We start from the raw sequence: 105027 nt of genomic DNA, 5'->3' as shown, positions 1-105027 counted from the left end.
GGCGCGTGTGGCCCCGGCCCCGGGGCGCTCGGGCGCTGGCCGGGCCCCGCCTCGCCCGAGCGAGGGCCGCGCGGCCCCTCCGCCGCCGTGCCTGTCATGCCCGGCCCGCGGCGCCCGCGCAGGCGGGAGATTCAAACGGCCGGAGCGCGGCCGGCTGCGGTGCGCGTGGCCGCCGTGACCTCGCCGACCGCGGTGCGCAGAGCCGCGCTCCTCGCGGGCCGGGGCGGGCGCCCTGGCGGGGCTGCCTCTCCAAAACGGGAGAAGCGATTGTGTCCAGCATTCGTTTGGAGAACGCGGATGGCACAGAGGGGAGGAATCCTGCCCGGCGCGGGTCTGCTTTAGGCGCTCCAGGGTAGGCTGGTGAGGGTCTGCGGCAGGGACAGAAATCTGAGCGCCCACATGCGCCAGGACGACGACTCTTGATCCGTTGGAGAGGTGTGCTGTGAACTCCGCGTCAACTCTTCTGTCTACACGTTCTCTACCGGCTGTCTCCTCCGTGCCGCGCTTGCAGGGCTGGGCTGCAGTGGTGAGAAGGGCCCCATGTGGCCTGTACGGAGCTCCCCGTCTCCTTGGGGAGACCCGTCTGGGGACACAATTACGGCTCACTGTGATCACCGAAGTATGCCCGTGGAGCAAGGGGCGCAGCTGCTGGCAAGTCATTCATTCATTAGATATTAATTGAGATGCTCCAACCAAGTGTGACTTGTGGGCCCTAGCAGAAGCTGAGGGTATGGAGTGATACGCAACTGGGAGGGGGTCACCCAACCCTGCCTGGGAGGGTCAGGGTTTTGCAGGTGAGGTGACTCTTGAACGGAGTTTTGAAGGAACATTGGAGTTATTCAGGCAGACCTGAGGTGGAGGGGTAAGGGTGCTCCAGGCGGGGAGCACAGCACGTACAAGGCATGAAGGATTAGGTGAGGGCTGTGGTCAAGGCTACCACAGGGGTTTGCATCTGGAGCACAGGGTACAAGGAGGGGAGTGACAAGATGAGGCAGCTGGGGCTGGGTCTTGAAAGGTCTAGAATGCAAGACCAAGGAACACTGGGCCGGGCTGGGGGAGGCAAGGAAGGTTTTACCCAAGGGCCTGGGAATGGAGTCTGGAAAGATGACTTAGGAGTTCACCAGGCTCCTGTTGTGAAGACATCCCAAGAACAGGAATCCTGTTCTGCTTTGCACCTTCCTAGTTGGGTGCCCTTGGGCCCCCCTCCCAATCCCCCTGAGTCTTAGTTTCCTTACTTGTAAAATGACACAGGTATATGGTGAGGATTACTAACATCATGTATATTCTCTAAAGTAGTGATTCTAGCATCTGGTAGAAGTTGTAGCCCCTTTCCCCTGGGGAAAATGAACACACATAAGGCCACGCACAGCTCTGTCTTTTGGGGGATCCCCCGGAAAGCATCCCTGGGGTGAAGTAACCAGCTCTGTGCCTGGCACACAGCAGGAGCTCAGCAAATGTTTCTTGACAGATGAGCCCCTCTCCTCCCTTTCCTCCTGGGGACCTGTCTCACAAAGAGATTCTTCAGCCTTGGTGTTTGGCAGCAAATCTCTGCCTCCTGACGTGGGGGTGGGAGGACAGCTGCTGTGGTCAGAGAGGACTCTGTCTCCCTTTGCAGAAATGAGGTCACAGGGGGTCACAGCAGGAATGCCAGGCCCCTGTTAGACTGTCTTGTCTGGTGTGCCTTCATTCACCAAACAGGAAACTGAAGCCCAGGGGGGAGGGCGGAGCTCTAGCCCTGATCTGGGATTTCTTCCCACCCCTGTGTGGCCTGGGCTGCCTTCCACTGAGCCTCTTATCTATAAAACCAGGGTGATCATGCTTACCTCAGAGGGCAGGTGTGAGCATTCTGGGAGAGGCTGGCACGCCACAGGTGCCTATTAGTGGAAGCTGATTCTGTATCTAACTTTTAGTTATTTGTGACTGTGTCTCTCTTACTCTTCTCCCAGACTATGAGCTCCAGAAAGATGGAAGCTATGTTTGTCTCTTAGGGGTTGAGGGGTGGGGACAAAAGAATACTACTTATTCCCAGCCCAGACGCTGTCTGGTTAGGAAAACACACCCAGAGCAGCGAGAGAGGGCGTCTATATAAAGGACTGATGTGTGCAGTGGAGGATATGCAGGGGGGTAATAGGCACAGGGCTCCACCTTTAGAAGGTGCCTTCTCATCGCCCGCCCTGCCTCCGGCATCGCTCACAACAGCACTGTGCAGTGCCTGGCGTTCTCCATTTGAGAGATGAAGATTCTCAAGCTCCAGGAGAACTCAGCTCTGTCGGACTCTAAAGCCGGTGCTCTCCGCACTGCAGCAGGGAGTTGTACCCACTGTCCTTCCCCACGTGCTTCAGTGGATCCATCACCCACCTGGCCCGTCCTCTCAGGCTGCCTCAGTGTCTCCTCTCTGGTCTCACCCTCTTCTCCTTCTCAGCTGGCTTCTGTCCTCTGCTGCTTGTGTTGGGCCAAGCTCATGGGGGATCTTGGGGAGGCCCACCGAGGCTGCCTCCACCCCTGCTGGATTGTGGCCTGCTTTTAGCCGACCTATTTATTTATTTTTAATCAATCAGATACACCTCAGTTCTATTCCTGGCTCTCCTTTACTGCTGTGTGAATTTAGGCAAGTAAATTTACGTCTCTGATCCTCAGTTCCCTTTACTGTGAAATAGGAGTGGTAGTGCCTTCTTTTTCAGCTTGTCAGAAGTAAAAGCTTGTTGGCATATAGAATATGGGAGTGGCCATTGCCCCAGAGAGGCTTATATGTTAAGGAGTAGATTGTTATGGTGGATAAACATGTAAATTAGAGTAATTATGATGCAAAAGTCTGTCCTGATTTCCCTGGAAGAGAATGATTCCTTTAGGATTAGGAAAGGGATCACAGGTGGTTTACCAGTGGAAGTGAGTCTGAGGAGCAGTTCTTCCAGTAGGATAAGGGATGGAAAGATACAGAGATGCAAGTGGAATGGAGAGAACAGCCTGAGATTGTGTGGGAAGAGAAAGGAGGATGTGACAGGTAAGGGACGAGGCCAAGTTATGTCAGTCCTGCACCTTGGAGGCCTCATACCAGGCTAAGAAATAGGGTCTTTATCTTCCAGACAGAGGGAACCACTGAGGAGTCTGAGCAAGGAAGCAGCTTGTTTCAGATTCGAGATTTAGAAAGATCATGAATGACTTGTAAAACGGGATGGGGGTGGAGCAGGAAGACCAGAGACAAGTTCCAGTCTTTTCTGGGCGGGGAAGGTAGGAGAGACAGTTCCCAGGCAGGCCGAGAGACCCGGGAGTGTGCGGAGGAAGTAGGCAAGGGCACCAGCTCTGAGTCCGGCCCACTTGGCTGAGACCTTGGTTTCCTCCTCTAATCTTGGGTGTGATACTTCACCTTTCTGAGCCTCAGTTTCCTCATCTGTAGAGTGGGATCAGTGTGGCCAGCTTGCAGTGAGATGCCCTAGAATGTTAGCCAAAACACAGGTGGCTAAGGAGATCTTCACTGGGTGGGTCCCAACCCACAGTAACACATTTTTTTTGTTGGTGCCCCATGTTACCAACCATCTCATATTTATTTTTCTATCTCCACTCCAGGCCTTGCCTCCGGGTCAGCTTAGCATCAGTACCAGTGTGCTGATATCATTCTGTTTCCTGTTTTTTCACTTAACTTATTGTTGTAAGTGCTTTTCTATGCTACTTCACAGTGTCCCTCCCCGGCACAGCTGACTGCTACAAGTCATTTGGATGAACTGACGGGAGGTTTACCTTTGGCAGGACAGAGCCCTGGACACAATGAACTGGCTGCCAGCCTGGCCAGGAGTACAAGCTGTCTACCTGAAACAAGGGCTACCTGTTATATCCCACGCCCCCTGACCCACCCAGCCCTGCCTACTTAACATCCCTTCTTGGTTGGCTCCTAAGCACTTCAGACTTAATGAAAACACCTGGTAAAATGGAGCTCCAGGTCCCTCTCCTTTGTCCCACCGTGTTCTCCATCTCACTAAACGGAAGTCTACCATCCATCATTTAAACCAAAGCCTGGGAGTCCTTGTGTTTGGCCAAGTTCCCAGGGGGATCCTGATTCCTCACTCCCCACATCTAATCCCCTGGCAAATCGAGTCTGTCTCCTCAGTTGATCTGTTTTGTCTACTTTTCTCTGTTGCCTCAGACCAAATCGAGGCACACTCGTTTCTCACGTGGATGCCTGCTGTGGCCTCCTCTTCCAGTCCATTCCGTTTTCTTTATAGTAGGCAGAACAACAGTCGTTTCAAAATGAAAATTTGGTGAAGTCATTCTTAAAAGTTTTCTGTTTTCCCTTTAAGGCCTTGCGTGATCCAGCCTCTGCTCACCCTGTGCCATCTGACATCCTGCTCCAGCTGCAGTCGCACTGGCCTCCCCAGGTTCCTAAACACTGTTTCCTGGAACGCTTTTGTCCAGGTCTTCCCCTGCTGGCTTTCTCTTGTATTTCAGGTCTTACCTTAAATGTCACCTCCCTGACCACTCTCTTCCCCATCTCAGTTATTCTCTTTTTATTTTTTTTGTTGTAAAATATACATAACATAAAATTTACCATTTTGACATTTTTAAGTGTACAGTTCTGTGGCATTAAGCACGTTCACGTTGTTGTGTGACCCTAAGTTATTCTCTTATCATATCACCTTGCCTCTCCTTCACACAGCGCCATCTAATAATTTGGTGTTTTTTCTTTCCTACTAGAATGTCAGCTCCATGAGAACAGGGAGAGGGTTAGTCTCCTTAGTCCTTGCTACACCTGGCCCAAAGCCAAGCGGTGGTAATAGGCCCTCAGTAAATACTCGTGGAATGAATGGATAAATGCTGGTGTGTACCGAGTACTTACTGTGTGCTTAGCACTGCAGTCTTTCACAGACATTTCATTCAGTCTTGACGGCAGCCCAGAGAAGTAGTCATGGCCTCCCTTTTTACAGACGAGGATACAGCTCAGAGAGGGTGAGGCTGCTGGCTAACCATGGTCACAAAAGCAGGGGCGAGCGAGCCACAGCTCTGGCAGGTGAATCCAGTTCCCTCTAATCCCCCAGAATGTGCGTTTTTAGTGTGGAAAGAGGGGTCTCAAAGAAGCAGTTTGGAGGGGAGGAGACCAAAAGTTGGGTGAGGCTCAGAACTGCCACCTTCTCAGAGTCAGAGCTGGGCCAGTCACAACCTGTCGAAGTTCCACCTGCACAGGCGGGACAGGTTCTAGGCCTTTGGCTGCTTCCTCATCTTCAGTACTCTGGTCTCCTCCCTCGGGATAGTCAGCAGAAATGTGCCCAGAAATTCAGAGGCCACTGGCTGTGTGTTCATAGACCATAAAGTAGTGGGGACCTGGAGAGGCTGGGGCTCTAGGATCTACTGGAAGGAGAGGAGGAAGGAATGCGGGAGAGGGGTGCTGGTTTGGCCCACAGGTGAACCTGAGAAGGGCTCTTGGAGTTCTCATTCCATTTGTAGCCTTGGGTAGAGTCTCTGTCCCTTATCTATAAAATGGAGGAGAGGTGGGTTAGATTAGAGCTGTGCCTGAGCATTACCTGGGGCAGGCCCTCGATGTTATAACAACACCAGTATTAATTTATCGAACACTTTCTATGTAATTATTTCTATAGTATTAACTCATTTAATCCTACAACTCATAAAGGTGTAGAAACTATTATTATCCCCGTTTTACTGATGAGGAAACTGAATCATGAAGAGATTAAATGGCTTAGCCCAAGGTCAAACAGCTAGAAAGTAGCTGAGTCTAGCTTCGAGTTCCAGAGGCTGTGCTTTTAACTGCCCCGTGCTATACCATTTCTGCATCTGGATAACTCGAAAGTGCCCTGGCCCGAACCATCCATTCCAGAAGGATCACAGTCCAGAGTTTGTAAGCCCAGGGTTAGACAATGTGATTGTCTTTCACAACCTTCAAGACCAGGGCTCAATGAAGATTTCTTTCCAGAGCTGTACGTGTGGAGGAAAAAGGCTTTGGACACAGTTTGGGCTGGGTTGGAATTGAGAGAGCTTAGGAGAACATCTCTGTTCTCAGCAGCCTCGGGGGAGACACGGAGACCTGGGGGAGGTGGCTGCAGTTAGAGGAGGGGAGCGCTCAGGGATGTCAGCTGCCCTGCATCATCCCAGGTCCTACACCCTTCTTGTCATCCATAGGTGACTTCCTTTCCCCCTTTTGTAACACCTGGTGTTTGTGTGTTCGTGTACACACGGTATTTATCTCTTGTTGGACTGTTTAGGAAAGCCAGGTTCCTCCCAGGAGTGGCACTTTTGGATCAAAGGGCACAAATGGTCTGGTTTGGTTTTATTTAATGAAAATAGCTTCCTCTTTTTTGGTCTGACAATAACAGTAATGCATCACCAGAATTACTAGTGGTTATCTCAGGATTGGGGGAGTTATGAGAGATACTTCACTTAATGTTGTTCTTCAAGGTTTTAATTTTTTACAATAAAATAAAAAATACATGTAATGCTCCTTGGTAAACATCTTAGGTAATATAGGAAGGTACAAAAAAAAGTAAAATTTGTCCATAATCCCATTTTCCAGAGGTTACCATTATTGATATTGTATGTATTTCTTCACACATATTTGTCTACACATTTTTTTACATGTGTATGCATTTTTTTTCCCTGAAAAATGGGATGTTGGACTGCTTTTCAGTCTACTTATGTTATTTGGCAATGGTGAACATCTTCCTGTTCAATAAATAAATCTGCAAAAGCATCACTTAATGACTTCATACTGTTCTGTTGTGAATATACCGCATATTATCTAGCCAGTCCCTGAGCACATGGGTTGCTCCATTTTTTGTTGTTTTTGTGTTTTTTGAATGTTATGAAGAAAACAGCAGAGAATATTTGTGGAACTTAGTCTTTGGGTGTATCTATTATTCTGTTCTTGTTCTCAGATAAATTCTGAGAAGTCAAATTGCTGGGCAATTCTTGTCACCATTTTTAGGGTTTTTTGATGAACATTGCCTAAATAGAGCAGGAAAAACGATTGCCATTTCTGACATGGAGTACTTGCCTGGGTTTTTCAGCACAGGAACATGCCACCCAAGCGTATAGCTAAGAGAAGGTCACCTCCAGAAGATGCCCTCCCCAAAAGCAAGAAGGCGAAGGGTAAGTTGGCCTTGGCATCTCTCTCCGTGTGAGTGGCCTCCTGGAGCCCCGGGAATCGGGGACTAGGCTCCTTCCTCCCTGACGTTTGAAGCTGAGGGGCCTGGAAGTATGGGAACTCCACCCAGCTGGAGGGTCTCCTGTAGCTCATTGAATCCCACCGTCTGGGGATCGTACAGGGGCAGAGACTTGTCTAAAAGCACTCAGGCAGTAATGCATTATGGTTAGGACCACTGACTTCCAGACTTGAGTTCAAGTCCTGGTTCTGCCACTTTAGCTGAGTCACTTTGGGCAAGACACTACCTTTGCTGAGCTTGGATTACCCCATTCATAAAATAGAAGCGAGAACAGCACCAGCCTCGCTGGGCTGTTGTGAGGAGACAGAGATCCTGCCCTGGTAACATCTGAGGGAGGTGGCTGTGCTCTCCTCTCCGGGGACCCTGGAGGGAGACGGGGCGGAGAGAAGTCCACCCCCAGTCTGGGCCGGGGAACTGTGGACCCACACTCAGACAGTGTCTGTCTTTTGCAGACCCTCGTAACCAGGCAGTGAGGGCCGCTGCCTCCCGCCACGTTCCGGGCGCCCGCTCCTGCCGAGGTGCCTGCGGGCCGAGCCCTTCTGACCAGAAAACCCGACCGGGTGGCTCCCTGCCCAGGGCACCCTCTGCGCAGTCGCGGCGGCCCTGGGTGCCGTTGCCACACCCTCAGGGGGAGGGGCTGGAAGCCATTGGCTGTTCTGGGCTGCGGGCGGCCGTCATTGGCCAGCAGATGGCCCTATGCCGCCCACTGGTTGGCGCGTGCCTGTCCGCAAACCTGTGTCGGTCCTTATTCCTGCCTCTTCTGTTTAGTCGCCAGTCTGCTCCCTAATAGGAGCGGAGGGGCTCAGTGTGACTAGGTCCAGCAGTGAAGTCGCAGCCTGAGGATGGAGGCTAGAGACTGTTCTGACCCAGATAGACTCCCTTGATTTCAGTGCAAACTCTAGTACTTATTAGCTCTATGACCCCGAGAACATTCCTCGACCTCTCTGAGCCTCTGTTCCCATTCCTCTAAAACGACATCTTAAATATGGAAGGTCTGTAGGGTAATATGGAGGACTACAAAGCAATTTAACATTAGTAGAGTAAGCAGTCAGTAAAGGGTGGACATTACCTGAGCCCTCACTGTTGGCACCATGGCTCCTGACCAAAAACTTACAGCCAATCAGGACAACTGTCTTGTGTCCCCACTGTTCTCTTCCCTTCCCCACTAAGATTCATTTCACAAGATCGATTGCCTCGTTTTTTCCCTTTCCTCCCTCTCGTGTTAATACAGTGCTCAGTTTTCACAAAAACCTATGAGACGGGTACTGTTGCTATCTCCATTTTACAGATGAAGAAACTTAGGCTTAGAAAGGTCATACTAATGGTCTGTGGCAGAGCAGGGGCTTGAACCCAGGTCTGTGTGATCCCAGAACCCATGCAGTGCCCGCTTCTCTCTCCTGTCATCCTACACACTCAGGGACTGTCTTCTTCACCCCTCAGTCTCACATAGGTCCCACAGCACAGAACCCGGCTTGGTGCTGACGCTGGGCCAGGGCGATGTGGGCCAGCTGGGACTGGGCGAGAATGTGCTGGAAAGGAAGAAGCCAGCCCTGGTGGCCATTCCAGAGGATGTTGTGCAGGCCGAGGCTGGGGGCATGCACACTGTGTGTCTAAGCAAAAGTGGTCAGGTAGGTTTGGGGCAGGGGGGCACAGGATTGGACAGGGCCTGGGGTTGGGGGGCTTGCGGAAGGAGCTTTGAGCCACACATTTCCTCTGTGTAGATGGAGGTGGCAAACTGAACAGGGAGTGGCCTAACCAAGAAGGGACTAAAAGGCCAGACCTTGCACTAATTGGGGCATCCTGGGCACAGGTCTATTCCTTCGGCTGCAATGATGAGGGTGCCCTGGGAAGGGACACATCAGTGGAGGGCTCAGAGATGGTCCCCGGGAAAGTGGAACTACAAGAGAAGGTGGTACAGGTGTCAGCAGGAGACAGTCACACAGCAGCCCTCACCGAGGATGGCCGTGTCTTCCTCTGGGGCTCCTTCCGGGTAAGACTGGGTCTGGAAGACTGCATGGGAGCTGGCAGGCAGAATTAACTGGTGGGGCCCCAAGGATAACCCATCTCCGCGCCCCTGTTGTACTTACTGGTGAGGAAATCAAGGCCCAGACCCGGGTCTCTGATTTCTTCATCCAGGCCTGTCTACACCACTGGCTGTTTCCTTGAATCTGATGTTATAAAGTGTGTGTCTTGGGCAAGAGGTGGGTCAAGGATGCCTTTGGGCTGAGGCTGATCCAGGAAGCCTGCTGTCCTCACCCGTCTCCCTGCCTTCAACCCCGCCATGGCCCAGCCCTCTTCCACACTTCTCAGGGACTTGGGGGGCAAATTGTCACATCTCAGAATTTCCAAGACAGGAATGTAGTTTAAAAAGCAGATTCAGCATTAAAATTGTTTTGCTTCTTTGGTATTTAATTTATTTTGAAATGTCAAAAATGAAGGAATCCGATGAGGTATTTCCTCATCAGGGTTATTTTAAAATTTTTTTTATGGAAAATTTTAAACACATAAAAATAATCAGAATAATATATTGAAAACCTGTCTGCTCACCTCAACAATTATCAACTTGTGGCCAAACTTGTTTCCTCTCCACTCCTGTCCACTCCCCGACTCCCCTTACTTTAATGCAAATCACAGACCACGTATGATTTCATTCAAAAGTATTTCACTATGTGGCCTGGCTCCTGCCCACCCCTCTATCCCCATCTGCCACCAGTGCCCTTCACCAGACAGCTCTGCGGCTGCCCGCCAGCCTGTATCTGGCTGGTAAGGAGCAGGCAGGACTGGCGGGTGAGTGCTCTGCCCCTCCCTTCCAGGACAATAATGGTGTGATCGGGCTCTTGGAGCCCATGAAGAAGAGCATGGTGCCCGTGCAAGTGCAGCTGAGTATGCCTGTGGTGAAGGTGGCCTCAGGTGGGTCCGGGGGTACTCGCTCTGGACAGGAGTTGGAGAACCTTGTTTTGGGCCTTACAGACAAGCTCTGCATCCCTGCCTTCTTCTCACTCTCAGGAAACGACCACTTGGTGATGCTGACAGCTGATGGCGACCTCTACACTTTGGGCTGCGGGGAGCAGGGCCAGCTGGGCCGTGTACCTGAATTATTTGCTAATCGTGGTGGCCGGCAGGGCCTTGGTAGGTGGCTTAGGTCCCTCTGGCGGGGCAACTTGGCAAGCCACCCCCTGATGAAGGTCAAAGGCAGGAAGGATTCTCTGTGTGTGTTGAGGCTTACATCAGATAGACCTGCGGTGGTAGTTAAGAACTCTGACTCTGGAGCCAGACCACCCTGGGCTTGAATCCTGGTTCTACCACCAACTGGCTATGGGACCCTGGACATAGTTTCCTCATCTCTAAACCTACCTACCTGTAAACCTACCTCATTGGGTTCTTGTGAAGTTAAATGAGTTAACATAGAAGAATATCTGGCACATGGTAAGTTCCATGTAAATGTTACCTCTTATGGGTGTGGGAGTCTGAGTGAGGCACTTGGACTCTCTCAGCCTCAGTTTCCTCTTCTGTATAACAGGGAGAAGAGTCCCTGCCTAGCCTCCCTCCGAGGCCTGTACTAATGGAGGAAAACACAGGGCAGAGAGGAGAGGCCGTGTGTGTCTGCCACTGACCCTGGCCTCCTCTCTGCCTGCAGAACGGCTCTTGGTCCCCAAGTGTGTGATGCTGAAGTCCAGGGGAAGCCGGGGCCACGTGAGGTTCCAGGATGCCTTCTGTGGCGCTTACTTCACCTTTGCCATCTCCCACGAGGGCCATGTATACGGCTTTGGCCTCTCCAACTACCATCAGCTTGGTGAGTCTCAAGCCCAGCATCCAGCATAGCCCAGAGTGACCTGGGTGCCAATCCTGACTCTACCACTCATTTGTTGTGTACCCTTGGTGAGGTCACCTAGCCCCTCACAGCCACAGTTTTGTCATGTATAAAGTGAGGCTGTCCGTACCCGGGTGGGGGTAGGGGTGCGGCTCACTGTGGGAGGGATGAAAGGACAGTTCCTCGGACACCCTCACCCCTGACAACTCTATCCTGGCCTCTTCCCCCAGGAACCCCAGGCACAGAATCTTGCTTTGTACCCCAGAACCTGACATCCTTCAAGAATTCCACCAAGTCCTGGGTGGGCTTCTCTGGTGGCCAGCACCATACAGTCTGCATGGATTCAGAAGGTGGGACCTTTGGGTTGGTGGTGGAGTGTTTGCTAGGCACAGACCTGGCCACACTCCTGAGACCATGGTCCTTGGAACCTGGGACTGCTCCAGGTGTGGCCAGATGTGGGTCCGTAAGGGTCACCCCTTTCCCCCAGAGTCCTGGTGCTCTTCCAAATATGAGTTCAGTGGGGGCCTATGGGGGTTCTCCCAGGCCTCCCCTGAAACTGGAAGAGACACTGCAGACCTCTTTCTCCACACCCTGGGGATGGGGACCAGCTCCCACCGATACAGGAACTCACCTGGCCTACCTGGAGCATGCCCTCTGCTACTCCTAATCTCTCTCCCTCCTCCCACAGGAAGAGCATACAGCCTGGGCCGGGCTGAGTATGGGCGGCTGGGCCTTGGGGAGGGTGCTGAGGAGAAGAGCATACCCACCCTCATCTCCAGGCTGCCTGCCGTCTCCTCAGTGGCTTGTGGGGCCTCTGTGGGGTATGCTGTGACCAAGGATGGTGAGTGGGGTTGCCCACACTCGGTCTGGTTGGGGCCTGGGGGTCGTGATTCTTACCAAACTGCCCAGCCAGCTCTGACATCTGTCATCAGATGTAGCTGAGATGCAGAGAGCAGTGTCTGTGATGACTTCACTTTTCTCCTGATTGTCAGAAGCTCTGGCTTTGATGAACATAAAATGAGTAAACAGATTATTTTAATAAAAGTGGTTTGTTCTGTAGAGGAGAAAAACAGCAAAGGGGCATATATCACTGAGGCCCAGACAGGCAGTAGGACTTGACCCCAGGTCTCCAGACCCCTAACTCAAGCTTCTCTTTATGTTTTCCACCATGGTGACCCGTTTATGTACAACCTAATATGGGCTAGCTTTCCAGGGAGTTGTAAGAGAAAGAAGGCTTAGTAGTTGGGGTCCTGGCAAGCTCAGAAGAGGAGAGTGTGCACAAGTGGTTGCCAGAGCCTGAGTGGGTGAGTGGGACAGCTGTGGAGGCGTTGAAAAGAAGTCTGGGGCTGGTGGAGATGCTGGATATGGGATTATGTGGAAAAAGTTCCTGAGGAAATGAGGCATGTACTACACCTTGAAGGTTCAGTCCTTTACGATAAGCAAAGGAGGGCGTCCTGGGCACAGGACATCCAGAGCAGTCTCAAAACTTGCTGATCCTGGGAATGAAGGGGGCGGGGTGTAAGGGTTTGGGGAGTGGCCAGTCATATAGGGCCTTGAATGCCATGCCTAGGAACAGGGAGACGTCTTTGGCAATGTGTAAGGACTGTGGTCTCTAGTTGATGAAACTCTTTTCTTATCCATCATCTCCTTGGCTTCTCCCATCTTCCCTGAACTCTCAGAGACTGGGACATTGCCAGGCTGCTACAGGCTGAGGCGAGAATTCATGCTGATGTCTTAGGCTTCTCACACTACAGAGAGATGGGGCTAGAGATCCTAGAGACAGCTGCCCAAATTTCTCTCCCTTGTAGGTCGTGTTTTTGCCTGGGGCATGGGCACCAACTACCAGCTGGGCACGGGGCAGGAGGAGGATGCCTGGAGCCCCGTGGAGATGACAGGCAAACAGCTGGAGAACCGTGTGGTCTTATCTGTGTCCAGTGGGGGCCAACACACAGTCTTACTAGTCAAGGACAAGGAGCAGAGCTGATGAAGCCTTGAGGGCCTGGCTCCCGGCCCCACCACCCTCCCTCCCGGAACAGGGAAGCCGTGACAACCACAGATTCCAGCAGGCCTCCCCCAGCCCCAAGGACTCTGTTATCTCCTGCCTTTTTCCCATCAGCAGAACAGAATCTTTTCCGTCTTTTTCTTCCTCCTGTCTGGAATCATCCTTGGACCTACAGGATAAAGAGGGGATGGAAGAGGGGAGAGAGTTTTATCAGAATGAACATTGCTCATGCCAGAGCTATGTGGTTAGACCTTTCCCCCCTCATTCCTACCTCCCATGGTCCTGGCTAACCCTGGTTTGCCTACCAAAAACCAAAACTTCCTCCCCTGGTTGTTTGGTGCCCACACTCTGAGAATTGGGGCTCCTACTCTAGTCATGTGCCACTCTTCTGTCCTTCACAGTCCACAGGCAGGCAAATGGTATAGTCATCAGACCCGGCTGTCATGGACCTGTGCCTGGGGGAAACTGGAGAAGGGGCAGGGCTACTCAGCCATGGGCAACCCCAAGCCAAATATTTGGCCCTGAACAGGTGCCCATGGAGCAAAAAAAAAAAGATCCTCCACTTGATCAAGAATAAAGCCAATCAGCCTTTCTCCCAGAAGCACAAAGCATTCTGCTCTTCAGGTATTACCTTCCTATCCATCCGTCCAACCTGCCTCACCTGCAGCCAAGGGCCTGAAATCTGGAAAGGAAGCCACACCTACAGGGCAGGACATGGTGGGGGAAAGAGAAGCGGGGTTTTATAAACAAACTTATAGCAATATTGATAGTGAAGGGAGGGAGGGGAAGAGGGTTGGAGGGGCAGAGGCTGGTCCCCAGAAGGGGAGGCAGCAGCTTGGACAGTGGCTGAGAAAATAGAAAACAGTTTTGATTTTTTTAAATGTAAAGTATTTTGGAGGGGAGAGTGAAATCTTTTAACACTTTGAATAAATTTAGAGTTTTATAAAACAGGCCATTTGTTTTCTGCACACTCCCTGCTCTTTTAAGGGAGCACCTGCTTATGTTGGGAAGGGCAGACAAGGTACGCATATGAACCTGGTCACGTCTACGACTTCAGTGATGTCAGGATGTCTTGGTGTGTGCCAGTCAGCTGTTGATGTTCAGCTGTCCATACAAATCCAAAAAGAGAAAAAAGTTGATTGATTTTTGCTTAGGTGTTTCTGTTTCAGGAATCACTGGATTTTTTTTTTAATTATGTTGCATAATATGAAAAACACGGGGTGGGTCTTTTAATATTCTAATCCTAAACCAAGACCTTTAAGTACAGTACATCTCTAGAAATATACTAAGCTTGCTGTTGTATCATTTTCAACACCTGATGTAATTGATTAAACATGATTAGGGTGCAGTAGCTCTTCAGACACCTTATGCATATTAATGTAGATTTTCACAGGCATTTGAGTAACCAAATCAGAGAGCTGACCTGTCCACTATGGTGGTCTCTAGCTACATGTGGCTATCTACATTTAAATCAATTAAAATTTGTAAAAATTTAAAGTTGACTTCCTCGGTTGCACCAGCCACCTTCAAGTCCTTAGTAATCTCACTTAGTTAGTGCCTGTGGCATTGGACTCTGGAAACATAGAAATATATAGAACCTTTCTATAATTGCAGAAAGTTACAGTGGACAATGCTGATAGAACAGGTCTGTGTATGTATAACAGGAAAGTTTTATTAGCACCAGGAGGATTCTTCTTGGATGTTAGGGACTTCTTGGAAAAATGAATATGATGTAAAATAACTTAAAATGTATTCTGTGATTTTTGTTTTCCCTTGAATTTTTAGTTTTGATGCAAACACTGTACTGGTTAGAAATTGACTTCTTAGATGGGAAAAATCACACTTTTGATTATATTTTCTTTTTTGGTGAGGAAGATTGGCTCTGAGCTAACACCTGTACCAGTCTTCCTCCATTTTGTATGTGGGACGCCTGCCACAGCATGGCTTGACAAGCAGCACATAGTTCCACCCGGGATCCGAACCCCCAAACCCGGCTGCCAAAGCAGAGTGCGCGAACTTCACTACACCACAGGGTGGCCCTGATTATATTTTCTTTGTAGAGAAGCATTTGTGTGTCTTCTACTCTTCCCCTCCCCGCCAAAAAAAAGTCCATTTGGATTAAATTTACTGGAGTTTTCCCTTTTGACAATAGAGCAGATTGAAAGTACCCTGTTCTTAATAACAGCTCTTGTGGATTGGCGCTTAAGATGGGCCAGGCATTGTGCTGAGCACTTTACATGCAATAATAGCTCATTTAATCCTCACATCAGCCCTGCAGAATAGTTATTGCTGTCCCTCCAGAAAGAGTCCCTGTGAGGTCAAGAGACTTGCTTGCAGTCTAGAAGCTACCAAGTGCACGGACCAGACTGGGATCTAAATCAGCCTCCACCTGAGCCCAGGACCTCAATTCCTTTTCTTTGTCTTGCACGTAAGAGTTATAAAGCTCTCTGTAGATGCTTTACATGCGTTAGGACAGTGACAGGCACACAGTAAACGCTCCATAAGTGTTTGCTGTTATGACTATTGTAAATTTTCTTATTCCCTGTAGTTAATAATTGCCTTGTTTTTCACATGCTTAGCTTTATGGTATAACTATCATTGATTCAGTGCCAATGTCCATAACAGAAGTGTAAATCTCCTTTTGTGTATTCAGACACATTAGACTTAATGTCTCAATTTTATCTTTTCCTCCATCTCCCAACCATTGTTTGGTTACCCCAAAACAAATATAACCATAGTACCGCATATGGCTCAGCTATAAATAATATTTACGAAGTTGTAGTAATGTGAATGTTCAACATTGCTTTGACAAAAACTATAATCAGAAGATGGAGAAGTGTGCCTCTGTGAGGGGCAGTTGCTGAAATTTTTGAAACTATAAATGAAGAGAAAGTGTGTTATTTAGAAATATGCAGACAGATTCTAGAGAAAAGATTTGGAAATGAGTGCCTCAAGGCAGTGGGAGTTGGGGGTAGGGATAGCTGGGAAAAGGGACTGCTGTTTGTTGTTTATGTCATAAATTCAAATATTTTTTTCAGTGCTTACCATATCCCAGACATTGTTGTAGGATTTTGATTAGAAACAAAATGGACAAAGATCCCTGTCTCATAAATTAAAAATAAGTATTTAAAAGTCTTCCACATGTTAAATAAATTTCAAAAATAGTAAGCAAAGAGCACAGCACAGGAGCTGGCAAATAGTACTAAATAAATAGCTATCAGTTATTATTTGAAGACCTCCAAATGCCATGTTGGAGAATTTAGTGGATGCCAGGCATTGGGCCAAATGCTTTCCCAACTTCTCATTTTCTGCTTGCAACGCCCTATGAAGTAAGCATTGCTATCATCGTTAGTCTCAGAGAGGTTGAATAACTTGCCAAAATAATTATGGGGGGGTGGCTAGGACTGATACTCCAGTTGTTCAAATCTATAGCCAAAGCTCCTAACCACATTACTATCGCAGTGAGTAGGATGCAGCTGGAAATTTGGCAACTCGTGATTGGATCTCACTTTTCAGACAGATTAGTGCTTGACTTCGGGGCCAGCCCCGTGCTTAGGATGTATTAACTGGTAAGGAAGGGCTTTAGCAGCTCATCAGCCCAGAGGGAGCCCCAGAAAAGGATCCTCAATCACTTGAGGTGAGCTTCAGTTAGAGATGACAATCGCCTCGTACAGATGCTTCCCATTCTGAGAAATGGGCGCCAAAGTGAGGTTGAGGCCTGGGACACTCCCAGACTAGGAGAGTCAAACTATCAGGATTATCTAGTCATCGAAATCGTGTTTACTGAGGGCCTTCTATGTGCAGGCCACTGTTCTGGAACAGGTTAGAGCTGGCACTTTCAATTAGGGAAGTGGATGTAGGAGTCCAGAAAGTAGTGTGAGAAGACTTCGGAACTGATTGGTTGCTGAGACGACTGGGTTGCCCCAATTTACACTCCTTTTAACCCTCCCCTCTCCCCATTCCATTCCCAATGGGAATGATGGGAGAATCCCATTCCAGGTTCAACAAAAATCTGTGTCTTGCAAACTGGAAAACTCAGGGTGAACGGGCAGCTGGGGCGGACCAGTGGCTTGCCCAAGGGCACACAGAGTTAGTGGAACTGGATCGTCCAGGCTCCCAAAGGGGACTTTCCACTTTTTAAAAAAATGTGCTTATATTTGCAATTGTTTACAAGTAACATATGTTACTTTCGTAACTTTACATGTATGTGTATGTGTGTTTAAATACCTAAAGTCAGAAAGAAACCCTAGAATGCCTGTTACCAGACTAACCCACCGGCCTGCGCTGGGCGCCGCCTGCGCCGCCCCACCCGACGCCGCGGCCTCCAGTAGGCGCTCCCTCCGCGCCCAGCCGGCTCGCGGGAAAAACCCGGAGCCGGCTATCCCGGCGCGGCCCTGGGCGCGGAGCTTCAGAGCATGCGCGGAAGGCGCCGGCGGCGCATGCTCCGTGGGCTCCCAGCCCCGCCGACTAGCGTCGGCGCGGGTCTCGGCTGCCCGAGGAGTCCCGGCCGGCCTGCGGGCATGGCGGCCAGCCTGTGGATGGGCGACGTAAGTGAGGGGGTCAGCCCGGGTGCGAGGAGGGAGGAAGGGTCTGAGGGGGAGGTGTCCTCGGGTCCCAAAAGGGTGGAAGTGAGTGGAGAGGGGGGTTCTTTTAGGTGACGGACAGGCGAGTCCCAACATCCAGGTGAAGGGGCTGAGTCTGAGAGAGAGGGTCCTGGGGCCCCGCCTGGTCCAGGGAAGGGAAGGGGGCTGCTTGGCCGGGGTAGCATGGGAGGAATCCCAGGGATTGAAGGCGCTGTGGTTCTAGGACTGGAGGGATGGAGTTCCTAAACCCAAGGGGGAGGCTCCCTAAAGGGAGCAAGTTTGAAGGGAAGGGAGGCACGGGAGTGGGGACGCGGGAGTTGGAGTTCAGACCACTCAGCAGATGAAAACCCCTCCGCCCGCCAGCAGCGTGTAGCCCACCCTGGGCCGAGGGGGAGGGGCTCTGGAAGCGGGAACGGGGAGCCTGGATGCTGGCCTGAGTCGTTCTGCTCTCGTGTTTACGCAGCTGGAGCCCTACATGGATGAGAACTTCATCTCCAGAGCCTTTGCCACCATGGGGGAGACGGTGATGAGCGTCAAAATTATCCGGAACCGCCTCACTGGGTACGTTCTCTCCTTCCGTCTCAGTTCTCCCCGAATGGATCATGCTGCAAGTGTCATTCAGCAGAATGTAAACATCGCGGGGAGTCAGGGCCTCTGACTCCTAATAATAGTTACTATGATGTTATAAAAACTAACAACTGGAGGCTTATTGAGAGGAAGTTTAGCATAGTGATTAAGAACTGGACTCTGGAGCCGGACCGTGTTTGAAAGTTACGTCTGCCGTGTGACCTTGGACAGGTTACTTAACCTCTCCGACTCCTTCACCTTGACTATAAAAATAGAGGTAATGATAGCACCTACCTCACAGAGTTATGGTGAGGATTAAATGAGTTAATTCACATTCAGCATTTAGAACAATATGTGGTATATGGCATGTGATCAGGAAATATAAACAGATTATTCATTGCTAGGTAATAAACCCTTTAAAATCACTTTTTAAAATCACAAAAAACCTCTGCCCTAAGTACTATTATTAGAGAAGCTTAGTAACTGTCTTAAAGTTACAAAGCTAATAAATGACAAGCCAGGACTCGAATTCAAGTCTGTCCTCTATAGCCATGAGGCCCTTAACTCTTCTGCCATTCATTTAAAAATCTATTTATAGAGATACTGCTGTGTGCTACTGTTCTAGATTCCCAGGATACATGGCTGAAACAAGCCAGACCTACTCCCTCCTCTCATGGAGTTTACTACATTCTAATTGGGGAATGAGACAGTAAATAAGTAAACAAAACAAAATGCAGAGAATGTTTTCAGATGGTGGTCCTCTATTGCATCCAATTTCTTCTTTCTCTTTGGGCATCTTAGTTTTCCTTAGGGTTCCAGTTAGAAATGGGAGGATTCCTTTATGAATTTGACGATGTTTATTGAGCATCTGCTCTGTACCAGGTACTCGATTAAAGCAGCTTTCTAAATCATCAAATGGTTGAAAAATACAGGTGAGAGGTATGAAGTATGGTCAACCCGGTAGCTGTTTGGTGAACAGGTACTTTGTGTGTTCAGAACCCCAGGCATGGGTTTTCTCGCTGGTAGGTCATGCTGGCCTAAATATGTTTCTTCTTGTTCTTGTAGACAGAAAACTCGAGATAATCAGCTCTTGGCATGAAAATACATTCAGTCATGCTTTTTTCTTTTTAAAACACTGTCATAGGTTCTCACATTTTAATCTTTATTGAAATAAGATTTGGGATTACTCTACCCGTGATTACTAAACTCTAGCTGTTTCTTATGGTGGTACTTACAGACACATTACACGTACATCCTGCCTCATTTGGCAAAGACTTTGAAGTGGCTTCTAAGAATACTGTAAAATAAATAACTGTAAATTTTAAAAAAAACAAGACCAGAGAAGATGAGGGAAAAAGATAAGACCCAAGGAAAAATAATATGCAATAGAGCATAATGCTTAAGAATGCAGTTAGTGGTTGCACAATAATGTGAATGTGCTTAATAGCATAGAACTGAACACTTAAAAACGGTTAAAATGACATATTTTGTGTTATATATTTAACCACAATTTTTAAAATTTAAAAAAAGAAAAAAGAATGCAGTCAGATGTGGAGCAACCACATCTCTCATTCATCACTGGTAGGAATATACAAAAGTATAACCACTGGGGCTGGCCCCGTGGCCGAGCGGTTAAGTTCGCGCTCTCCGCTGTAGGCGGCCCAGTGTTTTGTTGGTTCGAATCCTGGGCACGGACATGACACTGCTCATCAAACCACGCTGAGGCAGCGTCCCACATGCCACAACTAGAAGGACCCACAACAAAGAATATACAACTATGTACCGGGGGGCTTTGGGGAGAAAAAGGAAAAAATAAAATCTTAAAAAAAAAAAAAAAAGTATAACCACTGGGGGCAGGTGTCTGGCAGTGCCTTATAAACGTACATCTACCCTATGACCCAGCAAGTCTGGTCCTAGGTATTTACCCAAGAGAAATGAAAACATATAGCCACAAAGAAAAGGACTTGAAAAGAATGTTCATAGCAGCTTTATGACAATAGCCAAAAACTGCATGCAGCCCGGGTATCCATGAATAGGTAAATAAGTAAATACTGGTATATTCATGTAATAGAATATTATTTAGCAATAAAAAGGAACAAACTACTTACATAGCAACAACAGGAATGAATTTCAAAAGCATTATGCTAAATGAAAGAAGCCTTTCTGTATGATTCCATTTATTTAAAATTCTAGAATACACAAAATTAATCTGTGGCGGAAATAACTTAGTGTCTAGAAAATTTGTGCATTTCGTTGCCTGTAAATGTATCAGAAAATAAGAAGGATGATAAGCGGGTGGAGGGATGGAGAGATGGATAGTTATGTGATAAAATAAGTATAATAAAATGTTAATTGTAGGTGGTGGGCATATGGGTATTTGCTGTACAGTTCTTTCAATTTTTGTGTTTGAAATTTTTCATAATAAAATGTTGGGAAAAGAATGTAGTCAGACTGTCCTGATTCAGATTCAGCACTTGGCACGTACCGGCTTTGTGGTTTAAGGCATATTGCATAATCCTGCTAAGTCTCAGTCTCCTCATCTAAATAGGAGTAATGGTTTCATTCGCCTCATAGAGTTATGCGAGGATTAGATGAGATGTGCATGTGAAGTGGGTTTACTTCCTGGGCACAGAACCACACCACCCGTCTGTCAGTTGCCATGCTGTGGTGGCGGTTCACGTAGAAGAAATAGAAGGACTTACAACTAGGATATACAACCATCTACTGGGGCTTTGGGGAGGAAAACATAAAAAAGAGGAAGATTGGCAACAGATGTTAGTGCAGGGCAAATCTTTCCCTCCAAAAAATAATAATAATAATAATATGCATGTTAAAGATAGATTTAGGTAGATATTTCTTTTTGCTGAACCATATGAAAGTAAATTACAGGTATCATGAGACTTCATGCTGAATATTTAAGCAGAGGTGGCCAGAAACTGGACATTCTCTTACATAGCCACAATGCTCATGTCACACTCACAAAATTAACAATTTCCTAATACCATATAATGACCAGTCTACATTTAAGTTTTATAATTGTCCCCAGCCGATCTTTTTTCCTCATAACGTTGACTTTTTAAAGTGCTAAGACTGATTCTGTTACATAAGGTCCTATATTCATTCTGGATTCTGGTTCTGCATTCTGGATTTATTTGTTTCCTTGTGATAGTGTTTTACTTGTTCTATCCCTCATATTTCCTCTAAACTGAACATTAGATCTGAAGGTTTGATTGGATTACATTAAACATTTTTGGCAAGAGTAAACTTCATGGGTGATACGTTACATAAATAAATGTTTACCGAGTGAGTCTGGGCTGGCCCAGATTGGCAGTCCTTGTAGTCAGGTTTGTTAGTTAGTTCTGAAGTGGAATATGGCAGGGAACAAACAAAAACAGTATGGGCTCTGATTAGAAAAACATTTCTCCCTCGCTTCAGGCCAAGACTCAGTCTCTCATTTGGGAGTCACACCTTTAATCACTCTCTTTCTCTTTTTTCTCCTTCCAGGATCCCAGCTGGCTACTGCTTTGTAGAATTCGCAGATTTGGCCACAGCTGAGAAGTGTTTGCATAAAATTAATGGGAAACCCCTTCCAGGAGCCACACCTGTAAGGATACTTAGATAATGATGATGTTGCCATTTTTATTATCATCGATAATTATCATTTATTGAATCCCTACTGTATACTTAGATTATTTTATTTAATCCTATAACAATTCTGAACAGTAGCCATTGTTATCTTTGACAGACCAGGAAACTGAAGCTCAGGAAATTGGAATAACTTGCCCAAGGCAACACAAGTAGTAAGTGGCAGAGCCAGGATGCAAACTAAAGATTGGGTGCCTCTAAAATTCATGCTCTTTCCAGTCTGAACCACTGCCTCCCTTAACGGAAGACTTGAAACTCTAGATCTCTTGCCTGGTTGAGAAAGTAAAACAGGCTGGCAGCAGTGAGGACACGTATCAAGAGAGTTACATTCTGCTCTTCCCACAGTTACTTAGCTTACAGCTGCACCAAGCTGGCACACCTGGGCTCATAGAACCATGGAGCTGGCAGTGCCCTTAGCGGTCATCCGTGCAACCCCCTCATTTTATACAGGAGAAAAAGCTGAGGCTTAGAGAGGGGGAGATGTTTTGGCCAAGGTAATTTGTTTCAGTTTTTTTCAAATATTGTTTGACTCTTGAAACACCTTTCTCTGTTTTAGTTTGTTTGTTTTTAAATTTCCAGGCAAAACGTTTTAAACTGAACTATGCCACTTATGGGAAACAACCAGATAACAGGTAAGTAGAGAGTAGCCCCAAGGTAGCTTCAAGCCCCAGGAAATGTGTAGATAAAGACAAAACGCATCCCTGTGCCGGTCACAACCAAAGAGGATGGGGAGCCCTCTTTGATGGGGAGCCGAGTGTGGCTCCACTTTGCCTCCCTCCTGAAGGGAGACGCCCCCATTCCCTGTTGTTGGATCTTCCTGGTATGCTTCGTAATGCTTCGTATCGAGGCCCATGTCTTCCCAATATTTGATGCCTCCCCTAGCCTTCCACCCTGTTACTCCCCACAGTGGTGTGGTTTTATTCAGTAAGAATTGAGCTGTTGTAGCCACAAAAATTGATTAAGCATTTCAAGTTGCTGTATGAAAGCTTTAAAACAATGTATCAAAAGCTGTATAAAGATTTGTGCCCGCTGACCCCGTAATTCTACTTTTCAAAATTTATCGAAGGATGTGAGCAAAGATTAACGTCAAAAGTGTCCAGTGAAATATTATGTATAATGGGCAAAGTTGGAGAGAAAACAAATAATAATAGGGAAGTGGTTTAAATTGCAATAGGTTTGTTAATTGGAATGCTACGTATTAACAAGTCATGTTGTAGCAGAATACTGACATGTCAAGATATTGGCAATACGTTAAAAGTGAAAAAATGCTAGAAACAAAGCAAATGAATTTTTTTAAATTCAAAAGAAGAAGCCAAAGAAGAAAGACAAAATTATAGCAAAGTGTTCTTAATGGTTACCTTTGAGTAGTGGGGTTTTTGGTAATTTTTTTTGTACTTTTGTGTATTCTGATTTATACAAGGGATATGTATCATACTTGAAATAAGAAAATAATGAGTTTTTTTTTTTTTAAGAATTGTTCTGGAATAGGAGTTGGCAAACTATGGCTGATTTGTATCACCCACAAGCTAAAAATGGTTTTTACATTTTTAAAGGATTGTGAAAACACACAAAGAAAAAGCAATAGACGCCATAGGTGCCCCACAAAGCCTAAAGTATTTACTATCTGGCCCTTTACAGAACAAGTTTGCTAACCCCTGTTCTAAAAGTTGGGGGATTTCATTTTAGCTAAGCTTTAGGTCTTTAAGAGAGAAGGTCCAGTTCTCATTCTCTCTTTGTCTTTCACCATTTGAATTAAAAATATGCAATGAATACAGAATGTCTGGTTTTATCTTTTGAGCACCTCTGACCCCATCCCCCATCTGCACCCCTGTAATAACTGGAAGCCAGACAGGCATTGTGCAGTGGTGAAGAACTTGGGGCAGGGGTCTACCTCCGTGGCTCTTCTGCCACGGCTGCCAAGTGAGACAAGTTAGGACCTGGCTAAGGACCCAGCAGATGTGTTGTTTCCTAAGGAAGCCCAGGAAAGGTTTACCTAGAATGGGCCAGAAGAGCCTGTCAGAACAAGGGATTTGGTCTTTGTCTCTGAATCTTGTTCTCTCCTCTCAGCCCTGAGTACTCCCTCTTTGTGGGGGACCTGACCCCAGATGTGGACGATGGCATGCTCTATGAATTCTTCGTCAAAGTCTACCCCTCCTGTCGGGGAGGCAAGGTGGTTTTGGACCAGACAGGCGTGTCTAAGTAAGGCCTTACCTGTTATTGATGCCTACCCTGTTAGTGTCAGCATTGTTCTCATAGAAAAATGGTGTTATAGAGAGGTGAAAGTGTTGTAGAGAGACCATGTAGCGTGTTGGTTCAGAGCACAAGCTCTGGACCAGGCTGCCTAGTTTGAATTGCACTCCAACACTAGCCAGGGATAATGCAGCAGATAAGTACTGAACCTCTGACCCCATTTCCTCGTCTGTAAAATGGGTCTGATTAATAGTATCTGCACTTAGGGGTGATGTAAGGATTAAATGATAGAATATAAATAAAGCGGTAGGAAATGCTTTGTAGATGTTTGCTGTTTTATTTATTATTGCTACTTCAGACATGGGAAGGGCTCACTCTTGATCAGACTAGTAGAAGCTCAGGCTTTGGGAGTCTGACAGACCTGGATTTGAATCCTGCTTCTACTATGACTTTGGGCAAGTTGTTAAACTCTCTGAACTTTGGTTTCCTCTTCAGTAAAATGTGGATACTACCTTCATCAAATTGTTGGACTGTTTTTGTGGGGTTTTTTTTTTTTTTTGAGGAAGATCAGCCCTGAGCTAACTACTGCCAATCCTCCTCTTTTTGCTGAGGAAGACTGGCCCTGAGTTCACATCCATGCCCATCTTCCTCTACTTTATATGTGGGACGCCTGCCACAGCATGGCTTTTTGCCAAGTGGTGCCATGTCTGCACCCAGGATCCAAACCAGCGAACCCCCGGCCGCTGAGAATCGGAACGTGTGAACTTAACTGCTGCGCCACTGGGCCGGCCCCAAATTGTTGGACTGTTTGATGAAATAACCCTGGGAAAATGTTCAGCACGGTGCCTGGGAAATAATAAGCACTCGTTAAATATTAGCTATCATTCATTTATTCCTCCAAGTAGACTCTGAGTTCAGGAGAATAGGAACCGTGTCTGCTTGTGACTGATCAGCCCCAGTGCCTAGTGCAATACCTGGCATACAGGGCAGACTTTGTAAATATTTACTCAAGAGACTTCTACACCTGTTCCTACAACTGCTGCTGCTATAATGATAATACTTCCCAGTAGATTGGGAAGGAAGGAGCCCCATCCGTGAAGGTACGGAGGAGAATGGTGAACTGAAAGCAGAGATTCCTACAGATCTCAGGAGCCTCCCGGCCTTAAATCTCGCATTGCTCTGTGGCACACTTCCACCAACGGGGTCTCATCCCCTCCCATGTGGTTTGGTGGACTCCCTCTCTCCCTTCTCAGCCCCTTTTCCATTCTTAGACTTGCCACATTTGTGATCTAAATAGTGTGTGGTTTTTTCCCTGCAGGGGCTATGGTTTTGTGAAGTTCACAGATGAACTAGAGCAGAAGCGAGCCCTGACAGAGTGCCAGGGGGCAGTCGGACTGGGGTCTAAACCAGTGCGGCTGAGCGTGGCAATCCCCAAAGCGTGAGTCCTGCCCTGGCAGGGGGGGTGGAGGGCCTCTGGACTGACCCCGCCTGGACACTCGTGCTCTGTTTGTCGATAATCAGGGCGTCCACATGCTGGATGGAAGGTTGCGGGAGACTCGGCTCAGGTCACCAATAATGAATGACAGATATTTGCTAGGCTGTGTGCTAAGTGTTGGAGAGGAATGAGCATACCCTGTCCCTCCAGAAGCTCATGGTGGAGGAGAGAGCTGTGTTTGGGGGAGGCAGGTACAGTCAGACATTACTGATAGCAGTGCTGCACAAGCAGTTTGGCTGTACGTGCTTAATGTCTCTGCTCTCTGCCCAGTAGTGCCACTGTTAGAAATTTATCCCTGAAACTGAGAATTGAACAGAAGGAAAAAAATTACACCCGGTTTTAAACTCATTTGTGTCAGTGAAACCTACAAACTTCCTATGAATGTCCCTTGCTATGGGAATGGCTAAGAATTAATGATCCAAACACTTTATTTATAAAATATTAATATTCATCGCTATTGTACCTGTCATGCTAGGCAGAAAACCCTTCTTCCCCTGGAGCTCCAGGCAGGTTTCTCACTCAGATGTAAGACAACTTTTCTCTGCATATAATCTTCCATCCTTTGGCCAAAGCAGTGGTTCTCAACTGGGGGTGATTTTGCCCCCTAGGGGACACTGGCAACATGTGGAGACAATTTTTGTTGTCACAACTTGGGGAGCAGAGGTGCTATTGGCATCTAATGAGTAGAGGCCAGAGGTGCTCCTAAACATCCTACAGTGCATAGGACAGCTGCCACAACAAAGAATTGTTTGACTGCTTCCCCCCTCAAAACAGTCAGTAATGCCAAAGCTGAGAAACTGCACCAGAAGTACAAGAGGGGCTGCATTCCTAGGGCAGGACTTCCAAATGGCCATGAAGGTTTTTTGTGGTTTAACTTTTTAATACACGGAAGATCAGCCTCAGCGATACCCCCCTCCAAAATGTTGTTTGTCCTAAACTCTATTTATATATAAAAACTTTAAAGAAACTATTTAAAAGAAAGAAATTTCCTTATTATCCTAAAATGACTAGTTATGATTTCTGAGTTCCTTTCCAGGCTTCTCCATAGGCATCCATGATATATGGATATACATATACATACACACACTATATACGGGTCAGTTTACATGTGGTAGATTTACTTATTTATTCACTTTTAATTACAATAACAATGCTCATTCTTTCTTTCCCTGAGTTTACTCAGTATACTCACCTTTCCATATAATTACACAGTCATCATCATTATAATATTTTTAACAGCTGCAAGATATTTTGATTGTATGTTCTGTCTAGCAGTTCCTCTGATGTTGACTTTTTGGTTGGTTCTGAAATGTTACCACTTAGTCAGTCAACAATAACTCACTACCCACTATTCTATAGGCCCTGTCCTAGACAAGCGAAACAAAAGTCCCTTCTGCAAGGAAGTTATATTCTGTTGTATCTATTTCTTCCTTGAATGTTGCATTTGGTGCCTGCCTCTGAGGAAGAGCCCTGTCACTAGGAATTGAGGGAGACAAGAGTTCCCTTTGAGATTTAGACTGTAAGAGCCGAGTGTGGAGAAACAGAACAGTCATGTACAGACCCAGGCCAGGAAGACTGTACCTTCAATTACGTGAATATGTCAGGAGGGTGGCAGCCGTCTTGGAAACGTGGAAGGGGAGTCGTGGAGGCAGGCAGTGGTGCTGGGCAGGGAGAGGGGGTTTCTTCAGCTGGACTTCATGAAGCCGCCCCGTCGGGAGGTTTCAGACATAGTCTAGCTACTCTGCTGAGTCCTGCTCACCAAGCAGACGTTGAACTCCAAGGAACTTGGAGGGAGCCCCTTCAGACATTGAGCATTTGCGGTTTCTATGGCAGAGATTGGTATGGTAGTTCAGCTCCTGCTTATGACTTGGTTTCCTCTCAGGCTTCATTGTGGAGATAGAATGCACCAATTATGAAGACATAGTGTGTTCCACGCTATGTGGCAGTTACGACTCTCCTTATGCCCCAGCTGGCATGGTGGCGTCAGCCTCTGCTTCCTCCACGTGTTTAGTGTGCACCTACGAAAGACGCTGGCCCTTCAGAGTGCAGTAACTGGAAGAGCATTGTCATGTCCGGGCTGGGTTGGTTATGTTCTTTTGACTCCTCTCAGCTGGGAATGCTGGTCACACCCCGGGCCTGTTTCTTGAGCCTACTCGCACATGCTTTTTTATGTTTTTGAAAGCAGTAGCCTGCAGGCTTGACATTCTGTCTTTGGTTAACAGCAGCTGGGGCAGCTGTGCATTCAGGATAAGAAAGCTTTCCACTGACTCCGGGCCTCAGCCCTGATTGGCAAATGCAGGATGTAGGAGACTGGCGAGACATCTTGTGTCTGTCAGGGCAGGTGCGGTATATAATGGTGTGGTGTTAGGAGCATGACCTTTGGCGTTAAATTTGGCTCCAGTCCTCTGCATGGCATTGGGTAAATCAGTTAACCTTTTAGAGGCTCAGTATTCCCATCTGTAAAATGGAAATAATAAATGAAAGCTCTGTCATAGGGTTGTGCAGGACTCAAAATAGGAGACCATACATGAAAAATAATTGCACAAATCCTGAGTACCTACTCCATAAATGGTAACTATGACTACAGTGATCACAATAAGGCTGCTGGAACACTTGTCTTATGTTTTCGAGGGGGAGAGGTGATTAAACATTTTGTGGTTTGAAACGTTCATTGGGTCATCCTGAATCTAGATCCTCCAGGCCGTGTGTACCTGAGCCTTTGTGCCTAACAGAAAATTAGCCCCCTAAGATCTTGAGAAGAGGAAAAATTGGTACTGATGAGGTTTGATAAAAGAGAAAAACCTAACCATTGAAAGCTCCCAGCTTTAAACCATGGGGTCTGGAGCCAGACCACCGGGGTTTGAATCTCTTATTAGCTGTGTGACTTTGGACAAATTGTGTAACCTCTCTGTACCTCAGTTTCCTCATCTGTAAAATAGAAATAATGGTATACTTATTACGTAGAGTTGTTGTGGCGATTAAATTAATCTGTGTAAAGCACTTAGAACAATCCTTGGCCACTTACTAAGTGCATGGAAATGTTTGCCTCCTTTTGTTTATTTTTGGTTCTTTCTTCATTTAAGGAGTCGTGTGAAGCCAGTGGAATATAGTCAGATGTACAGTTACAGCTACAACCAGTATTACCAGCAGTACCAGAACTACTATGCCCAGTGGGGCTATGACCAGAACACAGGCAGCTACAGCTACAGTTATCCCCAGTATGGCTATACCCAGAGCACCATGCAGGTAACTGTGATTCGGCAAGTACAGGCCTCTTGGCTTACGGCATCCTCTAGAGGCAGAGGTGGTTCTCCAGGATGGGATTGGTAAGGACAGGAGCTTGGGCTTCGGGAAAACACGGGGCAAGATGAAGCAGCCTAGTCCTTTTTGATAAAGATAAGCCACTCTGGTCATGGGCCAGGATTTCACCCTGCTTCTCACCCACCTCTCTGGTCTCTTGGCAGACGTATGAAGAAGTCGGAGATGATGCATTGGAAGGTAAGAAAGTCCATTCGCTCATTCCTCTGTCAGCCCTTATGGAGTGACTGCTTTATGGCCAGCACCATGCCTTCAGCTAGATGCTGAAGGAATGCCAGGTGAATTCTGCCCTGGAGGAACTTACCTTCTAGTGAGAGGGCAGTGCAGACACAGTTACGGTAAGAAGTGAGTGTGAGTGCAGGTCCCAGAGAGCTGGGGGGAAGCAACTGGACAGGGAGGGAGCCAGTCACCCCCTGGACAGCGGCATTCTACCCCCAGGGTGTAGGGCTCTAGCAAAAATAGTGTTGCCTTGTATTTGTTTGACAGTTTGTAAACATTACATTTTTTATTTCGTTTTAATTTTTTTCTATATATTTTGCATGTTTTTCTCATTTTCAAGTAATAGTTATGATTGAAAATTTGGAAAATACAGTAAAGTATTATGAAGTAACTGAAAATCACCCCTAATCCTGCTTCATAGTCATTAAAAGCTGTTATTAACTTTTTTAAATTAGAAGCATTTGTTGTAATTTTTATTGGATTTAACAGAAGAAAAAGGAAAGTAAAACTGAAGGAATTGCTAACCTTCAAACAATTTTTTTTTTTTTCGAGGAAGATTAGCCCTGAGCTAACATCTGCTGCTAATCCTCCTCTTTTTGCTGAGGAAGGCTGGCCCTGAGCTAACATCCGTGCCCATCTTCCTCTACTTTATATGTGGGATGCCTACCACAGCATGGCTTGCCAAGCGGTGCCATGTCCACACCCGGGATCCGAACTGGTGAACCCCAGGCTGCCAAAGCGGAATGTGCACACTTAACCGCTGCACCACCGGGCTGGCCCCAAACACATTTTTTTTAACTGAGATATTAATACTTAAAAACTTTCTAAGGTTTAAAAAAGTTATGAAAAAAAATTTTTTTCAACATGTTTCTGAACTCATGTTAAGTTTAAGTTTTAAAGGAGTAAAATTTAAACAGTTGTTATAAAGCAAAATTGATTTCTCAAGTAAATAAAACTTTTTTTAAGCTGCAAAAAGACTCAAAGTTTAGAATCTAAGTCTATTGTAAGCATTATTCTTTGAGACAGTCATAGGAAAAAGGTGATCTGTAAGCAAAATATCCTAAGGAAACATCATCTTCAGGCAAAGAACAAACTTGTCTCCTTCATTGCATTTTAAAGCACTTTCACGTGTGTGCTCTCATCTGATTTTAACAGCAGTGACCTTGGGGGGTGGGCTGTACAGAACACAGGAGCTCCAGTTGACAGACGGGGAACTGGTGGCCCAACTGGTCTGCTCGGGTCACACAGTGAGTTAGAGGCAAAGTCAGGCCTGGAGTCCCTGATTGTTCCCTCCAGGAAGTGCTGCCTACTTTTTAGAGATGATTAACCTGATTATAAGAAAATCTGTGTATAACTCCATAGAAGTTTCCAGTCTCTTTCTCACCCATTAGTAATATAATAATAGCCAGCGGGGCTGGCCCCGTGGCCGAGCGGTTAAGTTCGCGCTCTCCGCTGCAGGCGGCCCAGTGTTTCATTGGTTCGAATCCTGGGCGCGGACATGGCACTGCTCATCAAAGCACGCTGAGGCAGCATCCCACATGCCACAACTAGAAGGACCCACAACAAAGAATATATAACTATGTACCAGGGGGCTTTGGGGAGAAAAAGGAAAAAAAAATAAAATAATAGCATATTTGATGCTAAGCACTGCTACCTGCCAACACTGCGATGGGTAGGTACCATTCTAATCCCCATTCTACAGAAAAGAAAACTGAGGCTTAGTTAATAATAGCTAACAGTTACTGAGGTTTTACTATGTGCAGGGCACTGTTCTAAGCACCTCACGTGTATTTAACTCATTTAACCTTCGCAACAGTTTTGAGGTAAGTACTACAATTATCCTGATTTTTTAGAATAAAAAACTGAGAGGAAAGTTAAATTACTTGTTCAAGGTCAACATAGTTGCAAGTTGTGACTTAGTAGCTAGAGGTGGAGTCAATCATGGAACCCCTGCAGTCTTGCCCCAGACTTCCTGCTCTTTACCACTGAGTGACTGAGTGATGCCTCCCATTTTGACCTAATACCCTCACAGTGAAGGGGACACAGCAGGGCTTCTTCTTATTCACGTTTTCCGTGGCTTCAATGGGCCATCTTCCAGGCCGTCTTCAGAATGAGGAAGGTGTTTTTATTGTACGTGCATCCATAGCCTTCAGCGCACGCAAATGCCTGCCCTTGATTGAGCTGTTGACTAGTCTGTTCCCATAAGCAGTTACTTACACTGAGTGGAGTAACCAGGCTGGTCATGCTGTCTTACAGTTTCCGTATGGAGCCTCTGTAAATGCTCAAAGCATCAACCCTTACAATTTAAAAATTCAAGAAAAGAAAGATCCCTCTGGTTGCAGGAACAGGCATTGTACTTATGTGGAAAGATTGAGCACTGACTGGTTTGGAAATGGAAACAGACTCTTAAGAGTTTATGAAAGAAACACAAATGGCCTATAAACCACAAGAAAAAAAAGTTTAAGCATGCTGCTTATATCGGTCAAGGTTCTTCAGAGAAACAGAGCCAACAGGATATCTGTATATATAAATCTGTAAGGCAGGCCAGCATGCTGGAAACTCAGGCAGGATTTCCAAGTTAGTCTTTTTTTTTTTTTTTTTTTTTTTAAAGATTGGCACCTGAGTAAACAACTGTTGCCAATCTTTTTTTTTTTCCTGCTTTTTCTTCCCAAATCCCCCCAGTACATAGCTGCACATTCTAGTTGTGGGTCCTTCTGGCTGTGGCATGTGGGATGCCGCCTCAGCATGGCCTGGTAAGTGGTGCCATGTCCACGCCCAGGATCTGAACCGGTGAAACCCTGGGCTGCTGAAGCGGAGGGCACAAACTTAACCACTCGGCCACGGGACCCCCACCAAGTTATAGTCTTGAGGCAGAATTCCTTCTTCCGGAAACTTCAGTTTTAGACCTTAAGGCCTTCAACTGATTGGATAAGCCCACCTGTGTTACTGAGGATAATCTTTATTTCAAGTCAGCTGATTGCAGATGTTAACCACATCTACAGAATACCTTCACAGCTACATCTAGACAGGTGCTTGACCCGACAACTGGGCATCGTAGCCTAGCCAAGCTGACACCTAAAATTTAATCATCGCACTATCAGTAATCAAACATAAACTAAAATATACTGGGCCATCCCCATGGCCAAGTGGTTAAGGATGTACAGCTAGGTCCTTCTGGGGGGCTGTGGGGAGAAGAAGAAGAAGAAGAAGAAGACTGGCAACAGATGTTAGCTCAAGACCAATCTTTAAAAAAAAATTTAAATTATACTATATTTCTGTAAAAAGTTCTTACAATGTTTATGTTTGAATCAGTAATTTTACTTGAAATATTTTGTCCCCAAATGATAATCATCAGTACTGACAAATATCCAATAGTAGAGGATTTGTTAAATAATGGTAGTCATTTTTTTTGAGGTGTAATTGGCATACATTATTTTCAGATGTACAGCATAATGATTCAATATTTGTATATATTACAAAATGATCACCACAGTAAGTCTAGTTAATATCTGTCACCGTCCATCGTTACACAATGGTAGTCCTTTGTTAATCATGTCTTTTTCTAAGATTATTGACAGGAAAATGTTCTCAATGAAAAAAGGCCAGATGTAAAATAGAATATGTGATGAATTCCTAGTTACGAGTTTTTGTTTGGGGCGATATAATTCACATAATGTAAACTTCGTCCTTTTAAAGTGTACAATTCAATAGTTTTTAGAATCATCACAAAGTTGTGCAGCCATTACCACTTTGTAATTCCAGAAGAAACCCTGTAACCTTCAGCAGGCATTCTCCATATGCCCTTTCCCTCCGGCTCCTGGCAGCCATTCAGCTACTTTCTGTCTCTTTGGATTTACCTGCTCTGGATGTTTTAAATAAATGTAATCATATATAATGTGTGTTCCTCTGTAAATGTGCCACTTAGCACAATGTCTTCAAGGTTCATCCATGTTGTAGCAGGTATCATTACTTCATTCCTTTTTATGGCCAAATAATATTCCATTGTATGAGTATCCATTTTGTTGATGGACATTTGGGTTGTCTCTGCTTTTGGTATTATGAATAATGCTGCTGTGAACATTCGTCTAAGTTTTTGTGTGGGCATAGAAAAGTTTTCATTACTCTTGGGTACATACCTAGGAGTGGAATTGCTGGATCTTGTGGTAAAACTCTTGTGTTTAACAACTTGAGAAACTGCCAGACTTTTCCAAAAGGGCTGCATCATTTTCCATTCCCACCAATAGTATATGAAGGTTCCATTTTCCCCACATCCTCACCAGCAGTTGTTACTCTTTCTCATTATAGCCATTCTGGTGGATTTGCAGTGGTAGCTCATTGTGGTTTTGATTTGCATTCCCCTTGGGGCTAATAGTGTTGAGCATCTTTTCCTGTGCTTATTGGCCACCTTCCTATGCTTATTGGCCGTGGGTATATCTTCTTCCTTTTTTTTTTTTTTTTTTACAAATTGGCACCTGAGCTAACAACTGTTGCCAATCTTCTTTTTTTTGTTTTCCTACTTTTTCTCCCCAGATCCCCTCGGTACATAGTTGTGTATTTTAGTTGTGGGTCCTTCTAGTTGTAGCATGTAGGATGCCGCCTCAGCATGGCCTGACGATGCCATGTCCGTGCCCCATATCCCAAACCAGCGAAACCCTGCGCTGCTGAAGCGGAGTGCACAAACCACTTGACCACGGGGCTGGCCCCTTTTTTTTTTTTGGGCCATGTGTATATCTATAGAGAAATGTCTAAGTCCTTTCCCCATTTTTAAATTAGGTTGTCTTTTTTATTGTTGAATTATAAGAGTTCTTTATATTCTCTTCTGGATACTAGTCCCTTATCAGCCATAGGATTTGCAAATTATTTCTCCCATTCCATGAGTTATCTTTTCACTTGATAATGTCCTTTGAAGCACTGAAGTTTTATTTTTTAAAGATTAGCACCTTTCTTCTCCCCAGAGCCCCCCAGTCCATAGTTGTATATTCTAGTTCTAGGTCCTTCTAGTTGTGCTATGTGGGACGCCACCTCAGCACGGCTTGATGAGTGGTGCTAGGTCCACGCCCAGGATCCGAACCAGTGAAACCCTGGGCCACCAAAGTGGAGCATGAGAACTTAACCACTCGGCCACATGGCCAGCCCGGAAGCACCAAAGTTTTAAATTTATGTCAAGTCCGATTTACTTTTTTCTTTTGTTGCTTGTGCTTATGGTGTCATATCTAAGAAATCATTGCCTGTTTACTCCTGTTTTCTTCTAAGGGTTTTATAGCTTTAGCCTTTACATTTAGGTCTTTGGGCCATTTTTAGTTAATTTTTGTGTAAGGTGTGAGGTAAGGGTCTAGCTTCATTCTTTTGCATGTGGTTATCCAGTTGTCCCAACACCATTTGTTGAAAAGATTGTTCTTTACCCATTGAATTGTCTTGGTACCCTTGCTGAAAAGCAGTTTACCACAAATGCATAGGTTTGGTTTTAGACTCTTAATCCTATTCCATTGATCTATATGTCTGTCCTTAAGCCACTGCCACACAGTTTCTATTACTTTAGCTTTGGAGTAAGTTTTGAAATGGAGAAGTGTGAGTCCTTGAACTTTGTTCTTTTTCAAGATTGTTTTGGCTATTCTGGGTCCCTTTCATTTCCATATAAATTTTATGATCAGCTTGTCATTTTCTGCAAAAAAAAAAAAAAGGCAGCTACAGTTTTGGTAGGGATTGCATTGAATCCATAGATCAATTTGGGGAATATTGCCATCTTAACAATATTGTCTTCCAATCCAAGTACATGGGATGTCTGTCTATTTATTTAGGTCTTCTTTAATTTTCCAGTTAGTTGTGTGTTTTGTTTTTTTTAACATTGGCACCTGAGCTAACATCTGTTGCCAACCTTCTTTTTTCTTCTTCTTCTTCTTTTCCCCAAAGCCCCCCCAAGAACATAGTTGTATATTCTAGTTGTAGGTCCTTCTGGTTGTGCTGAGGTGGGACCCTGCCTCAGCATGGCCTGATGAGCGGTGCCATGTCTGCGCCCAGGATCCGAAACGGCGAAACCCTGGGCTACCGAAGTGGAGCACGCGAACCCAACCACTCAGCCACAGGGCTGGGCTCTTCAGTTAGTTTTTAAATGTGTGTTTTAATGAATGGTGTGTTTGTGTGTATACGTTTTAAACCTACACAAACAAAACTAAAAGGAAAGGTATAAAATGTTATCAGTGATAGTGATTGTTTTTTTTTTAACTTTTATTGTGAAATATAGCACACGTATGGAAAAGTACATAAAATAAATCTATAGTTTAATATGTAATTATAAAGTGATTGCCCATGAAACCTTCATTCAGGTCAGGTAGAACATTGCCAGCCCTCAGAAGCCATCCTTCCCCCAGTCACAACTTAGAACCCTACTGGGGAAAAGGACTGTAGTTTTTTGTGGTAACCATTTTCTTCCTTCTCTTTATAGTTTTATTTCCTAGATATGAATCCCTAAACTCTAGGTTTATTTTTGAACTTTATAAATGCAGTCATACTGTAGGTACTGTCTTGCTTCTTTCATTTAACACACAGCATGTTATTTGTGAGATCCATCCAAGTTGTGTGCAGCTGAGGTTCATTTTCAATGCTGTGTAATACTCTAGGAATAGTGCTTTGGACTTAGTAATTTTGATCAGGTTTTCCAAACCCAAAATTGAAATAAGGACCACACTAGACGATCCAGGGCATGCGATGGTAGAGGCACAGGTGTAGCTTTTAATAAATGTGGAGCGACAACTGCCATTACCTGAATAGTAACTACGTTTCATTCTCTAAGTACATATTATCCTATGTCCGTCCTCACAGGAACCCTGCTAGGCAGTGGTATCAGCCCCTGTAAGGAACGAGGGAACTTGCCCCAGGGCACAGGAAGTCCTGGGAGTAGAGAACTGAACCCAAGTCTCTTGGGGTTGCTGAGTGCTTCTCCCCTTGGCGCTCCCTAAACGCATCCTTGCTTCTCTTCCAGACCCCATGCCGCAGCTGGATGTGACTGAGGCCAACAAGGAGTTCATGGAGCAGAGCGAGGAGCTATACGATGCACTGATGGACTGTCATTGGCAGCCCCTGGACACAGTGTCTTCAGAGATCCCCGCCATGATGTAGCAAGGACAAAGGAAAAGCCAGAATGGACTATGTGAGGGATATAAGAGACTCTTTTAAAAAAGAAAAAAAAAAATTCCAAGAACTTTTACATTTTTACGTTTTGTAAGATTTTGGTAATTGACTGTTTCCTGAGATTATGAATATTCCTGCAACACTTGTTGCCTTCGTTTAGATAGGGAGCCCTTTGATTTTAAATGAAAATCAAGGGGCCAACTGTTGAAGAGGACTGATGGACATGGTTCCAATTTGTCCTTGAACAATCATTTATCCAGTAGGGTTATCTACCCTTGGAGATAAGAACAGTTTGGAATTAACCAAAGTGGATCACATCTTTCTAAACCCAGGGACCCTTCTCAGGTGGTAGGCACCCTAGTCCTTAAGGTTCTTTGGGGTCAGGATGCATGGATTACCCGCACCAGGTCAAATGGTGGACAGTTTTATCTGCCTTTTCAGGTACCCTGTTCCCTCCAACAAACTTGCGTCAAGGCTGGTGGCTGGTAAAGACTTGATCAGGCATTCCAGCCAGGATGGAAGTTGCCTGGCCCAGCGTGTAGCAGGAAGTGGAGTCAGCTAAATCTAGACCAAAAGGCGCAAGACTTGGCACTTGCTCCCTGACCAGATGTAGGTTTGCAAGGGCCTAGACTGTTTTAAGGACAAGCCTGTTGAGGGGCATTACTGTGCCATCTCTGTGCCAGGCCCACCGGTGTTGATCTTAATTACCTAAATGCATTGAATAGGTATGAATTTATTTACATCTAAGAAATGGTGGCTCAGAAAAATAACATGACCTTGACGAAAGTCAGTTGGTATTAAACCAGACCTATGCCAACCTTCTACACATTTCTATTTTCCAAATCAGGAAATCCCACTTTCCAACTTATATTGTCATCTCCAGTACCCAGGACCCTCTTGAAAAGTCTGGGTCTATGCTAGAAATCTGCATCTGATCTCATTCTATGCTAGAGGAATGGGGAGGTGGGTAGAGCTTGAGGCAAACTGCCTATGCCACAAGAAACCTTCAAAGATCCTTAAGGATGCACCAATCCTAGACTCAGCAAAGGAGAAATACATGTAATTGCAGTTATGGAATTGATCAGACTGTCCTGAAAGGACAGCCTTTTTTTATGAAGAGATTAAGACTATAATTCAGGGGCCAGCCGAGTGGCCAAGTGTTCAGGGTTCACACACTCCACTTTGGCAGCCTGGGGTTTTGCCTGTTCAGATCCTGGACCCAGACCTAGCACCACTATCAAGCCATGATGAGGTGGTATCTCACATGGCACCACCAGAAGGAACAACTAGAATATACAACTATGTTCTGGGGAGGCTTTGGGGAGAAGGAAAAAAAAAAAGACTAATTCAGCTTGGGTCTAATGGAGTATTTAGATACAGAAAAACCAACAATGTGAGAGACATTAATGGGCCAACCCAGTGGCACAGTGGTTAAGTTCACACTGTTCTGCTTCAGTGGCCCAGGGTCTCGCCGGTTTGGATCCTGGGTGCGGTCAGACCTACACACTGCTTGTCAAGCCATGCTGTGGCAGGTGTCCCACATATAAAGTAGAGAAGATGGGCACAGATGTTAGCTCAGGGCTAATCTTCCTCAAAAAAAAGAAAGAAAACTGACAAACATATTTTCATAGTCTTTTATTGGTCAATTATATGCCATGTACCAGCATTAGCAAACAAAAAAAAAAGTCACCATTCCCACCTAAAATAACCTGTTGTCTTAGCTTGCCTCTTCTTGTACCACTTCTCTCCTGTAAAGGAAGTATAAGCCAGTGTGTTAGTATTGCCCCAATTAATCAGTGCCACCCAGACATTTTCCTAAAAGCTGGTCTCAGTCCCATATCCGCATCTATCATCCATAGATGTCCATTCAGATTAGGTTTCATCCTGGACCAGTCACCCTAAAAAAAATACCCTGAGCCAGATGGAACTGTTTCTACCTAATCCATCTCCCACTCTGCCTGCGGGGGGGGGGGGGGGGGGGGGGGTAAAGACTCCATGGTTTGAGGTCACCCCAGACAAGGGAGCATGAGCCCAAGCCACTACAGCACGTTCACGGCAACCAGCCCTTGCTGCCAAAAGTGCAGGGCTGTCCCCTCTGCTGCATTCTACTCACAGCAGGACGTGCTCTTGGCCTCGACGGTGGGCAAATCTGCAAACATTTACTTTTGTTCTCTGGCCATGAGCAGCTAACAAATATGGCACACAAGGAAGGCCAGATATAAATGATGTATTAAAACGCCAAGATTTTTACACAGACCCGAGTGACATCTATTTACTGCACTGCTTAGGGCTCATGACAGTAAAGCACTACCTGAAACTCCAAGGAAGTTGTGATAAAGCTTCAGGTAGTCACTAACTTACCCAGTTCTGTGGATCCACAATCACAGATGAACACAGCTTCCCGGTAACACTCTAAAAAAAGGTACACCATCAAGAGACAAGAAAGCCATTGATGAACCCCTCCCAAATAGAGAAACAACAGCAGTCACCACACCAGCCTCCCAGGGCCTCACATACATCCTCCCTGTAAACCTCAAATTATCCCATTTTACCATGGGAGAAGAAAATAAGTTCAGAGAGAATTCAACCTTGGGTGAAACTAGCCCACATGCTCTATAGCAGACTACAAGCGCCGTGAGGCCAGCTTCAGCATTACTTTTCCTCCTTTTACGACCACCAAGACCAGAGTTCAGATCTGATGGGAAAGGGAACCGGAGGGGCAGGCTGACCTCAACATCTAACTGTACCTTATTCTAAAGCACAGCAATAGCAGCAAGCTGGCATCCTCAGATTCTTCATTATCAGATACCGCCAGGAAACTTGAAGCAACCTGCAGAAAAAAGCGAGAAAGCTCTAAACCAAAAAGTTGACCCAATATACCCATATACATGGAAGTTAACGCAAACACCTGGCCTCGGGGAGAAGGCTTCCAGCCCAGGCCTGAGGTGTTATAGGAAAGGCGAGTGGCAGCTGCAGGTATTATGGTGACCTGAGCTGTCAAAGTCTCTCCAGGTTGTTCTTGCATGCAGTTGGAGATCCCATGGCTACAACCAGCCACAGCCCTTGGAAACATGCTGTTCTGACCCACCAGGTAGCTCCCAAATTAAGTCTCCACAAGAATCCTACCTGGTCCTGAGGCTGCTGTGCTCCATCGCTGTCAAGACCCCAGAGTCCTCACTCACCAGAAAGCAACTTCAGTCATCCTGCAGTCTCCATCTGGCACAGCTAGGGTGGGAACAGTGGTCCTCAGTGATCTTATTGTTCCCTTCATCTGCTCTTCAGAATCATAAAGGTTTGACTGATCTTTGGTCCAGGTACTGATGCCTTAAGCGGGCAATGACTTGCCGCTGGATTTTCCCAGTACAGACATCCAACCCATTCCCATCTGCCTCCATACTGTCTTGGCCTTGGCACGCTACTTCTCGAAGGCCTTATTCTGTTAACTCTACATGCGAGACCCCACCAACGGAACATTTCTGCTGGCCTCTGGAAACGTCAATTCTAGTAAAGCTCTCTGTCTATACCAGAGAAATGGCAAGTACAAGGGGAACTGTCTTTTCCTGAAATGTTGCAGATCAGTTACAGCAAACAGAACGGCGACCGTCGAGGAAAACTGTCACTTTGGGCTCCTTTTTGACCACAGCAGCTATGTGGAAGCAGCTGCAGCTTCGATAAGGGCCACAGGGCAATCCAGGTCACACGACAGCCCCAAGGGCTCTTCAGCCCTCAGACTCACCTAGATCCTGTGCATCTACCGGGACATTCTGGAGACCAAAAAAGAGTACACAGACATCCCACAGTGCCCCATTACCACTTCATTTTACGATGTGCCAGCGTTTTGTCTCATTTAATCTTCACAGCACCATTTTATCATCCCCATTTTACAGACATGAAGTTTAGATCAATTAAGTTTCTGAATGAAGGTCGCCTATCACTACAGAGAGTGATAAAACTGGGATTCAAAATAGGACCTGAATAACTCTAAACCCATCCTCCAAAAAATCTTGTCCCTATATCCACCAGGGTGACCTCCTTAACGTGTGCTGTGCAGCCAGATAATTTGGGTGAAGTCCCTCGCCCAAGGTCACCCAGCAGGTAGCTGTCACAGATAGATTCAATCGAAGGTCAGGCTGACACCACCACGCGGCCTCCCCCAAATCCAGCCACGTCAGGCTCAGCACTGCAGCGCACACGGCCGCGTTACTCACCCGTCACCGGGGCGCAGGGCCGCGCAGGCCGAGGCGGGAGAAGGGCGTCACCCTGGCGGGTTCCGGCCACTCTCACTGCGCATGTGGCCGACGTGGATCCCGCACCTCGGCCCCAGCAGGCTGGCAGGCCCGGCTCCCCGTGTGACGCTCAGCATCCCGCAGCCTCGGGAGGCAGCCCCGGCGAGGGCAGGGCTGGAGGCGGCGAGGCTACAGCGGGGTGCGGCGGGGGATAGGTTTGCATGGCAGCAGGCCGGGCTCCCAAAAAGAAAAAACACCCACAACGCGGCGGCCAGGAGAAAGGACGCTCGCGCATCGGCAGGGGGTTTATATAGACCCTGCCCCTCGCGGCGCGCCTGACAATTGGAGCAGCGCTTCGCACAGCCCGCTGGGAGTTGTAGTCCATTCGCCTTCTGGCGTCGGGAGGCGCGTCCGGTTCCCAGCCCGACGCGCGCGCGGGGCTGCTTTCACAGGTGGTGGAGGAACCGCGTAAAAGGTGCCTTCAGGGTCGGAAGACGGTCGTCGCCCTCCGTTCAGCACTCACTCAATATTGTGCACGGAGCGCTGGGCTCCCAGATGAATGAGACCCGCCGTGCTCTCTGGGGTTCAGTCTGAGAAGACTTTCAAAGTTGGGAAGTTAGCTCTGTGAGCTGAGGAGGGCTCCGCTCAGACCGCCGTGGGCGTGCGGAGCGGCAGCCGCCGAGGCGGTTTCAGGAGGGGCTCTGTGCGGTCCGCTTGGAGGGAGGTCCCGGGGAGGAAGCGCCGATTGATTACTCACGGGAGATGAATGCGTTTTTGTTCAAAGCTTGACTCTTTTCTAATAGATAAGTAACTTTACCGAGTGCTAACTAACTAAACTGCTCGATTATCTCAGCTGGTTTTCGTAATAATCCTGTATTTAGGTATTATAATTATGCCCTTTTTACAGACAAGGAAACTGAGGAATGGATCGCACAGCTAGCGAGCGAGGTAAGAGCTGGCATCTGGAAGTCCGCCGCAGAGACCACGCGCATAATCACTGTGCCGTGGGCACGTTTTGTCCACGGGATGAGTAAGTGTCAGTGTAAAAGCAAAGGGTACGTGTCAGGAGCTAAGCTCCTCTCTGTGCTTAATCTATTTATTAATGTTTATCCTTACATGCACTTTAAAAAGCAGGCACTGCTATTATTCCCATTTTATGGAGAAGGCGACAGACTGAGAAGGTAAGAAACTTTCTGATGACTTCTAAATCTGTTTCTCCACCCCCGCTTTTCTCCTAAGCTCCAGACCTTACATCCTGCTGCTTCCTTGGCTTGGACACTCGGATGTCTGATAAATAGGCCTCTCAGAACACAGCCTTTCCTCCGCCAACCTGCTCTTCCCCTGCTCAGTAAGTCCTTGGAGTGCCACTGGGCTGCTCTCTTTAGCATCCCACATCCAATCCGTCAGCAAATCCTGTGTTCCCCACCTTTAGATGCGTCTAGAATCAGATCACTTCTTATCACCTCCAGTGATGCCATCATTATCACTGACCCACAAGAGCACAGCAGTCTCCCTGATTCTGCCATTGGCCCCTCCAGCCTGGTCTCAACACACCAGCCAGGACGTCAAAGAACAAACGTTTTTAATTTTGATGAAGTCCAATATATTGATTGATTTCTTTTGTAGTTTGTGCTTTTTATGCCCTATTTTTAAGATCTTTGCCCAACTCAAAGACGTTAAGATTTTCTCCTGTTTTCTTCCAGAAGTTTAATAGTTATAGCTCTTGCATTTAGATCTATGATTCATTTTGAGTTAATTTTTTTTTAAAGATTTTTTTGTTTCCCTTTTCTCCCCAAAGCCCCCAGTACATAGTTGTATGTTCTTCGTTGTGGGTCCTTCTAGTTGTGGCATGTGGGATGCCGCCTCAGCGTGGCTTGATGAGCAGTGCCATGTCCACGCCCAGGATTCGAACCAACGAAACACTGGGCCGCCTGCAGCAGAGCGCGCGAACTTAACCACTCAGCCACGGGGCCAGCCCCTTTTTTGAGTTAATTTTTGTGTATGATGTGAGGTACGAGTCAAGGTTTATTTGTTTATTGCATATGGCTATCTAATTGTTCCATCTTCATTTGTGGAAAAGATTATCTTTTTCCGCCTAATTGCTTTGTCCCCTTTGTTAAAAATCAATTGACCACATGTGTAGGTCTGTTTCTATACTCAAAACTACACTGTCTTGATTACTGCAGCTTTTTAGTGTCTTGAAATAGGGTAATGTAAGTCGTCCAACTTTGTTCTTTTTCAAAATTGTTTCAGCTATTCAGAATCCTTTGCATTTCCATATAAATTTTAGTATCACCTAATTTGTATCTTTTAAAAAGCCTACTGGGATTTGGTTGGTATTGCATTGATTCTATAGATGAATCTGAGGAGAATTCACATCTTAACAATATTGAGTCTTCTCATCTTTGAGGATGGCATATCTCTTCATTATTTAAGTGATTTTTAATTTCACTCAACAACGTTTTGTAATTTTCAGTGTACGGGTCTTGCATCTTAAATATCTTTTGTCAGATTTGTTCCTAAGTTTTTCATATTTTTGATGCTATTATAAGTGGTATTATTTTTGTCAATTTCAAATTCCAAATGGTCATTGCTAGTGTATAGACATAGAGTTAATTTTTGCATATTGACTTCATCCTGCAGCCTTGCTACTTCATTCTTATGGTTCACTTATTAGTTCTAGTGGCTTTTTTGTAAGTTCCTTAGGATTTTTCACATCTGTGAATAGACAGATTTATTTCTTCCTTCCTAATCTAGATGCCTTTTATTTCTTTTTCTTGTTGTATAGTACTGGCTAGCACTTCCAATACAATGTTGAATTAATAAGTGACATTTCATAAAATTAAAAACTCTTGATTTTCTTTTTTTTAAAGATTTTATTTTTCCTTTTTCTCCCCAAAGCCCCCCAGTACATAGTTGTGTAGTTTTGGTTGTGGGTCCTTCTAGTTGTGGCATGTGGGATGCCGCTTCAGTGTGGTTTGATGAGCGGCGCCGTGTCCACACCCAGGATTCGAACCGGTGAAACCCTGGGCCGCCAGAAGTGGAGCATGCGAACTTAACCACTGGGCCATGGGGCCAGACCCCACTCTTGATTTTCAAATGACATTGCTAAGAAAATAAAAGCAAGAGACAAACTGGGAGAAAATATTTGCAAAACATATATCCAACAAGGGACTTGCATCTAGAACATAAAAATTCTTAAAAGTCAACAATAAAAAGTGAAACCACTCAATTAAAAAAAAGAGCATAAAATTTGAAAGACAGTTCACTGAAGAAGATAAACAGATGGCAAATAAATACATGAAATGATGATCAACATTATCAATCGTTAGGGAAATGCAAATTAAAACTACAGTGAGATAACATTACAAATTCATTGGAATGGCTAAAAATTAAAAAGGTTGACAATATCAAGTGATAAGAAAGTGGAGCAACTGGAACTTTCTGGGTTTTTTATTTATTTATTTTTTGGTGAGGAAGATTGTCGCTGAGCTAACATCTATGCCAGCCTTCCTCTATTTGGTATGTGGGATGCCGCCACAGCGTGGCTTGGTGAGTGGTGTGTAGGTCTGTGCCCGAGATCCAAACCTCTGACCCCTGGGCTGCCAAAGCAGAGCGTGTGAACTTAACCACTATGCCACAAGGCTGGCCCCTGGAATCTTCATACAGTGTTCAGAATTGTAAAATGGTACAACCACTTTTGAAAACAGTTTGGCGGTTTCTAAAAAAGTAAAATATGCACCCACCGTATGACAACATTGCACTATGCAGTATCTCCCGAGAGAAATGAAAGCATACATCCATGCCAAGACTTGAACATGAATGTTCATAGCACATTTATTTGTAATAGCCAGACTGGAAACCACGCAATGTCCTTCAACAGGGGATTGGATAAACAACTTGCCGTGTATTCATACAGTGGAATACTACTCAGTTATGAAAAGGAACAAACTTGATACATGCAACAAAATGGAGAAATCTTAATGCTGTGGAGTGAAGGAAACCAGACAAAGACTGCATACTGTATGATTTCATTTCTGGAAAATATAAACTAATCTCCTGTGGTGGAAAGATTAGTGGTTGCCTGGGAGGGGGAGGTCAGGAGAGAAGAATCAAAAAAGGACATGGGGAAACTTTTGGGGGTGATAGATGTTCATTATCTTGATTGTGGTAATGGTTTCATGTGTGTACACATGTCAAAACTCATCATATTGTACATTTTTAATATGTGCAGTTTATTGTGTGTCAATTATACCACAATAAAGATGTAACAAAAAAGTAAACAAGAAAAAAATTTTTAAGATTCATACCTGAGCCAACGTTTGTTGCCAATCTTCTTTTTTTCTTCTTCTTCTCCCCAAAGCCCCCCCAGTACATAATTGTATATTTTTTTAGTTGTGGGTCCTTCTAGTTGTGGCATGTGGGATGCCACCTCAGCACGGCTTGATGAGCGGTGCCATGTCTGCACCCAGGATCCGAACTGGTGAAACCCTGGGCTGCCGAAGCTTGCAAACTTAACCACTTGGCCATGGGGCCAGCCCCTATAGCACTTCTTGCCCCCTGGCATCACATTATATATGTATTCATTTTCTGTCTTCCTCATTACAATGTGAGCTCCCCAAGAACAGGAATTGTGTCTTTTCTTCTTACCTTTTTTTTTTTTTTTTTTTTTTTGCTGAGGAAGACTGGCCCTGAGCTAACATCCATGCCCATCTTCCTCTACTTTATATGTGGGACGCCTACCACAGCATGGCTTGCCAAGCTATATAAGTGCCTGGTGTGTCAGAGATAGGCAGCATTTATTGAAATAATTAGTAAGTGAATGAATTAATTAATGAATAAGCCCTGGCCAAGGCCACATAGCTAGTAAGTGGCACTTGGAACTAAAACCCAGATCTGTCTAATGCAAAAGGTGCATAACCTTGCCTGCTGTGTTACACAGTTCTTCCAGAACTACCCTGTGAAGTGGGCGCCATGATTCACCTCACTTGGCAGACCAGGAAGTAGGGTTGGAGAGGAGAAATGACTTCTTCCCCAGGGTCACGTAGTGAGTCTATGGCAAGGTCAGCTGACATCTGGATTTGGCTGCCAGGTGCAGTCGGAGGCAGACACATGACCCCAGCCCACAGCAGGAGCATCCAGGAGAGGAAGTTCAAGGAGTCAGATGCTGACAGTGCACACTGCCCACATGCGCTAACCACAGAGGCTTCTGGGAAGGCTGGGTTCAGACTGCATTTCAAGCTGTTTCATGCCTCTCTGCCTTTGCCCAGCCACCGCTGCCTGCAGCGCCCTTCCTCCCTGACCTCCCAGCTCCCACTTATCCTTGGAGACCCTGCTTGAGCATCACCTCCTCCAAGAGTCCTTCTCTGTCCTTGCAGCTGCCTGAGTCTAGGTCTATCGTATTTGAATGAATAATGAGCGAATGAATGAATGGCACTTATTCACTTTCATTCATTCATTCAATCATAAATATTGAGTTCCTACTTTGTGCCAAGCGCTGAGGATACAACCGTTGGTCCCTGCCCTCCAGGGGCTTGAGCCTAGCAGGGAGACATCACAGTGGACAAAAGGGCATGTGACCTCATTGGCCAGTCAGTGAGGGGCTTCCTGAGGCCCGAAGTAGGGGTGTAAAGAGCAAAAGAGGAGTGTTCCTGGCAGAGGGCTGGGAAGAGGAGAGATGCCCAGCACGTGTAGAGCTCAGAGTACCAGCGGGAGGTAAAGTAGGGGCTGGGGGCATCCACACGGGCCTCATGCAAAAAGTATTTATTCAGCTGAACCGAGCAAGGCGAGGAGACCATCCCGACGGAGGAATCCGTGGGGCAGGTGGGAGTGGTTCGGGCAGAGCTGGCAGAGAGATTCCTCCCCAACACACACACCCTTCTGGAGGCTCCTCGTGGTTCCTGGTCTCTCCTACTCCTGGAGGTGGGGGGCGAGCAGAGACTTGGACCCCTTCAGGCTCTACCATGCAGGTGACTAGTCGCCGCGATTACCTGGAGACCTGACAAAATGGCTTCTCACTGTTTTATTTCGAGTTAGCCAGAAGAAAACTGGCCCTTCCCAGATCCCCAACCTGTCTGGCCGGAAACAGAAATAGCAAACAAGGCTTTGGCCTTGGATGGACTTGGGAGCTAGTCTCAGTTTTCCCTGCTCAGTGACCTTGGGCTGGTTTAACTTTTCTGTAAAAATTGGCACAATAGGGGCTGGCCCGGTGGCATAGTGGTTAAGATCAAGTATTCCACTTCAGCGGCCCAGGATTTGCACCCGAATCCCAGGTGCTGACCTAGCATGGCTCATCAAGCCACGCTGTGGCAGCGTCCCACATAAAGTAAAGGAAGATTGGCACGGATGACAGCTTGGCGACAATTTTCCTCAAGCAAAAAAAGGAAGATTGGCAACAGATGTTAGCTCAGCGCCAATCTTCCAAGAATAAAAAAAGAAATTAGCAGAATAACAACACCTACTCACAAGGTTGTGTGGGGAGGAAATGTGATGTTGTGATGGTTTGTGACAGTGAGGGTTACCCCCTCCTCCAATTTGCCAAAACAAGTTAACCTGGTAAAATCTACCCAGAGTGGCATAGTGGGATTAAACTAATAGATGAGCTGTTTGGGACCAGCCAGAACGCCAGCCTTGATGCCCTGCGTCTCCGGAGGCCAGACTGGCAAGGGTGGAGTGGATCTTAGAAGCAAAGGTGCCTCCCTTGCCCTTGCCCCTAACCCAAGTGGGTCCTGACCACCGAGACTTGGTCCTCTTGTGATTTGATTTACAGGCCTCTTCTGTGGCCTCAAGGGGGTAATGAAGAGTGAGATAAACCCCAGCGTAAGTCCCAGCTCTGCTGTGTGACCTGAGACAAACCCCACAGCTGAGCCTCAGTCTCCTCAGTTCTAAAATGGGCCCACTATGACCCTCTCAAAGGGTTGCTGCCCCCAAAGCATAAGGGACTGACCACCCGGCCTCATAAATTCCAGCTGTCCAGTCCACAGGCCAACTGCACTCCCTCTGGAATCTCAGGAGTCTGTCTGTCCTGCCTCCTCCCCCAAGTGTCCAAGTCCCTGTCTGGGCCCCGGGAGGAAGCCGTGGGGGCTGTTGAACATGGACCCTGAACGTTGAAAAGGAGGCCCCAGGCCAGGGCAAACGGGCTCCGGGAAAAGGGCAGCTGGGTGGGGAGGGAGCATCTCTATACCGTCAGCTTTCTGGAGTGGCGTCGCCAGGTCCCTGAGCAGGGGCCCACCTGGGGAATTAAGAGGAGAGGGGCCTGGAGAGAGACACCATCCCAGCGAGTGAGCCAGTGAAGCGGATGCTCTCGTTCCCGAGCCTCCCCAACCCTCCTCCCGGGTGTCTCGGGCGTCTCTCTGTCCTCTGAAGCAGGGGTCATCGTTATCCCTGTTTTACAGAGAAGAAAACTGAGGCTCAGAGGAAGCGACTTGGCCAGCATCCTCGGGCCCGGGGCGCCCTCTGCTCCACTGTCCCCCGCGCCGCGGTGACCGCTCAGTGGCCTGGCGCGGGGGAGGGCCCGGGGCGGGGCCCGGGGCGGGCGGCCGGGAGGCGAGCCGCGGGCCATGGAGGCTGGGGGCTGCCTCTACCAGTTCCGGATCGCGCTGCTGGGGGACGCGGCCGTGGGCAAGACGTCGCTGCTGCGGCGCTACGTGGCGGGCGCGCCCGGGGCCCCGCAGCCGGAGCCCGAGCCCGAGGCGGAGCCGCCCACGGTGGGCGTCGAGTTCTACAGCCGCGCGCTGCAGCTGCCGGCCGGGCCGCGCGTCAAGCTGCAGCTCTGGGACACGGCGGGCCACGAGCGCTACAGGTGCGGGGCCGTGGGCCGGGGGGTGGGCCCGACTGAGGGCGTCGATGCCCGTCCTCCCGGCCAGGGGGTCCCTCAGAAGAGTCAACCTCAGAGGCCCAAGGAGAGCTCTAGGGGTCCCTGCCCTGGGTCTCTGGTCCTTCACTCTGAGACAGTCATCCTCCAACTACGGCTGGGGGAGCCAAGGCCCTGAGCAGGACCCTGAGACCTGGTGCCGCCCTAGAGGGACCTCCAGGCCTCGGGGGGAGGGGTGGGAAGATTTGGACGTTGAAAGCTGGAGGGATGAATGCTGAGAGAGCCCACAGAGGCAGAGAAAGGGAGGCGTCCCAGAGACAGAAAAGGAAGAGAGATGGATGTTGGCCTTGAAGGATGCGGAGGAGTTTGCCAGGCAAAGAATGCGAAACAAAGACCAGCTTTGTTTCAGGAAAACATCAGGCTTCAGGAGAGGGAGCGGAGGAATGGGCAGGAGGGTGTGTGAATCACACCCGCTCCCTAACTGGGGAGGACGCAGTCTTGTGGGACAGACACAGACACCGAATACGGGGAACAAAAGCACAGGACAGTGTGAAATGAGCTATCTGGGGGGATGAGGCAGTCAGGGGATGGGGGTCCTGCTTCTGGGGGTGTCTGGAAGGCATCAGCCTCTTCCAATGCACTCTTCAACCCCACCAGGTGCATCACCAGGTCCTTCTACCGGAACGTGGTGGGTGTCCTGCTGGTCTTTGATGTGACAAACAGGAAGTCCTTTGAACACATCCCAGACTGGCACCAGGAGGTCATGGCCACTCGTGGCCCCGACAAGGCCATCTTCCTGCTGGTTGGCCACAAGAGTGACCTGCAGAGCACCCGCTGTGTCTCGGCTCAGGAGGCAGAGGAACTGGCCACCTCCCTGGGCATGGCCTTCCTGGAGACCTCAGCCAAAAATAACTGCAACGTGGATCTGGCTTTTGACACCCTTGCTGATGCCATCCAGCAGGCCCTGCAGCAGGGGGACATCAAGCTGGAGGAGGACTGGGGGGGTGTCCGACTTATCCACAAGACCCAAATCGCCAGGTCCACCAGCAGGAAGCAGCACCCAGGCCCATGCCACTGTTGACTCTGGGAGGGAACCGGTTAAAGTGGTGCTGGCCTCCGAGGAGCTGGCGGGAGGGAGAGTTAGTGTCCCTCTGGAGGGCAAATGGAAGAATGTATCCAAAGGGTTAATATAAAGTCTCCTGGCAAAGTCATGCTTCCTGGGTTTTGAGGTCTCCGGAGCTCAGCCACTCTCTACCAGAAGGGTCTAAGGCCAGACCTTCCTGTCTTTGACCCTGTTTCCTGTTTGTCCCTGGGGCTCATAAAAGACCCCACCTCTCAGGGAGGTGCGGGCATGAATGAGATAATGGATGGGATATGCTCAGCCAGAGCATGCCACTCAGTGAGAATCGAATGACAAGAGCTGTCATCACCATTCTCTCTTGGCCGGGCCGTGACCATTTCTGGCAGCATCCCTGGGCTCGGACGCCGAGATGCTCAGCGTCTGGACGCCGCTGCACAGGTGAGGATGGGTGCAGGGCATTTCTGGGAGAGCCCGCCTCGCAGCCTCCTTACGTCCTCAGGCTTGGAGGAGTCTTTTTGTAAAAATTTCTTGGTGAGGAAGATTAGTCCTGAGCTAACTAGTCCTTTTCGCTGAGGAAGATTGGCCCTGAGTAACATCTGTGCCTATCTTCCTCTATTTTATATGTGGGAGTCCTGCCACAGCATGGCTTGATGAGCGGTGCTAGGTCCGTGCCTGGGATCTGAACCAGTGAACTCCAGGCCACCGAAGCAGAGTGCATGAACTTAACCACTATGCTACCAGGCCAGCCCCTTGGATGAGTCTTAAAGTGTGGCCTCAAACCCAGGGTTGCTGCCCAAGCCCCTCCTCCAAGGCCAGGGGCTGGATCTGGATCTGGGATGAACATGAATGAGCAGCTCCAAAGTTGGGCACCCAGTGGACACTGGGATTAGCCACCAAGATCCCCTTTCGGGGCTGAAGATCCAACCTATAGCCTCGCCACCCTGGCTGCTGGGAGTGCTGCCCAATGAGGGACCTCAGCTTGCCGCACTTTCTGGGATCTGCCCACCCCTCAGGGGCAGCCACCATGCAATGTCACTCTAAGGGGGGAGGCTGCTCAAAGGCCCAGCCCTCTTGTCCCAACACTGGACAACTCTGAAGGTCAAACCCAGCTTCATCACTCTCTCTGGGAGGCCACTGTTGCAACATCACAGCTAAGTTCTTCCTCTGCTCAATCCTGCTTCCTTCCTTTCCTCCCCGAAGCAGGTACTGAGTTCAAGAATCTTCTCATGTCTGCACACCAACCTCCAACTCAGTCTGCCTTGCAACAGAAACTGCTAGGCAGAGAATGTCCTGGAGCAATCAGGGCAGGCTTCATGGAGGAAATGGGGTTTATGTTGGGAAGAATCTCAACAAGTGTAGAGGGTGTGTCTTGGGGGTGTCATTGTGCCAGTGGGCATGAGAAGGGCATGGGCAGCTGCCACAGCAAAAAGAGTGCACCCACTTAACTCACTTTGGGACCTGGAGCCGGTACAGTCCACCTCCTTGAGTCCAGATTCCTTCTCAGTAACATGTGACTGATAATCCCTCCTTCCTAGGTTCTTGGGAGGTTTTCAATCAGGGTGAGTTTCTTAGCTTCCTCCCCACGGGGCCTGGGCCGGGTGGGTCTCCCTGTGCGTGGACTGCCTCCTCCTTTTAAAACAGCATCACTCAGCCTTATGACAGTCTTGCAAGGTCAGCACGATCATGCTCGTGTCACACAGGGGAAAGCCTGGGTCAGGAGAGGGAAGTGATCTCTAGAGCACATGACCGTTCCTTCAGCAGATCTTTCTAAGGAGCATCTCCTCTGTTCTGGGCTCTGGAAATACATCCGTGAACATGACAGGAAACCCCTCCTGGGGCTGACATTATAGTGGAAGAGAGAAAAAACGAGGCAGTAAGTGAATGAAATGGTTTCTCGTTTGTAAGTGCTGTAAAGACCACAGGTCCCAGGGATGGGACTGAGAGTGACAGGGGCTCCTTTAGAGCTTGTGGTCATGGAGGGCCTCTCTGAGGAGATGACCTTTGAGCTGAGACCCGGAGGAGGAGGAGGAGCCAAGCTAAGAGCAGAGACTCAGGCAGAAGGAAGAGCGGCCAGCACTGATGGAGCCCTCCTTGTTAACAAGGTAGGTACCAGGTACGCTTATGACTCCATTTTACTGATGTGGAGACTGAGGCCCAGAGAGCTTAAGTGAAGCCAGTAAGTAAAGGGGGAGCCCCGAGGCAAGGAAGAGCCGGGCTCTTTGTAGGAATTTACTGGAGATCTGAGCAGCTACAGTGAAGTGAAGAAGCAGGGAGTGACCTGCAACTGGGCTTGTGGCTTCTGATCTCGTGGAGCTTCCCCGTAGTAAAAGTCTACAGTGAGGCTTGTTTGGGAGATAAGCGGCTGGTCCTGGGGAGGGAGGTGGGGCTTTGGCCGTCGGGTGCTCAAAGCAAATCCCCAAATCCCTGGAAAAAAGAGAGGAAGAAAAAGCTGACCCTCCCCGCTCGGGATCCTGGCGGGGCATTGGAGGACCAGCCCGAAGCGCTGGCCCACCCAGGACAGGGTCCACCTCCAGGGGAGAGACAGTGCCCATCGTCCCCAGTTGCCTCCCTTGAGGAATGTTCAGCAGGCTGGAGTCACACATCTCCCTGACCCTCACAGCCTCAGTTTCCCATCTGTGAAGCAGGGATAAGCACAGTTTCTGTCTCACAGGGCTGTTGTGAGGATTAAACGCGCTATTATGGCCACATATGGCTCATGCACTGTGAGCTATGTCTTTTGCTAATGGCTTATTAACCCCGCAGCAACCCTGTGACTTTGGCTCATCTTGTCCGTTTCACAGACAGGGACCTAACGTCGGGGCAGGAAACTGGTGTGGCTGAATCTGTGAACCCAGGGCAGCGTAGTGCTCCACTAGCCTCGTCCACTGCCTTGGGCCGGGCCTGGAAGGTCCTACCTTGCCTCAGGGCTCTGAGCACCCCCGTCACAAGCCCCCTGGGTGTGGCAAAACCTCTCGAGACTCTACGTGGCTTTGATGGGTGTGATTCTGGACGGATGCAGCCCTGCCCAGCCCCGAGCCCGCTGGCTAGAGGAAAGGCAGAGGACAGCAGTGGAGAGAGGGAGGAGGCCGAGAGGGGCAGGCCCACCTGAGAGCTGAGCCCCACCTCCCACCACTGTTCATTTGCAGGCCTTCTCTCCTGGGAGCAGGCCCCGCACCCAGTTTGCCATTGCTGTCACAGTTCAGGCCCCCTGGTCTCCAGTGTAGATCTTGAGGGTCTCAGGTCTCTAGGGTGGCCTGTGTGATTCAGCATCCACATTGCCCCAGAGGGATCTTTTTAAAGTAGATTGGACCTGGCTGCTCCCCTCCTGGAATCCTTCTCCGGCTCCCCATCACCCACTGGATAAAATCCAAACCTGTCCCCTGACCCTGGTCCAGGCCTTTCCTGATCTGGTGCCTGCTGCATCTCCACCCGCTTTGCCCCGCCAGATTCTGAACCACTTGCAGGCCTGGGCATTGCACGTGCTGTTTCCTTTGCCTGGACGGCCCCAGCCCTCTCTCTCCTCCCTGTGATATCACCTCCTCTTAACCATCACATTATCCCGGCTGCCAAAATTAGGGCAGGCTTGGCAGTCACACCTGATTTGAATCCCAGCTCCACTATGTATAACTGTGGAACCCTGGGCGTCATCATCCTAAGCCTCAGTGGACTCATCTGTAAAATGGGGATAAAAATATCTACCTCACGGGGTTTTAGAAAGGATCAGAGGAGAAATCAAAGGCAGTGCTTGTCACACGGTGGGAATTCCCGAAATGGAGTCCCCTCCTCGTTCCCCTGAGGGTTTTGCTATTAATCACTGTAACGGAACAGAGACTACCAAAGTAACCACTTTGGGGAAATAACAAGGATTTCCAGACACTAACAAAGTTCTTAAAGGTCCTGACCTCCTTCTGGAGATATGGAATGGGCTCTGCTTTCTTATTAAGGGTGAAGTTCTAGAATCTTCCCTTTGGGTTTATCCCTAGGCTATTCTGAGCAAGCAAAGCTCCCTCTCCAAGGCAGCACCCTGGCCAAACCCTCCAGCCACAGCAGCTTCAACAGAACAGGCTCCTTGGCCTCTAGACCCTTTTTTTTTTTTTCTGGTGAGGAAGATTGTCACTGAGCTAACATCTATGCCGATCTTCCTCTATTTTGTTGTGGGATGCCGCCATAGTATGGCTTGATGAGTGGTCCTAGGTCCACGCCCAGGATCCAAACCTGTGAATCCTGGGCTGCTGAAGTGGAGCGTGCGAACTTAACCACTATGCCACCAGGCCAGCCCCTCTAGGGCTTTCCATGAGCTGTACCCTCAGCCTGAAAACCTTGCAATCCAGGCCTGAATCTATCCCGTTTGCCTTTTAGAAGGAACAGAGCCAAAGTCTGCCACCATGGGACCCTGTCTGAAGATTCTGCCTGCTCTGGGGGCAGTGGGTGAAGAGGGAAGACCCATCCTGTTCACCAGGCACAGGCTGGAACTGCAGGCGTCTGGGTAGGAACCCAGCCTCTGTGCTCTATGTCTGAGCCGCGGTCTCTTCATGGTAAAATAAGAGTGATTCCCAGGGCCGGCTGGGTGGTGTAGCAGTTAAGTTCGCATGCTCTGCTTCAGCGGCCTGGGGTTCACTGATTCGGATCCTGGGTGCAGATCTACGCACTGCTTATCAAGCCACGCTGTGGCAGGTGTCCCACATATAAAGTGGAGGAAGATGGGCACGGATGTTATCTCAGGGCAGTCTTCCTCAGCAAAAAGAGGAGGATTGGCGGCAGATGTTAGCTCAGGGCTAATCTTCCTCAAAAGAGTGATTCCCACCTCACAGGCTTGCTAGAGGATTAAATATGACGTGTGTTAAGTGCCCAATAAGCGTTAAGTTCCTTCTGCTAACAAGCCCCCTTTGTGTCTTTCATGTGTTGTTCCTTTACCTGGAACATCCTTCCTCCATCTCTGTCAAAATTCTGTTCATCTTTCCGGGCTGGCCCCATAGCACAAGGGTTAAGTTCCGTGTGCTCTGCTTCAGTGGCCCGGGATTGTGGGTTTGGATCCCGGGTGCAGACCTACACCATTCATCAGCCATGCTGTGGCAGTGACTCACATACAAAGTAGAGGAAGATTGGCACAGGTGTTAGCTCAGGGCTAATCTTCCTCCAACAAAAAAAGAGGAAGATTGGCAATGGATGTTAGCTCAGGGCAAATCTTCCTCACCAAAAAAAAAAAACTTCTGTTCATCCTTCAAGGCTCGGCCCAACCTAATATATCAGTTCCTTCTCTGAGCCTTTAGGCACATGAGTGGCTCTCTTCTTTGGAGATTTCAGGCTGTGTTCTCTTTATCTTTTTGCCCCACTACACTGTAGCTCTTCAAGGCCAGGGCTGATTCTCTTCGGGAGGGTGCCTTGGGCAAGGGAACACTGGGCTTTTTAAAACTACTATGGGGGGGTGGCCAGCCTGGTGGTGTAGTGGTTAAGTTTGCACCCTCTGCTTTGGTGGCCTGGGGTTCACGGGTTTGGATCCTAGGTATGGACATAAACACCGCTCATCAAGCCATGCTTTGGTGGGGTCCCACATACAAAATAGAGGAAGATTGGCACAGATGTTAGCTCAGGGACAGTCTTCCTCAGCAAAAAGGAGGATTGGAACAGATGTTAGCTCAGGGCCAATCTTCCTCACCAAAAAATAAAATATATTACGGAAATTTTCAAACATACCAAAACTAAAGCAGCTGGTATAAAGTATAAAATAGTACAAAGAACTCCTTGTATCCGTAACTCAGCTTCAACAAATATCAACAGGAATGGCCCATCTTGTGTGGCTTTTCCCCCTCGCTGTATGAATGTTTATTCAGGATCCTGGCTCTGGCAGGGAACCGGGGCTCCAGCTCTTGTTGACAGGTGTGGATCTTTCCAGAGCCCCTGGCTGGGACAACTCCTGTGAAGTCTCAGTTGGGAAGGGCAAGCTCTGCACTGCACAACCCTCATTCCTGCAGGTACAGGCCCAGGGCTGGGACTCAGGCCAGCAGAGAGGAAGAAGGGACGTCCTAGCATATGGGGGCTATGGCCTGCTCCCCATGGTCTTTCAAGCTACCACCTGGGGAACACGCAGGAGGGATATGGGACCAGGGCCTCTATTTTGGGGAAGCCCTGCTTCTGTTTTGATGGGACCTAGCTCTGCAAGGTGGTTTCAAATGGCACTCTGTGACATGTCCTTGCAGAGGTGTGGCGGAAGCTTCACTAAGCCTGGGTCTGGGCATGTGCTGGGGAGCCCAGACCTGGAAGCCCCTGATCGTCTTGGGGTTCTGCTTCAGTTCTCTTGCCGTGCATCTGAACCAGCCCAGGGCCACGTGCTTTGTGCCTCAGCTCTGGTCTGGTTCCTTCTCTCCACTGGCCTCCTGCATCGTCCCACCTTCGCTCTCTGGAAGTACCAGTTCACATCATCCTTCTAGGAGATGCGACTGTGGGCAAATCATCCTTGCTGAGGCGCTACCCAGAGGGCATCTCTGTCGAGGGCGTCACCCAGACGGTGCTGGCGGACTTCTCCATGCACTTTGTAGAGGGAGAGCCCGGGGTCCAGGTAAAGATCCAGTTCTGGGTCACAGCTGGCCAGGAGAGGTTCCAGTGAACATGGCAGTGGCAGGCCCCTGAGCTTGGCCCCTGCCTGCTGCCTTCTACACCACCCACCCCTGAGGGGGAGAGCCCACGCCCCAGGAAGAGAAGGGGCCAGAGAAGGGGCCTTGGAGGCCATGAGAAGGATGGACTATGGACCAAGAGCACAGGTCTGAGTCCTGGCCTGCTCAATGACTCCAAATGGGTCACATTACCCCTTTGGAACCCAGTGTTCTTACCTGGAAAATAAAGGGCTACTCTGAGTGACTCTAGAAGCCTTTTCTAACTACCCATAATTAGGAGAGCTCAGTCCAGCTCCGCCCGCCCCCTCCCTGCCTCACCTCATGCAGGCATAGGCCACCCTCCACAGGATGGCTTCCTGGTCCCAGATGGCTCCTCCTGTGTCCTCAAAACTCAGCCCCATTGTTGCGACCCTCCCCACCCCGCCTTTTGGTTAATTCCTTCTCAGGAAAACCTCTGAAGCCTGACTCCTTTTAGTCCAAATTAACTGTAGTAACCTCCTGGCTGGGCCCCGCCTTGCCTGCTCCCATTCCACTCTCCACACTGGCAGCCAGAGCAAGGCTTTTACCATGCAAATATAGTCACCTCCGTCCTCCATCCAAAATGCCACTGGCTTCTCAACCCTGTACAGTGCTTTCAAACTTTTTGTTTATATGCCCGTTTTTAGCATCAGAATCCTCTTATCAGATGGAATTTTCCCATAGCCCTAAAGTGACGAGTAATTAAGAGATTGCTCAGGCTGAAGAAGGCACGCATGTGTGGCAGCCTCCAAAGCATGGGCACTGGGCCATACCACTAAGCCTGAGAGCTATCCACCCACCACGCTCACTTTGTGCTCATCTCTGGCCCTCCTCTCCTAATGCTGCACCTTGTGCTTGAGCAGCACTGACGCACTCACTTCTTCACACCACTAGGCCTTTGCATATGCTGTTCCCGTTCCTTAGTTACTCCCCTCTGTGTGTCCACGGGACTAAGGGAGACAGTTTAGGGCACAGTTAAGAGTGCCGGCTCTGGAGTCAGATGCACTTGGCTGAAATCTCGGACCATCACTACTTACTGTATGATCTTGAGTAAATTACTTAAACTCTCGAAGTCTTAGTTTCCTCACTGGAAAACAGGATTAAATGAGATATTACAAAAGGAGCTTGACACATACTAGGCATATTCTTTCTTCTTCAGCCTTCTTGGGAACACACCATGAGCTCATCCACAGGGGGTGCTCAGCAGGGCACAGGGTACCAAGTAAGCACCCTGCAAAGGCCCTCCCGATGCTGGAGCACAGGCCTCCATCAGCCCCGCTACCCCTCCAGCTCCTTGGCACGTGTTAAGGCCTCTGTGTGCACGGCACTGTGCCAGGCTCTGGGCAACAAAGACGAGCAGGTGTGGTTACTTAGCGAGGCAGAGGGCCTCGTGCCCAGGGTGGGGGCAGAGCCACATCAGAGATGGGCAGAGTCAGATCCCGTACAGATCACTTGGTGACACCCTTCTCTCCTGTACCCCCACATCGTCACCAAGGCCTGCGAGCACACCACTTAAACATCTTCCCAGTTCACCTCTTCTCTCCCCTTTATCACCACCTCACTCCAGGCAGCAGCCTTCTAATGAATCTCCGCCTCCATGACCGCCCCCTCTTCCCCTCCAGTCTATCTGTTTGCCACTGCTGGCCAAGGCGATCTTTTCAAAATGCAAATCTGACCATGTCATGCTCTTGCTTAAAATCCTTCAATGGCTCCTGTTACCTTTTGGGTAAAGCGCACTCTGTGCTGGGCCTACAAGGCACCGCATGACCTGGCCCGCCTCTCCTCAGCACAGTCCTCAGGCTGTACATGCAGTTCTCGCTCCAGCAAAGAGATCCCCACTTCCCTTCACCTGGTCCCTCAAATTACGGCTCAACTGGTCAGACCCCCTCTGCCAGCCCTGTGACCTCTCCCTTGCAGCCTTGTCACGGTGGCAGTTCTCCATTTATCCAATCGCAGGATTGCTCCCTCTGTTTCCGTTCATCATTGTAGCCCAGGCCTAGCACAGGCACAGCGTCTGAATACTCGCTGACTGAACGAGCCCCTCAGTGTGCAGCTAGGACAAGACGCAGAGAGATGAGGCCACTTACCTGTCACACAGCTGATCACTAAGACTTCAAGAATTGAAGTCTCTTTGGGCCGGCCCAGTGGCTCAGCGGTTAAATGCGCACGTTCCGCTTTGGCAGCCCAGGGTTTGCTGGTTTGGATCCCGGGTGCAGACATAGCACCGCTTGGCAAGCCATGCTGTGGTAGGTGTCCCACATATAAAGTAGAGGAAGATGGGCATGGATGTTAGCTCAGGGCCAGTCTTCCTCAGCAAAAAGAGGAGGATTGGCAGCAGATGTTAGCTCAGGACTAATCTTCCTCAAAAAAAAAAAAAAGAAAAAAGAATTGAAGTCTCTTGATTCCACCCCAACTCTTTCCATTAAACTGCCTGATGCCCTGGTCACCTCTGTCCTCAATGGAGGATTCAAAACCTTTTTTTTTTTTTGAGGAAGATTAGTCCTGAGCTAACATCTGCTGCCAATCCTCCTCTTTTTGCTGAGGAAGACTGGCCCTGAGCTGACATCCATGCCCATCTTCCTTTACTTTCTATGTGGGACACCTGCCACAGCATGGCTTGCCAAGCAGTGCCATGTCCGCACCCAGGATCCGAACCGGCGAACCCCAGGCGCCAAAGCAGAACGTGTGCACTTAACCGCTGCACCACTGGGCCAGTCCTCAAAACTCATTCTTGATTCCTTCTTGGCTGCTGAGGGCAGTGACTTGCTCCTATTATCAGAACTTGGCGGGAGGCCTTTTGCTGTTTGATACCAACAGAACATCCTTTGAGAGCATCACCCAGTGGCATCAAGAGGTTCTGGAGAAAGTGAAGCCCTTCAACATCTTCTTCCTGGTGCTAGGCCACAAGACTGTCCTGGAGGCTGAGCGACAGGTGATGCCGGAGGAAGGCGAGAACCCAGCTGCTTCTTTGGGCGCTTGCTATGTTGAGACCTCGGCCAAGAGCAACAGTGACATCAGCACAGCCTTTGAGCTGCTCACTCCGGCGATCTATGAGGCTGTGAAGAGATGGGTCATGGGGCCAAACTCAGAGGGGGAGGGAGTGAAAGCAGGGTCCTATTGCAGGCCAAGCCTCAGGAGGCAGAGGACCAAAGCAAGGCCAGGTGGGTGTGCCCGTGCTGGTGAGCCCTGGATGGAACAGCCACGTCCCCTGGAGCCCATGGAACCCTCACAATCCACAAGGGCTATGCTGGGCACAGGACAGGATGACGCTAAGTGCCACTGAAGGTCATGACTCTACAGTCTCAAGGGGCCTGTTTCCTCTGCATGATGATGAAAATACCAGGATCAAGGATACCAACAAGTAAGAACAGACAGGCACCTGCACAGACAGGCCTTTGCCCAAGGCCACTGCCATCCTTCCTTAGGGTGAGGGGGGAACACAACTTTCTCCGGGAGTTTCAGAAGAGCAGGGCAAAAAAGGCTTTGCCAAAACAAAGGTGCTTCTTCAGTTTGGGCCTCATGAGAGAAGGTCACCCTGCCCAATACTTATGGCAGAGAAACTGGACACAAACTTCTACTGATGGTTTGGTCTTCCTTGGAGTAAAACAATGGAAAAATCCCTGGGTTTTTCCTCAATCACAGAAATTAATAATGTGCTGCCACCTGCTGACTAGAGAGCTACATCCAGCCCTGCTTGTCCTAACTCCCTCTGGCATCTCAAAGGCTGTAAGCCATGCACCCTGTGTCTTTCGATTAATAACTTCTTTATTCTGGAAAAGCAAACCAAAGTCATATTCATATAAACACTGACATTACAAAGTACAGGGAAAAGGGGAAGGGAGAAGGAAACAAAAACCTCTACAAATCCTGCTAATACTGTCTCACCGAACAAGACCATAATGCTTTGTCCCATATTCAATCACTTATATAATTAACCACAAATAAAATCTTCTCTGGAAGATACATCGCTCCTCTTTGAGACGGCAGGGAAAAGGGACCGGAAGTTGGGGCAGGAGGCTTTATTCTTTTGGCAGATCCTCTCAGTCATTATAGATATTGCTGCACTGTTAATAAAAAATATATGCTTCTCTGTAAAGCATTAAAAAAAAAATCCAAGGATGAGATGGCTGAGGTCTCAGCTCAAGTATCTCCAAGTACATTGTTGTCCATTCCCTGACCTGTCCGTGTGTTATTTCTTGGTTGTTTTCCGGATCAATGCCATTCTCTGAAAGGAGAGAGAAACAGGCAGTTACATGGGCTAGAGTCAGGAACTTTCTGGGTGTTCCATGTGTGGACGTGCAACCCGGTCTACACCACAGGCTGGCGCCCTCGGGAACCTACCAGCACAGGGCAGCTCGGCAGGCTACTTCTAACCCGAGAGCAGTCTGCAGGCCCCGGATGCTTAGCAGATAAGCCAGGGGACCCATTGCATCGGCCAAAGACCCAAACTGCTCTAGGCCAGCAGGATGGCAAAAAAGTTAAAAGCAGGAAAAGGTGACAGCTCTTGCCTTTTGAGGACCTGGGACAGGCCATCAAAGCATGTGTTTTGTAGGTGCCCGTCCCCTCCCACCCCGTCTCTTTCCCTGATGATGGAGACAGTAGGGAAGGGCCTCTATTCCAAGTCTCTTGCCACACATAAAGGGAGCAGACATTTCACGCTCGATGACCTACAATGAAGGAAACTGACGCTGACAACTTCCACCACAACCCAACAGGGAAACAGTCAGATCGTGGGTTTCCAATTTACTATTACCAGCCGCTGGGCAAATTGCTAACTTGATTTGCTCACCCTTTTTGACCAAGAGATTGTCCCAACATTACGATATTGGTTGATAAGTAAATAAATAAATAGGGCTGAAAAGTGGGTAATTTGGGAGCTGAGCCAAAATGACTGTCCATTATCTGGAGGGGCTCCCTTCTGGATAATGTTTCGGCCCTTTGATTCAAGCTCTTGGCAGCTTCCTGGTAGGGTTTCCTCTGTGAGCTCTGTAAACGTACCCACTCCAGAGAGCCCAAGCTACGGAAAAGCAAGGGCCACGCAGCCAGGACTGCCCAGTTGTGCCTGTCAAGCTTGGAAAAAGCTCACTTTTCAAATCAGGGTAGCCAGTTAAATTAAGACAGAAGGGTAACAGCCTTGTCAAGGGAGGCCAACATTGTTATGAGACTGACCAATGACAGGGACAACTGGCTCCAGAGCAGAAGTGGTGTTGGGTTCTCACGCTGACCCCTCAGTTCCACAGTAAGAGCGTCAGAGAACAAAGGTCGGTTAAGCTGGGACAGAGGCCAGAAGGCCAGACGGCGAGGCAGAGCAGCGCGGGTGCTGGCTCCCACCACAAGCATATTTCTGCTTTCATTAACCGGCCCTCTAGTCATAGGGCCGTATATGACGTGCAAATGAGCAACGATGGAGGAGGATGTCATTAAAGGGATGTGCAGGCGCCAAGTTCCACCCATAATAAAAGAACCTGGAATCAACAGCTTTAAGTGATGCCCATGAGAGCTGACAGAAAAAACCGAGACCCCGTATGGAAACAGCAAAGCACCACGCAAATATCTGATTGATCTCCCGTGGAGCCCAGCTGCCTCTGCCCTCTCTGACCGTTGGGGCAGAGTGAAGCTGGCCATGTGGGGAAGTGACAACTGCAGTGACGGTGGCTGTGTGCACCCCCTCTGAGACACAGCTCAAGGGATCAGCTGTGGCTGCCCTGCGGCTCTGGCTGCTCCTCACCTGTTTGTGAGCTTCTGTGGTGCAAGCTTTTTTGTAGGGTCGGATTTCTTCAGAGCCGAATCCTGGGATCCACATGTTCCACTGGCGCTCTGCAAGGAAGAGGCCAGCACAGAGATGAGGGGACTGGCAGGGCGGCGGCAGGGCGCAATGTAACCCTCAGACATGGGTCAAGGAGGACTAATCTGAGCCATCACCTGTATTCACACTAATACTGTGGCAAGATCCTATACAAATGGGAGAATCGCATGTGACACCTCCAAGGTTTTTTTTTTTTAAAGATTGGCACCTGAGCTAACAACCGTTGCCAATCTTTTTTTTTTTTTCCTGCTTTTTTCTCCCTGACTCCCCACAGTACATAGTTGTATATTTTAGTTGTGGGTCCTTCTAGTTGTGGCATGTGGGACGCCGCCTCAACGTGGCCTAATGAGCGGTGCCATGTCCGCGCCCAGGATCCCAACCGGCGAAATCCTGGGCCGCCAAAGCGGAACGAGCGAACTTAACCACTCAGCCACAGGGCCAGCCCCACCTCCAAGGTTTTAAGGGGCAGCATTAGACTGTCTTGCAAAGAAAAAAGGGGTAAATGAGTCAAAGCTGTGAACGCTGAGCTCTAAGGCTTCCGGGCGGCTCCACAGAAAAGGAAAGTCATCTGTTTCTTCAGTTGTCTTACTCCGATGTGCAAAGTAACCCCTCTCAACCGAAAGGAAGAGGAGGAACAGAAAGGTATTGCTATTCCTAGCACTCTGGAGTTAACGGCCAAGTCCTAGCTCTCCTGCTTCACCGTGGAGCTGCATGACATCGGCCTCAGTTTCCTCATCTTTCACATGGCAGTAACAACAGTAAGCACCGCCTGATAGGCTGACTGAGAGCATTCAATGACACAATGCAATCCCAGAGCCTGGGATAAGTACATGGAGCTATGGATATAGATACGTCCATGCCACAGCTTCATGTCCTCGTGCCACCAGATATGATCATTCCTTTAAGACTGTCACTAGAAGATCCCAGAGGGCAGAGATTTTGTTTATTCCACTTTGCCAGTAACTGGCATAGTTACATGGCCCCTAAAACCCCAAAATAAAAATATACTGCACTTTAGGGGCCGGCCCGGTGGCGCAGTGGTTAAGTTCACATGTTCCACTTCTTGGCAGCCCGGGGTTTGCCAGTTCGGATCCCGGGTGAGGACATGGCACCACTTGGCAAGTCATGCTGTGGCAGGCGTCCCACATATAAAGTGGAGGAAGATGGGCATGGATGTTAGCTCAGGGCCAGGCTTCCTCAGCAAAAAAAGAGGAGGACTGGCAGTAGTTAGCTCAGGGCTAATCTTCTTCTTCAAAAAAATACTGCACTTTAAACATACCCAATATAAAAAAATTATACTTACAGGAGATTATTTAGGGAGTAAGTCTCTACTCAAAAGGAATTACATGGGGACTCCTTCATCACCACTCCCCTACGGCAGTGAAAACATCAGTTTTGCAAATTTGTTTGCCCCAGCAGGCACATACTTAAATCAAATGAAATATTAGTGGCTTTGGGCCGGCCCGGTGGCGGAGTGGTTAAGTTCACACGTTCCATTTCTCAGCGGCCCAGGGTTCACCAGTTTGGATCCCAAGTGCGGACATGGCACCGCTTGGCAAAAAGCCATGCTGTGGTAGGCGTCCCACATATAAAGTAGAGGAAGATGGGCACGGGTGTTAGCTCAGGGCCAGTCTTCCTCAGCAAAAAGAGGAGGATTAGTAGTGGATGTTAGCTCAGAGCTAAACTTTCTCAAAAGAAAAAAAAGAAAGAAAGAAAGAAAGAAAGTGACACTGCACAACTAGAAGGACCCACAACTAAAATATACAACTATGAACTGGGGGGCTGGGAGGAAGGAAAAATTTTAAAAAAAGAACGAAGGAAAGAAAGTGACACTAAGATTATTCTCTGAGAGTTAAACTTTGCAATCAACACCAAGTGGGTAAGTTTATGGATATGCAAAGTCACTTCAAAGAAAGAGGGCAGCTACCAGGCATGAATGCTCACATGTAAGTATGTGTAGCTATATATTTAAATGTGTGTATTTATATTTTACATAATATTAATATAATAGCAACAACAACCATTTAGTGAATAAAATATGTAGGAAAATGCCTGGTACAAAGCAGCAATGTGCAAAGCATTCTATGTACATTATCTCGTTTAACATTAACATTTCGAAAGAAAATCTCCGTGAATCAGAAGGGAGGTTAGTCAACTCCGCAAGTATAGAAAGCTGGGCAGAAGCAAACACTGGCAGCACCCAGCCGAGCCCAGCCAGAAGACAGGCCTCGAGGGTTACAGCCCAGTGGCAAGCTTATCTTTGTTGAGGGGTGTGGGGCACGTGTGCAGCAGACCCAGCCAGGCTGGTGCCATTGAACCCCAAGTTCCCTAAGGCCCCAACTCTGATTCGGCTCCAGCCTCTCCAGGCCGCCTTCTGAAGAGGGTTTAGCGTCCACTAGGGCCTGCCGCAGAAGCGTGTCTGGGCACGCAGACTTTGGAGTCTTCCAGTCTCCGTGATAATGATTTCTTACCTTTAATGAATAAACTGACATTCCAATTTTATTTTCAATAATTAGAATACAAAATATTTTTAAAAATAGGAATGCTAAACTCTCAAGGTAATATAATGTGTTGTGGCGGGGTGTTTTTCTGTGTGTGGTAAAATATACATAACACAAAATCCACCATTTTAACCATTTTCAGTGTACAGTTGAGTGGCATTAAGCACATTTACACTGCGCAACCATTGCCACTATCCATCCCCAAAACCCTTTCATCTTCCCAAACTAAAACTCTGTACCCATCAAACACTAACTCCCCATTCCTCCCCGCCCCCACCCAGCTCCTGGTAACCACCATTCTACTTTCTGTCTCTACGAATTTGTGTTGTGGTGACTTTAAAATATGTCTGCAAATTCTTTGACGCTCCTCCCATCAAGAAGTGGAATCAGAGGGCCGGCCCGGGGGCGCAGTGGTTAAGTGTGCATGTTCCGCTTTGGTGGCCCGGGGTTCACCGGTTCGGATCGTTAGCTCAGGGCCAGTTTTCCTCAGCAAAAAGAGGAGGACTGGCAGATGTTAGCTCAGGGCTAATCTTCCTCAAAAAAAAAAAGAAGAAGTGGAATCAGTGTTGCCTCCCCTTGAACCTGGACAGGCTTTGTGATTGCCTCAAGGAAAAGAATTCAGCTGAAGTGATGCCATGTGACTTCAGAGACTGGGTTAAAAAAGGCCATGCAGTTTCTGCCAGGTGGTTATAGGACACTTGTTCTGGGAGCCTTCAGCTGCCATGTGAGAAGTCCAGATATCCTGAGACTGCATATGATGAGGCCACAGACACAGAGAGAGAGACCTGTGGAGTCCCAGCTTCTTGAGTGTTCCTAGCCCAGGCATCACACAGGGACATGAGGAAACTCTGTTATGGCTTAAATTGTGTTCTCCAAAAAGGAGTGTTGAAGTCCTCACCCCCAGTACCTCAGAATGTACTGGAAAGAGGGTTGTTACAGATATAATTAGTTAAGATGAGGTCATACTGAAGTAGGGTAGGGCTTTAATCCAGAATGACTGGTGTCCTATGAGCAGAGAAGGGAGACAGAGACAGAGACACACAGGGGAGAAGCCCACGTGAAGATGGAGACACAGACTGGAGCGATGCAGCTGCAAACCAGAGAATGTCAGGACTGCTGGCCGCCACCGGAAGCTGGGCAGAGGCCAGGAAGGATTCTGAAGTTAAGGCACTGGAGAGAGCACAGCCTGCTGACACCTTGATTTCAGACCTTGGCCTCCAGGCTGTGAGAGAATAACTGTGTTGTTTTAAACTACCTAGTTTGTAGAACTTTGTCACAGCAGCCCTAGGAGACTACCACACCTTCGTTCAAAACCATCTCAGCCCCAGCCACCACCTGACTTGAATCACATGAGAGACTCCTAGCAAAACTGCCCAGCTAAACCCAGTCAAGCCTCAGACTCAGGAACAAAATAAACAACTGTAATTGTTTTAAGCCACTGTTTTGGGGTGGTTGGTAACACAATAATAGACAATCGGAATATCTGTCCCCTGCTATTAATACCAGCAACGTTAACCAGAAGTGCGTGGTTTACTCCACCTAGACGACCAGCGCCTCCCCAAGCAGTATCTTCCCGACACTGGGAGGAAGCCTTTCAGTGATCAGTCGCGGGCTGAGCTGCACTGCATCCCTTAATGTCTTCCGCCTCATTCACTTGGCCTGACTGTCTGTAGTTAGGGATTGTGCCCTTTCTTTGGATCACACTGTAACCACTGCAGAGAGGGGCTTAGCATTTCCAAGTGATCATGGTTATCAATGTTAGATGAATATCTCCTAGAAAAATTCAAGCTCGAATTTAGTGTCTGTTAAGCAGAAAAGCAGAATACAAAGGTACATGTACATTATGATTGTAATTTTCTTGGGAAAAATGCATAAATAGGCTAGAAACTGGAAGGGAAATGCCATTATTTGAATGGTAGAGATATAGTAGCTACATTTACTAAGCTCTTACTTTGTGCCAGGTCCTATGCCAGCTAATTTACAAACACTCCATAATTCTCACAGTTACCCTGTACGGAGGCTATTATGATCCCCACTTTACAAATGAGGAAACAGGCTCTAAGAGAAAGTAAGTAGGAAAGATAAGTTGATACAGTAGGAAAGTGGCAAAAACAACGCCCGGGCTCATTCCCCCTACTGTGGATGGCCTTCTCTTTTCTATTTAATGCTACTATTGAATGAATACATAAATCCCAGAGCCCAAAGGTCTGACGCCAGCATGAAGGTTCCTCTGACTCACTTTCCCTGGCAGTCCTGAAGGAGCAGTAGTGGGGATCCCTTAGGGAGGAGAGACCACGTACCTAGATGCAGCTGGACATCTTTCACCTCCAGAGTGCTGGACTTGCGATGCCGAGCAAGCTGGCAGGCTGCTGTCACCACACTCTCGATAAAATCATCAGCAATCTGCAGCAGCATCTGGGGAAGACAAAAGTAAGGGAGAGTAACCATAACACTGGCAGGGCAGGCTCCTGCTGCTGGGACAACTCTATCTGCCCGAGTCCCACATTTAGTCAGGCTTTCGGTTACAAGGCCTGGAATCAGCATTTGGGCTAAGGTCGGGAGGAGGAGTGAGGACAACAGAAACACATCAACTCCTTAACCAGGCAGAGTGCAACTCACACCCGAGGACATACCTTCTGCACTTTCCCCAGGAGGGAGCCATTAGTTCAACCCCTTACCCCTTTATTTTCTTCTGAATTAGGTAGGAAAACAAAAATGAATCATTATAATTCCTTACTCATAGTCTCATAAAGCATTTTTATTTCTCACCTAGTCCTGATTATTATAAGTCCTGTGAAAAAAATGTGGCATCAATTTCATCCTTATTCTACAGAGAAGGATGCTAAGATTCAAGGAGACTAACTTGCTCACGGCCATGTCACTACTCAGCAGTGGAACCAGGATTCAACCTCAAGGTTCTAAGTCCAAATTCTGGGTTTTTTTCACTTCATTACCAATTATTCCTGGATTGTGTAAAGACCAAAATCAGAATTCCGAAGCTAAAAATCTAAATAAAAAATTCGATCAGTCAATACATTCCCCATGGCTTCCGCTGCTGACCAAAATATAAAATAAAATTACATCCATAGATACAGACATTGCTTGTTCAGCTGGAGCATTAACACATTGTCCTCTTTCCTATGGCGCCAAATGGATTCCACCTAATGGAAAGATTTCTGATTATACATGGCAGATCAACTCCAAAAATGACCTCCTCTCCTTCCCTAAATGCACTAAAGTAACAGTAAAGGAAAAAAAGAGAAACATAAATCAAGAAAGACACAAGAACAGGAGAGACAACTTTAATGGACAAGACATTCCAATAAACTTTTTTTTGTCTTGAGGAAGATTAGCCCTGAGCTAACTGCTGCCAATCCTCCTCTTTTTGCCGAGGAAGACTGGCCCTGAGCTAACATCCGTGCCCATCTTCCTCTACTTTGTATGTGGGATGCCTACCACAGTATGGCGTCCCAAGCGGTGCCATTTCTGTACCCAGGATCCAAACTGGCAAACCCTGGACTGCCAAAGCAGAACATGTGCACTTAACGGCTGCGCCACCAGGCCGGCCCCTAATAAACTTTTAAAGTAAATATTCGCTAAAGAGATAGAGGAAGAGTAGGAATTAACCTAGCTGACAAAAGGTACAACACAAGTACCTGGAGAGGGGCCATCAATGAGGAGTGAACTGATTTGCCCTTTGTAACCCCTAAGAGATCCAAGATTTGGAGGTGCCGTTTATCATAGAAGATTGGGCTGAGGCATGGAACTGAAAACTGGGGAACTACCTCATGTCTGCATACAGAGTAGTCTCCCCAGCCCCACACTCCAAAAGCAGCCAAGTGACCTCTCCCCACACATACCTGACCCAGAACACAGTAGGTCTATTCTCTAGAGAAAGGGAATGCGAGTGAGCTCTGGATCAGAATACACCAGATACGGCAGAGGGAGGGGAGAGACATAGCCCCTTTCTCTTGCCTTGCTTCCAGAATGTTAGAAGCTAGGGATAAACCCTCCAGATAGGAGACTGGAGGATTTTTCTCTGGAAATTCTAAATAACTCCAGACAAACACAGATACAGACATTTAGGGAACTCCTCAGTAAGAAGGTTGACTTGTGAAGAAATTATTCTGAAGGGAAGCCAGTGGTGTGCTGGAGCCAGCTGAGATGAGCTCATGAAAGCCAATTATATGCATTTCTTCCCAATTGTGCATTCAGTGTCAGTATGTTGATAGCTTAAAATAGGGCATAGTGGGAATATTTACAACACAGACATCAGGAAATTCTGAAAATCAGGGCCTTTTTCTCCACACAGTTGGTTGTTAAACATTTACCAGCACTTTACTGGGCAAAGCCCATCAGTCATTAAGTTCTGCTTCAAACCAGCTTTTTAGTAGCTGCTTCTTTAAGAATAGATAGCCGGTATCACCAGACATTTGAAGAAAGTCTCCAACACCAAAAAGAAAATAAACAAACAAAAGAGCAAAAAAGGGACCCAGAGGAAACAAAGACATGCAGAGAAAAGAAGAAAGTAAGATAATTTAATTAATATCCTCAGAGAGAAAGGAAAAAAAGACATTACAACCACAAAATGAATGGTTTAAGAAAAAAAAAAAATAACCAATCAGTCAACAAGAAAAAGCTTGTGAAAATTAAAAATTTTATATATAAAAAAACGTTGGGGCCGGCCCGGTGGTGCAGCAGTTAAGTTTGCACGTTCTGCTTCAGAGGCCCGGAGTTCGCGAGTTCAGATCCCATGTGTGAACATGGCATCACTTGGCACACCATGCTGTGGTAGGCACCCTACATATAAAGTAGAGGAAGATGGGTATGGACATTAGCTCAGGGCCAGTCTTCCTCAGCAAAAAGAGGAGGATTGGTGGCAGATGTTAGCTCAGGGCTAATCTTCCTCAAAAAAAAAAAGTTAAAAGCTTTAAAAGATAAACAAAGGAAAATCTCCTCTGTAAGTAGAACTTAGAATTACAAAGAAATGAAAAATAGGAGAGAAAAGACCAAAAAACCTAGGAAGATCACTGCAGAAGAGCCAATATCCAACTGCCATTCCAGAAAAAAAAGAGCAAAAATAGAGAAGAAATTATCAAAAAACTTAGATAAGAGAAGAGAACCCTCAGACACTGCTGGTGAGGTGCAAAAGGGTGCAGCACTTTGGAAAAACAGTCAGGAATTTCCTCAAAGGAAAGCAGAAAGTTACCATATGACTCAGCAGTTCCTTTCCTAGGCATATCCCACGAGAAATGAAAACATATGTCCACACAAAACTTGTACACGAATAAAAAAAAGAAAGCAAAAACAAACAACTTGCAACACACACGTCCATCAACTGACGAATGGATAAATAATATGTGATATACCCATACAATGGAATGTTATTCAGCCAAAAATGGAAGTACTGATACCTGCTACAGCATGGATAAATTTTAAAAACATTATGCTAAGTGAAATAAGCCAGTCACAAAAGACCAAATATTATATGATTCCATGTATTTGAAATGTCCAGAATAGGCAAATCTAGAGAAATAGAAAGTAGATTAGTGGTTGCCTAGGGCTGTGGGGGTTGGGGAGAAATGGAGAGTCACTGCTAGTGGGTTTGGGTTTCTTTTTGGGGTGATGAAAATGTTCTAAAATTGATTGCACTGATAGTTGCACAACTCTGTGAATATACTAAAAACCACTGAAGTGTATATTGAAATGGGTAAATTTTATGGTACGAATTATATCTCAATAAACTACTACTCAAAAAAAAAACACATCCACACAAAAAGGGCAAATATTTTCCCTCTGGTTAAAAAAATAAAAATAAAAATAACAGTGGAGGGGTCAGCCTGGTGGCGTAGTGGTTAAGTTCACGCACTCCACTTCGGCAGCCTGGGATTCGCAGGCTGGGATCCCGGGCATGGACCTACACACCCCTCATCAAGCCACGCTGTAGCAGCGTCCCATATACAAAATAGAGGAAGAGTGGCATGGATGTTAACTCAGGGACAATCTTCCTCAAGCAAAAAGGGAAAGATTGGCAACAGATGTTAGCTCAGGGCCAATCTTCCTCACCAAAAAAAAAAAACCCAGAAAACAAAAAGAACAGTGGAGTTATACTGTTTTTGTAACCTGCATTTCCTTTCCCTATCATGACATATTCCTCAGCAAAAGCAAAAAAAAACAACCAAAAACATACAAAATCACCCCAGAATCAAGGTACGCAAGTCTCCAGAATCAAAGAAGTCTCTCAGAATTTAGCGCGACAAATGAAAAAAGATACATATTAAGGCTCATGTGAAAATTCAGAGCAGGAAAAAGTTAAGACACGAAAAGGATGGGGACTAGAATAGCATAAGATTTCTTAATAGGAGATTTTAGAAGACAATGGAGCAATGCCTTCACAATCGAAAGGCAAAAGCAACTTCCAAAATAGAATTCTAAATCCAGCCCAACTAAAAATTAAGTGTGAGGTTAGAATGTAGATATTTTCAGACATTTACTTCTCATCTATCTTTTCATAGGAAGTAACAAAAAATCTGCTCTAACAAAAAGGGAGTCAAGTAAGAAGAGGACGTGAGATCTAGGAAACAAGAGATCCAAAGAGAAAAAGAGCAAAAGGAGGGTCCAGGAGGGGTTTGTGCAAGTCACCTAAAATTACTCAGACCAGAAGAGGATGGAGGTTTCTGAGTGAAATCTCCTGGGGAGGGGGGATGACCCGAACCAATAGATTATTTTACATTTGGAAAACAGTGTTAATAGGTGTATAACAGAGCTGATAGCCGAAGCAGAATAAAAAAGGCACAAAGAAAACTAAGTAAATAAAATTGGGTCAGTTATCAACTTCAAGAAAATAAGTTGTACAAGAAACGAAAGGTAATCATGGACATGACTTGGCTCAATGGTGAACAATACTTATGTAGTCAGAGTAATGTAAATACTGAGTTCTGAGTTATCCAAAAATTGTGAGAAAACTCTATTGGAAAAGAGGGAAAGAAGGCGTGTATGGCACGTGTATGAGTGGCTTAACAAAATTCTCATCTACCTTAACAGGAAGTGTACAGACTATTATAAAATTCATGAATCAAAGAGTATCTGTTTAAGTATACTACTTAGAAATACAGAGGAATATTCTAGAAACAAAACTGTTGCAAGTGCTTATGAGCAACAGACCTTTTTGACAGGTAAAAGTAGTAGCAGCTGTTGAGTATAAAGTGCTGGGCATTCTAGGTGATTTGTATAAGTTATTCCATGGGACCTTCACAAGAACTCTGTAGATAAATAATGTCATACCCTACCAACACAGGAGGAATTGAGTCTCAGAAAGCTTAAGTGACTCATCCACAGCTATGAAGCTGGTAAGTGGCAGAGCCAAGATTCAAATTCAGATTTGTCTGCTTCTGAAGTGTGTGCTTTTAACCGCTATTCTATACTAGCTCTCAGGGGTACCCAACCCCGCCTTACCTCCTCCACATCTTCATCCAATTGCTCATTAGGATCCACTTCTCTTACTAAATCTTGTAATTTCTTCTTGGTCAATACCTAAAGTTAATTGGGAGAAGACTTTTCAGCCAGGTATCAAGGAAACAAAACAACTCATTACCCTGTAATGAAGAAAGGCTGTCAATTTGTTGGGTTTAGTTGCTACTTTCCAAAGAGTTAACAGTCTGGCCTACCTGAGTATTTGCTATAAGACTACACTCTCAAGACAGAAGTAGCTTAGGGAAAGGCAGAAAAAGCAGTTTGGAAAAGACGCCAGCATCTATCAGGCCGTTTATTTCAGCCTCTTCTTTTTCTCACTGTCTCATCTTCCCTCTACATTAAATCATTTGCAATCTTCTGCCCACCATAAATTGCACTGTGCCTCTGTGCCTTTGGACATGCTCTTCTACCCTTCTTCCTACCTGCTCAGCTCGTGGTGCCTCCCTTCTGATGCTTTTCGTAGCCCACCCAGCTAAAAACAACCGCTTCGTCCTTTGGCCTCTACTGTACCCTGTCCACCCTTCTATCATTGTATATATTTATAAACTTGCCCGTTTCTGACTTAACAGGCTGAAAGCTCCCTCAGGGCAGGGAACTAGTCTTCATCTCTTTATAACTAAATATTTGTATAAGTATGTACAACTATGATCCCTCTTTCATAAAGGAAATGTCATCACATATATACGCCATTAAAAAGTGATCAAAAGACATACACTAAAGTACTAATCATAGTTATTTTTGGGTGGTAGTAGAATTATGGGCTATTTATTTTTTGTGTTTTTCTAAACTTTTTGTGATAAACATGTATAACTTTGGAAACAAGGAAAAATTAATGTTTTAAATAAATATTTGCTCATGATGTCTCAGATCTAGCCATTCTTTTCCATTTGATGATTATCACTTAATCACTTAAAAAAGCCTTTACCGCATGTCTTGATTTAGTGCAGAAGTCTTAGACTTGGTCTTCCTCCCAGTCTACTCCCTTTCCTACCTTTTTTGTCCTTTTATTGCCAAGTAAATCCCCCTAAGACATATTACTTTGATCAGGTTACTCTTACTCCTCTATTAAATATTTGCAAAGATTGTTTATTGACTAAAAGTTCCAATGGAAATTGACTAGTAGAGGCCCAGTAAGTTCAGCCGTAATCCTATCCAGTTTCATCTCTTGCTCTTCTCCAATAAACTCCACATTCAACAACACAGGTTGGCCCCCGACTATCTGCCTAACCCTCCCCATTCACCTTTGCTAGTCCCCCCCCCCCATTCTCTTGAAATGTTGTCCCCTCATCCTGTTCTATCCAGCCTACAAGGCCTAAGTCAAGAGATTATGCTGATTTCCATTTCGTGTGGCTCTGGAGGACAGAATCAGGATCATGAGGAGAAAGAGAGGGGCAGATTTTAGAATCACTGCAGAAAATTAATAATGGCAGCAGCTGGATGAACTACAAGGAGAAAAGACTTGAGGCAAGAGTACTTTTATTATAGGAACAATGAATAATGAATCCATTAATTATTTTATCATTTTATTTAACTATTGCATTTTATTTAACAATTATATAGCATATATATTTATATATATAAATATATAAAAACCTATCATAGGCAAGGTATTTGTTAGTGTGTGTGTGTGTGTGTGTGTATGGATCTATGTATATGTGCATACACACACACATAAATACTACAGGATAAAAACTGGTAAATGTTGTACAGGATAATTCAATAAAGAATTTTATAAGTCCAAACGAGGGAAAAGACCTTCTTTTTCTGCTGAGAGAAAGAGGTAGCATATGAGATGGACATCTCTCAGAGCATTACTGGTTCAAAGAACAGATAAGAGATGCCTTACAGAGAACAAAAAGAGGAGGATACCTGATTGTTTTCAGGGCTGAGACGCCCCCCTGTCCCAGGAGTGCCTGGTATCTTTACCACTGTAGTGCTATTGGCCATGGAGGCTTGTGGAGGGGTGCTGGCTGGTTCCGGTTTTATGGATGAGAAATTGGAGAGGTTAATTAGGGCTGAGGGGCCAAACTGGTTCATAATGTGCCGAGCTTTGGACTTCAGATCATAGAGCTTATCCAGATCCTGCTTCTTTTTGGAGCTGTGAGGACCAAGGCCAATCAACTGTAGAAGGAAAACATGAGAATTAGCTCCAGAAGCACCTGTAATAAAGGATGAGTTGTGAAAGTAAAATTATATGAGGTCTGTCTGACTTTGAAGCGTCTTCAGTATATCTGGGGTAGTGACCATTTGAGACCTGCACACTAAAAATGGAGGGAATGAAGAATATTCATTGCTCTCACCTGATATTTAGAAACCATCTCTTCTCCAAAAGCAAAACGAAATAGTTCACAAATTGAAATAAGGAAGAAAGTAAATGAAATGAGGGATCTTATGTACAAAAATAAACTAGAATAAGCAAGACATTTCTGAAGACTTTGTAAAAATAAAATACTTGGTTAAGTACTACATGCATTATTTCTGAGCATCAAATAAGGTTAAAGTCAAATAAATTATGGCACAATCACATATTTAAAACTCAAACACAAAACTTCAGAAAACAGATTAGTTCATTTGGCATTTCAAACCATGCTTAAGGCTATGGCTACGTCAGGACTATGCCTAATACAATTTTTAGCAATTGTTAAACGTAAGATCTTCTTTGTCATCAAGAGCACATTTTCTCTGAGTGTTAGCAATCTTTAAGTACATGCAGAGTCCCTAGCCTGGAGTAGCCGAGACTCCTAAATTTTAGAGCCATGAGGTTGACTCTGTGGACATCAGCTTTGGTGTCACCAAGATCAGAAGCACATTCACCAAGTTCGGCCCACAGTAGCCTCAAGGAGCTTACTTACAGCTATCTGAGTGTCTAGATCTTTAATTACATCAGCAACGGCTGTGAGCCCGGTGAAATGAGAGGCAGCCATTTTCAAAAGCTACCTGTAAATGAACAACTAGCATCAAGCACCACCCTCGCCAGAGATCCATTTCAGCTGCGCGGCCTGGCGCATCTTCACCAACCAGGCTCCAGGCAAACTGAATGCAGAGACACATATCTCCTTAGCCCCACTGGGCAAGAAAAGTATCTCCATCTCTTTCACATACAACTTATAAAATTACTTAATGATAATTATAGTAACAAAGACTCTCTTCCTATAAAATAAATCTTCTGGGGCTGGCCCGGTGGCACAGCAGTTAAGTTTGCAAGTTCTACTTTGGCCCGGGGTTTGCTGGTTCAGATCCCAGGTGTGGACCTACATACTGCTTGTCAAGCCATGCTGTGGCAGATGTCCCATGTATACAGTAGAGGAAGATGGGCATGGATGTTAGCTCAGGGCCAGTCTTCCTCAGCAAAAAGACGAGGATTGGTGGCAGATATTAGCTCAGGGCTAATCTTCCTCAAATAAATAAATAAATAAATGTTCTATTATTAGGGACAAATGGGCAGCATATGAAACACTTTGTTGGCCAAAATTGTGGAATTTTAACTTGCAGGAATCATGCAATAGTTTTCAGAACTTGGTAAAACTTGGCAACCTGAATGAGAACCTGCATCTCTTCTACTCTTGCCCTTATTGCTGAGTTCCTCGCCAACACACTAACTTTCTAATATGAGAAATCATCTTCTGCTAGTTTTCCCTTAGTAAAAGCAACTAACTGTGCTCTGGTTAAATGATCAAGAGAAACTTGTTTGCTAAGAGCCAGCTGAGGGGGACAGCAGAGCATCAAGATCACCTTTCTTTTTTTTAACCATATGTGGTCCATGCCTTTTCCCTTACAAATGTTACCAACGGAAGAATCAGGATAGCAAAAGATTGCTAACATGGTAACAGTCGTTCTAAGTTTATAAAAGCAAACAATTTTCCCAGAGCAAATTTCATGAAAAAGCCTTATTAAAGATTATCAGTATGTTTACCACACTGAACATAGTCTACCTCTCAAATAACAGTCCCACGACTTTCAAGGAACTTCCCAAACAGTACTGCTCAAAATAAATGGAGACTTTTTCATAATAGAGATTTCTGTATAATGGCAATTTTTCACTTTTGGGGGGGATTTCTATAATAAGACCTGAAGACAAAAAATATAGCCTATCTGCTAATCACAGATCAAATTAGGAATTAATTTTTAAAACTTTTTAAAAAAATTTTTTTAAAGATTGGCACCTGAGGGGCTGGCCCTGCGGCTGAGTGGTTAAGTTTGCACACTCCGCTGCAGGCGGCCCAGTGTTTCGTTGGTTCAAGTCCTGGGCGCAGACATGGCACTGCTCATCAAACCACGCTGAGGCAGCATCCCACATGCCACAACTAGAAGGAACCACAACAAACAATATACAACTATGTACTGGGGGGCTTTGGGGAGAAAAAGGAAAAAAATAAAATCTTAAAAAAAAAAAAAAAAGATTGGCACCTGAGCTAACATCTGTTGCCAATCTTCTTTCCTTTTAATCTTTTTTTTTCTTTTCTTCAAAGCCCCCCAGTACATAGTTGTATATTCTTGTTCTAGGTCCTTCTGGCTCTGCTATGTGGGACGCCTCCTCAGCATGGCCTGATGAGCGGTGCCATGTCCGAGCCCAGGATCCGAACTGGTGAAACCCTGGGCCACCAAAGTGAAAGCCACAAACTTAACTACTTGGCCATGGGGTCGGCCCCAGGGATTAACTTTAAGGAACAGCTCCAATGGCTATTAACAAAACAAGTCGCTTTGATGAAATAAGTGGAATCTCTAAAATGTGAGAAAAATCAAAGTTTCCCCCTAAGAAACTACACTGCAATTTACTGTACTCATTGATCTTGTTGAGAAGCAAACAATACTTCTGAATTTTCAATAATTCTGGGTAAATGAGCTACTTCTTCATTAAAACGAAACAAAGCAGATGATAACCAGACACCCATTGCTAGACTGACACTGCCCTAGTTTCCTAGACTGCTCCTTTATTTGGGTGGATTTAAAACATCATAACAGGGGCTGGCCCCGTGGCTGAGTGGTTAAGTTCGTGTGCTCCACTGCAGGCGGCCCAGTGTTTCATTGGTTCGAATCCTGGGGGCGGACATGGCACTACTCATCAAACCACGCTGAGGTAGCGTCCCACATGCCACACCTAGAAGGACCCGCAACAAAGAATATACAACTAGGTACCGGGGAGCTTTGGGGAGAAAAAGGAAAAAAATAAAATCTTTAAAAAAAAAAATCATAACATGTTTGGGTGGGGTGATTATTACAAGAGTTTACACAACTATCAAACAGATCACACTGAACATTTAAGATCTGTGCATTTTATTGTATGTAAATTATACCACGATTAAGAACAAGAAATCAAATCCCCTCCACTAGGTAAAGGATTGCACTCCTAGGCATTTATCCTAGAAAAATGAAAACTTATGTTGCCACACAAACCTGTTTGCTAATGTTCATAGCATATATCAACATGGAAAAGACAGATTCTTGAATAAATGATGGTATATAACTGAGTACATCTGGAAAACATCTGGTTTAATGTTTAAAATTTACATATTTGATCCATCTGGAATGAGGAGGAGGAGTATAATATACATTCCTCCTTTCATACACTCCTCTATCCCAGAGGGCTCAAATATTTAAATTTTAAATATAAAATCATGTACTAGAAAAATACAGGAGTTTTTAACAATATTCTGAAACCTAAACCTCAAACTTTATACAAAATTCAACTCAAAATGGATCACAGACTTAAACGTAAAATGTACAAGTGTAAAACTTTTCTAGCTAGGCAAAAAGTTCCTAGACTTGACACCAAAAATCAATAAAAGGAAAAATTGATAGATTGGCCCTCATCAAATTAAAAGAGTTCCCTCTGTGAAAGCCCATGTGGAAAAGACGAAAAGACAAGCTATAGACTTGGAGAAAATATTCACAATCTACATATCCAACAAAGACCAGTATCTAGAACGTACAAAGAACTCTCAAAACTCAATAGTTAAAGAGATAAGAAAGGTAATTCAATTAGAAAACGCACAAAAGGCATGACCAGACACTTTACCAAACAAGATATATAGATGGCAAATAAGCACATGAAAAGATGCTCAACATCATCAGTCACTAAAGAAAGGCAAATTAAAACTACAAGGAGATAGGGGCCAGCCTGGTGGCGCAGTGGTTAAGTTCGCACATTCTGCTTCGGTGGCCTGGGTTCGCCAGTTTGGATCCCAGGTGTGGACATGGCACCGCTTGGCACACCATGCTGTGGTAGGTGTCACACATATAGAGGAAGATGGGCAGGGATGTTAGCTCAGGGCCAGTCTTCCTCGGCAAAAAGAGGAGGATTGGCAGAAGTTAGCTCAGGGCTAATCTTCCTCAAAAAAAAAAAAAAAATTAAAAAATGGGTTTATTTAAAAAAAATGAAATGATCCTTATTCTCATTCATAATAAAAATGCAAATTAAAACTACAAGCTACTACTTATTCCCCATTGGGCAATGATGAAAAAGTTTTATACATACTGTGTTTGAAAATTTTAGGAAGAGTCATTTCATGTTGGGGTAGAAAGAAGATAAATTAGCTAGAGGTCTCTATAAAGGGCTACTCGGCAGTATCTACCCAAATTAAAAAAGTATATATTGTTTTGATGTCACAGTTCCATTTTTAGTGATTTATATTATAGTTGAACTTGTATGTGGATAGAATGCTATACATACAAGGAATTAAAACCTAAATGTCCATCAAAAGTGATAGAGTTAAACAAATTAGGGTACAACTATATAATAGAATACAGTGAAAAAGAATGAGACTCATGAAAATATTATGCTAAAGGAAAGAAACCAGTCCCCAAAAGACACATATTATGTGATTCCAAATCTACAGAGACAGAAAGTAGATTAGTGGTTGCCTAGGGCTGGGAGGTAGGGGAGAGAACAGAGATTGATTGCTAATGGGCATGGGGTTTCTCTTAGGGCGGACAAAAATAACCGAAAATTAGATTGTGGTGATGGTCACACAACCCTGAATGCATAAACAAACACTGAATTGTATACTTTAAATTGGTGAATTGTAGGATGTGTGAATGATATCTCAATAAAGCTGTTTTTAAAAAGAGGAAGCTCACTAAACGATCTCCAAGATACAATGGAGATATAATGGTCTCCAAGAACAAGACATTGTTCAGTGAAAATGCAAGCTACAGAATAGTGAGAATAATTTGCTGTCATTTACTAAAACACACAGACACGCAACTGTAAATGCATAAGTTATTCCTGGAAAGATACATAAGAACCTGATAACAGGGGGTGTCTTGGTAGTATCTGAGTGGCCTATGGGACTAAGGAAAGAGAAGAGTTACTTTTCATTGTGTACCCTAAATTCTCTATTATGTGCATATGTTACCTATGAAAAAAAATTAAAATAAACTACTATTTGGTTGGTTTCCTCTGAAGAAATAGATAATACTGATCCCTGTTTTAAAATCATAACAAAAAAAATAGAGCAGTAACAAAAATGAACCTTGACCTATATCTCACATCTTATACAAAAATAAATTCAAAATTGATAATAGACTAAAAGTAAAAATATAAGATTATAAAACTTTTAGAAGAAAACTTAGGAGAAACTCTCCATGACTTTGGGTCAGGCAGAGTTCTTAGATACAACCCCAAAAGCACAATCCACAAGAGAAAGAAATTGATAAAGTGGACTTAAACCAAAATGTAAAATTTCTACTCTACAAAAGAAAATAAAAAGGTAAGTCAGAGACTAAGAGAAAATATTTACAAATCACATAGCTGACAAAGAACTTGCATCCAGGATATATAAAGAACTCTCAAAATTAAACAATAAGAAAACAAACAATCCAATAAAAAAATGAGCAAAAGATCTGAACAAACCCTTCACCAAAGAAGATATAGATGGCAAATATCATTAGAAAAGATGCCCAATATCATTAGTCATCAGGGAAATGTAAATTAAAACCACAATGAGATACCACTATTAGAACAGCTAAAATAAAAAAAAAAAAAAAGTGCTAGAGAGGTTGTGGAGCAAATGAAACCCTCATACACTTCTGATGTGAATGTAAAATGATGCAGTCTCTTTGGGAAACAGTTTGGCAGTTTCTTTCTTTTTTTTTTTTAAACAATTTTATTCCTATAAATTTATTCCTTTTTTTTTTTTTTTTTGAGAAAGATCGGCCCTGAGCTAACATCTGCTGCCAATCCTCCTCTTTTTGCTGAGGAAGACTGGCCCTGAGCTAACAACCGTGACAATCTTCCTCTACTTTATATGTGGGACACCTGCCACAGCATGGCTTGCCACGTGGTGCCATGTCCACACCCAGGATCCGAACTCGCAAACCCTGGGCTGCCAAAGCAGAACGTGTGCACTAAACTGCTGCACCACTGGGCTGGCCCCGAGGCAGTTTCTTATAAAGGTAAATATACACTTATCAGAGGACCCAGCAATCTTACTCCTAGGTATTTTACCCTAAAGGAATGAAAACTTATATTCACACAAAAATTGGTACATGAATGTTTATAGCAACATTATTCATAATTGCCCCAAACTAGAAACAATCCAGATGTCCTTCAGCTAGTGAATGTATAAACAAACTGAGTTTATCCATACAGTGGAATACTACTCAGCAACAGAAAGGAAGGACTACTGAGACATGCAACAACATGGAGAATCTCAAATGTGTCACGCTAAGTGAAAGAGGCAAGACTCAAAAGGCTACTTACTGTACGACTCCATTAACACGGCACTCTGGAAAGGGCAAAGCCATACGGATGGAGAACAGATCAGTGGTTGCCAGGGGATTGGGGTGGGGAGGTTTGACTGCAAAGGAGCAGCATGAAAGAAATGTTGGCGGGGAGACGGGGGCATGGAACTGTTTGGTAACCTGAGTGTTATGGTGCTTACATGACAGTATGCATTTGTCACCACTCACAGAACTGTACCCATGAAAGGGTGAATTTCGAGGTATGTAAATTTAAAAAACACAACATCACAACCTGATCAGAATGGTCAATGGCTCCCAGTCCAGTTACCTGCTTACTGACAACTTTCATTAAGCCACATTGTGGATGATGCTGAGCAAGCACAATGAAATGAAGTGACTGTAAATAACCTGGATTCCGATATGTAATGTACCATAGTTGCCTTTGGGCTACTCAAATTTGTTATTCTCACTTCCTTAGAATGCCAAGAGATAGGGATGGACTACTGTGTAAAAACAGAGGCGTTAGCTGTGGGACAGTTTGAGAGAACAATTACGATAGTAAACTCTTGCTATGTGGAAGTCACGTGCAATGGGATTCACAAAGTAAGTCCCGAAAGTCCACGCCCTAGTGATCTATAGTTGAAAATACTTAAGAATCTATCAAAACAAGATTATGTGGCTGAGAGTTCAATTAATCAACGAAGTCGATCCTTCCTCCCGCCATGTGTCATATTTAAACTGTGGTTGATAGGCTGAGGAGGACAAGCCCTAACTGCTTTTCCTTTTAACAATGTGTACCTCAAGCAGATGTCCACTTGCAACCCTATCACTGTATTAAGAGGATCTGACTTTTCAGAGGGTAGGAAACTCTGGGAGACCTTGCAGTAGCTATAGCACCCTGGCCTTCTCTGGGCATGTGTTTCATTAACAGATTAGTTTTTTTTTAAGTGAAGAGAATAGGGGAATAGAAGACCAGATTGTCTTTGACACCCTTTACCTCGGAAATGTTTAGGAATTTATTATTTAAACAAAATCCTGGAGAGGAGTCAACCAGCCTGGTTGTATGAAAGCCCTATCACTGTGGTGCATGGCTTGACTGGGTTTTCCACCTGGCTGTTTGTCTCCTCACTGGCTTCTGCAGGTAACTAAATAAGCTCCTATTTCCCAGCCTAAATAAACCAAAAGGAATCAATTAATTGCAGTCTGTGAGACTTGAAAGCAACAGAAACATAAGATTTTTTTCCACTAGTTTTTTGACTAGTTTGATCCTGTTTAGGTAGTTTTGACTGAGAAAGGTAGTACAGTATAGCGGTCAGGCACGTGGACTGTGGTGGCAGTCTGGGTTCAAGTACCAACTCTGCCACTTAGTAGCTTTATGTCCTTGAGCAAGTTACCTAATCTCTTTATGCTTCGATTTCCTCATCTGAAAAATCGAGTTAATCATACAGTGTATCTCATGGGATTGTTGTGACAATTCAGAGTTTATATATGTAAAGCACTTAGAAGAGTGTGTGGCACACGTTAAGTACAAATAAATGTGTGCTAATATTATTTATTTATTTTAGGAAGATTAGCCCTAAACTAACATCTGCTGTCAATCCTCCTCTTTTTGCTGAGGAAGACTTGCCCTGAGCTAACATCCGTGCCCATCTTCCTCTACTTTCTATGTGGGACGCCTACAACAGCATGGCTTGCCAAGTGGTGCCATGTCCATACCCAGGATCCGAACTGTCAAACCCCAGGCGCCGAAGCAGAACATGCACACTTAACTGCTGCAGCACCGCTGGCCCTGCTAATGTTATTTATGTGTTCTCCTCTTCTAAATCTTAGTTATAAAAATCAGTGTATGAGGCCCACCCAGTGACATAGTGGTTAAGATTGCGCTCTCTGCTTCAGTGGCCTGGGATTCGCGAGTTCACACCCTCGGTGCAGACCTACACACTGCTCATCAAGCCATGCTGTGGTGGTGTCCCACACACAAAATAGAGGAAGACTGGCACAGATGTTAGCTTAGCAACAAGCTTCCTCACCCTCTCCCCCCAAAAATCAGTGTATTAAAATTAAAAGGTTTCACCTATCCTGCTATGTTTTGGCGGCACCCTATAACTATTCTTATGACTAAGGACATTAAAAGAAGAACAGTGGATTGAAAAAAAAAAATGTTCAGTGTCAAATGGTCAGCAGGAGGCTGGTGAGAGGTACTGTGGTGGAGGGAAGACCCAAGTCAGGAGGGTTGGGTGCCATCCTACCTCTGATATTGAGTTATGTGAGCTCTCTTTGACCAGTTTCCACAACTATAATTAGGAGCAGGACCAGGCAAATTGTAAAGTCCCTTCTAGCTCTAACAACCAGTGTAAGATTTTTAAATTAAGTCTATATGTACACATTTCAAAGTCTGTCTTCTGCCTCCAACACATCTGTTTCACAGTGCAGACTGTAAACACTGCTGATGTATTGCCTCCAGGGTATTTTGGGGCTTTTCATGAAGACCTTGGGTCAAAAGTAATGTGTCCTATGTTCATATCTGCTCTAAGACAATGATTTTCTGATCAGATACTTTGAAATCCTACTATAATAACTCAATCAATGCTAGAGCCACAAATGAGTGAAACAAATATCTTTTGCAAATGTAGATGAGGATGTTACCTCAGGAATAAATTATCATAAATTAAACCATCAAGTACTTTGAAATGGTGACATGGGCATGCTTTACCTCACAATCTGGTTTAAGTTTTGGTCACTTGCATACAGAATAGGTACTTGCAAATAATATAACCCATTGGGAAAAAATAGTAGTTTCAACTAAGTTAGCCTAATTTCCCCAACCATGTAGTTCATGCTACAATTAACTGTAGAGTTAATCCAAGTTAAGTCCTGGTTCTTCAAATTGGTCTTTATTGGCCTCCTAAATCTAAAAGGAAATATATTCTATTCCATTGTGAGGAAAAGTTGTATTTAGGTCCTATTTTTATTTCTTGAGTGTCTATGCTTCTTCAAAAACATATTTAATTTAGTTCTCCTCAAATACCACACTAACTTAAGTACCCCAATAAGTTACAGTATTTGACATTAAGAGGAGTCTTAAGAAGGAGGGGGTGTTTCATTCAATGATATGCTTTATAGAACTATCCTATTTTGCTGATATGCAAAACATGGTGAGGAATCCACTTAGAAAAGTAGAAAAAAGTTTTAGTCAAACATATAACTGGGTTTGCCTGGGGCTGGGCCACTTAGTACCATGTGATTTCAGGCAAGGTGCTTAACCTCTCTGAACCAATCTCCTTTTCCGTACAATGGGATTAACAGTATCTAATGTGTGGGGCTGCAAGTGATATTTAAATGATATAATACTTGAAACTATTTATGATGATGCCTGGGTAGTCGAAGCAAATTTCAGCAAAAGATATTACTGAGGAAGGGAAGCGACTGGTCCAACGCTCCCAGCCGTCCTTATCCTTATCCCAAACCAGCCATCTCCAGTAAATGCTTATGCTAAAAATAAAGGCTACAACGGACTCATCTGCAACTTTCTAAACCGCTTACTATATTTGGTGGGTGGGGGTTAAGGGGCTTCATTTAAAGGTTTCCTAACTGGTAGGTGACATTCACTGTATCAATATCAATATGACTCAAAATAAAGTACTAGAATCTGTGAAAACTCCCCTCTTGAGTTCGAAGTTAGAGCAAAGATTCTAGAAGCATGTTTTCAAGGAATATTAACCAAGCGTCTCCTATTGCTATGCACAGCAGGGCGCTGTATCTCAATTATGATCTAATCAATCACTGTCAGCCTGTGATGCGAAGCCCTCGTTGGACCTCAGCCTCCTTTCGGGTAAAATAAGAGTTTAAGACAGATTCTCTTTCCCGGCCCTTCCATTTCTGACATTCTTTTATTGGAGATGCAGAGATCTGTGCTCCATCGGGGTGGAGTGGAATGGAATTTAAAGCACTTATCCAGTATATAACTGAGTTCAAATTGCTTCAACTTCACGTCAGAGCTTCGCAAGTATGAAGCTGAAAACGAAGATGCTTGCAGGTGGGCTTCCTAGATTAAGTATCTGACACAAGAAACGCCTGCCAACAGCCAAGGAGGCAGCGCGCAGGAGGAGCCGTCTTCCCCTGAAGACATCCTTTACCACTTCGGGTTCAGAGCACACGAGAAAAATGGATCACTATCTCTTTCCCGAACTCTCTCCCTTCCCCCTGGAGGCTGATCTCCTCACGGCCATGGCCCCTGATCCTCTCCGCTTGCGGGAGCTCGGGTCCTCACAGCCCTGTTCCCGCAAGTACTTCGGAGTCTCCAAGCCCAGATCCCGTCCCCACAGAAGCCGGTCTTCACTGCCCGCTCCTGCTCCTTCCCAAACCCAAGTGCTCTCCTACTGCTCCAGCCCCTCAGGAACCGAAGTCTTCGTGCCCTGTTTCTGAATCCTTGGGATCCTGGGTCTTCACTGTCCCGCTTCTGCCTCTCAGGAGCCCAAGTCCTCTCAGCTCCGCTTTTACCTCTCAGGAGCCCGTGCCTTCACGCCCCGTTCCGCTCCGACCCTCTCCTCTTAGAAGCGCGGGTCCTCACCATCCTGTCCCTCTCTGACCGCTTTCCCTCAGGTGCTGGAGAACTCACATCCGTCCCCGTTCCCCGAGTCCCGTCTGGAGCCCGGGTCCCCACAGCCGCGTCTTCTCCGAGCCCCGAGCCCCTCACTCCCGTCCCAAGAGCCTGATTCCTCACAGCCCCGTCTCCTCCACAACCTGGCTCTTCAAACACTGACCCGCTGTGGGTCTGGGTCCTGACTCCCTCCTCCCGCTCTTCTTCCTCGACTGCCAGGGCCCAAGACTCACAGGCAGCAGCGTCTATCTCCCCATGATATGCGGAGACTGCCCCAGTGAAGCGATCGTCTCAGCAGCCGGTCCGACTGCTCGGCCCTCCCCGAGTACTTCCGGCACCGCTCCCCGCCTCCAACCCGGAAACGCGCGGCTCTTCCGGCTGGCGGGCGCGCGCCTGGCTTGCGCAGGCGCAGACGGCCTTCCGACACGTGGTCGCCGTCCTGGGCTGTTGCTCGGCTCTGGCGGTTAGGCTTTTTCCTGCTTGTGGTTGACTGGCAGCGTGGGCGAGCTCCGCGCCTGCTACCCTGGCGTTACTTCCCGACTCCGCCTGTCGTATCTATGGCTAGCATGACAGGTAATTGACGCCCTTTGATGGCTTAGAGGTCGCCATTTTTGGTTGGTGACTTTGTGGTGATCTCAGGACTGGGATATCACCTGGGACGACAGCATCCCATGGATTTCTTGTGGGACTCCAACAGGGAAGTTGGCATCACAAGAACATGGGGACAAGAGAGACCGGTTGTGTCTGTGAATTCGGAATTAATAATAATAATTGACCGCTTACTGTCTACCAGGAACTTTGCTAAGCCCCTTACCTCTGATAAATCATTTAATGATTTAAAGGAAACTTCTGAGAGATTAAGCAAGGTTCTAGCTAGTAAGTGCAGAGTTTCAACTTGAACTCAGAATTCTCACTCCAAAGCCTGACCCTGCCCTGTACCAATTAAACTGATGCTTTCGGTTATTTCATCTAGCAAATGCTTGGTGAGAACTGCTGTATTTACCCTATGCTAGATGCTAGGCATGTAAACAAGCCCTGGTTCCAGCCTAAGTCCCGTCTGGAGCCAGGTTCCCCACACTAGGATGGCTAATACCCCACAAACGTAAAGGAATGTACAAAGGGCTGTGACAGCCCAGTGGAAGCGACAGTAACTGCCAGCAGGAATCAGGAAGAGCTGCCTCCCACCTGGATTGGAGCAGCAACCTGCCCTCCCTGTTTATATCTTCCCATCCTCATCCCAGCAAATTTCCAATCCCCTTAGACTGCCTGCACCAGATCCAGATTCACAGATTTGAGGCCCATTCACCATTAGGCTCCAAGCCATCTTCCTAGTCTTTTTTCCCTGCCACTGCTATCTTCATTCTCCTAAGGTTCTGGCATACCACTTTTTGTGTTTGCCCTCCTATCCATCTTTTTAAGACCTGGTTCAAATGTACATTCATTCATTAAACAAATAGAGTGCTCATTGTGTGCCAAGAGTTTTGCTAGGTGCTAGGTATATACACTAGTAAATAAGACAGGCAATATCTCTGTCCTTAGAGAGTTTACAATCTAAGTGGGAAAAAGACCACTAGCAAGTACACAAAAGCCTAAGAGGAGGGGCCAGCCTGGTGGCGTAGTGGTTAAGTGCATGCACTCTGCTTTGGTGGCCAGGGTTCTGATTTGGATCCCGGGTGCAGACCTAGCACCACGCGTCAAGCCATGCTGTGGCAGCATCCCGCATAAAGTAAAGGAAGATTAGCAACAGATGTTAGCTCAGGGCCAATCTTCCTCGCACACACATGCACACAAAGTGTGAGAGGAGGGAATACCAGAATAAATTAGAATACCAGAAGAAACTAGCTGGGTGATGAAGGGCCCTGAGCTAGGAGTGAGCTTATTCAAGGACCAAGATGGCCAAGGTGGCAACGCTTAATAGGTGATGGGGAGAGTGGCAGGTGATGAGGTTAGAGAGGCAGGCAGGACCTTGTAGGCTATGGTGGGCATGTGGCATTTTATTTATGGTGCAGTGGGAAGGCATTGGAGGGTTGAGTGGAGGTGTGAAATGATGATTTTTTTAAAGAAGATGACTGGTGCATTTTAGGAGGAGCCCTCAACAGACAATTGACAGTGTCCATATCTAGGCTTCCCACCAGTTTATACCACACAGCTGCTTCCTATTATAATGTAAGCTGTTTATGTGACTCCCTTCTCTTGCAGCTTCTACTTTATAGAGGTCAGGGACCTCCGTATATTATTAAAATATATTAAGGAAAGTAAAATGCCTGAGTCTATATTTTTTGTTTAAAAAATCTAAGTATATAATATATAATATATATATGTACATAGAAAACAGTCTGGCAAGATAAACACTAAACTGTTAATAGTAGTGTCGGGAAAGCATTCTTACATTCCTGTACTCTCAATTTCTTTACCATTAGCACATATTTTTTTATATTAAAAATGAAATATACGTGAATGGTTCCATTTTTATGCCATTCTGGAAAAGGCAAAACTACAGGGCCAAAGAAAAGCACTGGTTGCCAGGTTTGGGAATAGGGGAGGAGTTGACTAGAGAAGGGGACAAAGGGACTTTTTGGGGTAAGAGAAATGTTTGATATTTTGATGAATTGTGGTAACAGATACATGTCTGTATGAGTTTGTTAAAATTCACAGAACTGGATGATAAAAAAGGTGACTTTACTGTATATAAATTATACCTCAATAAACCTGACTTTTAAAAGTGAAATGTACAGAGAAAATATAGACAGCAAGGATGATATTTTATTTTCTTTTGAGGAAGATTTGCCCTAAGCTAACATCTGCTGCCCATCCTCCTCTTTTTTGCTGAGGAAGACTGGCCCTGAGCTAACATCTGTGCCCATCTTCCTCTACTTTTTATATGTGGGACGCCTGCCTCACCATGGCTTGACAAGTGGTGCATAGGTCTGCACCCAGGATCCAAACCCGAGAACCCTGAGCTGCCAAAGCAGAATGTGCCAACTCAATTACAGAGCCACCAGGCTGACCCCAAGGACTATATTTTTAAAATAATTTTAGGGCCAGCCCCTGTGACCTAGTGGTTAAGTTCAGCTCGCTCCCTTTGGTGACCCTGGGTTCAGTTCCCTAGGCATGACCTACACTGCTCTGTTAGCAGCCATGCTGTGCTGGCAGCCTACATAAAAACTCTAAAAATATTTTAAATTATGCAAGTAATAAAATTACACAATAAATAAATAATCCGTTGTGCATTTTAAAAATTAGAACATTACAGGTGAATCTAAAGTCTTGTGTGTCAGGTCCCCATTCTGATCCCCTCCTTCCTTCCCGGGGGTGAACATTGATGTGTGTTCTTCCACATTTTTTAAAAAGTTAAAACATACAAATATGTGGTTGTAGAAAATGTATAGCACTGGGTTTTCTGTGGACACGTGCGTGCTCTTTATTACATTAATGGTATCACACGGTACCCTAATCAATAACTTTTTCACTGTTTTTTTCTTTTTGGTGAGGAAGATTGGCTCTGAGCTAACATCTGTTGCCAATCTTATTGTTTTTGCTTGAGGAAGATTGTCCCTGAGCTAACAACCGTGCCAATCTTTCTCTATTTTCTATGTGGGATGCTTCCCCAGCAGCGTGATGAGCAGTGTGTAGGTCGGCGTCAGGACAGCCGTGAAGCCCGGTGCAGGAATTTAACCAATACGCCACCAGCCGGCTCCTCGCTTTTTCTTTTTTATGTATCTGTTGATAAAGATCTACTTCCATCACTCCAAGTGCAGGATTAAATTTTTTGTTTGTTTACGATCATGGTATCATGCTGTACCTTATTCTGCAACTCATCACTGTTTTTTGATGTCTAATTCACTCGCTGGAAGTGCAGCAGATAGCATTCCACTTCACGAACACACCGCATTCTGTTAATCCGTTGTGTAGGTGATTAGCTGGCTCCCAGTTTTTCGCTCTTACAGTGATCCCCTGCCCACCGTGCTCGCGTGCTGGGCCGCTTCAGGGTAGATGGCTAGGAGTGGCACAGTTTGTGCACTTTCAATTTTAACAGGATAGGACTCGCGTCTTCCCCAGATAGGCACCCTGAGCCACCCAGAAGCGGGTCGGCGGCGCACCGGACGATCAGACCGACCCCGCTCACAGCCGCCGCCCGGGGCTCCACGGCTGCCCTAGCGCAGCCGCTCTTCCCCGCCCCTCCCTCGGCTCCCGCCGAGACCTTCCCAGCAAGCACTGCACATATTTGCATAGCAATTCGCGTCCTTGCTTCACTTCAAAAAACAGAAATGACAAATGAAAGAGTCTTCTTGTGAAGACGTCCCTTTGCTTCAGAAGATGTTGCAGTTCCTCTCTCAAACTCAGGAACAGGGAGTAGGAAATGGCATCGGCTTTGTTTTCACCTTTACCAAAAGAGAGGTTCGGCAACAGCGCCCCTCTGCTTCTACTTTTCTGTTTTTAAAAAGGGCTTCTGTCGTGAGTGGCACACGTGGGGCAACTCAATTGCTCTTCGTGCGGAATCGACATCAAGAGATTTCGGAAGCATAATTTTTTGGTACTCGGGCAGCTGGTGATCGTTGGTCCCGGCGCCCCTGTTCAGATGGGTACGAAAAGAAAAACCAGTTTCCGTTGTGTTCTGTAAGAATAGCAAGTGATGTGCTTTCGAGCTTCAAGTTCCCATGTTAAGGTGTAACTGTGAGCGATTCTTTGCGAGTCCAGCGTTGATGTTTCCTAGGCTTCTGTCAGTATTGCTGTGTAACCTGAAACCTAGGTTGGAGTATTCACGGGTGTTTGCCAACGTGCTGCTTTCTGAAACCTGTTCAGTCCTTGAAATGCCTTTTCTGTAAGACACTTTTTGGCAATAAGCCATTTGCCAAATTAACTGCTTGTGAGAAGCGTGGAAGAACTGATGTGGTTATAAACTTTTTCCCAACTGCGCAGGACGCAAGGGACCACTTTCATAGCCAAGCAACTGGTTCTCTCCTGAAATAGAAAGAGGAGGTATTATTTTTCCCGTTTCACAGATTAGGAAATTGAGATTTCAGCAAAGCAAGTCGTAGGTTTGTCCAAAGACACACTGCAGTTATGCAGAAGAAAGATATCCGTATTCCGCCCAGGTGCCTGCCTGCGGGAGTGATGGAATCATCATGCAAAACTTTGATTTTGTAAAAAATCCGCCCCTTTTACCGGGCACACACATCCTTTTCTAAAGCTGCATTGATGTTCATTCTGTGGTTTTTATCCTTTAAAAACATAGAGGCAACAGTTTAAAACTCCAGCTAAGTAGCACTTTCTCACTGCTGATAGCAACCTTTGTGAAGAGCAATTCAGCAACAGACATAAAAATCTAAAACTTTCCAAAAATTCCTCTCCTAAGAATGTATCCTCATATGTAAAATTATGTTTAAGAGGAGATTTAGCAATAAGCATTCATTAATTCTTTTTTTTTTTTTTTTTTGAGGAAGATTAGCCTTGAGCTAACTGCTGCCAATCCTCCTTGTTGCTGAGGAAGACTGGCCTAGAGCTAACATCTGTGCCCATCTTCCTCTACTTTACATGTGGGACGCCTACCACAGCATGGCTCTTGCTAAGTGGTGCCATGTCCACACCCGGGATCCGGACCGGCAAACCTGGGCCACCAAAGCGGAACGTGTGTACCTAACTGCTGTGCCACCGGGCCAGCCCCAGGGTTCATTAATTCTAACAACAAATATGTAATGTGCCCCAGTATAGTGCCAAACACAATAGACCCAGTGCCTGACTTCACAAGGCTTACAGTTTAGTGAGGGGAGAGAACAGGAAATTGAGCACATCTGGGGGGAGGGGAAGATCTGGGAAAGCTTTCCTGAGGCAAAAACTTTGAAGCTAAAACCTAAAGAATAAGTAGAAGACAATCAGGCAAAGTTGGGGGGTGGGGAGATGTTTACGTAGAGGCAAAGCCTTGAGGGTGGAGAGAATGTGCTGCGATGCAAGAGCTGAAAGGCCTGGATGGCCCCAGTGAAACATTCAGGCGGCCGGACACGGGAAGCCTGAAGAGACGACTGAGGCCTGGTCTCACAGGCCTTGGATGTTCATTGCAGTGTTTTTTATAAAGCAGAAGAAATGAAAATCTACCTACACCGGGTATCAACAAATCTTTACTGTAAAGGGCCAGATAGTACATATTTTAGGCTTTGTGGCCATATGGTCTTTGCTAGCTACTCAACTCTGCTGTTGCAAAGCAGTAACAGACAATGTGTAAACAAATAGGCATGGCTGTGTTCCAATAAAACTTTATTTATGGACACTGAAATTTGAATTTCATATAATTTTCATGCGTTATGAAATAATATTCTTTTGATTTTTTTTTTTCCTGCCAACCATTTTAAAATGTGAAAAGCATTCTTAGGTTCCCAGGCAATACCCAGGAAGCTGTAGTTTACCAACTCCTGGCCCACGTGTTCAAGAGCAATAAGAGCCTGGTCAAACCAGCTACAAGGTATCCACACAGTGGAATATTAAGCATTCACTAAAATGTTGAAATACGATCCTTCGATCCTTCGTGATAATGGTTCATCTCTATGCAGCACTTTTCAAGCGCCAGGCCCTGTATTAAGCACTTAGTATGCTTTAGCTCTTATTAACCATCACATAAACCAATGAGGTAGGTAGTATTATTATGCTTGCTTTGCAGATGAGAAAACAGAAGCTCCAAGAGGCCCAGATCACATAGCTAGAAAGTAGCAGAGTCAAGAGGTGAGCCCTGGTCTTCTGACAGGAATCAGTTGCTCTGACCACACAGAACGCCCAAAGGGAAGGCCAACTGCAGTGGGCTCTCTCAGAGAGCGAAGATTTATTGGGAAAGTGAAGCTGGTTTCCTTTTGCTTATCCATAATTTCCTATTTTCTAAGAAAATATGGAGTACATGAAAAGGTCAGAGGACACATGGTCACTGGAATACAAATGATGACAAATAAAATCAGACTCACAAAGAAGTCAGTCACAGAAGGCCACATATCACATGATTCCTTTCATAGGAAGCGTCCAGAAATGGCAAATCTATAGAGACAGGAAGCATGGGGCTGGGGGGGGGGAGCAGGGATTGACTACAAATAGGAGGGATCTTTTGGGGGTGAAGGAAATGTTCTAAAACTGGATGATGGAGAGTTGCACGACTCTATAAATTTACTAAAAATCATTCAATTGTACACCTAAAATGGGCGAAGTTTATGGTATGTAAATTATACTTTAAAAATATTTATTTATTTATTTTTTTAATTGCAGTAACATAGGATTATAACATTATATAGCTTTCGGATGTACATCATAATATATTTCAAATTCTGTGTAGATTACACCATGTTCACCACCCGAAACTAATTATAGTCCATCCCCTCATATGTGAGCCTAATCACCCCTTTTGCCCTCCCCTCCTTACCCTATGGTAACCACCAATCCAATCTCCAATGCTATGTGTTTGTTTGTCGTTGTTTTTATCTTCTACTTATGAGTGAGATCATACGGTATTTGACTTTCTTCCTCTGACTTATTTCACTCAGCATAATACCCTCAAGGTCCATCCATGTTGTCACAAATGGCCAGATTTCATCATTTCTTATGGCTGAGTAGTATTCCGTCGTGTATAAATACCACATCTTCTTTATCCGTTCGTCCCTTGATGGGCACCTAGGTTGCTTCCAAGTCTTGGCTATCGTGTATAATGCTGCAATGAACATAGGGGTGCAGGGATCTTTATGCCTCTGCGTTTTCAAGTTCTTTGGATAAATACCCAGCAGTGGGATAGCTGGATCATATGGTAGATCTATCCTTAATTTTATGAGGATACTCCATACTGCTTTCCAAGTGGCTGCACCAGTTTGCACTCCCACCAGCAGTGTACAAGGGTTCCCTTCTCTCCACATCCTCTCCAACATTTGTTGTTTCCTGTCTTGTTAATTATAGCCATTCTGACCAGAGTGAGGTGTAAATTATACTTTAATAAAGCTGTTTACAAAAAAAAAATCAAGGGCTGAAAGGAGAAAAGTTCACCCAGCTAGGAGCCTGAGAATCTATAGTCAGTTTATGGAATAAATTCTCTAATTTAGAAACTTGACGTTAGTGCATTTCCTGCATGCTGAGCTTCTGGAGCTGGAGGTGGGAGCAGGGATTGACTACAAATAAACATGAGGGATATTTTTAGGGGCCGGCCCCATGTCTGAGTGGTTAAGTTCGCGCACTCCACTTCGGTGGCCCAGGGTTTCGCCAGTTTGAATCCTGGGCATGGACGTGGCACCGCTCATCAAGCCATGCTGAGGCAGCATCCCACATGCCACAACTAGCAGGACCCACAACTAAAAATACACAACTATGTACCAGGGGTCTTTGGGGAGAAAAAGGAAAAATAAAATCTTAAAAAAAAAAGAGGGGTGTTTTTGGGGTGAAGGAAATGTTCACTGATCATGTGTTAGCTGGTCATGTCACTCACTCCCTCGTTTAAAACCCTTCAATGTGCCTAACTAGCTTGGGTTAGCATCCTGTAAGTCTCGAGTGACCCACCACCATTCTTTGTTCTCAGGGCTCCAGCCACACCTATCTTTTCTCTGTATCTCCGAAGCCACTACTCTCCTCTCCTCAGGGCCTCCAGAAAGTTCTCACCTCTAGCTCTTTCTCAACAGCCCCCTCTCCTCTCCCCCTCTGCCAAAGTGGCTAACTCCTCTTCATTGTTCATATCTCAGCTCAAATGTCACTTCCTCAAGGAGGCACTCCTTGACCTCCCCACCCTTCACTAGGTTAGCTCCCCCACCCTCTGTGACATTCTTTCACAGCACCATGTGCTTCTCTGCAGAACATTATCGTGATGGTTATTAGTGCATTAGTTGTAAAGTTAGTTGTTCAATATTTATATTCCCAAGTCAGAATGTCACCTATGTGAGGGCAGGGAACCTGACTAGGTCTTGGATGCCACTTGTATCCTTGGTGTCTGGTGCAGTACCTGGCACATAGCAAGCATTCAATACATATATGTGGAGCACTTCACAATCCACGAAGTACTTGTATATATACAATTACATTGGCCACTATTTATTAAGCATCTACTATATGCTGGGTCTTAGGATATAGGAATAAAGAAGACAGCCAGCTCCTGTCCATTCTAGAGGGTTGACTGTATTCTCCTAAGGAGGATAAGAACAATCTTCCCAATTTACAAGTAGCCTACGTTTACACCACTTGTAAGGCAGTAGCAGAACTTTCTGAAACTAAAATGGAACTCCTTCTAGTAAGATCATAGACTCCCAACAGGATGAGTTTACTGCAGGTGGATGAGGGGAGGGGAGGGGAGGTGGCTGAGGGAGATGGGTTTTTAGAGAACATGAAGCTTTAGCACTTTTAAGGGTGGAGAGGAAGAGGGTGTCAGTTTGTCAGAGGAGAAGAGGAAGTTTCCATCCTTCAGGTGGGTGGATACAAGCATGGCTCCTCTCTTAAAAGCAACCATACTTGGTCCCTGAGCTCACCTATTATTGGTCCATATCTGGGATGTTGGGATCAGTGACCACTGATAAGAAACAATGGTTATGCAAAAATTGTGTTTCTATACACTAACAGTGAACAATCCAGAAAGGAAATTAAGAAAAATATTGCATTTACAATAACAGAAAAAAAACCCTTATGAATAAATTTAATCAAGGAAATGAAACTTAACCAAGGAGGAGTGTAACTTGTACACTGAAAACTACCAAGATTGCTTAAAGAAATGAAAGAAGGGGCCAGCCCTGTGGCCAAGTGGCTAAGTTTGACACACTTCTCTTTGGTGGCCTGGGTTCATTTCCTGGGCACAGACCTACGCCACTCATCGGCAGCCGTGCTGTGGTGGTGACCCACATACAAAATAGAGGAAGTTAGGCACGGATGTTAGCTCAGCGCGAATATTCCTCAAGCAAAAAGAGGAAGATTGGCAACAGATGTTAGCTCAGGGCAAATCTTCCTCAGCCAAAAAAAAAAAAAAGAAGAAGAAAAAGAAATGAAATAAGACATAAATAATCGGTAAGATATCCCATGTTCACAGATTGGAAGACTTAATGTTGTTAAGATATCAATACTAGCCAAAGTGATCTGTGGATTCAATGCAATCCCTAAAAAAATGCTAATCACATTTTTTTTTGTAGAAATAGAAAAGCCCATTGTAAAATTCATATGGAATCTCAAGGGACTCTGAATAGCCAAAATACTCTTGAAAAGGAACAAAGTTGGAAGACTACACTTCCTGATTTCAAAACTTACTACAAAGCTACAATAAGTAAAACAGTGTAGTACTGTTAGATAGACAGACATATAGACCAATGTAATAGAGAGTCCAGAACTAAACCCTGGCATCAAATGATTTTTGGTCAGAGTTCCAAGATCATTCAATGGGGAAAGGACAGTCTTTTCAGCAAATGGTGCTGGAAAAACTGGATATTCACACACAAAAGAATAAAGTTGCATTCTTACCTTACACCACATACAAAAATTAACTCAAAATGGATCAAAGACCTAAACATAAGAGCTAAAACTATAAAGCTCTGAAAAAAAACAGGAGAAAACCTTCATGACATCGGATTTGGTGATGATTTCTTGAACGTGACACCAAAACCACAGGCAACAAAAGAAAAAATAAGTAAATTGGACTTGATCAATATTTAAAACTTCTGTGCATCACAGGATGCTATCACAGGAAAGGCCACCCACAGAATGGGAGAAAATATTTGCAAATCACATATCTGATAAGGGGTTAATATCCAGAATATATAAAAAACTCCTACAACTCAACAATAAAAAAGCAATAAAACAATGGGAAAAAGACTTGGATATACATTTCTCTAAAGATACACAAATGGTCAGTAAACACATGAAAAGATGCTCAACATCATTAATCATTAGTGAAATGCAAAATAAAACCACAGTGAGATACCACTTAACACTTATTAGGATGGCTACTATTAAAAAAAAAAAAAAGCAAATGTTGGCAAGGATGTGGAGAATTTGAAACCCTTATGCCCTGTTGGTGGAAATGTAAAATGGTACAGTGCTGTGGAAAACAGTATGGCAATTCCTCAAAAAATTGAAAATAGACTTTCCATATGATCCAGCAATTGCACTTCTGGGTAAATACCCAAAAGAATTGAAAGCAGAGTCTCAAAGAGATATTTGTACATCCATATTCATAGCAGCATTGCTCACAATAGCCAAAAGGAGAAAACAACCCAAACGTCCATCAAAGGATGAATGGATAAACAAAATGAATGAATATCTATACAATGGAATATTATTCAGCCATAGAAGTGCATGAAGTGCTGACACATGCTATAACATGAGTGAACCTTGAAGACACTATGCTAAGTGAAATAAGCCAGACTTAAAAGGAGAAATATAGGGCTGGCCCCGTGGCTGAGTGGTTAAGTTCGCGCGCTCCGCTGCAGGCGGCCCAGTGTTTCATTGGTTCGAATCCTGGGCGCGGACATGGCACTGCTCATCAAACTACGCTGAGGCAGCATCCCACATGCCACAACCAGAAGGACCCTCAACGAAGAATATACAACTATGTACCGGGGGGCTTTGGGGAGAAAAAGGAAAAAAATAAAATCTTTAAAAAAAAAATGACAAATATTGTACGATTCCATTTATTTGAGGTATCTAGAATAGTCAAATTCAGAGAGACAGAAAGAGGAATAGTGGTCCCCAAGGGCTGGGAGGAGGGAGGTATGAGAAGTCATTGTTTAATGGATACAGAGTTTCAGGTGAGGATGATAAAAAAGTTATTGAAATGGACAGTGGTGATGGCTGTACAACATTGCAAACGTACTTAATGCCACTGAACTGTACACTTAAAAATAGTTAAAATGAGGGGCCAACCCAGTGGCGTAGTGGTTAAGTTCACATGCTGTGCTTCAGCAGCCCAGGGTTCGTGGTTTTGGATCCAGGGCATGGACCTACACACTGCTCATCAAGCCATACTGTGGCAGCATCCTACTTACAAAAAATAGAGGACGACTGGTACAGATGTTAGCTCAGCAGCAATCTTCCTCAAGCAAAAGAGGAAGATTGGCAGCAGATGTCAGCTCAGGACCAATCTTCCTCACCAAAGGAAAAAAAACAAAACCAATAGTTAAAATGATAAGTTTTATATGTATATTTTACCATGATTTAAAAAAAAATAAAAAATGAATACAATAAAATAACTCTTTTTGCTTGGGAAGATTCACCCTGAGCTCACATCTGTGCCAGTCTTCCTCTATTTTGCATGCGGGTCACAGCCACAGCATGTCCACTGATGAGTGGTGCAGGTCTGTGCCCAGGAACTGAATCTGGGCCACTGAAATAAAGCATGCTGAACTTAACCATTAGGCCACGGGGCCAGCCCCCTAAAATAATTTTTTTTTTTTAAGATTTTATTTTTTCCTTTTTCTCCCCAAAGCCCCCCGGTACATAGTTGTATGTTCTTAGTTGTGGGTCCTTCTAGTTGTGGCATGCGAGACGCTGCCTCAGCGTGCCTCTATGAGCAGTGCCATGTCCGCGCCCAGGATTCGAACCAATGAAACACTGGGCCGCCTGCAGCGGAGCGCGCGAACTTAACCACTCGGCCATGGAGCTGGCCCCCTAAAATAATTTTTAAGAAAAGAAAAGATGGGGGCCAGCCCAGTGGTGCAGCAGCTACATTCGCATGTTCTGCTGTGGCAGCCTGGGGTTTGCCAGTTCGGATCCCGGGTGCAGACCTTCACACCACTTGTCAAGCCATGCTGGCATCTCACATATAAAGTAGAGGAAGATGGGCACAGATGTTAGCTCAGGGCCAGTCTTCCTCAGCAAAAAGAGGAGGATTGGCAGTGGATGTTGGCTCAGGGCTAATCTTCCTAAAAAAAAAAAAAAAAAGAAAAGAAAAGAAAAGAAAAGATGGTAAAGAACAAGGTTTGGGGCATGTTTGATGTCCCTGGCACTGGGCTGGAAGCTGGTCACAGCTCAGGGAGCTTATACTCTGGTGGACAAAACCAGGCAAGTGCCAAGTGCCTAGTAAAGAGTGTGTGCTCATAAATGTCCCAATGTGCTACTAATGGTCCCAATCACAGATGAGGAGACTGAGGCCCAGAGAGGGCCTTAACTAAGGTCCTGGAGCCACTGGAGGCAGCTAACTGGGCTCTGAGTTCTGTAAGGCAGGTGTATGGTGAGTGCCAGTTGGAGTGTTAGTAATAATACCAGCTGGCATTTCTTGAGTGCTGACTACATTCCAGGCATTATTCTAAGTCCTGCTGTAAGTGCGGATTACCTCATTTACTCTCCACAACCCCCCTGTGATTGTGAGCGAGGTAGCATTACCATCTCCCTTTTACAGATGCGGAAACTGAGGCCAAGACAGAGATTGATCCAAGGTCACAGAGCCAGCAAATGCTGAACTTGTCCTCTCTGACTCCAAAACCAGGAAGTCCGCCTTTCGCTTTGGTCGTGGTGGTGGGCAGTGGGTGAGGGTGGGGTGAGGGCAGGGGAGGAAGTGATTCACTTGGCTGTATCCAGATTCATCCCAGACTTTTTTTTTCTTGTACCCACTGGCAGAACTTCCTCCTTTTCTCTCTCTGCCTCGTTTTCTGATTCACTCCCCATCTGTTATGGTTTCTGAGAATGTGGGTGCAGAGGGTGGGGTAAGCTGTGGGGAGTGGGAGGGAGAATGCAGCCAGTCCTTAATAAACAAATATTTTTTATGCTCTCTATGTACCAGGCAACGTTCTAGGGGCTGGGAGTCCTGCCGTGAATAAAACAGACCTTGTCCCAGCTCTCACGGAGAGTCCATTGCAGGGTGTATGTGTGTGTTGAGGGGATGGTGAGGGATAAAGAGGGGGCTGGGGTAGAAAGGGAGGGAGAGTGGGGGAGAGGGGAGGAGAGTGGGTACAGACAAAGAACAAGATATGTCAGGTGTCAGTAAGGACTACAGAGGAGACATGAGAGGGAAAGACTAGGGAGGGGAGATAACTGGAGACAATGAGAACAGGGAAGGCCTGGCTCAGTTGCTGAGACCTGGAGGATGAGGAGGAGCCAGTTAAAGATCTGAAGAAGAGCGTTCCAGGATAGGGAAACAGCATGGGCAAAGGTCATGAAATCCATGGGTTGGAGGAACTTGGAGAAGGCCAGTGAGGCTGAAGCAGTGACAGAAAGAAAAGGAGTCAAGAGAAGATCCCAATGCCAGTTCATGTAGGGTCTTGTAGACCATAAGGAGGAGTTCAAGGTTAATTCTAAGGGGAAGGCAGGCCATCGGAGGAGTTAAGAATGAAGACTGGAAGGCAGCATGACAGGAAGTGGGGAGACCAATTAGGAGGTTCTGGCTGTAATGTAAGAGAGGCAGGGGATGATGGTGGTCTGGACCAAGACGGGATTCAGAGAGAAGGTGGTATTAGAGGGGTCTCTGGGAGGTGGCTGAGTGATGGAGATGCCATTCTCTGAGATGGAGGAGACAAGAGGAGAAGCAAGTCTGGAATGCAGGAGGACCTAAGGAAAGGTGGGAAGAAATTTTGAATTCAGTTGTGGACCTGTTGAATTTGCAGAGTTAGTGGCTGGCCAGGCAGCTAGAGACACTGTTCTGGGCTAGAAGTAGACGCCTGAGAGGAGAGACCAGAGGCTGCCACTCGGGACCCACAGGCCACACTTCTTCACAGATGGTAATGTAGAGCCCAGAGGATGCTTTAAGTTTTTTGTCTTTTTAATTGGTTATCAACATTTACAAATCCAGAAATATCAAATAAAACTCAGGATTTCCACCTCCTCTTCCAAGTTGGATGCTCTGGCCACACTGGGGCCACATGCTGGAAAGGCCACAGCAGGCTGGTAGAGGAGCTGCAGACCCTCCAGACAGGGCGTGAACTCTCTGGCTGGTCCCACCCCCCAGCAGGCCTGCTGCAGATTCCATTCAAGGCCTGGTCCTGGCAGCACTGCAGTTTCAAGCTCTGTCACAGGCCTGGATTTTGGACAGACCCACTGGGAACGGCAGCTCTGCCGCTTCTCAGCCTTGTAACCCAGGGTGTGCCATTTATTTCACTGAGTCTCTCTTGCCTCTTCTGGCAAATGGGGGTAACATTCTCTACCTGGAGAGGAAATTCCTACCTGGAATTTCATCTATGGGAAAGCTCCCAGCACGGTGGCAGACAAAGAGAAGGCGCTCAAGCAATGTCAGTTTCTTTTCCTTTCAATCTGATGAGCAGCTAGTCTCAAGGGAATCAGAATGATTAGGCCATAGCACAGGCTGAGGTAAGGAGCCCAGATTCTGGCTCTACCACTTATCAAGTATGCAACCTCAGTTTTCCTATCTGTAAGATAGGGACACTGGTGGTACCTACCTTGTGGGGATTAAACAAGCTAATACAAGGTGTTTAAAATGGCACAGCACTCAGTAAGCATTACCCATTATTACTGTTGTTGCTGTTATTGTTACTTGGTATGGAATAAATATACGCAAGAGCCAGCTGTGGTTCTGCCACCTGGCTGACTGTGAGAGTCATCTGGGGACATTTTAGAAAATATTCATGTCTGGGCTCTACCCTCAGAGATCCCACCTGAATTCACCTGGGGTGGGGTCCTCATATGGGTATATTATAAAATCTCCCCAGGAGCCAGCTCCATGGTTTAGTGGTTAAGTTCAGCACTTTCCACTTCGGTGGCCTGGGTTTGCTTCCTGGTTGTGGACCTACACAACTTGTCGGCAGCCATGCTGCGGAGGCCACCCACATACAAAATAGAGGAAGAGTGGCATAGATGTTAGCTCAGGGCAAATCTTCCTCAGCAAAAAACCTCCAAACTCCCCCAAAGATTCCACGTGCAGCCAGGGATAGGAGCTCTGCAGTGGAGGGGTAATAAGGAGCCTGGGCTCTGGAGCGCAACTGTTCAAATCCAACCCAGCTGATCAACAGGTGTGTGAGCTTGGGAAAGTTCTTAATCTATCAGGTTAAACAGGACTTGGGAGGTTGTCTGGATCTAAAGTGCTCAGAGCAGTGCCCTGCAGCTAGCAAGCCCTCAGTAGGCCTGGGCATCACCACGCCTCAGTTTCCCTGCTGTTTCCAAACTGGTCGCAACCACTGTGGGCCTATGTCCAGCTCACAGCCACAATCTCCTCAAGGGGGGCTTGGGTGCCTTAAACATCCCACACCTGGGCCTCTCCTAACCCTGCCAGCTGCCCCCGAAGTTATTTTTGGCCCTTCCACTGTTCAGTTTATTCACCCAAACTGAACAGAATTATCTCCCAAACAAAATTGTCTGGTTAGAAACCAAAGAACCCCGAGAATGTTAGAGGAGAGGATAGAACCAGGAGAGACTGGCCATTCAAGTGTGGGGTGGGGGAGCGGAGGAGGAGGGAGGAGGAGAAAAATTATCTTCAATGCTTAGGAAACGGTGTTTAGAGGGGGAAAAAGTATAACATGAAATTGTACATTCAACATAATTTATCCAGGTAAAGGAAAAAAAGACATAGAAAAAAGACTGGAAGGAAACAGGCCAGATATTAAATAGAAGTTTTTTTCTCTGCTTCTCCATTCTTTATGCACTTTACAATTTTCTACAGTGAACATGTAATTATAGAAAAAATAAAGTGAAAAAAATTAAAAAGAAAAGCCTTCACATGACTTTCTCTCTTCTTAAAATAGTCATCTTATTGCCATATGTCTTAGTTCTTCCTTTCTATCAATAAATTTTAAAGAATTGTCTCCACTCTCTGTTTCTGCCACTTCTCTTTCCATTTACTACTTGATCCACTACAATCTGGCTTCCTCCCCCACCTCAGAGGTGACCCTACCCTGGAAGGATCAGCAATGACCTCTTAGTCGCCAAATCCAGTAGCTCCTCATTTTTCCTTACCAGAGCTCTCTGTGGTATCTGACATCGGTGGTGCCATCCCCTCCTTCTGGAAGTCCCCTGCCTGCTCTCCAAGCCTCCTCTCTCCCCTCTGTTCAGGGACCTAACCTTTCCAACCACTTCTCTTTGGTCCCTGCAGGTTCCTCAAAGCTTAATGTTGCCCAGGTTTGGGCCTCTAGCCCCCTCCCTCTCCACACACTCTTTGTGGGTGACCTCATCCACTCTTGGCCTCTGTGGTCACATCTACACGAGAGGTCCCAAATTCCAGCCCTGGCCTCTTGCCTGGGACAAGTCAATCCAATTTCCTTCTGAACACTTTCATTTGGATGTCCCTTAAACACCTCAGATTCAACAAGTCCAAATGGACTCGTCATTTCTACTTTCCCTCAATCCCCAACCAACTCTTCCTGCTTTGTTCCTTCACTGGGTCATCCTTGTCCCTTTCTCTCCCTCACCCCCAACATCTGGTTGGTCACTAATGCCTGTTGGTTCCAATTTGGAACTGTGTCTGGAGCACATCAGCTCACATTATCATAGCAGTCTCGCCCACATACTAGTTTCCTTTTCCCAGTTGTTCCCCTTTCCAGTTCATATTTTATAATTTTCCTGATTATTCATTCATTCAATAAACAAATATTTGCCATGCACCAACCTCTGCTCCAAATACTTTGTGGGGTAAATGATAAAGATTGACACAAAATAGGTAAATAAACAATCTAGGGGATTTCAAATTGTAGGGATTGCTATGAGGGTAAGCAAGGGGATTGAGAGAAAAGAACTAGGGCGTGGAGAGGGGAGTTCTCTCAGACGTGGTCTTTGCCCTGAAATAGTCACCCAAATGAACATGACAGGTGCCCTGATGGAACTGGGTGCAACAATGATAGAGCAAATTGTGGCTGGGGCCCCTACTTTAGGTTGGGAGCCAGGGAAGGCCTGTGAAGAATGAAGGATGAGGATGAGTTCTGAAGACCAGAGGAAGGAGCTGTCCAGCTAAAGGGAAGAGCCAGTGACTGGTCCGGAGCGGGTTCACAAGGCCCTGGGCACACAAAGGAGCCCAGGGTGTCTGGAGCACAATGACGGAGGGGCAGAGAAGAGGAGGGCAGGAAGGAGATCATGCATGGTGGCACTGGTGGGGGGCTCTAAGTTTTACTCTAAGTGGATTGGGAGGCTATGGAAAAGTTTTTAACAGGAAGTCACATCTGATTTTCTCTCTTTAAAAGATTACTCCATCTAGGTGCCTAGGGCAGACAGCATTTGGGGGTGGGGTGATAGGGTTCCTGAGTACTAAGAAATTACTTCAGTGGTCCAGGCAAGTCCTGTGGGCTGAGGCTCGGTGTTAGCAGTGCAGTTGGAGAGGAATTAAACTTCCCTTGGGTCCCCACTCCCTGCAGGACAGCTTCTTATTTCTTGACAACCATCTGGTTCCAGCCTTCCTCTTCAGCCCCATGTCCCATCATTTCTTACTTCTTTGTCTTTGCACATGTTGTCTTTTCGGAATTCTCTTCCCCACCTTTCCCTCTGATGAACTCCTATTCATCCTTGAGACCAGACTCAAATACCCCCTCCCCTGTGAAGTCTTTCAGGAATTCTCCAGGGAGAGTCCTTTGCATTTTTCAGTGCTTTGTTTATATCTCTAGAATAACACCTGTCACACTGTCCTGTCCTGTATGTTTACAATCCTGTCTCTGAAGAAGGTGGACTAAGAGCTTCTGGAAGGCAGTGACAGGTTTTTGGTAAATTTTCAATGAGTGTTTGGATGCATAATCAAAAGATATAGATGGTCCCACTATGGAACAGTTCACACAGGTCAAGAGTCCAGTCATGACCAGTCCCCATTATATTCAGAATCATCTGCTAATGTGTAAGTCCTTGGTCATAAGAACAGATACTACCATGGGTACTAAGTGTCCTCATTTGATCCTGGAAACAGCCCTGAGAGGTGGCCACAGTGGGAAAATCATTCCTATTTTACAGATGAGGAAATCAAGGCTTAAGGGAGGTGTGACTTGGCCAAGATCCCCAAGCTACTAAAGCCAAGCCTAGAATCCACGATGGTTGACCCCCAGAATTCACTTCTATGGTTTACCCCGGGGCTGCCTCATCTGTCCTTGAATTAAGATCTTGTAAAACTTCCCTTCACCTCTTTATGAGGGAGGGGATAGAGAGCAGAGACACAACTCAGAGGAGAAGGCAAGACGGGGAAGCAATTCTCCTTCCCCCTCAAAAAAGTGCTACCATACCACCACCTCATTTGTTCTTAATAAGGACAGCAACCATCTTAGTGGGTGGGCATAACCATGGACTCTGGAGAAAGAAGGGCCTGAGATTAAATCCTGGCTACACCATTTACAGGTTTTGTGACCTTGAGGAATTAGTTCACTTCTCTGGCCCTCCTGGTTTACTTTTTTTTTTTGGAAAGAAAGTGGAAAGAAGCTACTTAGTAGGGTTGCTTTGAGGATTATATAAGACAAAAGCATCTCCTCAAAGCCTGACCATATAGAAAGGTCTTAATACTTGGTAATTTCCATTACTGGCCCCAGGAATTTTCCTAAGTACTTCTTATGTATCACTTCTTTTAATACTCACAACAACCTTATTCCTCAGGGGAAAGTGAGGCTTAGAGCTGTTAGACAACTGCCCCAAAAGAGGTGAAGACTTGAACCCAGAGCCTCACAACCAGGAAAGGCTTGACAAACGTGCTTTGATAGAGCATTTGAGCAGCCTGCTCAAGGACTCGCGACCGGTTACTGACTCTATACTAGGCCAGATCTTTTAATCCAAATTGATACTTGGGTCATAACTTCTGAAGGTCTGATAAGATGTAAGCTTCACAAAACAGGACTGGGGAAGGCAGGAGGGGCAGAGTCCTCCAGTGGAGTCGAGAGACCTGCCTTTGCCCCCGTTTGTGGATGAGGTGCATCTTTAATTTAGGCCTCATCTTCCTCATCCATGAAGTGGGAGAAGGAGAGTTCCTGCAGTCCCTGGCGTCCTTCTCAACACTGACTTTCCAGACCAGAAGACCCCTGCTCAGGGAAAGGCTCACTCAGATCCCTCCGGCCGAGGCTCATCCTCCGAGGGACCGGCAATAGGGACGCGTCCCCTTTAAGGCGCCAGCTCGCCCTCGGCGGCGGCCGGAAGTGTGGAAGCCGGGCCTGGCGGCGGCGGTGGCGGTAGCGGCCGTGGCGGCCTCTGCGCATGCTCCGTCGCCCGCCCGCCCTGGCCGCTCGCCGCCCGCCCGCCCGACGGAGACGGTGAGGAGGGGGAGGGGTGGGCGCGC

The 105027-nt window shown here is 46.1% G+C and overlaps 5 protein-coding genes, 1 long non-coding RNA gene and 5 other non-coding genes across 20 annotated transcripts in view; 5 read left to right on the top strand and 6 right to left on the bottom strand.

The window, feature by feature from the left end:
* Positions 1-13924, top strand: part of RCC1 (regulator of chromosome condensation 1) — a 25038-nt gene extending 11114 nt beyond the window's left edge. For 4 of the 8 annotated variants that reach the window (XM_046662241.1, XM_046662238.1, XM_046662240.1 and 1 more), the window contains 10 exons: positions 7008-7089; positions 7616-7681; positions 8604-8791; positions 8974-9153; positions 9977-10073; positions 10170-10292; positions 10801-10956; positions 11205-11324; positions 11663-11815; positions 12783-13924. In XM_046662241.1, the coding sequence (XP_046518197.1) occupies positions 7017-7089; positions 7616-7681; positions 8604-8791; positions 8974-9153; positions 9977-10073; positions 10170-10292; positions 10801-10956; positions 11205-11324; positions 11663-11815; positions 12783-12958 (1332 nt within the window). In that variant the 5' untranslated portion in view covers positions 7008-7016 and the 3' untranslated portion in view covers positions 12959-13924. Of the gene's footprint in view, positions 1-4351; positions 4371-7007; positions 7090-7615; positions 7682-8603; positions 8792-8973; positions 9154-9976; positions 10074-10169; positions 10293-10800; positions 10957-11204; positions 11325-11662; positions 11816-12782 lie in introns of those variants that run through there. The other 4 variants (XM_046662245.1, XM_046662239.1, XM_046662243.1 and 1 more) reach the window with 2 other exon arrangements.
* Positions 13925-17403: 3479 nt separating this feature from the next.
* TRNAU1AP (tRNA selenocysteine 1 associated protein 1) lies at positions 17404-36423 on the top strand. Its single transcript, XM_046661646.1, has 9 exons — positions 17404-17523; positions 18023-18120; positions 21631-21730; positions 22351-22403; positions 23839-23970; positions 25280-25399; positions 28540-28702; positions 28921-28954; positions 35973-36423. The coding sequence occupies exons 1-9, from the start codon at positions 17416-17418 to the stop codon at positions 36107-36109; spliced, it is 945 nt and encodes a 314-aa protein (XP_046517602.1). The 5' UTR covers positions 17404-17415; the 3' UTR covers positions 36110-36423.
* Positions 36424-37741: 1318 nt separating this feature from the next.
* On the bottom strand, positions 37742-40620 carry LOC124239528 (uncharacterized). Its single transcript, XR_006888650.1, has 5 exons — positions 40330-40620; positions 39248-39346; positions 38869-38951; positions 38483-38533; positions 37742-37869 (listed from the first exon to the last, which is right to left on the bottom strand). It is a non-coding gene; the product is annotated as an uncharacterized LOC124239528 (long non-coding RNA).
* On the bottom strand, positions 37942-38015 carry LOC124240497 (small nucleolar RNA SNORD99). The gene has a single exon (XR_006888891.1). It is a non-coding gene; the product is annotated as a small nucleolar RNA SNORD99 (small nucleolar RNA).
* Positions 38709-38841, bottom strand: LOC124240548 (small nucleolar RNA SNORA61). Its single transcript, XR_006888935.1, has one exon. It is a non-coding gene; the product is annotated as a small nucleolar RNA SNORA61 (small nucleolar RNA).
* Positions 39068-39198, bottom strand: LOC124240546 (small nucleolar RNA SNORA44). The gene has a single exon (XR_006888933.1). It is a non-coding gene; the product is annotated as a small nucleolar RNA SNORA44 (small nucleolar RNA).
* On the bottom strand, positions 39670-39804 carry LOC124240537 (small nucleolar RNA SNORA16B/SNORA16A family). Its single transcript, XR_006888925.1, has one exon. It is a non-coding gene; the product is annotated as a small nucleolar RNA SNORA16B/SNORA16A family (small nucleolar RNA).
* Positions 40621-47906: 7286 nt separating the features above from the next.
* On the top strand, positions 47907-49354 carry RAB42 (RAB42, member RAS oncogene family). The gene is made up of 2 exons (XM_046663287.1): positions 47907-48148; positions 48818-49354. The coding sequence occupies exons 1-2, from the start codon at positions 47907-47909 to the stop codon at positions 49239-49241; spliced, it is 666 nt and encodes a 221-aa protein (XP_046519243.1). The 3' UTR covers positions 49242-49354.
* A 10263-nt stretch (positions 49355-59617) lies between these two features.
* On the bottom strand, positions 59618-85261 carry TAF12 (TATA-box binding protein associated factor 12). 2 transcript variants are annotated; one of them, XM_046660057.1, is made up of 7 exons: positions 85166-85261; positions 74503-74587; positions 73520-73771; positions 71633-71710; positions 66478-66592; positions 61599-61687; positions 59618-60095 (listed from the first exon to the last, which is right to left on the bottom strand). In XM_046660057.1, exons 2-7 carry the CDS (start codon positions 74572-74574, stop codon positions 60060-60062), a joined length of 642 nt encoding a protein of 213 aa, XP_046516013.1. In that variant the 5' UTR covers positions 74575-74587; positions 85166-85261; the 3' UTR covers positions 59618-60059. The 2 variants fall into 2 exon arrangements, with proteins under 2 accessions (XP_046516013.1, XP_046516014.1); XM_046660058.1 differs by having other exon boundaries at positions 85096-85223.
* A 4110-nt stretch (positions 85262-89371) lies between these two features.
* On the top strand, positions 89372-89505 carry LOC124240494 (U11 spliceosomal RNA). Its single transcript, XR_006888888.1, has one exon. It is a non-coding gene; the product is annotated as a U11 spliceosomal RNA (small nuclear RNA).
* A 15400-nt stretch (positions 89506-104905) lies between these two features.
* GMEB1 (glucocorticoid modulatory element binding protein 1) overlaps positions 104906-105027 on the top strand; it is a 28407-nt gene continuing 28285 nt past the window's right edge. The window contains exon 1 of one of the 2 annotated variants that reach the window (XM_046662629.1): positions 104906-105001. The gene's annotated coding sequence lies outside the window, so the exon portion shown is untranslated. The remainder of the gene's footprint in view (positions 105002-105027) is intronic. The other variant, XM_046662630.1, reaches the window with a different exon arrangement.

This window comes from Equus quagga, chromosome 5 (assembly GCF_021613505.1).
Source record: "Equus quagga isolate Etosha38 chromosome 5, UCLA_HA_Equagga_1.0, whole genome shotgun sequence".
Classification (NCBI taxonomy): Eukaryota; Metazoa; Chordata; class Mammalia; order Perissodactyla; family Equidae; genus Equus; species Equus quagga.
The sequence above is the reverse complement of the archived record's forward strand: the minus strand, read 5'-3'. Positions and strand labels throughout refer to the sequence as shown.

Excerpts from the sequence above, each read along its gene's own strand:
- TRNAU1AP (XM_046661646.1), top strand. The coding sequence starts at position 17,416 with ATGCTCCGTGGGCTCCCAGCCCCGCCGACTAGCGTCGGCGCGGGTCTC. Across the intron at positions 17,524-18,022 it reads CCAGCCTGTGGATGGGCGAC|CTGGAGCCCTACATGGATGA; the intron begins GTAAGTGAGGGG and ends GTGTTTACGCAG. Across the intron at positions 28,955-35,972 it reads CGGAGATGATGCATTGGAAG|ACCCCATGCCGCAGCTGGAT; the intron begins GTAAGAAAGTCC and ends CTTCTCTTCCAG.
- RAB42 (XM_046663287.1), top strand. The coding sequence starts at position 47,907 with ATGGAGGCTGGGGGCTGCCTCTACCAGTTCCGGATCGCGCTGCTGGGG. Across the intron at positions 48,149-48,817 it reads GCGGGCCACGAGCGCTACAG|GTGCATCACCAGGTCCTTCT; the intron begins GTGCGGGGCCGT and ends CAACCCCACCAG.
- TAF12 (XM_046660057.1), bottom strand. The coding sequence starts at position 74,574 with ATGGCTGCCTCTCATTTCACCGGGCTCACAGCCGTTGCTGATGTAATT. Across the intron at positions 71,711-73,519 it reads TCAGCCCTGAAAACAATCAG|GTATTGACCAAGAAGAAATT; the intron begins GTATCCTCCTCT and ends AATTAACTTTAG. Across the intron at positions 60,096-61,598 it reads CCACAGAAGCTCACAAACAG|AGAATGGCATTGATCCGGAA; the intron begins GTGAGGAGCAGC and ends CTCTCCTTTCAG.